Source organism: Perognathus longimembris, chromosome 5 (assembly GCF_023159225.1).
Source record: "Perognathus longimembris pacificus isolate PPM17 chromosome 5, ASM2315922v1, whole genome shotgun sequence".
NCBI classification, from domain to species: domain Eukaryota; kingdom Metazoa; phylum Chordata; class Mammalia; order Rodentia; family Heteromyidae; genus Perognathus; species Perognathus longimembris.
In genome coordinates this window covers 83208124-83350562 of record NC_063165.1, presented here as the reverse complement: position 1 = coordinate 83350562, position 142439 = coordinate 83208124, and the positions used below count along the sequence as shown (strand labels likewise).

General features: G+C 51.0%; 2 protein-coding genes across 3 annotated transcripts; one reads left to right on the top strand and one right to left on the bottom strand.

Annotated features, from left to right (window-relative positions):
* Window positions 1–24214: 24214 nt before the first annotated feature.
* Window positions 24215–88190, top strand: Mme (membrane metalloendopeptidase). Of its 2 annotated transcripts, none has more exons than XM_048347228.1 (23): window positions 24215–24237; window positions 28903–29072; window positions 29726–29761; window positions 48249–48410; window positions 49222–49302; window positions 49407–49502; window positions 49621–49739; window positions 50227–50292; window positions 56833–56967; window positions 58867–58968; window positions 60361–60497; window positions 60611–60704; window positions 61730–61858; window positions 62760–62858; window positions 67152–67232; window positions 68531–68634; window positions 76875–76933; window positions 80841–80960; window positions 81898–82031; window positions 82133–82198; window positions 84064–84159; window positions 84469–84545; window positions 88070–88190. In XM_048347228.1, exons 2-23 carry the CDS (start codon window positions 28913–28915, stop codon window positions 88167–88169), a joined length of 2253 nt encoding a protein of 750 aa, XP_048203185.1. In that variant the 5' UTR covers window positions 24215–24237; window positions 28903–28912; the 3' UTR covers window positions 88170–88190. The 2 variants fall into 2 exon arrangements, with proteins under 2 accessions (XP_048203185.1, XP_048203186.1); XM_048347229.1 differs by lacking the exon at window positions 24215–24237 and adding an exon at window positions 24959–25012.
* Window positions 88191–110391: 22201 nt separating this feature from the next.
* LOC125351142 (peptidyl-prolyl cis-trans isomerase A-like) lies at window positions 110392–114681 on the bottom strand. The gene is made up of 3 exons (XM_048345861.1): window positions 114526–114681; window positions 113311–113315; window positions 110392–111108 (listed from the first exon to the last, which is right to left on the bottom strand). The coding sequence occupies exons 1-3, from the start codon at window positions 114679–114681 to the stop codon at window positions 110592–110594; spliced, it is 678 nt and encodes a 225-aa protein (XP_048201818.1). The 3' UTR covers window positions 110392–110591.
* Window positions 114682–142439: the final 27758 nt, after the last annotated feature.

The window sequence follows — 142439 nt, the reverse complement described above, 5'->3', positions numbered from 1 at the left end:
GGATACCTTCCTTCCACCACCGTCGCATCGTTTTAGAAATTGAACAAAGTTCTTCAGAAAATCAATTTCTCTGGCCACTAATTCCCAGCCAGGTGCTTTCTGCCCGAAAGTAACTGGAGTTAAAAAGGAAGACCTGTGGGTAAATAAATGTTTCGCCCTACATCCTGAAAGACAGCGTGAGAGATAAGGGTCCCGCAGTGCCCCGGGGGCAAATTCCAGAGACCAGGTTTCCCCAGGGGGCCGGCGATTCACAAACACAATCCTAGCTGCTTGTGGGGGATCAAGGTTCAAGCCAGCCGTGGCAGAAAAGCTCGTGAGACCCTTTCTCAGCGCGATGGCGTGCACCTGTCACCTCAGCTAGGAGTGGGCAACGGAAGGCTCCCAGCAGCCCGGGAAGAAGCCTGAAATGGAGGCACCTCCCAGCCATGAGTGGGAAACAAAACGAGATGGACCGAAGTCCAGGCTTCCCAGTCAGAAAGCCAGAGGCTCACTCCAAAAGAGCAAAATAGGCCCAGAGCCAGTGGCTCGCGCCTGCTCCTCAAGAGGCCGAGACGTGAAAATCCCAGGTGAAAGGATGCGTGGTGAACCTCCTTGCCCCAGACAACGACAGAACCCCAGCCATCTGGAAAGAGTGAGGTCCCCGTTCCTAAGGCCTGGGTTCTGTGCCAGGAATACTTTTAGAGAAATCCTGATCAGGAGAAAACTCCTTCATCTCCGCCACAGGCCCGCAGGCAGGTGGGTGTGTTGGTTTGTTTCCTGCACGTTGGTGAGGTAGTTACCGACTAGCCTGGCTGAGAGTATTTGCGACTCCTCCCTGGATTGTTTTCATGATTAGGACTTAGCTCCCAGATTCCAGGCACCAGTGGTACTGAGGCAAAGACGGATATTCTGCGTTTGCAGCCAGTTCCACTAGCAGCCTCTAAACTCTAAAGAGCCCCGGCCGTCTCCACTGGCTTTCCTAACCCGCTTTCTTGCCCCCTGGCAGCCTTCTGTGCAGGAATTGTACAGTGAATCTGGACACTTCCTTTCTAGTAACCGGGGGTGACCCCAGCTTTCTATTTTTTACTTAAAGGTGATGTGCAGAGGGGTTCCACACGCAAGGTCATGAGTGCATTTCTTTTTGAACGGTGTCCTCTCCTCCCTTGTTTTCTCCCACTTTCCTCCTCCCTTCCCTTCCAAGTTGTCAAATTCGTTTCCAACACCGTGTCTAGTCAGTAGCACTGGGCTGATTTGCCCTTTGTCCCACTGTTTCCGGGCTTCCCCTTCCCCTCCCCAAATCTCATAAATTTATAATACAAGACGAAGGGCACAGAAATAAAAAACGGCGACATAAAGGAATAAACCAAAGAAAACAAAATACAACAAACAAAAAAGAACTGCAAACAGTACAATAAAAAAAAAAAACCTCTGCTTTCCATTTCTTGGCGTTCATTTCGATACCATTACAGGACTGTATGCACGAGCCCTTGTAATCCTCTTCTAAGAATATCCTCCTTTGGTCTCGCTGTGTGAATGTTTAGAGTCCTGTTTAATTCTCATTCCAAGTACAGTTCTTTTTGTCTTTTACCACCCATTGGGATTACTTGTAGATTTATAGACACATTCTAATTATTACAAATGAGGGAAATCATGCGGCTTGAAACTGTGTTTCTTTGGGTCTGGCTCTCTTCACTTAGTATGATTTTTTTTTTCCCAAGTCTTTCCCTTTCCTTATGAATGGGGCAATGCCATTCTTTCTGAAGGAAGCATAGAATTCCATTGATCTGGTCATCCACTGAGGGGCTTCTTGGTTGATTCCATATCTTAGCTATGACAAACAGTGCTGCAGTGGACACTAAAGCTACCAGGCTTCCTCTTAGTTTAATAAGACACTCACAATCTACACTATAACAGCTTGGCAGTTACTGAGATGAATCCTCGGATGGAACTCCGCAAAGCTCAGGAACACTTAGCAGGCTGTATCCTTTTGAGATGACTTTAAAAATAAAAAGAAAGAAATATATAAGAATACAGTGAATTTTGGGGACCAATCACTCAAGACAATCTTTAAAAGTGGACATTTAGACACATTTTCTTCCAGATGACAATTTTTCTGCAAAGGAGGTAATTTAAACTCCGTTCTCTTTTGGTAAGTGGGGAAGCTATTTCAGTCAGCCTTGCAGAGTTAAAATGAGGCTCTGTGTGTCATTGGAGAAAACAGCTCACCCTTGACAGGACCCCAGGACAAAACTTCTTTATTGCTAGGTCCAAACCCTACCGCCAACCAGCCAGGGCCAGGCCGCTGCCTCCCGCCGCGTGTTCATCCACTGCGGCTGCGCCAACAAGACACCACGGAGGCCTGGACCGCGCAGCAGAAATCCACGTCCCTACTGTGCTGGAAGCTACGGCTCCAGGATGGAGGGATGTTAGGGGAGTCGGGGTCAGGTCCTGCCTTGTAGAGAACATATTGCTGCCTTCTTGTTGAACCTGCTCCTCCCCTCCTCTTCTTCCCTCCCCTCCATCCCTTCCCCTCCCCTGCCCCCCCCTTCAGCCTCCCTACCCTTCCCCTCCCCTCCCCTCCTCTTCTCCCTTCTCCTCTCCTCTCTCCTCTCTCTTCACTGCCCCCCAATCTGAGAGGGACGGCTGGTGTGACTTCCACTTCCTAGGACGACATTGAAGTCCCACCCTGGACTTCATTTAACCTAACCCCCTCCCCCTCCCTGAAGGCCCCACTCCCTAATACAGACCCACAGAAAGGAAGCTTCCAGTGTACGGGTGAGGGGCTGTGCAGTCCATTTTCACACCCCCCGCTGCTGTCACCACGAACATGACCCACAAGTCCCCACCCCATCCTCCCTCGGTGTCCAAACACACCTTGGGAAGGAGGAAAGACCGCCTTGACAGTACCAAGGCTGAGGGGCCGGGAGGTGCAGGTGCCAGGGTGTTCCGGGTAGGAGGTGCCAGGCCTCCACAGATCTGCCAGGCCTGGGTGTCTGCCAAGGCACCAGAGTACCCCGAAGACACGAGGAGCCCCTGAAACTCGCAGTGGAGGCGGCCGCGGTGTGGGGATTGTGAGGAACGGCCGGCGGGGAGGCCTGGCTTTCGTGCTGCAGAGGAGGAGTGATGGGAACCGTCCGTGGCGGCTCAGGAAGCGTCTCCCCGTGGGTTCCGAGCACACCGGTGTTTTGCACCTGAAGCTCCTCGGTCCCGTGTCCCCCCCTCGTACCCCTCGCTCATCAGAGCCGGCCACCTGCAGGGCTCTCGCTGCTCAGCTCACACCGCGCACACGCGCCATTCCCGCGGCCGGTCCTTGAACCACGGGCGGCTGCGAGCTGTTTGGCAGCCAGGGTCAAGGTCCAACCTACAGCCTACCTCAAGAAGAAAGGCCTGGGGGCATGTCTCAAGCGGCAGAGCGCCCGCCCGGCACGTGCAGGGCCCGAGTTCCAGCTCCACTGCTGCAGAAAGAGAAAGGGAAAGCAAGCCTTTGAAACGAAATGAGCTAGACTCAGAGGAACCCCGCATACAAGATCAAAGCAAGAGGCCGGCGGACAGAGAGAAAGATGTGACACAGCGAACGGCAAGCCTTGGACAAGTCATCGGATCCTGAAAACACGCTCCTTCTAGAACATGGTTCAGGAACCATGAACACAATGGCGGCTCTGGGACAACAGCTCCTTCAGCAAGTGTACAAACGTGAACCCCAGCAATAAATACGGAGGAAATTCCGAGCACAGGGTGCGCCTTGATGCTTGGTGTGGGGAAAATAGAAATTGCTAGAAGCTTCCTGGGCCCCTGCTCTGCACGCCTCGGTGACTGGACGGGCCAGCGGGGGAGGGGCAGAGGGCCACCGAGCCGGCCAGGAGCCCCAGGACGCACACCAGCTGGTCCTCCCGGAGCTTTTGGTTGGCATCAGTTAATGGCACAAATGCAGGTTATTGTGGTGTGTACAACATGCATGTAGTAGACTTGGATCAAGGTCAACCCATATCTACTATTGCTTCCTAACCAGCCTCCGTCCTGCGCTCTCCTTTTTCTGATGGGTTTCACTGTGTCGCTATACATAATAAACGGCCCTCCTATTCACCTTCCGTAAGTATTTCTTCTCCTTTCCCTACTAGGCCCTCCCCAACAGTCTGCCCGAGGTTGTAGGTCATTTTACCAATGAGCAAAGCACATGGTGTGTGTGTGTGTGTGTGTGTGTGTGTCTTTCTGAACGTGTCTGTGTCCCTCAACCAGACCACTACTTCCCTCTATCCTCCTGCAGATGACAAAATTCATCCTGCTTCATGGCTGCATAGTACTCCCTTGTACACATGCACCACGTTTTCTTCCTCTTATCATTGGTCATTAGGCATCTGGGCTGTCCCACCGCTGGCTATTGTGAGCACGGCTGTTTTACACAGGTGCGTGGCCACGTTTCTCATGCAATGACTAACACGCCTGAGCATGTCCCACGCGTGCGTCCACGTCTCTACACAGTGGCTCACACGTGCGTGGTTACGCGTCACACGTATGTGCGTGCGTCTCTCCATGCCGACTCACGTGTCTGTGATTTCATGTCGCACGCGTGTCCACACCTCTCACACACTGGCCGTTCACACACCGCCGTTCACCAGGCAAGTGGCCGGGCGTCTCCGAGCCTCCTTCGTCAGGAGGGTCGCGTGTCTCGGTGGTCACCGCTCCACGCGGCTCCTTCCACGCTCCGCGGCCCCTTGGGCATCCGTACGCGCTCGCACGCTGAGCTTCGCAGTGCGCGGGGTGTGCGGGCCTCAGTCATCCGCCTGCGACCGTGGCTTCTTTCGTTTTCTTCTGCCTCTGGCTGGACACTGTGCGGCAGCGGTGTGGCGCTGAGGCCCTAGAGCCGCAGGCTCGACTCCGGGGCGGGCCTCAGGGTGGAGGGAGAGGCCTCTCCGACCTCCCGGCGAGTTCCCGGTCCAGGTGTCTCCCCTCGCTTCCGGGCCCGCCCTCCCCGTTGGACCCTCACGACTCCTGTCGGGGCCGTGGCTCCGAGTAGTCCTGTTTTGGGGCTCTGGTTAGAGCTTCAGCTTCAGCTTGAGGAGACATGGTCACCACCTACTGTGTGTTCGAAGGCTTCTTATGTGATGTTAGTCTACTCAATTAAACACAGGCCTTCTTTTCTTTCTTTTTTTGGCCAGTCCTGGGGCTTGAACTCAGGGCCTGAGCACTGTCCCTGGCTTCTTTTTTGCTCAAAGCTAGCACTCTGCCACTTGAGTCACAGCGCCGCTTCTGGCTTTTTCTGTTTCTGGGGTGCTGAGGAATCGAACCCAGGGCTTCACGCATGCCAGGCAAGCCCTCTACCACTAGGCCCCATTCCCAGCCCCAAACATAGGCTTTCTTTAAGCAGACTGTGAATAGGCATTGCGATCTTAGTGACATGAATTAGTACTTACAGGACGTTTGCGTTGTGTTAGAACAGATGCTCATCTTCATAAACTAGCTTGCTGTGATAGCTCACAACTTCTACCTCCTGCTGTATTATGTATGACAAAAAAACGCCTTAGCCGAGACTCCTTCACAAACCAGCTCTACAAATGCTGGCACTTTCCCTTCTGTGGAATCAACGGCACCAATAGGTGCGTGCTAAGCACTAGTAGATTAGTTAATCAGGCTCCTTTTGCTCACAGGAAGCTAACGGCCCCAAAGCAGAGACCCACGCGCAGGACTCTTACCATTGCGTGGCACCTCTCTCGTGGCAGAAATGACTGGCTGTGGATGTGGGCCGGGGCTGGACCTTCCTACCCACACGCCTGGCCCGTCCACGCACAGGCCAACGCTTTACTGACCCCTGGGACTGTCCACTCACAGGGGCAGAGTCAAATTGGGAGCCCTTCTAGGTCCTGCATGGAACAGCAGTGGCGTCTGGCCTTCTAAGAGCCACTGCAGTCAGAGTCTGGACTGGGCTTGGCCGGTTAGGGCAGCGACTGTGCCCAGCAAGACTTACCGCTCTCTCCTCCGTGCTCCTCCCGGAGAGGGGCAGGCCTGGCCCCGGCCCCCAGACCCTCGGGCCCCCGGGCAGAGGAAGACGGCAGACTCACTGCGGCGAAGGCTGAGACGGGGCAGATTCAAAGCCCTTAATCCGTGGGCAAGACGGCCGAGCAATCTCTACAGCCAGCCCTGGATGCCGAACCGATGATAAGCAGGGACTCACTAAGCTTTGTTTCCCAGAGAAGCAGAACCGGGAAACCACAAGTTAAGCAACTCTCTTACAGTCAGCGCAGATAACCTTACGCCTTCTCCCTAGGTCGCAGAAGTCAGATGGCAGGAAGTTAGATTGCCTATAAGAATGCCCATTAAAAAGAAAAAAAAAAAACAGGAAACTGGAAACGCCTAACGTTCCCTAGAAATAGACTCAGGAGAACCACCGAGTTTCACACGGCCTTGCACACGTGTGTGTGTGCATCCCCACGGCCTGCTGAAGCAGGTCCAGGCCACTGTGCACACGGGGCCACCAGGCACTGCTTGGGCTAAGTGTACGAGCCTGGTTTGCCCTCTTCCACCCTTTGCTCCAGTCTCTTTGCCACCAGCCCCCGAGGGCTGCTCGAGCTGCACAGAGCGGCGCCGCCTGAGTCCTGGGCAGCCGGCAGGCTCCCCGGGCTTGGCCTGTGTGTGTCTTCATACCCATCTCCGGCACTCATCCGTCACTGCCCCCTGCGGCCCTCCGTGTCAGCCCGGTGTGCGGACCCTGGGGCCTTTGCCCCCGGGCTGGGCCACCTCTCCAGGGACTCATTACAGCCCATCCAGGAGCAGGGACCTGCCACAGTCCACGTCCAGGCGTCAGAAGGCGACTTGAGCAGAAGGCTGCAGTGCTTTTGCAAATGCAGGTAGAATGTAGGCTGTGTCCGCACACCCACTGGCCTTCTCGGAGGTGTGAGCCCGTAAAACCTGAAGCGATTCCCACGCTCTGATCACCTTGCGCAATTTACATCGCCACCCCCTTCGCCCCCCCCCCCGTGGCCCCCACGGAGGCCACCCACCCCCTTACGGACCACAGGGGGCGTCTCTGCTCACAGACGTGCTTAGATATGCCAGAGACAAACGTTGACGGGTTTGTGACTCGGTTTCCTTTTCCTGCCTGTCTTGCTTCTGTGTGGCACACTCTCGCTCGCTCGGTCATCAGGACTGGCCTCAAGCTCCTGGTCCTTCAGCCTTAGCGTCAGAACTGCGGCTCTGTGGTTCGTTTCTCCACCCGTTCCCTGGAGATCTGAGGGACATCCGTAGGCAAAATGGACTCAAGGCAGACACCGGGGGGTATCGGATTGTGTAGAGGCTGACAGACACCAGGTATCCCGTTTTACAAACCACTGAAAAGAAACCCAAGGAAAACTGACAGGCTCCGGCAAGCGCAGGTTTCCCGCTTGTCCCGTGTCCGTGGGGACGTCGCGTCTGCGTCTCAAGAGACCCGGTGTGCTGAGCGGATGCCCAGACGCCTTCGGCCCTCTGCACAGACGGCAGCTCCGTGAACCTGAAAACCTCCGGGGGGGGGAGGGGAGGGGGGAGGCAAACCAGTTCCTTAGAAGACGAAGCTCTCGCACCAGCACCGCGCCTGTTTGTTGAAGTTGGAATGAACTCTGGAACCCCGGGCGGGAGCCATTAAATCACTTCCACCAGGGGCTGCACGACATGGCAACATCCTGCCTTAGTTTCTTCTTCTGTGACACGGATAAAATAATATAATAATAATAGTAATAACAGTGAGGCTGGTGCCATTTCCTAAGATGAGAGCTAAACGAGTTTGTTCATGGAGAACAGCTCGCCCCAGCGCCTGGCCTTGCTGAGAAGCCAATGACTAGATCTTACGTGAGCATAGTGGGCGATGTGGCTGCCAGCTCTGGCCTCCCCGATGAGCGGCTGAGTCCAGACCCCTCCTTCTTCTGAGCACAAGCACCTGTCGAGTAACATTCTAACCCAGTTATTCTGGTGTCCGGGTATGGGTCTTAGCAAGCGCCGTTGCAGAAATGAAGTGTTCAGGGACTCTTGATCTGGGGTGTCATTGTCGGCTGCTTATCTCCCTCCACGAAACGCAAGCTCACAACTAGCCATCTGACCACTGAGACGGGAGCTGCATCCTTAACCAATGCCAATGGCAGGCTCACGGTCCGCCTTCTCCACAGTGGAATCTCCGAACTCTCTTTGCGCTTGTAGTGTTTCTCGGTGTCCGGGCCATTTCCAGAGTCACTGACTGTGGGTGGGATGCTCCATCGCTCCCTCCAACCCCAAGTGCAAAACTGGGAAAGAGGTGGTCCATGCTTTGAAAATGAGGAAACTCGTCCTTGGGGCGGAGAAGAAACCTCCGCAAAGGCTGCTATGTTGGAAACAGAAGGAGAAAACATTCTAAACCATTTCAGACTGCCTCAAGAGCTCAGGGTCACGTGCCAGGCTACAACGAAATGATTGCAGGCCACGATGCCCCATAATTATCTATTAAATAGGTATATAGTAGTTACCTATTAATACAGACAGCTGTGATAAGAGGGACTTGCATCCAGATTCCTTAATCTGTTGGTTAGGTTAGGGGAGACAATACAACCATCTCTAAGGCTAGATCCATTACACCAAGTTCCCCCTTATTTGTGAGTTACGAGATGACATTTTTTTTTCTATTCAGTTATGACGATTGTGGGAACTGATGGACAGTTTCATTATACTACAATTTTTTTCATTTAGTTATCTGTTGCTTCTTTGCTTTAGTTTAGAGAGGACTGGTGTGGGGGGGGGTGAGCTCTTGAAAGAAGGTCCCGCTGTGTAACCCAGGCTAGCCTTGAACTTGAAGTCCTCTACCTCCTGGGGACTGGAGTCCAGCACTACCCTACCACGCTCAGCTAATCAGGTAGTTCTCACTGATCAGATGCCTGTTTGTATAAACACCAAGAAATCTAAAACTCATCCAAGTATAAACTCTTTAACAATTTTCTTTTTGTCAGTACTAGAGTGTGAACCCAGTACCTCTTGCCTATCTATCACTTGGCCCAAATCCCCAGCTTAGCTTTTTGCTGGCTATTTTGATGACCGAATCTTGCAGACTTTTCTTCTCTAGGCCAAAATCCTCCAGATGTCGGTAGCTAGGATTACAGGCATGAGCCAGCACAACCCACCTCCCTTTAAACATGTTTAAATAAAAGATAAAATAAGAGATGCTTCCATGATAGGAAGCAACATTTGTATGCTAAGCATTTTTCCTATTTGCTGCTAAAATATTCTATCAATTTTCCAAGGCTGAAATCCCAGACCAAACAAACAAGAAAATGCGGGCACCAAGCTCTTGAGGACATGTCGAACGGAGCATCTAGATGCGAGCAGACGCAGGGCCTCTGTCTGATTAAGAGGCTGGTCAGCCAGAGTGAACAGCCACCATGTTCATAAATATCTCCCATGGCTTCTTCCAGAATGAACCTGAGATGATTCAGAGACTTTAACAACAGCTACGCTGGGAGATGTTCTTTGAGACAGGATATCAACAGGTTCAGCATTAGAATGTCACCTCAATTCATGAACCAACTATGCCAGTTGTCCACAAAAGAGCCAGGTTGTCAATGTTTCCCACCCCCCGAGTCCTGACCTGGCTCTCCTCAAGGGTAACGTTCCCACATTCAAGTTCCCAAGCCCCAACAGATGCTGTTCCCTGCCTGGCGTTGTGTCCAGAAGTCACAAAGACAATGTGGACCTGCATGCTCCTTCCTAACCAAAGAAACCTACTGCCAGTAAGCCCTGCGGCCCTGGGTGGGGTGAGGTTCTGAGACTTACTTGCCCTGCAGGTAGATGTTCCCAGCCCAGGTGGAGAATCCCGGGCCAGTAATCAGTATCTCCCTTGGTCGCCAAGCGCCTCTTTAGGGGTAGGGACTGGGGTTCTCAACTAGGACGACCCTGTGCTCCCAGGCCGTCATTAGCAGCAAGGAAGGGAGCCGCTCGCTAGCAGCGACTACTGTGCACACCTCGGAGGTCTGCGATGGGTTAGACTTCAGGAGGACAGGGACTCAACTCAGCTGAGGTTTTGTGAGGCTCAGAGGAAGCAGAAGCAGGGGTTGCCTTTGTGAAACCAGCCCCTAGGGTGTTCAGAGGACATGCAGCAGGCATTACTGGACGGGGTCTCTGCCTTTCCTGCTCCTTCCTATAAAAGCTGGAAGAACTTCAAACAGCTGGGATTTCCATCTTACCCCATGGACCCAGGGCCTGCTGGTCAGTGCAGAAACGAAGCCAAAAAACAAAAACAAAAACAAAGAAAGCTTAAATTTATATCTGAATAACAAACACGCTTCCTGCTTCCGGCGGGATCTAGTGGATCCGTGGCAGCTGACCTGGAGGGGGCGAGACCATCGAGGCTGGGCTGGGTGGACCAAAGGGCGGGGGAGAAGCTCGCTTCACACTCAGAGTTGCCCACCCGGGCGAAATGGCAAAGCCTGAAGGCAGGGCTGAGAGGGGCTGGAGGTTTGGGGGGATGGAGGGGTGGGGGGAAGGTACAACCTCCAGATCAGGCGACAGGAAGGTCCTTCACCTAGCTGGTTTCCCTCGGCATCATGTCTTCTATTTTGTAAAGGACGAGCTTTCGTTCTTCTTAGCAGCTGAGTGCCACTTCACTGAATATACGTACCACGTGCTCTCCACACGTTCACCCACGACAGCGTCTAGACTGCACGTATGATATCACAATCACAATCCATCAGCGTGCACACGTATGTAAGTGCGAAATATTGCAAACGAGGGCATGTTAAAAGTATGAAAGGAGGAACCGTTTTCTGAATGGGTTACTCGGGGACCTCAGAGAGATGCACAGGAAACAAAACCAATTTCGAGCATTAATATTCCACGTGAAGAAACAACTCCTCAGAGCTATTTAAAAAGTAAAGAACTGCCTCCTTTTGAGGCGGACTGAGAAAAGGGAAATAAGGCAGGAACATAGGAAGTGGCAAGAGAAGGCTTCTCCAAGCAGGTAGCACGGAGGAGAACCCGAAGGCGAGGGTAGAGCCGTCGGGCAGAGCCAGCAAGTCTCTGGGAAGGGAAGGAGCCCGGGCAGAGACCTGGGCGGCTGCTGGCGTTTGTCCTCGGGCCTTGGCGCTGCCCCCCGGGGCTGAGTGCAGCTGCCTGGTCTTGGGGGAGGACTCCGGGAGGTGTCTGGGGGCCCTGGTGGTGCTGTGTCTTGACGTCCTCACCAGCAACATGAGTTCGTAACTTGCTGAAAAACTCATTCAGATCTCACCTGTCTGAACGTCGACGGCCCTGCCTCCGAGACAGGCGGGCCTCTAACTCTGTTTCCTGGTGCGTGGTTCCGGCTGGGTACCTCCGTGCCCACTCGGAATCCCCGCCGGTTTGCCTGGCTTTCCTTTCTGCGTTTGTTTTTACCTGGGCCACTGGCAGGGCTCCGCTCCCTTCTTCCACGCCCTGTCTCATTCCCTTCTTCTCCAGTGCCCACCCAGGCCGTCTGCTCCCACCCCGGCCTTCTTTTCTGCTCTTGCCCACCGGCTCTGGATTGAGGCGGGGACGTTGGGTTTTGCCTGCAGTGCTGCCGCAACCTCTTCACCCGCACGGTGTCTGGTCTCCTCTCCTGGCCTCCGGCGCGCGCGCCTGTGAGCGGGGCTGAAGGTGGGTTCGTTTGGACGATTCCTGTAGGAGTCCCCAGTGTTCAGTAGCTTACGTCCTGGGCGGGCGGCTCCCGTGGACTGGTCTGCAGACACGACCGGTGCCTCGTTAGGAAGTGCCTCACCCTGCCTTCAGGTCTCCGCAGACTCACTCGGGTGACTGTGTGGGGGAGGGGATGGAGGGGTGCAGAGGTGGCGTTCAGTGATGTCATCTCATAATTCATCTTCTGGTCCCTTGTTGCTTTTGGGTGGATGCAGCACGGGCTCTTCACATGCCTGTCATAGTCTGCATCTTTTCTGGCTGGTTCATGAATATACATATTTGATTTTTGTAGCCATACACTACTTTCTCATGCATGTCTATCACTTGGGCCGTTCTAAAGCTTACTATTCTAAAAATTTAGTTTTGGGGGAAAAAGCGGGATCTAGGATGTAACTTTTCCCCCCACTACTTTACCCCAGAAAATTCAGGCAAACACATTTCTATAACAGTTACCATAGACGCTGAAACCTAGTGCTAGTTGATTAAAATCTTGTAAATCCCTCCCTTAGATTGATGATTATAATGATATAGGTACACAGCAAGCTGACGTTGTCAGTCGTGTCCGTGGAAACTCCATGGCAGTGATTGCGGGAGCTCTGCAGGGTGGGGGGGGGCTCTGGGGGGGCAGACCCAGGCAGGGGGAGGAGGAGGAGGAGGGGGCTCTATGGGGCAGACCCAGGCAGGGGGAGAAGGAGGAGGAGGAGGAGGAGGAGGAGGAGGAGGAAGAGGGGGTTCTGTGGGGCAGACCCAGGTAGGGGGAGGAGGGGGAGGAAGAGGGGGCTCTGTGGGGCAGACCCAGGCAGGGGGAGGAGGAGGAGGAGGAAGAGGGGGCTCTGTGGGGCAGACCCAGGCAGGGGGAGGAGGAGGAGGAGGAAGAGGGGGCTCTGTGGGGCAGACCCAGGCAGGGGGAGGAGGAGGAGGAGGAAGAGGGGGCTCTGTGGGGCAGACCCAGGCAGGGGGAGGAGGAGGAAGAGGAGGAGGAAGGCTCTGTGGGGCAGACCCAGGCAGGAGGAGGAAGCCTGGCCTCCCCCAGAGGGCTTGAGGCCCACCTACAGCTCCCCTCCTGGATGTCAAGGGCAGCACTACATTTTGCACTCCCTGTCCACCCCTGCAGCTAGGACTAGCCAGGTACTGGTGTGTAGATAAGAACTAATAAGCACTTGTGTGTGGATAAACAAAGGAATGAATGGGAATGCAATCATAACAAGACGTAATCACGGGGATGCCAGAGAAAAAGGCAAACAGGACACACGCCTCCTACATTCCTTCACCCTGTTTTGGACCCAAAGCAACAAACAAGTACCAACTTAAGGAGTTAAGAAAATAAAAACACATGGAGAGCAATTTAAAAGATGACATCAGAACTGGAAACACAATAACGTTGATGACAAAACCTTGACCTGAGTCTAGAAATGCCACAAAAATGAACAAAGAACTGTATTTTAAAGACTCACTAGTAATTACAAATAAAAATTTCATATATACCAAGGCCAAAGTAGGATACACTTAAGGTAGATTAATCTAAGGTAGATTAAGCATATAAATCTATGTATATAATTCTTCAGCTCCAGATAAATTAAAATTTTTATGTAGTTTATTCAATTAAAAAGGAGAAATACGTATGTTATATATGAGAAACATACATGAGGCAAAATGATCATTAGTTATTAGTATAATAAATGTCTAGAAATAAAATTTTAGAAAGCAAGGATACAAGTACAGTACAAGGGTCTTGTGGTTTTGGTAACCAGAGAACTAGACCTAGAATTTCAAAGCAGAGTTATAGTTGATCTTTATTTTTTGAGCTGTTTAGTGTAATCATAAAAGGTGACCGCAAGGACTGAGCTTGCCACTTGCAAGGACTCCGACCAACTAGATCAGAAGGCCCTGGTACCAGGAACGGCTCTTCACGTCTGCCCTCCAGGAGTCTGGGGACCAGAATGACGGTTTCAAGAGTTGGCAGCAAAATTACAGGATTTCACAGCTGTCAGACAGCTGCCTGATCTGTGAACACCTTTCCTCTGGGTTTGCTGGAATCTGAAGCGCCACTGTTACTGATCCGGCTCTTGTCCAGATGCTATAGCAGACCCCAGCCGTTCCAGCCACGCAGGAAGCCATGGCGACCAGAGCAGGCCAGCCCAGGCGACACCCCCCCCACACCGCTTTAGTATTCAGTTGGAAACTGACCTCAAGGCCAGCGAGAAGCCTCTGGGGTGGGGGGGGGGGAGCACAGTCTCTCACACAGGTGGAGAATTACTCCACAATACTTTATACACACCTCCCAGCCCTTCACCAAAAGCAACCAGGAACAGAAGACACGAGACCAAAACTTGAGACAAACCATAGACAATAGTGATGCACAGCAATGATCCTGCAAGGTTTTAATTTTTTTTTTCTGCCTTTCACCTTGGCTTTGATCTTTTAGCATTCCTGTGATCATTTTGTCACTAAATTTTTAACGGTATGACTTTCATTACGTAAATGGTTACATAATTTATATGTATAGAAATAAGTCCTTCTGAATGCTTAGACCAACATGATCATTTGAAAGTCTAATGGTTGACAGATGATTGGTGCATGGATGAAAATATTAATATCCACTGTCAACCACAGTATTATTTTAAACAGAAGTAATGCATGATCTATCTTGCTTGAAGAAGTCTTGGACAAAAGGCTTCCTTGTTCCAAAGAAAATAGTTATGTTTCATAGATATAAATTAGGTAATTAAAAGTTATTTCATGCCACTAAATGGTTACTGAGAAAAATGATTGCAGAAGTGTTTTGAAAATGTTTTCTTGGAAGAGGTCAAAGAGTTTTCTCCAAGATGTAAATCAGGCAGAGAGAAGTGATCTTTTGCTCATCCCAGGACTGGCTATAAAAACTGAGCTTAGCAAGTGTTACATCATCGTCGTCTCAGAATGGACACAGTTGCTGATGTAAGCCATGGGCAACCGAAGTGTAATCTTTACCAGGAATTAGCATTTTGTCATAGGATGACCTCCGTATCAGGGAGATGGTCAGAAGGCAGGAGTTAAGAGCCTTTGGCCACAAACATACCTGAGTTTCATTTCAGCCATGTCCTACGTCTCCGACCCGTGGGTCATAGTTCATTCCCACTGGTGCAACAAAATAGACGGAGGATTTACAGGCCACAGAAGCGACCCCTCCTCGGGACCAAAGGCCCCGTGAAGAGAAGGCCAACACTGCTGCACGCCCTGAGTCTCCAGAGGCCCTGGGTCCTCCAGCCAGGGCTGGAGAGAGAACCCCACAGGGCCCCAACGCCTCTCCATCATCCCGGAGCCGGGTGCGAGGCTGGAAACCAGAGAGAGAGTCTCCGGTGCTCTTGGCCCACAACAGCCTGCGCTTGGACGGGGTGGGCATGGACGCGGGGGCCGGCTCCCTGTGGGAATACCTCTGGAGCACCCCAGCAGTCTTTGTAAGTATAATGCTTAAAACATTAGAATAATTATCCAGGGGAAATAGGAGATGGAAGTCTTTGGGGTTTATACTGGCTTTTGGGGGTTGAACATGGTGGATTTAAGAGGAAACTTAACTTGGAAACTCACTGTAGTCAATGAAAACATCTTAAAAGGTCACTCGCATGCTGTAAGCCCAGATAAGCCGGGGCACAGTGGAGTTGGTGCAGTATTAAGAGTCATGGGAGATGGATCTACAAAACGCCCCGCAATGGAATAAAAAGGGGAAAAGCACTGAGCTATCTGGTGCAGCCTTGGAGTGACTTACGTGTGTCAGAAGCTGAAAGAAGAGTGGATGGAAATGATGAAGGAAGAAAGGGCAGACAGAAAGGAAAAGGCTTCATTGCAGATGCTCATGGGGGAAGAAGGGCAAAGGAGAGCGAAGGGTGAGCACCGTGTTGTAGAAGCTGAGAGAAGTAAAAGGTTCAGGAAATGCATGGATCCAAGACTAGGGAAGGCTCGGACCCAGTGGCTCAAACCTGTAATCCTAGCTACTCAGGAGGCTGAGACCTAAAGATCAAGGTTCTAAGCCAGCCCAGGGAGACAAAGCTAAGACTCTTTTCTCCAATTAATCAGTGAAAGGCTAGAAGTGGAAGTATGGCTCAAGAGATAGGGCAGCAGCCTTGAGTATAAAAGCTAAAGAGCTGGGCATTGGCGGCTCATGCCTGTCATCCTAGCTTCTCAGGAGGCGGAGATCTCAGGATTGCGGTTCAAAGTCAGCCTGGACAAGAAAGTCCATGAGACTCTTATCTCCAATTAATCACCAGAAAACTGGAAGTGGGGCTGTGGCTCAAGTGGTGGAGTGCTAGCCTTGAGCAGAAGAGCTCAGGGACAGTGCCCAGGCCTAGAGTTCAAGCTCCACAACCAACCCCAAAACAAACAAACAAAAAAGCTAAGGAACAATACTGAGGCCCTGAGTTGAAGCCCCATTACAGTATTGATCAATTTCTGCTAGTATGTCCTAGTGTCATTACTGGAGGAGATAAATTGTACTTTAGGGAAAAAAGCTTTTTTGATCTATTTTAAAGAGTTCCTGGAGAAATTGTGCTCAATTCCTCAGCAAAATGAAAAGCAGACAATTTCAGGAGAGTCAAAGTCAATTCCATGAGGTCAAGAAAACAGGCTCCATTGCCTTCAGCTATTGTAGAATCTCAGAACTCACTCAACCCACTGAGAACGTGCTGGAATGCACGACCCACTAGCATATGATGGAATGCACCCTTATCTTTGGGATATCATGCACCCCAGCAGAAAGCCCTTATTGCAGACAGGACCCAGCCTAGAAACTGCTGGAATTGGGCAGAGCCACCTGAGGGTGGGAGGTGGGGGGGAGACTGAATTCCCTCAGGAGTGGTGCTGCAGCCTTGACCCACAATTAGACATCACAGGTGGGCAAGGGGAGTAGACAATCCTCCTGACAGGAGCAAACGCAGATAAGCCCCGTGAGCTGCACTCTGGGAACCATCCTCCAGTTCCATGCAAGGATGTGCTGCTCAGAGGCGTCCTATTGAATTCTTTCCTTGCATAAGGTGTCTTCTGCCTCCATTCCATCTTGAACCGACCACTTAAGACAAAAAAAAAACCCTCATAGTTCATCTTTTCCTTTCTATCAGTCTGAGCAGAATAATCAATAAGAGCCAAGCCACCGGGCCAAGCAGAAACTTTCAAGCGACTCACTTTGATAGAAAAAGACAGATTTTACCATAAAAAAATTAAATAGTTAAATGAAGATGCCAGGAGTTTCATTGTAAAAGCTTTGTACAGTGGAAGGCATCTCCTAGCATCTTTAATTCTTGAAAAAAAAAGTTGGCATTCCGATACTTTGGATATATCGTAACAACATAACTAGATTCCACACCCATGGGTTCAACCAACTGAAGGAGGGGGAAAACCCACGTAACGAGAGCCGAAGGAAAGAAAAACGTACCCACAGACCATCCAAACATGTAAAACCGTGAATAAAAACCACAACACAACAACTACTCGCCTGGCGTTTTACACTGTCGTAGGTATTCAAAGCACGGCAATCTAGAAATGACGTGAAGGACACAGGCACACTAGTAACGCCGGGCAGAAAGTCAGACCTCTGGGAACTGTCACCCATCTCCCACAGTGGCCACAGCTGACGGGAACCACTGAAGGCTACCGGGAGGTGAGCTTGTGCAGATGAGGCCGCGTGGTACACACCAGGATCGGGGCAGTAAGAGCGCTTGCCACAGGGATGACCCTCTGAAGGACGAGATGAGCAACGACGGCCTTTAAGGTAGACTACATTCTTGACAAAGGGTCGACAGGAGATAACGCAGGAAGAGAGCACGGACGTCTGGAGGCTGGTGAGTGGCTTCTCGTTGGCTTGGCTTTTTTTTTTTTTTCTAGAAATGTGGGAATCCGAGAGCCTTGGGAGGTTTGTTGCAGAGAGAATCGATCCCTTGTTTCGAAGGAAAATGCCACCTTCCCAACCCCAGAGCTCCTGGAGAGCCACTTTGTACTCGTTTTCTAGAGCATCTCTGGGCAAGGTCAGAGAAGTCACCAGCGATGGAACCACCCCAGTGGGGCTGCGACCCTCGTTCTCCACACCGTCCCAGCGAAGTCTGAGCGCGTTGCTGGGGTGACACATCATGGCCGTGGGGACGGGAGAGGATGGAGCGTCTCAGCAGGGGCCCAGCACCGTCTCTCCTGGCCGGTGAGTTGGGCACGCCTGGAAAAGCTCAGCCAGAGAAGAGACTCGGTGCCATGGTTAGGAGCTCCACCTCCAGTTACTCAGTTATCGGCAATGAAGAAGCTGCTCAGGGAGGGACGGACCTCAGGGCGATGATTTGATGACCGCGAGTTATCTCCTCCTGAGCTGTGCCCCGTGCTGTCCCGTGCTAGCGTCCGATCGGTTCTACGGCTGCTGTTAATTATTGCACATTTGGCGTGCCACAGGTGTTTAGATGTTTTGTCAGATGTCAGAAGCAGCGGGCCTCTCGTGGTTACGTTCTATGACAGAGCTACATCGATTTTAACCGGGGTGGCCGACACCTAACCCACACCTGCCCGCAGGGGGTCCCCCACCCCGTTCCGAGGACCCCGCTTCAAAAGCGTCACCTTGATTTGCCCCGTGTTTTAAGAGCAGAGGCGCTACGTTCGCGTTCTGACGGACGGCCCTGCCTCCGTATTCTCCATCCCACCCGACGGCCTTTCCCTTCCCTCCTCCATGACTCTCAACGGCAACGGTGCGTCACTTACGGACGCAGTGTCGCTTCCCCTCAAGAACGCCCGCCCTGCGCGTGGCTAGATTGGAGTCGCCGTCTATCCAGTGCTGTGCATGCATCCACACACATTCAGCCAGTTCCACGTTGCACACACACACACACACACACACACACACACACACGCAGCCCACTGCATACCCCCCCCCCACAGAGGCGGCACCGCGTTCCTGTGTGGAGACCCTCTCGTTCCCTCCTTTATCTGGAAAACCCTGCCTATCCTTCAAATCAAATAAAAACGTACTGCACACGACTGCGTTAGGAAGGCCCTGGAATAGAATTCTGGTGAACTCTGTGTGTAACTCAAATACGGACGTTACCACAGTCTGTTGTGGGAATTATTCCTCGATTACATAATCACTACAGCTTTTCTTTTCTGCATTTCTATACTACCACGCACAGGACTGCTCTTTGCTCTCAGTAGTATTTTTCGGAGTCACCATATTGATTTGTTTAGCTGCAGATGGCTATTTTGCATTCTGTATAGTAATCTGTTTTGTGAATATATTACAATATTTTATCCTTTCTCGCATCAATGAATTTTTGTATTCCAATTACTAAAAAAAAAAAAAAAGGATTCTAGAACAAGGATGCCATGAAGTCCTGGGCATTTTTCAGCAAGTGCCCTTGTACACCTTCTTTTCCTAGAAGATGGAATTGTGGGTATTAACTCCCATGCTGCTTCCACGCTTTGATGTTGGTTTGGTGCTGGAGATTGAGGGATTGAACCCAGGGCCTTTCAGGAGTGCTAAATCGAGCTGATCTCAAAGAAGCCCAGATGACAGAGATTTCAAAGGCTTGTAGCACTTTGTGTGTGTGTGTGTGTGTGTGGTGTGTGTGTACCAGTTGTGGGGCTTGAACTCAGGGCGTGGGTGCTGTCCTTGCTGCTGTGTGTTTTTGTTTGTTTTTTACCAGTCCTAAGGATTGAAATCGGGGCCTGGGTGCTACCCCTTAGCTTCCCCCCCTCCTACCCCTTCAAGCCTAGTGCTCTACCACTTGAACTACAGAACCATTTCTGGATTTGGGGTAGGTTACTAGAGATAAGAGTCTCATGGACTTTCCTGCCTGGGCTGGCTTTGAACCACGATCCTCAGATCTCAGCTTCCTCAGAAGCTAGGATGCTCAGGCTGACCATAGCCCTTTCTTATTATTGCTTGCTCCCTTTGAATACCTAATTCACACAGAACGAAGGGTTTGTTTTGTATGGAGCAGGGTTGTAATATTTTTTTTTTCCATCTGCAGATCTGAGCCCTATTCAAACAATTCCAAATCTTTATTCTAACAGACAGGTATTCTGCCAGATTGTCAGAGCAGCAAACCTTTTTCAACAAGAGCAAAAGCGTGCGTGAGCTCTGATGCCCACTCCACGCACAAGCCAAGCCTGCTCCTACATCCTGCCCCTCCTCCCTCCCTCCAGACGAGCTCTGGGCCCTCGGCTCTCAGCCACCGAGAGCCAGCGACCCTCATTCCAGGCAGTGTTGGGAGGAAGGCTGCCAGGGCGGTAGAGAAGAGCCGAACCCTAACACCCAGAGCTGGCTTTTCTCCACAGTTGATCCAGGGAACAAACCCTTCTCCTCGAGGCCGTCCAGACCCCACGGAAACACAGCCCACACCTGGAGGGGCTCTCGGGCTCTGGAGGAACTGGCTGCACAATCCTGGGCCAGGAAATGCTCTGCTCCAGGAACAGTGCTGGACTTTCTCTAGCCTGGGGTTCAGAGATATCACAGAGAAGGAGCCGCCCCTCTCTGCCCTACACAACACAGGTCACGCCTCCTCTGCCCTACACAACACAGGTCACGCCTCCTCTGCCCTACACAACACAGGTCACGCCTCCTCTGCCCTACACAACACAGGTCACCCCTCCTCTGCCCTATACAACACAGGTCACCCCTCCTCTGCCCTACACAACACAGGTCACCCCTCCTCTGCCCTACACAACACAGGTCACGCCTCCTCTGCCCTACACATCACAGGTCACCCCTCCTCTGCCCTACACAACACAGGTCACTCCTCCTCTGCTCTATACACATCACAGGTCACGCCTCCTCTGCCCTACACACGTTTTCCCACAGGCACTGGCCTAGGTTTTGCAGCCTCTCATGATCCGTGCACCTACTGTGCCAGAACCAATTACACGTCACTTACTAGAAAATTCAGATGGGGTTGATATCATTCCAGGGGCATCCTCCTCTGTAAATTAAGCCCTTCCCACTTCCCCTCTTATTTCTTTGCTATGACTTTCTTGCATTTCTAACAAAACATTTGATTTGGTATCTATAATGAATTTCTCTTCCACAGAGATAACTGGACTTATTTTTGGCTAATCTTTGTCTTCTAATTGGGAAAATTGGTAATTATATTTACTGTAATTAATATAATTTCATGTATACCTACCTTCTTGCTTTTTACTCATTTGTACTTTTCTAGTATTTCCATCTTTTCCTTATTTCCTTTGAGACTGATGTGTTTAACCTGAACTCCAGTATTTTCTTTTCCTCTCTGAGATTTAACCTTGAGCATTCTCTTCTTATCTTTAAGTGCTCCCACGGTAATCTTTACATGTAGAATTAACTCAATGAAATCTAAAGTCTAGAATTAATTAATATCCTTGTTTTTATTCTAATGGCATCAGCAAGGAAGTCTGCAATTAGAGTGCTTGAACTCTGATTGATGCTCTCCCAGTTTACACTGTATCCTTCCCTGATATTTTACTCTGCATGTGTGACAGTGTGTGGTAGTGTGTGTGTAGTAGTGTGTGTGTAATAGTATGTGCATGTGGTTGTGTGTGGTAGTGTGTATGTAGTAGTGTGTGTGAGTATGGCAGTGTGTATCTGCCCGTGTGTGTGGTAGTGTGTATGTAGTAGTGTGTTTGAGTACGGCAGTGTGTATCTGCACGTGTGTAGTATGTGGGGGGGTAGGAAGGTTTTATCTTTTTCACTTGTTTATCTTGCATGCTCAACTGGCGCTCTACTACTTGAGCCATATCTCTAGTGCGTAATTTTGCTGTTAATTTGGGTAGAATCTTGAGGACTTTTCTTCCCAGTGCTGGCTTTGAACCAGTATCCTACTGATCTCAGCCTCCTGAGTAGCTAGGATTACACGTATGAGCCACCAGCACCCAGCTTAGTCAAACTTAAGGAAAAAACAACCTCCTCCATGATTTGGCCAGTGTTGGCTTAGCTTTGCTGTGTCATGGCTACACCCCGGTCTTGCATATCCTTCCTGTATGTGTTAAGTCTTCTGTCAGGCATCATGCACGGGAAGGCCCAAGCCGTAATAAAGCCACCAGAGAACAGATAAATGGCTCTCCAAGCTTCGTACCTGCCACACAGAAACCACAAGATCCGCTTATGAAAAGCATTCCATGGCGCCAATAAAAATCTCTTAGAGTTGATAAACACCTTTGGCAAAGCAGCAGGATACAAAATCAAGTTTTTTTAAAAAAAAAAAAATCAGTAACTTTCAAATACCACTAACGAAAGAAATCAGGACAATAATTCCATCCGTAATAGCCTCAGAAAGAGTACTTGAGAATAAATGTAATTAAGGGGATGAAAGACCCCCTACAATGAAGACTAGACTAGAACACTTTAAGGAAAGAGACTGAGGTGGCAGGAGACAATGGAAAGACCTCCTGTGTTTGTGGATGGCAGAATTAAGTTTGTGATCAAGGCTGCACTACCAAAAGCAAGTTACACACTCAGTGCAGTCCTCATCAAAAGCCCAGGCCATTTTCACAGAAACAGAAAACAAAAGTCTATCTTGAAATTCAGATAGGAGCACAAAAGACCGCGGGTGATCAAAGCAATTCCAAGCCAAAGAGCTACACCGGAGAATCGCGATATCTAACTTCAAATTGTACTACAGAGCTATAATAACAAAACCAGCATAGCACTGGCTCCAAAGCAGAAAAGAAAAAAAAAGAAAAATGGGATGAACAGTAGATACAGAAATTATCTCACATACCCACAGCCATGTTGTTTGTAACAGCTGTGGGGAGGAGAAGGAATACATTTGAAGGGACAGTCTTCAACAACTGATATCAAGGGTCTGTGGTAGCCACATGCAGAGGACTGGAGCTAATCTCTACGTCTTTCCTTATATAAAGGTCAATTCTAAATGGATCCAAGATCTTAATATAAGACCCCAAAGTCTGTACCTGCCAGAGGAAAACACAGAGAAAACCAAGATACGGCTTGAGCCCTGACTGTCTGGATGACATTGGGATTGCTCAGGAATTAAGAGCGAGAGTTGGGGAGTAGGAAAATATCAGATTAAAAAGCCGCTGTACAGCAAGGGAATCAAGAGACAACCCACAGAAAGGAGAAAAATACTTTGACAGTTCTTCATCAGATAAAGTGTTAATATCCAAGCCCATGAAGAGTTCCAAATATTAAATGCCAAATGAATAAATCGAAGAAACACAACGGGTCAGGAATACAGCTCAGGCATCCATGAAATGCAAATGAACACTGCACTGCGATCCCTCCCCCCTGTCAGAATGGCGATCGTTATAAAAACAAACAACCAAAACTGCTGAGGACGGGGAAACACTTGCGCGTGGTTGCTGGGAGTATCAATCAGTGCAGCCACTGTGGCAGTCAGTCTGGAGACTCCAAAAGCAACAACAACCCAGAGCAAAATACCAAACAAACCCGCAATTACCACAGGACCTCCCTGCGTGACTCCAGGACACACAGCCAAGAGGAACACAAGGCAGCACACCATGGAGATTGCTGCACACCCACGGTTATAACAGCACAGTCCAAACAGGCCCTGGGCCCAGGTGCCCATCAGGGGAGGAAGAGCTAATAGAAAGGTGGCACTAGCACCTCAGCCATAAAGATGCAATGATGCCCTGGAGAGGATCAGATTATCATGTTAAGTGAGGTGAGTAAACCCAGACTCAGGGCCACCCCCCCCACCCCCCTTCTCTCTCCTGTGTGGAATCTAGACCTCAGAAAAAATAAATGGCAGGAGTGTCAACCAGGGACTGGGGAGGGGGGGTTGTCAGTGAGGAGGTGGGGCGTGGAGAGGGTTGAAGGGGTCTAGGTGGATCAAGCACTCCACACATATTCTCTAAAATAGAGAAATGAAAAGTGGGAGAGGGGTGAGGAGGACAAGAGGCTGCCCAGTTCAGGAGACTCTGGTTGTGTTTAGGTGTGCACCTGTGTGTGTGTGCGTGCACGCGCGTGCATAATCTGTGGTTGAGGGAGAGAGGACACCAATGTTATTGGTACTGATATACCTGACGTTCCCACACCGGTTCCCCCACACGGGGGGGGGGGGGGCACATGGGGTGCCAAACCCCATCCCAGGGTCCCAGGGTGCAAATGAGAAGTGAGGTTCCCAGAGCAGCGGCCGCCGGGTGGGCGGTGTGGACGCAGGGGCTGTCGGGGTTCCACCTTCATCCTCGCCCATCCTGGGCTCTCACCCTGAGCCTCCTGGCCTGACTGACTCTCCCCGAGGGAACAACAAGGGGTGGGGGGAGAAAAGCATGCGGTGAGGTAGATGAGAAGGGACGGGGGATGAAGTGAGGGGGGGAGGGAAGGGAGAAGGAAAGGGAGAGAGGGAAGGATGGAGAGGGGAGGGAGGGAGGGAGGGAGGAGAGGAAGGAAGGAAGGAAGGAAGGAAGGAAGGAAGGAAGGAAGGAAGGAAGGAAGGGAGGGAGGGAGGGAGGGAGGGAGGGAGGGAGGGAAGGGAGGGAGGGAGGGAGGGAAGGGAGGGAGGGAGGGAGGGAGGGAGGGAGGGAGGGAGGGAGGGAAGGAGGGAAGGAGAGGGGAGGGAGGGGCGCAGCCGGGTGGTCCGCGGAGCTCCCGCACAGCCCGAGTCTGGGTTTGGGGAAGCCCTGGGCTGAACAATTCCAAGAATGTTCGGCGGGGTCCTTTCGGGAACGGTGAGCCCGGGGGGGGGGGGGGGGGGGGGCGGGGGGCGGGGGGCGGGGTGGCTGGGAGGGGATTTCTGTGGCCCGGGGGCCCCCCCCGCGCAGGACGCGCCCCGGGCTTTGGGAACTCCGCGAGGGCTCCGGGGCGCGGGGGGCGCGGGGGGCGCGGGGCGCGGGGGGCGCGGGGCGCGCGGGGGGCGCGGGGCGCGCGGGGGAGGCGGCGGGCTGGAGCGAGCGCGGGCTGCGCCGAGAGGCCGCGGTGAGGGTCCCCGGGGGGTCAGGGATGCCGGGGTCCCCGTCGCCTTCCCGCCCGGGGTTCAGGTGAGACGCGGGCGTCCCCGCGCTCAGTGCGGTGGTGGGGGGGGGACGCGGGGCTCCGCGGGTCCGGCCGCCGCCAACTTCTCCCCGGCGGCGCGCGCGAGGGCGAGTCCCGGGGGCGGGCGGGCGGCGCGGGCGTGACCGGGGCGCCGGGCCGGGGCGCGCGCGGGGCCGGGCCGGGCCCGGCGGCGGCGGCGGCGGGGCGGCGGGGCGGGGGGCGTGGCCGGGCCGCGGGGACCGGGGAGCGCGGGGAGGAGGGACTGGCCCGGGGCGACCTGGCGGAGGGCGCGGCCGGGGCGGGCTGTCAGGTCCCCCGGCCCGGGTGGAGCTGGCTCGCGGGCGGGCGGGCGGCCGGCGCGCGGATCGCGGATCGCGGAGCGCGGAGCGCGGAGCGCGGATCGCACCGGCTGCGGACGGACTCGCTCGCCCCTCGCCGCGCGGCGGACGCCGAGCGCCGCCGGGAAGCCAGGTTCGTGTCGCGTCGCCCCGGCTCCCCTCCGATCCCGCGCACTTTTCCATTTTCTTTCTCTTTGCACTTTTCTCCGCCCCGCGATCGGCGGGGAGCCCCGGTGCCCTCGCCTCCGGCTCCATCTCCTCTTATGTAATTGATGCCGGAATCGCACGGGGGTGCGGGGAGGGCGGCGGGGGTGGGGGGGCGGGGGGGGCGGGCAGGGGCTCTTTTGGAACGAGAAGTTTTTTTTTTCCCCCTTCCTAAGCGATCGGTCGCAGCCTGGTGGGTGGAAGGCGGGGGGTTTGCTGGGCACCGGGGTTCCTCGGTGGCCTCTCCAGCCGGTCCCTCCTCCCTCCCTCCCGGGTACCTGCCCGGGGAGCGGCGGGTCCGGGCACCGCGCGGGGGGCCCCGGCTCCCCGGAGGGCGCGCGTCCCGGGGTCCGGGGCGCGGCGGGCGCGGCGGGGCTGGGACTCGGTCCCGCGCTCCGGGCTTCACCTGATAGTCAGGGGAGCCCTGGGTTCTCTTGGGTGCCCCCCACTCGGTGTAAATCAATCGTGAAGCCGGTGCGCTCCCTCTCCGCCCCCCCCAGCCTCAGTTTCCCTTCTTTGGCTGTCACGCACAGCGCGGCGCACGTGTGGGAATAAGTTAATGCTGCAGAAGGAGGAGGATTCTCGGCTCCACTCGGGTTTCAGGGCTGGGAGACGGAGGAACGAAGGCTTCATTCAGTCCAGGGGTGTCAGGACTGTGGCCGGCCTGGCTCCTCTTGGTGGTGGTGTGCAATGGGAGCCTGCGGGGTTCTTGGTGAGCTGGGCCTTCTGACCCCCCACCCCCAACCCCCTGCCTTCTAAAGGAACTTTAACTTCTCAGGTCAAGCTTCTTAACACATTTGCGGGGGGGGGGGGTGGGGGCTGAGATGGGTCACCAAGGCAGGTTTGTGGTTGCCTATCCCACTTTATTTGTAGGATTAAAAGTACCAACTTCATGGTATGCTCTCTCTCTCTCTCTCTCTCTCTCTCTCTCTCTCTCTCTCTCTCTCTCTCTCTTCCCACCCCCCCCCCCCATGGTAGGGCATGTGGTGAACTTGGATAATGGGAAGCTGGTGGTAGGTCCCATCCTAGCATTCTGATCCCTAGTTTCCTGACTTTGGGGGGAAATTCTCGAATCACTTGTACTTACCTGGAATGAGTCACGACCACGACCACGTCAAGGAGGAGTTAGTTAAGGCACAGCCTCTCCTCGTTGCTGGAACGTCCTGCTGAGGGGCAAGGAGACTCAGGGAAGGGTTTCCAAAGCATGTGCATGAGGGGGGCAGACAGGCTTCTGGGTGGTTGGAGGATGCTGCTACCTCTGGGATACGGTTAGAAAGAGCAGGCAGCTCAGCCTGCCCTGCCTCCCCTGCCCGCGAGGCTTTCTGCTGCCTCCCTGGCAATCTCTTAGGAGCCCAGCTGGCTTGCATTCTTCTCCGGGTAAGAAGCAAGCCGGGAGTGGGAAGCCGGGGAGAGAGGCGCGCCCGCCCGCCTGCCAGGCCACGCAGGAGTTCCATGCTGGGAGTCAGGTTCCGTGGGTGCCACCCACACGGCTGCTCCGGCTGCTCCGCTCCCCGGCCTTGAGCTTCCCTTCAGAGAAGCACCCAGTGACATTTCTAAAAAAAGAACCAATGGCAAGGGAAAGAAGTGGGTTGTTCTGCCGCTAAAACATTTCTCAAGATTGTCTTCTGAAATATGATTAGAGCGCGGGGGGGGGGGGGGGAGGGAGGATATTTTTAGGGGAGTTCTCAAGCAAATGAGATTTTAATATTCAAATGTTCTTAAGGTCAATCTGGAAGTCCAGAGGAACAAGGGAAATGATTCTTCTGGTTTACTTCTCTGTAAGGAATCCAAGCCTTGAACTTGAACTAGAAGAACCACAGTCAAGGCAACTCCTCTCATCACCCGTGAGACTTAGCTGACATGAGTTACATAATTATTAACAAGACATGGCAACATCCAGGTACATTATATTCTGTCTTCAGTGAGCAGCCACTGTTTTCCCGGCACAATTAAATACTGTTGTTTAGTGTTGTCCTTGAAAGAGCCTCATGCAATCAAGAGGGCTGTGTTTAAGACTTTGGATTCGGCACTTTACATTCTAGTGTGGTCCATTTATTAATAAGGGAAATGACCGGCACGGTTTTGTGCCGGGTCCCCTAACGGCCTTCAGCTATAGAGTCGTTCTCTTTCTATTTCTTGTGGTGCCTCAGTTTCCAGAGCATTTCACCTCGATTCCAGAGCAGTCACTTGTCCAGGGGCTGAATTTATATCAAGCCCTAAACCACTGATCTATTAGCTTCTGACATTCATGTCTACAGGCATGTGGGAAACTTGAAGTTGTCCTAAGCTAATTGGTAAGCTAATTGTAAAGAGTTACTAAGCCTCTAACAAAAACAGTGGCATTTCATGTTTCGGCATATATCCCTTTAACTTGCCACCCCCAATTTCTGCAAGAAGCAGAAATAGCTGGAATGGCAGGAAACAATTGTATTTCGAACAGTGACCTAACCACGTGTTTCCGACAAAGAATGTTGACAATTCGTGTGGGTTTGGCCAGCACAGTCTGGCCTGAAGCCTCTGGGTGCCCCTTCTCTGCACCCTCCTAGGAGGGCTAGGGGGATGGTATGTGAGAGACATACACATAGACTGGCACATGGAAAGAACCGGTCTCCTGCTTGGTTGGTTGGTGCTCTACTGCTTGAACAATGCCTCCATCCTTGCTTTTTGCTGCACTGTGTAGGAAATGAAGTCTCATGGACTTTTCTGTCCAGACTGATCCTCCAGGTAGCTCCTCAGTAGGCAGGCTCAGCAAATATATTTTCCACTTGAGCTGCCCAAAGGAAAAGTCCACGTGGTTTTGTTTCGCCACCAACTTTGGTCCGGTGAGTGACCACTTTCAGAATGTTGTCTAACCAGTTTACTGGACACACGTCTCAGAAGTAGTCATTTTGAGCAATAAAAAAAATACATGTTGTTGTCATAAGTAAAATAAACTCCCTGCGGTGTTTGTTCCTCTTGGATTTTTTTTCTGCGGTCATAATTCAGATGACTGCTTGGTCAGGTGTTTGCTCCCTGAGGCTTTATCTGTGCTCATACTTGAAACTATGGCTTAGTCAAAACCTCCGGGCACTAGTCATTGATTTGTGAAGCTCACAAAAGAAACCCCAGGAGCAAGATATAAAGTTAACCTTTCACATTAGTCCAGAGTTCAGAAGAGTGAGTTTAAAATGCTGTAAATAGTAGTAGAGAAATCATTTGCTTACAAACTTCTGAAGTAATGCTAGGAAGGCAACCAGCCAAGTTCCTGTTTTTAGTTTGTTGAGATCTCCGGTGATTACCGAAAGGTAGGAATGGAGAACTAACCAATTCCTGCGGTTGTCTATGTGTTCTTTCAAACTTGAACTTTTGATTTTTCAACAAAAGGAGTATTTGCTAATCTAAATGGACTTTTTGCTCTTATTCAGCAGTGTGTGTGTGTGTGTGTGTGTGTGTGCGTGCCAATATGGGACTTGAACTCAGGGCCTTGAACTCTTGCTTGGCTTTATTCCCTCAAGGCTGGCACTCTACCATTGAAGCCACACCTCCGCTTCCAGCTGGTTAATTAGAGGTAAGAGTGTCTGGTGTCAGGGACTTTTCTGCCTGGGCTGGCGACAAGTCTTGGTCCTCAGACCTCAGCTTTCTGAGAAGCTCAGATTATAGGCAAGAGCCACTGACACCTGGCTTCAGCCCCATTTTTAAGCAATTAGAAAACCATATATATATATATATACACACACACACACATACATATATACATATACACACACGCACAGAATTTTTTTTTCTTCGCATCCACTCAGGTGTCCTCGGTGGCCTTCTGACCCATCTCTGTTTCTGCAGCCTATAGGTGATGGGCAGGTCCGAAAGTCAAATGGATATAACTGACCTCAGCCCCCCGAAGCCGAAGAAGCAGCAGCGATGGACCCCGCTGGAGATCAGCCTCTCGGTCCTCGTCCTGCTGCTCACCATCATCGCCGTGACCATGATAGCGCTCTATGCAACCTATGACGGTGAGTGCGCATGCGCCCGGCGCCTTTCCCACGGCTGCGCGCGCGCGTGCGCCTTGCGCCTTCCCGCTGGTGCGCGTGCGCCGCTCCCACGGCGGCCGCGCATGCGCCTTGCGCCTTCCTACGGCCCTGTCAACCTGGCGGCCTTCCAATAAAGGGCCAGCACCTGCCAGGTGTACACTTCGTGTGCTTAGGTTGCGCCCACCCTTGTGTGGCCGACTTCAGTCACAGCCACTGGCATTCCTGAGGGCTTGCTTCCTCCCCAGGAATTTGGGGGAACCTGATTTGGGGTCTTGACAGATCTGCAGCGGGGATTGGTGAAGATTGCCCCTTTCATGAGAGAGAAATGATTAACTGAGGGATGAGTGAAACGGGTGGTTATTTCAGTGGAATAGGTCAGGACTTAGCTGGTGGAGAAGACAGGATGAGGCTTTGTTTTTTTTCTGCATAATTGAACTTGCAGTGTAGGATTTGCCTGGGTCGTCCACCTGCGCGTTGCTTTTCAACTATCAGCAGTGATATCTAAGGCTTAGCATTCAGCCCTTGCGTTAAGAAATCGCCTATTTAATTGGCAGTTTCTTTAAAATAACAAGAGGTAAAGAGGGATTAGGACATGCGTTTTGTAAATGTTTCTGTGTCCGTTCTCCTCTTCCTAGATGGTGTTTGCAAGTCATCAGACTGCATAAAGTCAGGTAAGAGATCACGCTCACATTTGACGGTTTCGCAGCGGAGGGCGTTTAGTAATCAAATGTTGGTGGGGGTGTGTGCACTTGTACTTCGTTTATGTCTGCATTCATCACAGATCACTTATTTGTGAGTTTGGCTTTTAGTTAAGGAAAATAAAAATATATTGAAGTGGTAGAGGGATTCATTTCAATATTCTAGAAAATGATTTTGTATTTTAATCTTGGGGTGTTAAGGGAAGGGAGTAAAAACTGTGGTGTGTGTGTGTGTGTGTGTGTGTGTGTGTGTGTGTGTGTGTGTGCTGGGAATGGAGTTAGAGAGCAAAGCTGCACAGCTAGATGGGGTGGGATCAGTGTTGGCCGATCTGTGGTGGGCGTGAATTCAGAAGCGAGTGAGTGACTGTAGGTGAGGTAGGAAGAGGACTGGGAGAGGCTGCGGGCGGGCCAGGCTGTGGAAGTGCAATCACTGAAGAGGGAATGTTTGACATCACAAAAAAGGAGCAAGAACGAAGCCGGTGGTTCTGGAAGTAAGCTCAGTGCTAGTCTAATACGAGCAAGGCCCTGGGTTTGACACCAGCATGGAAAAAAGAAAGGAAAGGATGCATCGTGTGGTTGGAAAGCAGTCCCAATACAGGCCGGGCAGATGGGTACATTACAGAGCCTTGAAAACCCACGGTACCTGTGAAAGCAGAGGAGGAGTGAAGGTTTTCTTGGACATGGGTCTGATGAGGTAAAGGCTGAAAGGTGGTTTGGGAAAGGCTGGACTGGACATAGGGCATGAGGCGCCTGTGTGGTGGTGATGGAGACTTGCGTGTGATGGATGCACTCCTGGAACAGAGGCTCTCCGGTGGTGGCGGCTCTCCGGTGATGGAGCCTCTCTTGTGACGGAGCCTCCGGTGATGGAGCCTCTCCTGGGGTGGAGCCTTGTCTGAGGAGCTTTGCCTGTGTCTGTGTAAGTGTGGGTGAGGTAACAGGAAGGAAGAACCCGGTGACTCGGCAGGTTGATGAAACCAGGCACAGTGAAGTTGGAAATGATGTCACCTTCAAAACTCTGGAGCTGAGAGAAGGTGGAACCAGCTCTGCAGAAACAGAGGTGGAGATGAGCCCGGTGTGCTTCGTCCAAGCTGGAGGACCCATGGCAGGACAGGCGGACAGTGCCACGGGCAGGTGGCAGGGGAGGCAGATGCAGGACAGGAGGACGGCAGGACAGGCAGACGGCAGGACAGGCAGACGGCAGGACAGACAGACGCAGGGATGCCAGCACGGCTGGAGTTTGACACGGGGCCGTCCATAATAACGTAGACAGAACGTGGCCAAAGGAGCCGCTCAGCCACCGCAGCGTGGGAGAGGAGGTGACGGGAGCGCGAACCCCTGGTTAAAGGAAGAGGGCGTCGGTCCAGCGTCCTTATGTCCTTCACGAGCGCGCCGCCGGCTCCTCCTCTGCGTTCTCTTACTCTTGAGCGCTGCATGAGGTTGGTAAGGACGTGCCTGGCTGTTCTCGGTCAGGGTCCGGCCTCGGCTCTGGTTGTGTTCTGATTGTGTTTTGCCCTGGGTCTCCGTGTGAGGAGAGCAGAGACGATGACCCGAGTGTGAGGAACACCCCATTGTCTGCGGAGTTCAACAGCACGGACTTTCTCCACCAAGGGCTTGCACACACACACACACACAAAGACACGTCGTTCTCCTCCAGGCTCTGCTCAGATTCCCCGGGCGTGGAGATGCCAGGGTCCCTGTGGGTGGTCGAGTCAGCCTGAACGAGGGTGTCAGCATTAGTCCCCCGCAGACCCTCCCTCGCCCCCTCTGCCAGCCGCCCTGTCCTACGCCCCGGGTTGCGCTCTGAGACTCCCACCGCGGGGCTCCCTTCCGTCTGCAGCGCATTTCGCCTGTTGCCTGCGTCGCTTCGCTTAATCCATCCTCTTCCTCTTTGTCCTCTTCCTCTTTATTGTGAAGAACCTGGGTTATTTCATGCGAGGCGTATTTTTACAAGCACGCCCAGGTGGTGCTGCTGCACAGGTTTGGGGTTCCTGCTCAGGGCACAGACAGCCTGGGGGTCCTGGTGCTGCGGGGGGACCGGCTCGGGGTGGTGTCCATCACAGGTGAGCCAACAGCCTGAGCCGCAGCCAGGCAGGGGACGCCCTCAGCTCGTCCCCAGCTCCCCTCAGAGGAGCCCTGGGCTCCTGCAAGCTTTCTGCGCTTTGTGGGGTTCATTCCTTCATGTGAGAACTCAGAACTCAGAGAGAAGTGAAATCCAGAGGGGGACGTGTTGGGTGATCCTTTAGGCCTCAGAAGCCTGCTGCTTTGGGCGCGTCCGTGTGCGTCTGCCACCTCGGCCCTCGCATCCCGTGGCTCAGCAGGGGTCTCTGTGCGTTCACGTCACGTCAGCTCCATGTGACGTCTGAGGCCAGGTAGCCTTGCGGAGGACAGAAGGTCAGGTGGAGTGGAGTGGCACGTGCCTGTAATCCACACTCTGCAGAAGGTCATGGGCAGAGGCTGGCTGTGGGAAAAGTGTGAGACCCTGCCTAAAATACACACCGGAGCCAAAAGGGCCGAGGCAGGGCCGGTGTGGTCGAGCACCAAGCCCTGGATTCAGTTGCCTAGTACTTTAAACGTAAAAGAAATTAGAAGTGTATTTGGCTCACAGTTAAGAGGTGAGCAACTTAATTCTGAGCAAGAGAGCAGCACTCTGGAGTAGGGTAGGCATGGTGGGGGTTCTGGAGGCTTGGCGAGCAGCAGGGGCCAGATGAGGCTCCTCCGAGAACTGTGCTTCACTTCCACACGGTGCAGATTTTAGCTCCCAGGCGGACATCCGGTGGGCCAGGACTCGGAGAGGAGATATTCTGTTCCCCCCGCAAGGAAGCAGTAGCTTCACGGTCTAATCTGGGGTTTGTGTGTATGTAGCCGGGTCTCGTATCAGCAAGGCCCCTAGACCACCCAGCCGTGAAGGGCGGGGGACCACCTCGGGGTGACCCACTGGCACCCTTCGACTGCATGCTGGATTTATGCATGACAGAGTCACGCGGGGAGAAAGGACAGAGCAATCATCCTGGGCAAACAGACCCCAGAAACACACTTCTACTCATTTCCCCATCTCAGGTAGGGATTCGCTGTGGACAACTTTCCCAACTCAGTTCTCTCTCTGTGGTCCTGCTTGCCTTCAAATTTCTCCAGTCAATCAGTGTCTGCCAGTCCAGTTCTGGTGGAGAAAAGGCTGTGGTCAGTTAAGAAATAAGTATGCTTCTGTAGAGCAGGTTTTTCTTACCTTCTTCGGACGTTTTACATAGCAGTGCACCATCGCTTTTACGCGTGGTCAAGGAATGGAAAAACTAGACAAGTTGAATCAAGCACTTAGAGAGGAGAGAGAGCCCTGTTCAGTAAGCTCATGGGAAGTTCAAAGGTTTGCTTTACAGCTACAAAAATTATGCGTTTGCAGTTTCCATGTGTAAAGTACACTACCTGAACTCTGTCAGCAGTGTGAGGAGCCCAAGCCGATCCAATTAATGGATTACTTGAAGGAAATGGAAATAAAGAATATTCATAAAATCAGAACAGGAGTGTCTGTCACCCAAGCCCTTAAATCCTGAAAATTTCCATTATTTAAGAGGTTGGTGGTAGTCTCTTATTTGGTTCTATTTCTAGACTGACCAGAAAAATTTCTCTCTGTTCAGGGAAATGTACAGAAACAATACAGAGAGCTCTATAGACTTCTGGCGGGATTTGTGGATCTCTCTATATAGATACAGATGTGTGAGAGAGGGTTTCCTCTATTTTTTCGTGGGCTGGTACAGTGGGTCGAATGCAAGGCCTTCAACTGTTGCTCCGCTTTCTTACTTACAACTGGTGCTCTACCACTTGAGCCATGCCTCCAGTCCGGCTTTTGGTTAGTTGGGAGATGGAGTCTTCGGGGACTTTCCTGCCTGGGCTGGCTTCCAACTGAGATTATTCCCCAGGTCTCAGCTTCCTGAGTAGCTAGGACTTGCGGCCGTGAGCCACTGGTGCTCAGCTGAGGGAGGCGTTCTGATGGGAACTGGCTGGAGTCATGTCACATCATGTCTCAGCGTGCGCTTTGCTTACGACCGAGAACCCGCAAAGCTGCCGGTGGTGTGTGAGGCGCTGGAGCCGCAGGAACTGCTCTGGAGTTCCGCGTGCAGAGGCAGAAGGCTCCGGAGGAGAGGGGATTGGCGCGCTGCTCTCCCGCCCTCCCTGGTCTCACCCATGCCGGTCTTGACCGAATCCCTGATTCAAGTGCCAAGCTCTTCAAGAAATGCCCCGTGGACACCCCGGGAGCCCTGCTCGGTCAGAAACCTGGGGGTCACTTAGCCCCAGTCAAATGGATGTCTAAAACCTAACTGCGCCGGACTGCCATAAGAAAGCTAGACAACACCAAGTGTCCGTGAGGTTGGGAGGAAACCTCGTATGTGACCATTATTCTGGGAAGCAGTTTGGCAGTTGTTACCATAAACCTTACCCCATAGTTACTCAACAGTGCAGCGATTCCAGTCCTGGGAGGTGGAAACACACATCCTGGTAAGCATTTTAGTGGGATTGCTCAGCACCACACTTTTCACTCCAGCCGATGCTCGGAGATGACCCTAATGCCAGCGATCACGTGACTAAGCGAAGTGGAGTACTGTAAGATCCGCAGAGCCACGTGGCACGCCGTTCCTTTATCTGCAGCTTGCAGAGAAGGCAAAAGTGCAGGGGGTGTGAGGGGAATCAAATCCTGACTGCCGGGTCTGGCGTGGAGCAGGAGTGGGTGCTAATGGACACAGGAGACCGGAGAGAAGGAAGTTGTGAATGTTGTTTTAAAGAGACACTGATGTGATGAATAATGGAAGCAGGAATCTCTCGAAAGCTGACTGCGTCTTTTTCCGTTAGGCGAGGCTTGGCATCGGAGATAGTGGTCTATGATCTGAATGAAGTCATTTGAGCTGTGGTGTGCATTCTTTTCCCTACGTACAGACATTGGAATTGAAAGTCTCATTTCACAGAGAAGCTGCGGGGACAACTGGCAGTCCACCTTGAGTTACTTGCCTCGCCTTGAAATACGCCATAGGGCTAGGACACAGATACATGCCACTTACCATCTGATTTCATGAAATCACAAGTGTGCTCTTTAATGCTTTTTACTGAGAAGTCACAGAGACAGACGGAGAGAGGGGGGGGGATAAACTCCTTATCTCACTGTGTCCACTGAGCTGGCCACATACGTATCCGGCAGATTTAGAGAGCCCCTCCTAGGCCCCCAGCTTCTGTCTCGTAGCCTCTAAAGGGAGGGGAGCTTAGCTGCCTTTCCCATTGCTTCCTGACTTTAACTTCTAGTCCAGCCAGCCCTTTCTATATTTCTTAAAATTACTTTCCCCATCTCCTTGCTGGCCTGAGCTGCCTCCCTGCCGGTGGGCGTGCGGGAAGGTATGAAGACAGACAGGTTGTGCAGTGTCCTGTGTTGGCCAAGGCAGGAGTTAGATTCTCGATTCCATGTTTGGGCATTTGATCTCCTGTCTGTAGCAGCGGTGTGGGAAACCTGGCCCATGGTCCAAGCACAAAGGGTGGACTTGAAGAGAAACTGGCAGTCTTGCAAGGTCGACGTCTGTGTGATGGGTCTGAGATTACACAGCAATCTTGTGCCTACTGCATGCACATCCCTCTTCCGGTTCCTCGTTGGCTGCGTGCCGAGGGGTTTACCTTCTCTCCTAGATGTCACCTGAGTTGTTGGCTATTGGCTAATGGCTACATGCACCTCTTGAGGTAGGTTGGTTGAATTCTGGAAATAGACCTTTATCTCCACCCCTCTTTTTATTTCTTTTTGTGCCAATCTTGGGGCTTGAGCTCAGGGGCTGGGTGCTGTGGTTGAGCTTTTATTTTTGCTCAAGGCTAGTACTCTACCACTTGAGCCACAGCTCCATTTCCAGCCTTTTGATAGTTCTTTGGAGATAGGTCTCACTGGTTTTGCTTGCCAGGCTGGCTTTGAACCATGATCTTCAGATCTCAGCCACCTGAGTTGCTGGAATTACAGACCGCTCCAGCTCCCTCTTTGTTCTTCTGTGACAGGAAGACTTTTCTGGAGATGTGTTTTCTGGCTAGCACACAGTTTCTACCTATTTTCTCATATTTTTTCAGTCCATTGCTCGCTTTGCTAATTGGTCCTATTTGTCTATGGACTTTCCAATATGTGAACTTTCTCATACCCACAAATCACTATACAAACAAGCTCCTGGTCATGTTCCACTGAGGATCAAATACCCCATCTGGGAAATGGACCACCAGCAGCATTATTTCAAACAATGGGAAGCCGTAGAAGTGGGGGGTGGGGTTTCAAATGAAGCATGATGCAGTCAAAGTTGCTACAAGAGGGCTGGCTGTGGAGAGGGAATACCGTGGTCAGGTAGTAAGCCTCATGCACTTACCTGGTTGAGGGTCATGACGGCCGGGGTCCAGTCGATAGTGTTTGCTCTGGACAGAGTGGATCGATCTGGGCAATACCTTGTGGGAGGTAGAGTCCACAAGTCCCAGAGCTTACGTGAACAGGCAAGATGGTGAATGGGAGTGAGGAGCTAGAGTGGACAGTTCTGGACTGGGTAACTCTGGTAGGTATGCCCATTCACCATGCCAGGGAGCACGGCACCTTACCCAGGGGACCCCTGCCACGAGGCGGGCACACTGGCTCCAGAGTCTCACAGGGCTGGAGTATAAAGAAGCAGGTCAGAAACAAGCACGTGAGAGTCTCAGCCTACGGTTGATGTTTCTAGGGGGAACAAAATGGGAAAGAGAGCCCCAAGTGGCACTGGAGGAAGCAACAGCTTACCTACAATCAGAAGAGGAAACGGGAAAGGAGTCACCAGGAAGGAAGAAAGAGGAATGAGAAAACGGCGAGGTCGCCCACGCAAATGGAAGGGCAGAATGATTATGGAGCCCGGGGATCACAGGAGCTAAACACAGCCGGAGGGCGAGGTTGGGGGTCCCGGTGGGAGATGGGGAAGGAGACGGGGTCCCCACGCAGTGGCAAGTAGGAGCTAGGGATAAGGAGAAGATTGCTCTTGGGGAGCAGGCCCTCCCCTTGCTCTGTGACATGGAGACAGCAACCGATGGGGCGGCTCGCCCTTAGGTTCTGGAAAGGTTTAGGGGCTGTGTGGGCAGCATCCATTGCTTCTGCTTTCTAGATATCTGCCACATTATCCCAGGACGTCTTTGGCTGACTAGAATTAGCAACGCCACTTTCATCCCTTTCCCGAGCCCAGCTGAAAACTCAAAATGAAGCGACGGGTTCTTAAGCCATCTTGTTTAAACATTTCTCAAAGCGAGCATCCTTCAAAACTTGACAAAACCCAAAGCAAGCAGAACTTTTACATGTCCGAAGTCAGGTGGTCTTTTCTGTGTGGTTTCTGTTCTGTTTTTCTTGCCTTTGGTCCAGCGGCATCCGATGACAGCACCTTAGCTGTGAACGCAGTGGTAATAAATTGGAATTAAGATCGCGGTGGGGACCAGATGCTCGGGAAGATAAATGAAGGCATCTGTCTGCAACCTGCCAGTCAGCCGAGCATCTTTTCCTCTGAGGCTAATGCCTAAACAAAAGCAAGCAAGTAAAATATAGGCATGTGAATAAGGCCCTATCTCTTAAATGGATTTTTCCCTTTGAATTAATCAAAGCTTTCCTGAGCTTCAAAGAAATTCTTGAAAAACCTCTCACATAACTAAAAACTTATAATTAGATGTTCATGACAACCAAGTATTAACTTACAAATGCTTCCCCCCCCCAAAATATCCCTTTATGAAGTTCTGTAACTTAATTTTCTGATATAATGAAATTAAGCTATTTTTTAATATCTCTGCTGGTCTGAAGATAAAATAAATTCATTATCCCCCCAAACACACGGGTATAGCAATGAGTGACTTCGCCACTTAAAAGCCAAGAAGCCAAGTAGTAATGTTTGTGACAGGGGAATTATTCCAGTCACATTTGAGGGAATCAGATGAAGAACGCCAGCTTGAGTCTTTGAAGACACTGCATAGTGTTCTGCGACCAGCGTAGGACAACACAACGAGAAGTCCCGCCGCACACCCATGCACACCACAGAACCAACACAAGAAGCGGGAGATGTGCAGAGTTCACACGTGGCGCTGGAGGTCCCAGGGGGAGGGGAGCCCCAGCCCCGCCTCAACCTGCCACCCACTGGGGCCACAGGAGGTGAGTCAGGGCTCCGTGTCCTGGCTGCCCTCGGCCTGCTTCTCTGCCCTGACCTTCAGTCCAGTTGTTGGGCTTCTGTGTCATTCTTAGGGAGGCTTGACTCCTGACTCTTTCCCCAGTTCTGGAAACGACTCCCGCTTCCGCTCCCCCTCCAGGCCTTCTGGGACTGGCTCTTGCTCGACCGACCGCTCACCTCGTCCCCTCCGGTCAGAGCTGGGGAACTGGCTGTGTCCCAGGTCCCCTACCACTGCCCTTCCTAGGTGGCGTGCCGGTCTGCTAGCCCTGCTCACCGGTCCAGTGTCTTCCCCGTGCTTTTTCTTCTTATTATTAAACTGTTTTCTTTATTGTCAAAGTGTGGTGCAGGGGGGTTACAGATTTCCAGTGCTTTTCAATGTATGTATGCATGTATGTGTACGTATGTATGTATGTTTGCATGTGTTGCTTAGCTTTTTCGCTCAAGGCCAGATTCTTCTACTCCTGGCTTTTTGCTGGTTAATTGGAATCTGGCTTTGAACCTTCATCCTCAGATCTCAGCCTCGCCACCAGCCCCCAACTCCAGTGGTTTTCAGTTGAGAACTTCTGTCTCTGGGTCTGTCTGGAATAGGGCCCAGCCCCACGGGGCCGGCCAGCCCCTCTACCTGAGGAGAGGAAGCAGCTTTTGTGGGCACAGCAAAGGGAGCAAAAGCGATGTCTGCCTGCCAGGCCGCTGCCCCTGGTCCTTTTCATTTGTTGACTGATTACCGAATAAAAGAAAATCTATAATGAGATTATATATGTGATTACATGTGAAAGGGTTCAGTGTTTCCCCCAATACTGCTTATCTGAATTTAGTGAGTCATTTTTTTAATTCAAGGATTGTAATAGGCAAAAGGATCTAGTAGCAAAATATTTAAGATTCGAATAACAGTGTCTATGGATTTTATAAACAGCAGATGGTGATAATGGACAGATAAACTTTGCTTTTATCTTGTAATGGTCTCCTTCTTTAAGGACTTTTTTTTTTTGAATTAGCACACAGTAGTTATGCCAGGTGGAGGTTTCATTGTGGCATTCCTCTACGTACGTACAACGTAATGCACGTGTAATTCCACGCGTAAAATGGGACCTCGCCTGTTCAGACTCACCCCTCTCTTCCTCCCCTGCCCCCTCGCCCACACCTATACTGAGAACAAGGGCTCCTTTTAGCATCGCTGCCCATCTAAGTCCCGTGCCTCCGTTCCCCACAGCCCTGCCCATTCTCCAGGTCTCGCCCCTCTCCACCAGGCCCATCTCCTCGGCTGGCAATAAAGTCAGTTATGTAACCTTCTCCGTGGTCTAAATTGCTTTGCTAATTCTTCCCTCCTAAGCTAGAACTAGGTCAGCGAGGAAGTTTTCGTGCGCATTGCTCCTTTCCCACTTGTTCTGGTTTCAGAGAGAGAGTTTCCCACTATTTCCTCGCATGATTAAGAAGTTCTGTTCTCCAAGACCAGGGCCCGCCGTCTGGTGTCTCTTTCTCCGCTCGGGTTCTTACTGGCATCCCCAGTTCTGTGCTGTTAATGTGCCCCTTTGTCCCCCGGGCACTGTTATTTAGCTCAGGTTCTTCATTTTCTTTTTTTTCTTTTCTGGTACCAAGTTTTGAACTCAGAGCCTCGGATTTTTCCATCTTGCTTGCTGGGCTGGTGCTGTGCCACTGAAACCAGCCTTCCTGCCCTGCTTTCCTATGATTATTCTGGAGATGGAGTCTAGCAAGCTTTTCTGTGAGGCTAGTTTCAAACCATGGTCCTCTGGATCTCTGCCTGCTGAGTAGTGAGGACCCAGATAACCGGCGTCACAACCATCAACAATTATCACGGGAGGCTGCTGGAGGCTCCGTCGCTCTCCCTGTGGAATGCCGACTCCAGTTCCTCGATTGCTCAGACATTTGACTGGATTATGGAAACACACTGCAGGTGGGAACGCTTCCTGGCCTTTAGATTACTTGTCAGGTGTGTGTTTTCCTTATCCGCTGAACACTGGCTAAGTTTGAGAAAGAAAAACAAAACCTGAGCCAAGTGAAAGAACCTGGCATAGCTGGAGAGATCCATGCCATAGCTGATAGGGTGACATCAAAGCTGGATAGAAGGACGTCATGGCTGCATAGAGCAGTTTCAGAACTGCCTAGAGTGATGTCATAGCTGGATAGAGAGATGTCAGCGCTGGATAGAGTGACAACATGGTCGGATAGAGCAACGCTACAGCTGGACAGAGTGATGTCACAGCTGGTTAGAATGACATCACAGCTGAATAGAAGGACACCATGGCTGCATAGATTGATGTCAGAGCTGGATAGAGCAACATCATAGCTGGGTAGAGGGATGTTGGTACTGGATATAGTGACATCATAGCTGGATAGAGTGACATCATAGTTGAATAGAGGGATGTCTGAGCTGGATAGAGGGATGTCAGATCTGGATAGAACCATTTCAGATTTGGATAGAGGGATGTCATAGCTGGATAGAGGGGATATTCAAGCTGGATGGGGTGACATCATAGCTGGAGAGGGTGACACTGCAGGAGTTCACCTGCATTATGAAGGCAAAAGTTGTGGTTCAGGTGAAAATCTACAAGCTATGAGCAGAAAGATGGTGTCCAGCCATGAGTCATGCTGTGGTCCGTGCATGTGGTACCGCGTAAATAGAGGCCCTCAAAAATAGTTGCTGAAATAAAATGAAGTTTCGGAGCCTGTTCCAAGACTTTTGGAGAAGGAAAATCACGGAGCATGAGCCACAGGCTCTCTAGGCCTGGAAAGGCGCTGTGAACGCATAAACACACGGAATCAAACCGCCTCGACGGAAGCCTGCCCCCTCAATGCTGGGCTGACCGTAGGAGCTAAGTTTAATGGCGCTACTTCGTTTCATTCCCAGCCGCTTTTTAGAAGGGCCAGCAAGCTGGCTAAACCTCTCTTTGTGTACCTCAACCAAAGTTAAGCGAAGGCAGAAAGCTGTGAGTTGTTCTCGGTACCTGCACCTTATTTGAGATCTGCTGGTCATTCTCCACCAGCAGCTTAATCCAAGTAATGTGTCTAAACCAGAGGAGCATGGGAAGGCTTCAAAGGTCAACCTCCGGAGATGTCCCCGCCAGCATCCAGAGACTTTGAGATCTACCCAGAGTGCTCCTGGGGAGGGGGCGGGGCAGGGGTGCCCCGTTACCCTCTCCTGGACCTCCCACTGTAGTTCTAAAAAAGAAAATCAGTACTCTTCACATTAGCATCAACAGAAAACCTGCTAACTTCATTGAAGCATCCTATTGTATTTAGGTTATATCGTAATACCAAATAGCTTTTTGCCAGTTCAGTCTTTCAGGATTCAAAACACAAATTGGACCTGAAAAGGAAAATTCATTTTTAGACGTATGGCACTTGAACTTAATAGTAACGCTGGTGCAGCTCTTTCATGTCTTAATAGAATATGTTCTGTTTGTGAATTTTGGAGGGAATCCCTTCTGGAAAATTCTACTTGATCCTGCCTAGGTTGTGAACCAGCCCTTCAAATAGATTCTGAGACAAAGTTAAGAGATTTCACTGGCTTGAGAACAGCCAACTAAAGACTCGGGCAGTCCATTTGATTTTAGAGTTCTAAAAAATCCAGGGCCAAATAAGGTTTTAAAAAAACTTCATATAGCTGCATGTATATTATGGAGAAATTAAAATCTTAATTGGGTGTAAAGAAAAACCACGGTTGCTATGTAAATTAATCTCGATTATACACACACACACACACACACACACACACCATTTCTAGAGAGCTTCTATGATTTCCTTAGTATTACTTGGAGTTATGACAAATAATATTGGAAAACAATATTATTGGAAATAATATTGGAAAACAATAATATTGGAAAAACATCGGCTTAAAATCTTTAGGCCTCAATTCAGTCTGAATACTCTCTATGACCTTGGGCATGTGATTATTCTGTGCCTAGATTTCCTTGAAATAGTTGTGATATTTCCTTTTATAGAACTTTTTTTTATATGTGCTGGTCTGGGGGCTTGAACTCAGAGTTGGCTCTGTTGCTGAGCTTTTATCTCAAGGCTAGCTCTGTTCTACCACTAGAGCCGTAGTTCAACTTCTGGCTTTCATGATGATTGATTGGAGAAGCGAGTCTCAGAGACTTTCCTTTCTGGGCTGGCTTCCGATTGCAGACCTCAGACCTCAGCCTCCTGAGTACCTAGTATTATAGGTGCGAGCCACAATTTTCAGGGAAGTTATTAAAAGCAAACAGGAAAATGGAGAGCAGTCGTATCTATCTAGACTCTGACACTAAGCTATTTGTGTTCAAATCCCAGCGTTGCCCCTCACTAAGCATCTGGCCTTGGCCACAAACCATGAGTTTATATTGTAAATCTCCAAAATGGTATCTCCAGCACATACACCAGGGAGGCCGGGACAGGAGGATGGCAAGTGTTAGGCCAACCCAGGCTACATCACAAGACTCTGCGTCAAAATGAACGAACAAGCAAGTAAATATAAAGGTAGCACATGCATTTGCCATGTTGGAATAAGGGAAAAATACTAAAGCAGCTACGCAAGTGCTCAGTATCAAGCTAAGGGCTTCGTGAGTGCCCAGCACATACCAGCTACTTCCCTCATCACTTGCGAATGTCTTTGTCTAAAGGCAAATGTAAGCCCTACTCTACTTGTAAATCTGGTAGAAAATGGACTCAGTTCACTAGGTGCAGGTATGTGTATGCGTGTGTGTGTGTGTGTGCGCGTGTGAGTGTGTGTTGGTGCTAGGGCTTGAACTCAGGGCGTTAGTGCTCAGCTTTTTCACCCATGCCTGGGGCTCCGCCCCTTGAGACCCGTGCCTCCGCGTCTGATGTTTGCAGGTTAATTAGAGAGAAGCATCTCAGGTTTGTAGGCGTGACTGGCTGCTCGTCTAGATTGCCCGATCTCAGCCTGACAGGTCACCAGGGCCGGCCAGGCCCCCAGTCTTCACCATCTGACTTACAATTTTTTGACATCATTTGATGTAAGATTTTTTTTTTTTGCAACTTTAGGCCCAAATGAATGCACACTGCAAGTGCATTTGTTCGGCATCGTACTTGGAATTCCGACTTCGGATCTTACCTCTGGCTGGTGATGTTGATGATTGTGAACGCACCATAACCTCCATGGCTGGGCTTTGGTGCTCAGTTGGTTAGGCCTGTATTCAATGCAACTATATTTCCCGTTTGCAGCAAGTTTATCAGGACGCAGTCCAGTTGTGCCGAGCACATGAAATATAGTGAGCAACTGATTACTCTTCAAGCTGGAATACCAAATATAGATCTCTTTGCTTTAAACGCATGTGTGCAGAGCGGCCTTTCTAGGCAGGAAGCTTCCACCAGAGTTTCTAGGGTAAATCCGGAGTCCTTGAGCTGTTTGTTGGTCACTGATGGTGTCACAGGGGACAGGCGGCACAGGAGTCGAAGCCTCCGCCAGGGCCAACCACTGAATGTAACCAGAGCGCCCAGGGCAGCAGTGCAGGTACACCCAACATCTGGAATCTTCCCTCACTCTCCTTTCCTCATCCCAGGAACCCCACAGATAATTTGGGGGCAAAGATTTTCATTTAAAAATGAAGAGTGGGTAGCCAGGTGCCCGTAGCTCACACTTGTTATCCTAGCTACTCAGGAGGCTGAGATCTGAGGCTCATGGTTCAAAGCCGGCCTGGACAGTAAAGTCTGTGAGACTCTTATCTCCAATGAGCCACTAGAAAGCAGGAAGTGGAGCTATGGCTCAAGGAGTAGAGCACTAGCCTTGAGCTGATGAGCTCAGGGACAGCGCCCAGGCCAAGAGTTCAAGCCCCACAACCAACAAAATAAAATAATAAAACTGAAGCAAGAGTTGTGGGAGAATCCAGAACGCTTGTACTGAAAACTGTTCGGTTTTATTAGCCCTCAAGCCTGTGTGCTTGTTGATTTCCAGTCATTTTCTCTCCGGGAATGGTCCCCAGATTCTACTTTCCACAAGGCTCTGTCAGAGTGGAGTCCTTTGTGACCCATTGTGATGGCAATTGCATTTTCTTTGTGTGCTTTCAGATGTCCTGATTTGGCCTTAGTTTTGGTTGGGGGGCGAGGGAGGAGAGAGGCAGCAGGAAATGAGGTCAGCGATGCTGTCAAAGGAGATTTTTCAGTTGCCAGAAGTCACCTTGTAAAGTAATCAGGCGTATTAGTACCTGCTCATATAATCAGGCTTAGTACCTGCCCTTCAAGCGGGCCTTTCCGGTGGAAGGCCTGCCTGGTACGTGGGTGCTGTCCTTCCATCTGCACAAGATGGCATCCGCCGCGGGGTACCCCAGCATGTATGTCCCTGGCCTTTGAAGACACCAGAGCAGCCACCAGCGAGCCTGATCACAGCGAAGATACTCAAATCGAAACGCTGTGTGGTTGGGGTCCAGGCGCGAAGGGCTTAAACCAATTTGGAGAAAACAAAACAATCTGGAACTAGTTTTGCCCGTGTACACACCCCCAAACCTTTCTCCCGTGCCGACCGAGAATACCAGCGCAGACGTTTTGCCATGGAGAGAGAGGGGTCTACTTGGTGCCCGGCCTGTTTTAAATGTGTCAAATACATCATGACAAAAAGCCTTAAAGACAGGCAATCAAGGAAGAGATGGTGTGCGTGTTACCCTGCCGCCAAGCCGTGCTACCTAATTCATGCAGTCGCTCAATGTTTCAGAAAACGGAAAGGAGAGCCGCGCCACGTCCTTACTCCGGGTGAAACCCGGGCTTGTGGGTCTACTGACTTCCCAGAGCGGACTGGTAGCCCCAGAACCAATTGCTGAGACGCACTTGGTCATCCTCAGACATTCGCAGACCCGCAAAACGTGTCGGTGTCGCCCCTAGAGTCACTGCACTGATTTGGTGACGATGTCAATTTATGGAACTAACTCCTACGGATAGTAAGAATCCACCACCTGTCGGGCCTTTTACTTCCATCAAGTAACTCATACAGAAAAGGTTCAACGGCCCACAGAGGGATCAAGTGTAAAAAAAAACAATGAAATCCCCGCTGGGTGCTGAAGGCCCCGCCCCGCCTCTCATCCTAGCCACTCAGGAGGCTGAGATCTGAGGATCGCAGTTCAAAGCCAGCCCGGGCAAGAAAGTCAGTGGCATTCTTATCTCGAATTAACCACCACAAAAAAAAAAAAAAGAAACTGGAAGTGGAGTTGTGGCTTGAAGTGGCAGAGCACTAGCCTGGAGCCAAAGAGCTCAGGGATATAGGCACGTGCACGTCCGACTAAGTGGCTAGAAAGCTGGCCTCCAGGAGCTGTCCGTGCCCCTCCCCTGGCAGCCAGCAGCCCCTGGTCCTGTCAATCACCTGCCCCTCCTCAGTGCCCTGTGCCCCTGGGGGGAGGGCCCTTAGCTCGGAGCCTTGCGCACACTGGAGTGGGAGTCCTGATGACTCGGTCTTGGGAAAGTGCCTTCATCTTCAACCACTAGGAAGTCTCCGAGCCCTGGGGTTCGAGGCCGGTCTGTCTCATTTAAGAACCTAGCCATTCCCGCAGCCTACCACGCACGCGCCTCCCAGTTCATATCCGCGCAGTAATGAATACAGTAATTAATGGCTTCCCGGAGGCTGGCTGAGCTTGTTTTTAAGTTGTTATAGTCAAATAAGCCAGGAAAATATTACAAGGAGATTAGTTAGAGGGGGGAAAAAAAAACAGTGTGTCATTTGTTATCAGCCCAGAACATTCAGGACTGTCATTTGTAAGAAATAAGCTCATTATGAATGGGAGATTACTTTCCTTGTGGTGATGTGACTATTTTCTTAAATTAAAAACCATTTTTTTCTTTATTGCAAAAGAAATGAACATTCATCTAATCCGAACTGGAACATAAAGAGGAGCAAAATGGAATGCACCCACGAGCCTCTCCCTGGGTGTAAGTGTCCTGGCAGGTGTCCACCCGGACCTTCTGAGTGGATGGAATATGTTTTCGGTGTTCTCAAGCCTCTCACTGGACCCGTCCACCAGTATTCACGCCCAGCACAGGTGCCTTTGCTGGGTTATTTTGTATGTCGATCTAGTGAGGTGAAGGACTGGGTTTGATTTTTAAACTCTGTTTGTTTGCTCCAAAGTCAGAAACCCACAGATAAGGAGACATCCGAGGAGCCCAGGCGTGGCCGAGCCTCGAGCGAGGCTGGGTAATTCGAGCACAAAGCACAAAAACAACCGGTGTGACCGTTGTGGGTCTGTTTCTTACCGTCCTGCTCCCCGCGCCTCTACCGCTCACTTCAAAGGAGAGCCGGAGCTGAGGAGGTCCGGAGAGCGGGGTACACACCAAGAGCCCCACGCCACGAGAGGAGATTAAAGGAGGTTGATCAAAGCCCTAGCATAAAAGCCTTCGCCTGTGACTTGACTTGGCCCAGGGCCCCAGCACCCTCCTCAGAACAGGGCTGTCTTTGAAGCTGGGGAAGCGGCCCGGCTGGGCGGCACTCTCCGGTCAGAAGGGCTCTACGGGGCGGCCCCGGAGCCGGCAGTCCTCCTGCCTGCCTCTCCCGAGCCGGCCCCCGGCCCGTGCTCGGCCTGACCCCTGCCTCTTTGGTGTGGGGTACGTTTGGGTGCTAGGAGGTCTTCTGTGCTGCAGATCTGGGGGAGGGGTGAAGTCCGGCTGCTTTCCGAGCCCGCTGGGCTCCAAACAGGTGATGCGACCCATCCTCCACCCCCCTGCCCATCACTGCTCTGCTCTTGCTCCTGTCCCTGTACTGCCCTCTTGGGGGACATTGTGATGTGGGTGGGCTGCCTTTCCCCCAGAGAGGGGGATACTCCCTACCCAGACCACGGTGGCCTTTCCACCATCCCACTTCCAATGTGCCAGTGCTGGATTCTGGTGCCTTCCCTTAGCTTTGTGTCACTCTAGGCTGGTGCTCTACCATGTGAGTCACCCTTCTACTTCCAGCTTTTGGCTGGTTAATTGGAGATAAGAGGGCCAGGACTAAGCACAGGAGTGCTGTGGTAGCGTACTCCACCTGCTGGGAACAGCGCCTGCGGAGAATGTACAGGAAGGAAGGGGAGGCCCGCGTTGAGGCCAGGTTAAAGCGCCGGTGATCTCGCCTGGGAAAGACAAGGCAGGCCTTTCTGAGCAAGTCTGAGAGCAGTGCAGAGAATCTGTGGAGCTTTTATCGGTGAAATTCAAAGCAATCACAGGAATGGTGGGGGGCGGGGGAGTCCTGTCGGGGGGAGTTGGTTGCGTGACTTTTAACCGGCAGGAACGACCCTGTGGGTTCACACTGATTGTGGAAGGGGTTACAGAAAAGAGTGCAAGAAATTACCAACAAGCTGAGGGGAGAGGAGGAAAGATTTCCAGGCAGGGAAGCCATGTCCGCCATGGCACTACACGGCAGAGCCTAATGAAAGTTGAGAGGGGGGTGGCCCGGAGTTCGCGTTGAGAAACCGGAGTCTGGGGTGATGGACGTGGGGGCCGGGGCTCCGCTGCAAACTCGAGAACCCCACCGTGTGTCTTGCTGGCTGGCGTCGGGAGCAGGGTTCTTCCGGAAGCTCATCTGAGCGCCGCTGCTCTCTCCTCACGAAGCTCACCGGGGTGCTCTCAGGCCGAGAGTGGTGAGCAGACCCCGCGGCCTCCCCCCAGCCATGTCCTCCGGGGGCCAGCGGGTCAAATCCCACACACCCCTTATCAGCTGCAGCCCCTAGCGGAGTCAGTGAACGCTCAGTGTTGGTTGATTTGCATTTCCATTACCGTCTCCAAGATAAAAGAGGGGACATAAGATAAACAAACGTGCTACAGTCCGCTTTAATAATGAGGTACTCTGCGCCGGGAAATGCAAATCAGATGTAAATTTGAGTTGAAAACATTTTGCGCACGAGAACCAAGGGGGAGTAACTGGCTTCGGCTCGGCTGCACGGATCAAATCCACCTTCTGGACTCCCACTGACATGTGAGATCCCTGTGCCCCGAAGGGCAGAGATGGCGACTACGTTACCAGAAGGGAGACCGTGGGCAAACCAGGGCCCGGGCGGTCAAGGAAAAGGACTGTGTTCTTCTCCCTCTGGAGATAGTGACTGACAAGAAACCCGATTGTTCTGGAGAGAATGGTGGGGAGACTTATTGGGGTGAGGAGAGGCTGGAGGGAGCACGGGAGGACTCGGAGATCGTGCGAGGATAACATGACCCAGCTAGGATGAAGGAAACGCGGGGACCGCACACAGGTAAGATTCCTTGTGGCAGCGGAACCGACGGTCGCATAGGCAAGAAGGGGCCCCCCTCCGTCCCATTGGCGTTGCCGTCAGCAGATCTCCCTTTGTCTTCAGAAGCATGCCTGTGTCCCATATCCAGTTCTGTCTCTGGTCTTTCAGCCGCCCGGCTGATCCAGAATATGGACTCCAGCGCTGAGCCCTGCACAGACTTTTTCAAGTACGCCTGTGGCGGCTGGCTGAAGCGAAACGTCATCCCAGAGACCAGCTCCCGCTACAGCAACTTCGACATCCTCAGGGACGAGCTGGAGGTGATCCTCAAAGGTGAGCGGGGGCAGGACGTCCACCCCACCTGTCCCCCCCACCCCCACCCCGTTTAGATAAAGCTAGAACTGCTAGTGGTTACGGGGGTGGCGCCCAAGATTCAAGTCGCTGTTGTTCCTGGCGTTGGTGGCCTCTCCTACCATCCCTGCCTGTGTTGGTGGGTACACAGGCGGTAAAGGTACGGTTTGTGGGTACACGTAGCCCCTCCATCCCCAGAGATGATCCACGTGTGCCATTTCAGGGGGAACAGTGAGTGACTGTCAGTGCGCTCTGCCTTCTCCGCGTCCCCCCCGTCCCTTTAAGATGCGATTCAGGTTTGTCTTCCTCCGATCTTCAACCTCTGTTCCGTCTTCCTCTAGAAGTTAGTTACTTCTAAGGGGAAAAAAAATCTTTTGCTCCTCTAACATCTAACTATGTAGAGCCATCTGTTTAATCATCGTGAACAAGGAGTGTGCAGCTACACAAGGAGAATCCTAGTCCAGCCCCCTCAGGGACGTGTCCCTTGTTGTCACTTGCTCTTGCTGTCTCAACTTCAAGCGCCGTGGCTCTCACGTAGGGCAGAGCGCTGTACGTGCCAGCAGCCAGCTAGAGAAGCTAGGGGGAGACGCCGTACGTCCGATTGGCTTGCGGACACGGTCTCCTGGTTGTGGACCAGGCATGGTGATCTGGAAATGAGTTTGGCTTTTCCCAGTGGATGGTGGAACTTAGAAATGCACCGTGTGGGTTCCGATTTTACGGAGCCTGTGCTTGAAACGGTGACGGCTGCAAGGGAGCAAATATTCTGATGCATTTCCCACTACGCCTCTTCCAGACGTCCTTCAGGAATCCAAACCAGAAGACATCGTGGCAGTGCAGAAAGCAAAAACCTTGTACAGGTCTTGTATCAATGAGTGTAAGTGCTCTTGTGTTCATTTCGTCGGGAGAACACATTACCTGTCCACCCTGGGACCAGAATGTGCGTGCGCTTCACCTTGCGTTTCTTTTGCTTCCCTAAAGCTGCTATCGACAGCCGGGGCGGCCAGCCTCTCCTCAAGCTGCTGCCAGAGGTACTTGGGTGGCCAGTGGCCACCGAAAACTGGGAGCAGACCTACGGTAAGGCGGCGCCCCGCCGTTCATTTCTGAACCGTGTGGATTGTCTCATGTCTCTATGGTGATATCAGCCGCGAACCCTGACCGCTAAAGACCACCGTGTCACCTCTCATCGCTTTAGGGAGTTCCTGGACAGCCGAGAAAGCTATTGCACAGCTGAATTCCAAGTATGGAAAAAAGGTCCTCATCAATTTCTTCGTTGGCACCGATGACAAGAACTCCGCCCAGCACATAATCCATGTAAGCATGTGCAGGTCAACCCGGGGCGGGAGGGGGGCGGTCGGTCATGTGACCTGACTTCCAGGCCCTGGCTGCTATGGATGTTTTCATCTCAATCGTGCGAACAACAAATTCCGTGCCGTGGTTCTGCCATGAGGATTCCTAGAAGGTTCTCCTTTGCTAGTGAGCCCTAGAGGGACCGCAGGGCTTTGCATCAGCCCGGGCTCACACACCTGCACCCAGGGAAGGACGTGACAGGCTCCCCAGGGGCGAGGCGGGGCCCCGGGGAAGAGCGGGACCGGGGAGGAGGCAGCCCGGGGGGAGGGGGGGCGTAGGAAGCGCACACAGGTCCTGGCTGCTGGCCTTCCCCTTGCACAGGCTTCTCTTTTGTTCCAGCAGTTCTATAGCCGCAGAATGGTTTATTATTATGTGTGTGTATACATACATGTACACACATACATACATACGTATCTATCGATATCTATAGCTACATCTTTTTTTTTTCTAGTTTGACCAGCCGCGACTCGGCCTCCCTTCCAGAGACTACTATGCCTGCACTGGAATTTATAAGGAGGTAAGTTTTGAGAGGGGTGCGAGAGGAAATAACTCCAAATCACAAACGGCAGACCCATCTGTCACAAAATCCTGTAATTAATGAAGATGACTAGAGCCAAGTTTAAACATCCTTCCCACATTCTTTATTCATGACAGGCACCTGAAATCACACAGAATAATGAGCCAGCTTTCATAGAATTAGTCAAAGAGACCAATGAAGGTTAAAAATTAAAAAAAAAAAAAAACACGTAGATTTTCTTATCGGCATCTTTATTTTAGTACCGAAAACCACGCAAGTCTGACTTTTGCAAAGTCAGGTTTAAGTCGCTGGTAAATTGTAGCATTGGCAAAAATGACCAGGTTTCTCGGGGCACGCGAGTAGTGTCGCTGAAGACCACGGCTTGCTTCACTCATCCTGTGACAGGCATCCACCCGCCTCACAACGTGTGCCCAGCTACAGTCCTTAGCTGTTTGTGGGTGCCTCACGCTCGCTGTGCGTGCTTCCTGAGGTCGGATCACACAGAGCAGGTTGTATTTCGGAGTCGATAGCCAACGCCGAGGTGAAGGGAAGCAGAGGGGTGTCCCCATCAAAGGCCGCGCGTACATCATCAGGCAGGACGGGCACTCGGCCCCGCGCCAGCGGCTCCCTCCCTCAGCGCTGAAAGGGACGGAGGAAGGTCAGCTCATTAACTTAGGCCGCCATCCTGGTTAACCCGGTGTGTTTCGTGTCTGGGATTGCACCCTGATACATATACCAGGTTTTTTCCCCCAGTTGTAATATACTTGGATGTGTCACACTTTCCAGGGTCTTTCTGAACTCAATAGGGTGATGGTTGTTTTTTGTTCTTTGTTTTCCTGGAAGATATGGCATCATGGTGTGTTTGTGAGTGTTACCCTCGGCAGTGTGTGGCACCCTGGCTCTTGAATCTGGTACACAGGTCTTTTGTTGTTGTGGAGGGGGTTTGTGTTAAGTCCTGGAGTTGTCAGTAGTTTAGAACTGGAGGATGTCACTTGGTTATAAGGTGATACTAAGGAGTAGGACTGGCAGTGTTCATCTTGCACGTTCACATGCGTACGTGAGATTCGCAAGCTTCCGTGAAGGACTCGCATTGCGTAGCCAGCCAGCAAGTGACCCCTCCCAGGTCCGCGGCCAGAACGACGGTCTCCGTCTCCTCATGCCGCTGGGCTCTGCGCCCTCGTGGAGGAGGCCACGCTGGGCCCTGTCTCCCTCGGCCGCCTAAGATGATGGAGAGCCTCCTTTCGCAGGGTGTCTGTGGCTTAGGGACCGGGAGCATCGGGCGTAGAGGAGGGCGGATGTGAACCTCCCCGTCCTGGGGACCGAGGGCCCTGGTGCATGGTGCGAGAGAGCAGCCTCCTCCCGCATCCACACACGTGTGTGCGCGCGCACACACGTGAGCATCCGGACGCAGCTCACGTGTGTACACAGCCACACATGTGTGAGCATCCGGACACAGCTCACATGTGTGCACATCTACACACGTGTGAGCATCAGGACACAGCTCACGTGCGTGCACGTCCACATACAAGAGCACCGTGTATTTCACATGTCCATGTGTGCACACACATACATATACTTACACACTAGCACCATGACGTAGTTCACATGTGTGCACATACACACAAAAACATCATTGTATTTCACATATCCGTGTGTGCACTTACACAAGAGCATCGTGATGTATTTCACATCTGCGTGCACACATGCATAGACTTACACGTGAGCATCGTGATGCATTCCGGGTGTCTGCGCGCACACACGTGTACCCTCGCGCAGAAGCCATTGTGGTGTATGTATTTCATGCGTGCGCACAGTGTCTGCAGTGCATTTCAGGACTAGAGTGCACGCGAGTGAACTGCCGGGCTAGAGGAACTGTTCCGGACTGGCGGAGGCTGCCGCTGGGGCAGGAAGCTAGCCTCTGGGCAGGGGAGGAGGAGGGGGAGGAGGAGGAGGAGATGGAAGGAGGAGGAGAAGGAGGAGGAGGAGGAGGAGGAGATGGAGGAGGAGGAGGTGGAGGAGGAGGAGGAGGAGATGGAGGAGGAGGAGGAGGAGGAGGAGATGGAGGAGGAGGAGGAGGAGGAGGAGGAGATGGAGGAGGAGGAGGAGGAGGAGGAGGAAGGAAGGAGGAGGAGGAGGAGGAGGAGGAGGAGGAAGAGGAGGAAGAGGAGGAGGAGGGGATGGATTCATTCAGGGCTTTTCCAAACTCTTTGGGTTCATTAAAAAGAGGAGGAGGGGAGGGGGAGAGGGAGAGAGGTCTTATGGATGCAGGAAGAATTTGGAATGTGGCCACATGGACAAAAGCCAAAGAGAGATGGCCCGAGTCTGTTGTCTAAATCAGGAAAAACTGGCACGAAACCCTCCCAGCCCAGCCCGCCTGGGACGGAGCTCCGGCGAAGGCGCGCAGTGTTGCAGATGAGCAGCAGGAGCAAGGCTGACCCTGGAGAGGGCTGGGTGTCTCCACCCCCTCCGCGGGGTGAGTGGGGTGAGCCCACTGAGGACCGGACTCTCCTCGAGAGTCTCCTAGGAAACAAATCCCCGCCCTCCCGGAACTGGAACCCAAGTGCTCGCCGGAGAAGGCAGATGATAAAGGAACGAGTCCATACGCCAAGGCAAAAGATACATTGAGATCGTGCTATAAAAGTAAAATGACAATAGCGTAGAGGAGTGGAAGTAGGATGGATGGATAATTCTAGCCTGATTGACGTGGGCCTTCTTGGTCCTCTCAAAATGTATATTAGCATCAACTAGTTGTACAAGGGGCTTTGTTCTGACAGGTCCGTACGTGCCTGCCACCCTCCATCTCCTCTTCCCAGGCATCCTCAACAGAACTTGCGCACCCCTTTGCTCGTGTGTACACGAGGCGCGCCGATCCCTGTGCACACAGGCACGTATTTTGGCCCTGTCCGCCCTCCTTAGTGCTCCAGTCACTGTCCCCTCACCCCGGACGGGCTGCTTGCCACACGGGCCTTCCAAAGGCCTGCCGGCTGCCGCGTGCCGGGTGCTAGGGAGACGGGGCTCAGAGGAGGCAGGGTGAGAATCACACCACCACAGTGGTCCACTCTGGACCCTTGCAGACCCTCCACGGCCTGCGCTGTCTGTGTGTGGCAGCCGCGCGCCGTCTGGGACACCCCAAGTCGCTGTGAGGGGAGCCCCACCCCCGCGAGCCGCATGACGCTTTAATCCCCCCCACACACACCTGTGAGCAAGGACCCCCCAGCTCCCCGGTCCCTCCTGGCCTGCACCACGCAGGTTTCCTTCCCAGGACAGATGGGCCGTGCTCAGAGCGGGGTGTCCTAAACAAACCCTCCGGAGCGAAGCCCCCGAGGGCTCGGCCGGGGGCCCTCGGTTCCCAGCGTTCTGTGTGGAAAGAGGCACCTTTCCTCCCCGGCCCTCAGCCACAACACCGAGGCCCCAAGGGCAGTCCTAAAGCGGCTCTGGCCACGTCCCCACGCCCCAGCTTTCCCCAGGCAGGGGGTCCCCATTTAAACGTCAAGTCCTAGCGCGTGGACGTCCCTGTCCAGCCGCACTCCAGGAAGGCAGTGCTGGCTGGGGTAACTCACCGCATTGCTGGGCTCTGGGACTGGGTGTGGCTCAGGTCTCTACCCGGTGGCTGTGTTATGGACTTCACCCTGCCCTTTAAAAGCGGTTGTCCCCTTACACGGCTCCTGTCAGTGCCAGGATGAATGGTTGCTTCTCGCGCAGAAGGCTGCGGAGGGATTTTCTTGGGGCCCTCTCTACTCAGGGCACCGCTGACTGACTCTTTGGAGACGCCGGCTTCAAGTGTTGGACTGTGGCTCAGGTCACATACTGCCTGCCCAGCATGTGCAAGGTCCTGGGGTCAGTGCATTGCACTGCTAATAACTGGCAGCAGCAGCAGCATTTCTTTAAAGGCATGAGTGGCTTAAGCGGTAGCATAGAACTTGTCTTTCAAGCTCAATCCTCACGACTGCGGAAGAAGAAAAGACATAGACGTTGACTTAATGAATGTCAAAAACAACAGGCAACTCTAGTCCTTATCCTCAGAACAATTGGAAACTTGACCGTAGAGTCATAGCTTGCTTATTAAAGGATGGTACCTCTAGCAGCTTGGGCTCCAAGAAGGCCTGGATCATTTGGAGGCCAGGAAAGTTGATCGAGGTCCTAACATAGGTTTCAGTCCTTACCAGCCAGGTTAACCCACTGGGTGACAGTGGCTATGCATGGGGGGGCGGGGGGGGGGCGGGGATTATTGAGCCTTCCCACAAAGCTGCAGACACCGTATGGAAGCAGAGCCAGTTTACAGACTGAAAGGGAGCCCTGATCTTCTCCCCTCATTAACAATAAAGCATCTCGCAGAGGAAGGAAAAGTCTCAGTAGGTTGATATTGGAAAATTCAAATTACCATGGCCTCCAATAGTGGTAATTCCCTGCAGAGGCAGATAGATGTACGTGCTGTGAATTCGGATCATTCAAAACGCCAGGGTCGGCTTCTGGGGTGTGGTGGTCCGTGGGTGCGGCGTGAACTCGGACTCGCTTGTTTATTTCACAGTGAAGCAAGATTTCTGATTAGCTTTCAAGGGGAAGCAAATGGAGTTGGCAAACATCTAGAGAACGATGAACATGTGCGTGTATATATATATATATATTAATTTCTGTTACCTTAGTGATTCGTTTTTATGCAGATTCACAGCTGAAAGCTGTTTTTTCTCCTGAGAGAAGCAGGTGCCTGAGTAGAAACTTTAGTTGGGGAGGGGAAAGACAGACATGGCGGGGAGAGGAGGAGGGAGGAAGAGGGGAAGGGGAGAAGGAAAAGGGAAGAGAGGAAGAGGAGAGAAGGGGGAGGAGGTGGGGGAGAGAGAGGGAGCCGGGGAGGAAGGCGGAGGAGGGGAAGGAAGAAGAGGAGGTGTGCTTCTAGGGAGCCGAGAGGAGAGCGCGGCAATACAGAGCCCCTTGGAGGAGAGAGACTTCCTCAGAAGCCGTTTAACTTATCATGCAGACAAGGTCACAAACAGCCAATTGATCAAACCGGTCCATTCTTGGTCCTCGCTTGGTAACATGTTTTCATCTCACTGTTAGCCTTGTGTCTGGTAATGGAGCACTGTGAATAACGTGTCCCTTTGCACTCAAAGTGAAGACACAGGTGTCCCTTGCTTAAAAATATTAGTATGGGTAGAAAACATTCTTGAGATGACGCAGCGTTGGGCATTTCTTAGCACACATTGCAGTCTTCGCTTTTCTCTGCCCTGTCTCTAGCCTTGGAAGTACTAAAGACCTTCACACTTCCTGATACCTATTGCCCGCTTGGCCTGTGGGTGCTAGGACCCTAAATTTGGGGTGCATTTTAAGTGAGATGAGGTTGTACTTTAATTGCTGAGAGGAAATAATGGTTAAGAAGCAGCAGGAGGTTGAGACGGAACAAAGAGAGATTTGATTTCCTGAGGTTGAAATGAATGAGTAAGGCAGTCACATTTGTCTATAAGAGGTCGGTGATAGTACAACTCCTGTATAGCTTTCTTCTGCAAATCAAAAATGCATCTGAAGATGAAATATAAAGGAATTGAGAATTGGCACCTAATGGCATCTTATAGTGAAATCTCTCCGCGCGGAGAGACTTGTGGAGTAAACTAAACACACTCAGGAACTCCTGCAAGCAGTTTCATTTAAAAAAAAAAATTACTGTTTGATCTGAAAACAAGGACAGAGAGATTTCCTGATCATATTATTTCAGCATGTAGCTATGTTCTCATCAAACATAAAAGTATTCAAGGTAGGTATAAAGAAAACCTGAGAACTGGCTTGGGTAAGGAATTTACTGTCGTGTAAGGAAAAGCAATCCGATGGAATTATTTCTCGTGAAGGATTTTGCAATTTCATTGGTTGTTGTTTTTTTGGTGGGGGGTTGCTGCTGTTGTTGTTGGTTGTGGGGCTTGAACTCAGGGCCTGGGCAGTGTCCTTGAGCCTCTTTGTGCTCAAGGGCAGTGCTGTACCACTTTGAGCCACTTCTGGGTTTTGACTGGTTCATTGGAGATAAGAGTCTCCTGAGGACTTTCCTGCCTGGGCTGGCTTCAAACCGTGAGCCTCAGACCTCAGCCTCCTAGTAGCTAGGATGACAGGCATGAGCCTCCAGCACCTGCCATTGCAGTTCCATTCATATCAAGGCAAAATAACTAGACTGAAAATTGCATGAGCTCTAGTCAGTGGTTAGGAAGTATTTATTGTCATTTTTTATTTGTTTCGCTGTGCTGAGGTTAGAACTCAGGGCGTTGTGCTTGCTGGGCAGATGTTCTACCACTGAGCCAGAGCTTTAAGCTCTAACTCAAAGATGGCTTTATGTTCTAAGAATCTGTGCAGGTCATTTCTTTCAGTATGTAGGGAAGGATTTCTGTCTCACCGTGCTTCATCTGCTATGGAAAATGGAACCCTTTACAGCACTTTGGCTGGACTGTGTTACGTCAGAATCATTTGTGACTTGTTTTCAGTAAGGAAAGAATCGTTTCGACTTAGAACACCATGCTGGATATTTTAAAAGTTCTCCAACCTTTTATCATTTATTTCTTGCAGGCCTGTACAGCATACGTGGATTTTATGATTTCTGTTGCCAAACTGATTCGTCAGGAGGAAGGATTGCCTGTTGATGAGAACCAGCTTGCCCTGGAGATGAATAAAGTTATGGAACTGGAAAAGGAAATTGCCAACGTAAAACACATTTTCTTTTCTGATATGCTGACTAATGCCAATCACGATTTTCTCCAGCCCCTCTGGGGACACCAGTATAACTCCAACCACAGGATAAAAATTCATCACTTAGGAATGGATCACTGACTGCAAAAAAGCCTTTGAAACTGGAGCGTTTTAGAGTAAACTGACTGACACCTTAACTCTGACAAATATTAAGCTAGATACACTTAATTGCCAGTAATAAGTGGATCACACCCCAAAACACTGCCAAAATAGTCAAACTGTTGGATGCCTTTGAGAGCAAATCTGCTAAAAAAAAAAAAAAAAAAAAAAACTGGTATCTAGAATGATGGTATTTTATAGTGAAATTTCACAGTGTTTGGGAGCATTATGGAGCAAAACAAACCCAGGGTGTGTGGGTTTCACACACATAAAGCTTTTGCTGTTGAAAACAGTTTGACTTATTTTTTTTTGTAATTTTAGAACTTAAAAGGATCACAGAGATTCATTTCTACCCCTTCCTGATGAAGTGCGAGCCCTAACCGTGGCCAGAGGCCAAGAGCAGATTAGCAGACTGCTGAGCTAGGAGAAGGGAGAGAGGCCCGGAGTCTCAGGGTCCAGGGTGGTGTGGTGTATGTAGTTCTCTGGGTCCAGGTGAACCCTGGGAGTCTGAGCTGACCACGCTGTTCCCTGGTGGCCCTTGGATGGGGCCCTGTGGTCATGATTCAGAGAACTTGGACTCTAATTAGTGTCTGGGCTCACTGACCCCATACTGAGTCAGCCCCGTTCCCAATCAATCCCCCGAACCCCTCACCCCTGCCAGGTGGCCCTACCAGAATCTTAAAGAAAGAAGATCTTAAGGAAATTTTAACTTTCCTGGGCTACCTGGAACCAAGTTCCCAGGCCTAGCTGGACTGCTTCGAGCTACAGCTGGATGGGTGGTAGCCTGATCCATTGGTGGGTGCAGTCTGATGTGTTGGTGGTATAACGATGGGTTCCATGCAGTTCTGCAATTGCACAGCAGTGACAGGGGACAATCCTGCTCTGGGATTGTGCCATTCCTGCTGTCTGAGTTCTCCCTGAACCAGCCTTGGTCTGTAGAGACAGAGCTTTGTCACCTCAGAATTGTCTATGAGTCTCTGAGCTGGGCATGGGGGTCTCAGCTACCTTGGTGCTCTGCCTTTGTTTCTCTGACAATGTCCAGCTCCGATAGCCCACTCCGATAGCAGTGGTGACTGTTGTCATAAGCCTACGTTGCCTTTGGAGCACATTTCAGCCAGTATCACCAAGTAATGATAGCCCTTGCCTTAAATTCACATTTACTCACCGCGGCCGCTCGTTAGAGGGCTGCTGGTATCGTATCTTAGTTTTCAGATTTAGTGAACAAAATAAGATTGGCCGCCACTGAGCAGAGTTGTGGTTGTGCAGAATGGGAGAGGCACGGGATTAGGAAATGGAGCCACCATTCCGCTCAGAAAACTCACAGCCTGACCTTCGGTTGTTTGCCATAAGTTACGGTAGACATGTTGTTCCTTGGCAGCGTTTTGAGACACTTAAAGGGGGGAAGGGATTGAGATTGAAGAGGACTGCGCCCAGGAAAGTTATCCTGTGACGCAGTCTCCGATTGAGTTGGCCATCCACACTGCTCCACAGATACGGCTGTGTGCTTTGGTGGCTGAGCGACATATACACAAGACTTTTGAAGAATTTTTAAATCAACACCGCAGCTATACATCTTGATAATTATTACCAAATGCATAAAATCTTGAATTTCACTTTTCTTTCTGATTGAAGTAAATTACAAAACAAGTGTAACATAGGCCACAGTGAACTTACCTTACGCTTTTTCTTTCATCGGGTATAGTTATAAGGAATTCCTTTAATTCTAAGATAATCATGAAAAATTATTATCTGTAGGCTACAACTAAACCTGAAGATCGAAATGACCCAATGCTTCTTTACAACAAAATGACAATGGCCCAGCTCCAAAATAACTTTTCACTGGAAATCAACAGCAAGGTGAGGAGTTTCTATCAGCCCTCTTACTGTGCTATATTCTCAAATTAAAATGCTGTTTTTTAAGTTCATTGACTTATTTGTTGAAATGAATTAGAATTCAAAATTAATTTAGATGACACTGGCCTTTGGTTAGATCTTTTATAAAAAGGACAGTTTGAAGTCATTTTATGTACAGTTAGAATAAATTTAAATTTTAAAACTCAATGAGGGCATGTAACTATCTTGAAACTATCACGGAGCAGAGATTGGAAGAAGGCGAAAGCTTTGAGACCATTATATCATCTTTGGGCTGTCAAACAATAAAACATTGAATTTTTTCTTAAGTCTCAAAGTAGCATAATGTATTCATAAGACTGTTGATAGTTTCAAGGCCATCTCTAGAAGAGTTTTGAACAAGAATAGAGAAGCAGAATTCAGAAGGAGGAAGACTGTCTTGTAGATTCTATTTGGGGTTGTGTCTACACTTGGGTTCTTGTTGAAGCACAGGCGTGGGAAATGAGGCAGTATACATTGAAAACTATCAATCTGTAGCTCTAATTCTCGTTAACAAGGATTTTTTTTAGTGTCTTAAGAAACTTTTCAATATATGTGTTTAATAAATGTGTCCAAACCACTGAAGGAAGTCAGATATTTAGCATAGCTCCTGATAGTCTAAGATACGGACTCAGTTTATGGAGTAAGAGATAGTCGTCTATCTTTTAGAAACTCTAAACTTGGCTTCTGAAGTATAAAACCTAAGTGACTTTTCAGCCTAAAACTAATCATTTAAAATGCATTTTTGGTCCGGCTTCCCTGAGCTATATTACTGTGTTTGAATCCGTTGCTCATTAATGTCCTTTTTTTTTTTATTTTTTCCACATCTCTTATTTTTATCCAACATTTAAATGTTCACAGCTAGAGTATTCTATTCACTGACAGCTCCATGGAAGATGTACCAAACAAAGCAAACCGTTGTTCTGCAATCACAGAAGTACACACTTAAAAGACATTATGTACTCATTTTAATGTTTGTGTGAGCCCAAAAAGCTATATTCTGAAAGCTGTTTCCTTTTTCTTCTTTTTTTTTTATTGGGCAAAGCAAGAAGATGACAATGGACCTGATTTCTAGTTGTGTGTTCTGTTCTCAAGGCTTACAGCTTTGTTGTTTCTCTTAAATGGTTGGTTTAATTCTGCTATCTGAATAATCAAATCATGTTGCACAACTAATTTTTATTCGATGGCGGAATTGAGGAGGCGTCCCAAACAAGTAAACTGGTCATTATGATAATCACTTAGCTTGCAACTGACACCCTTCCACGTCTGACCTTCTTACCATAAATGAATGCTGGGACCGAGAAGAGAAGTGTTGTTACTGAATGTTTTGTGCCTGCGCTTTTTTTTGTTTCCTTCCAGCCATTCAGCTGGTCAAATTTCACAAATGAAATCATGTCGACTGTGAATATCAATATCCCCAGTGAGGAAGCTGTGGTTGTTTATGCTCCAGAGTATTTAACCAAACTGAAGCCCATTCTTACCAAATATTCTGCCAGGTAGGTGTGGGGTAGCCCCCCTGACCCCTGAGCTTGCAGTTCATTTTGCTCTTTAGAAGCCACGCAGCCTCATGTTTTCTGTTGCTGGGTGGTGGGGTTTCTTTTTTATACAGAGATCTTCAAAATTTAATGGCCTGGCGATTCATAATGGATCTTGTAAGCAGCCTCAGCCGAACCTACAAGGAGTCCAGAAATGCTTTCCGCAAGGTGAAGAAACACTCTCTCTTTCCTTAAGACTTACACCGTCCAAGGTCCACCCACAGTTGGGAAAGTTGGCCACGCTCACTGCTAGGATGGGATGAACTCTGCCGAGCACTGGCTGCGTGGCACATGCCTGGGGCGTGTTTCCCAGGCGAGGGGGGGCGGTGCTCACGGGCTGGGCATGGTGACGGGATCCCCTAGGCCCTGAAGGACAGCCTGGGCTGGGCCAGCAGCTGAGGAGATCACCGTATCCATTTGTCGTCGCTGTGGTCGTGTTCAAAGCCACCGCAGGGTGTCTGTCTCAATGAATCTGACTTTCAGATGCCCCCTGCACCCTGGACATAGACACAGTTAGGCCACACCGATGTGGAAATCCACGGACAACACGATTACCAGAAGCAACAGCCTTAGAGCCTGGCCGTGGGCTGTAGCTACAGCATGGAAAGGATTGCTTTAGTCCTGTCTAGAGCTTGGGGGGGGGGGGGGGGGGGGGGGGTTGGGGAAGCCCAAGCCTGCATTGCTGAGTGTCCTGGAAAGAAAAGAAAATGAAAAACCTGAAAACTCCAGTTTCCCCCCCCCTCAGAAAGAAAACATAGCACATGTTTCTAATTAAAGAATACAAAAAAGGGCATTGTGCTAAATTCCCTTCACCGAAGCGAATCCCCTGATACTTAAATGTATCCACAGAAAGTTTTGCTCACGTTCAGCTAACACATGGAAAAAAGCAGGCATGTGTTTTCCTGGGTAGACTATTTCCCCTCCGCTACATTCATTGCGCATGTTTACGTGATGAGCACCATGTCTTGATTTGCTTTCGCAAAGCTTTCTGGAAGGACATGAACTCATCATAGCCCGAAGTGCCACCCACCGAGCGAGAGGACACGCTGTTTGCAGACCACGTGTGGGCAAACAGTGTGGCTGGAGTAGATTTCGTCGCAGGTGGGGGAGGTGGGGCTGGTGAGGCGAACGGGCCGTCGAGGCGGTCCCCCCCCCCGCGCTCCAGCGCAGCCTCCTCCTCCGCTCTGCCCTAGGCTCTCTACGGCACCACCTCGGAAACGGCCACGTGGCGACGCTGCGCCAACTATGTCAACGGCAACATGGAGAACGCCGTGGGAAGGCTGTACGTGGAGGCCGCGTTCGCGGGGGACAGCAAGCACGTGGTACCGTCTCAGGCCTGGGGGTGGGGGGGACAGCGAGCGTGTGGCCGTGGACGTGGCCGCAGGGAGGGAGGCTGGGGGCGGGGGGGGTGGCTCGGCTCCTCACCCGGTGACCTCACGGTGCCCAGCCACTGTTGCCGGTCACGAGTGTCCACAGCTCAGCTCAGATTTCATGCGCTGGGCGGGGAGCCTGCCCTCAGTTTCCCCGCCAGCCTCACCACCCCCTCTGCCCTCGCATCCGGGTGCTCCTGCCTCTGATACCGTTGAATCCAAAGCGCGCTGTCCGCTTTCCAGACGCGGTGCGCTGGTGACCCCGCGCGTGCACGGCGTGTCCCTGGCGACGTCACCTGCGAGCTGACCACAAATGCTGACTTCCTGAGGGGGACGGGGTGGGGGAGGGGGGGGTCCTTGGGAAGATAAGAACTACTCCCTGTCTTGCACTGCGACGGAAAAGAAGGCAAGGGATTTAGCAGCGTGGTGAAAGGATGGACTGAGATTTTGCTCCATGCGTAATTAAGCCTCTAATGGTTTAAGTATCAATCGGCTAACATTTTGATAGCTCTTTGCCAGCTAGGGGGACCATTACATTCCGTACCAGCTGATGGTGATTCTGTACCCGTGGTGATTCTTTAAAATTAATGTGTATAGTATGAACAGTTTCATGAGGGATAGGAATTGGAATCAGAATAAGAACGGGCAGGAATATAGGGATATACAGTAATAACACTTTAGAATGTAATGGTCCCACGCGTTCATTTGTTTGATCATAATTCGTCTCTAGATTTACGTTTGTTAGCAGGTCATCGCCTTCTACAACCACAGCATGCAGCTCTATTTTTACAACTTTGAGACACAAAGAATCACGTAAGGGTCCATCTTCGAGCGTGTGTTCTCTTCATTTGAGGTGGAAGATCTCATTGCCCAGATCCGAGAGGTTTTTATCCAGACGTTAGATGACCTCACATGGATGGATGCAGAAACCAAGAAGAAAGCTGAAGAGAAGGTAAAAGTCGAAGGGGCTACAAGTAGCATTTCTTTATAGAGAGAAATTAACTTTACAAAACTCTTTTTTTTTAATTTATTTATTAATTAAACACAAATTTTTTGACAAGGTGTTGTGCAAAAGGGGTACAGTTACATAGTAGGGCAGTGTGTACATTTCTTGTGATATCTTATGCCCTGTTTTTCTTTCTCTTCTCTAGGTCAGGTAGACATATATACAATACACAATGTACCAAGAACATAGACAGTAGCCATGTGGCCACGCCCAAGAAAATTCGCTTAGGGCTTTAAATGTAATGTCGATATTAGACCATATGTCGACAGTAGACTTATATGAACGTACATACATAGCTTTTGAGCTATTGTATTCCCCTGAGAGGTCAATTTTTGACCTTTATATGTTGAGTAATTGTTTGGTTTTAGTTACATACTGTTGGGTCGCTGCCCCAATCCTGTGGGGAATACTATTTGACAAGCAGTTTTTGGTTTCACAGACTTAGTCTCTACTGTCTCTCCGTCTCCCTTTCTTAACAGTCATATATCAGGGAGATCATGCCCCTTTGTTTTCTGTGTTCTAGGCTTGTCTCGCTCAACATTATTTGTTCGAGTTCTGACCATTTCCCTGCGAATAACAATATTTCACCATTCCTAATCGCTATGTAGTATTCCATTGTGTATAGGTACCATATTTTTTTGGATCCATTCATCTGTGGAGGGGCATCTGGGTTGTTTCCATATTTTGGCTATTGTGAATTGTGCAGCGATAAACATGGAAGTACAAATGTCTTTTTGATATCTTGGGACCTGCTTTACAAAACTCTTTTAAGAAAAATTATAACCAAATAGGGCATGAAAAGTTCCAAGCTCCTTCAAAATATAATGTTTCCAGTTTCATGGATAAAGACTTTTTATAAGATTTTTATGTCAGCCACCCACAACACAATCCATATTTAGTTTTAAACTTTAAAAATACTACCATTTTCTTTTTTAATTTTTTTATTGTAAAGGTGATGTACAGAGGGGTTACAGTTACCTAAATAAAGCAATGAGTACGTTTCTTTTCAAACGATGTTACCCCTCCCTCGTTTTCTCCCATTTTCCCTCCCCTCGACTCCCCTCCCCCCAGTTGTAAAGTTCATTTCCAACATTTTGCCTTGTGAGTATGGCTGTTGCATTGGTTCACCCTTTTTTCTTTGTCTCACCATTTTTTGTGATTCTCCTTCCCTTCCCGGAATCAGATAAATGTATATACAAGACACAGGGTACCAAAAATCAAGCCTAGTGACAGCAGGGGGTAACCCAAAGGTGTGGGGGGGGGGAATGAAAGGAAAAGAAATAACTGCATACAGTACACTAAGAGAAAAAAAACCTCTTGTTTCTTTGTCTTGTAGTTCATTTCAATTAGCATCATTTTATATGGTCATATGTACATAGCTATTGAGCTATTGGGATCCTCTGGTAGAACTAGCCTAGACATATATTACAAATGAGGGAATTATTACAGATGAGGGAAACCGGGCATCCTAATTTTCTTTGGATCTGGTTTACTTCACTTGATGATTTTTTTTCTAAGTCTTTCCATTTCCTTACAAATGTGGCAATGTCATTCTTTCTAATGGAAGCATAGAATTCCATATAGACTTCATTTTTTTAATCCATTTATTCACTGAGAAGCATATGGGTTGATTTTATGTCTTGGCTGTGATAAATAATGTTACAATGAACATGGTTGTGCTGATGGCTTTAGTGTGGTCTTATTTGTGGTCATTTGGGTAAATGCCCAGGAGTGGGGTCGCTGGGTTACAGAGGAGCTCTATGTTTAGTCTTCTGAGGAACCTCTATACTGCTTTCCAGAATGGTTGAACAAGTTTACACTCCCACAAACAGTGTAGTAGGGCTCTTTTTTTGTCCACAGCCCCACCAGTATCTTTTACTGTTAGTTTTCTTGATAAGGGTCATGCTAACAGGGGTGAGGTAGAACCTCAATGTTGTTTTGATTTGCATTTCTTTTATGACCAGAGGTGTTGAGCATTTCTTCATGTGTCTGTCAGCCATTCTTATTTCCTCTTCAGAGAATTCTTTCTTTAAGTCTTCAGCTCACTTATTAATGGGATGGTTGTTTCTTTGAGGATTTGTTTTGGGGGGAGTTAATATTTTGAGCTCTAAGTATATTTTAGATGTGAGGCTCTTGTCTATTGTATGGCTAGTGAAGATCTTCTCCCAATTTGTGGGCTTTCAATTTATCTTGCTAGCTGTGTTCATCACCACGCAGGAGCTCTGCAGTTTAGTACAATCCCATTTATCTAAAGACTTTGGAAAATAAGAGGAAAATCCTGTGTGAACAAATAGAGATTTGTGAATTTAAGGATAATATATTATTGGTTCATATGTTTCTCCTATAAAATATAATATAAAAGATCTCTATCAATCACTCTAAATTCCCCCCCCCTTTATTCATACTGTAAAATCTTATTTAGATGCTTAAAATAACCCCTATTTAGCTTCTTGGTATGGCTTAGAAAGGGGAAAAAATACTACATTGCAATTTAAGTGTAACATGTATGTTACACTTTTATGTTAGACAACTTGAGTTAAGAGATGTTGACAGTGTGTTTTTGTAATTAATTCCTCCAGGAGCGACTTCCATTGAGAACTTTCAGTGTCGGTATCTCGCATAGAAATAAATGGGAGATTCCTCAGGGAGTGTTAAGTTGACTGTGATCGTTGTCTTTGTGACTACATAAAAGCTAGGGGGACGGTGTCTGTGGGAAGTGCACTGGTGACTGTGGGAAGAGCCTGGAAATTGGGCTGGGTTAGGGCTAGCACCAGGGCCTCTGAGGTCGACTTTCCGTCGCTCTGGGCAGCTCCTTCTCTGCTCAGCTGGCCATGGCCTGGTGCCCTGTGACTTGTGACGTGACCAGACGGCTTGTTCTGGTCGGCATCCCCAACGTGCTGTCACAGAACACCAGCCCTCAGGCTGCCCTACACTGCGGTGGGGAGTTTGGGAGGTAGTTCCCGCGGGCCCCTGCGGGCATGTGTGAACTCATTGCCTGCCCACCTCCTCCCTCGAAGTTGTTCCTCGCAGCACAGTGCTCACACTCCTCAGTGGACCTGTGCGCGTGTGCTGAGTGAGAACACCAGCAAGGCAGTTCTCTTCCACACTTAGAATAATCCAAGAATGACCTTAGACTCTAACGTGGTTTTCATTCTAAGAAGTGCTGACACAAAGAAACCCACGTACTATTTGACCTTGGCGTTTGCCTGAAGCGCTTGACCCTAAACGTCGCTCAAAGTACCTTTTGTTTTTGTAGAATTTATACCTCTGAGAACACACCTAGGAATTTTCTTTTTCTGGTTAGGAATAAAGTACCATGGCAAGGGGCCTGATTGTAATGCATGGATAATTTGAGAACCAAGAGGAAAATAGACTTGGCCTCAGTAAATTCAGTGACACATTTGCTTTCCTGATCCTGGGGGAATTGTGTAGGCCCAAGCTTACATGACAGTTTTGTAACCAAATCACATCACTTGTTGACAAACCAAATTAACTCAGCTTCCTCCTCCATGAAAAGCTTAAATTAATTAGATTGTTTAAGAATAATAGCATATGATAGGATCAGAAGTCACTGGTGACAAAAACGAGAGAAGTGAAAAATGCAATAGACAAGCAACGATAATGAAATAATTAAGTCAAATAAATAATTTTAAAATAATCAAAATAAAAATTAGAAGTTTGAATAAAAGGCAAGTGCAAGCTGGGACAACAAGGGGAACACTGTTTTCTGCTTGTGTGATTAGAGGCATTTATTCAACTTGAGACGATGACTGCACCGAGTTCTGGGAACAAAGGAAAACAGGAAAACTCAAGGAATCTGTATTAGTGAAGCCCGTAGCAGAAAGCCCTGATCTATCTCCTCAGCCAAACCAATGAAGTGGAAAGATAATGATATCTTGTGAGAATGGAAGCTCTACATACCGCCCCTTCTATAAAATACCATAAAAGTGGCTCCGAGAAGCAAGCTTCTAACGGCGCAATGCACTGGGAGCAATGACCCGTGTCTGTTTTCATTTTGGCTTTCTCATAAAACCACAGCCCGGGAGTCTGGGTATTAGAAACCACACATCCCAGACCTGGCTTTTGTTTGTTTACTTATTTCTTAACCAAGACAAAAGCAATCACAAAGGACTCTGGCTGAGTGTTGTCAGATAGTCTCCGGCGCGGATCAGAGGCAAATCGTGTTTGTATCTGGAAGTTACAAAGCCGTCCTCACTCTGAGTGTTTTAATTTTCCTAGGCTCTAGCAATTAAAGAACGGATCGGCTATCCTGACGACCTTATTTCCAATGACAACAAACTCAACAGTGAATACTCAGAGGTAAGTGCCGCACTCTGGCCGAGGCCGGCGGCCGGGGCCCGGATCTCCCACACCTGGGAGGTGCTGAGAGGTGGCCAGTCCCACCCGCTCTCTCTCTCCTTAGCCTGTCTGGTGTTTGGGTCTTGCTATGCAAGTGTATACGAATGTACGAATTGAAATAGGGTAGATTCAAGGGAGAACTCGAGTAGTGGCATTCTTTAGAAAGGCAGAGACGACGTTCAACAAAATAACCCCCAGGAAGGGTGTTTGGAAGGGGCCGGGGAGGGGGGTAAGACCAAGAGGGGAGGGGAGGATGAACGAAGAGGAGAAGAGGGGGCGAATGCTGTGGAGAGTTCGATGCACACCCTTCCAGATGCAGAGGAGGGGGGAAGGAGGGGGCGGGAGGGACGGGGGAGAATGTGGATGGGTGGCCTGGACCAACATGCGCTGTATTCCTGAGTGGCTTTGGGAAATGATGACTCCTTTGGACAACTACTTAAAGACTAGAATTTGTAAAAAAAAAAGCCACCGCAGTCCTGATTTCAGGGTCAGCTGAGAGCTGACTCAACCTCATGACCCCCACGACCAATCCTGCTTTCTCCCCCCCCCCCCCCCCGCCGGCCCTCCGGGGCTGGGGTGACCGTGACGGACAGCTAGCCGTGAGGAGGCCTGTGAGGCCCGGTGCCCTCGCCTCCCGGTCCGCCCGCAGGAAGTCCATCCGCATTCTCACCCGTGTGAGTCTCAGGAGCCGTTAGCAGCTCGGCCACCCGGAGCATGGGAAGATGCTAGTTCGAATCCCAGGTCCACTCCTCAGACAGGGACAGGTGATTACGTCGCCTGTGCCGCAGTTTCTTCAGCTGTCTAGTGCTGGCCACAGACCCCGGGTTATAGTTTCATCATCAGGAGGAAAAGAGTGTAATGTGGATTGGGACTACGGAAAGCAGGGGCGAGCAGCAGCCGGGACTCGGTGTGAGCGGGTGGTTGCCCGTCCGTGGGCACGTGATCGTGTCAGCATCGCGAGCCCAGCCCGACGTGGTTTTCACTTCAGGGAATATTAACGTACAGGCTGAGACTGCCAGCCAGTTCGCTTGTTCTGTGGGATCCTGGACTGCAGAGTGAGGCTGGACGGGGGGACGGGGTTGAAGTGGCGGGGTGGGAGTCCTCAGTTCAGCTCCCAGCACCTGAACACAGTGTAGATGGATCCAGGTGCTATTTCTACACGCGTGGATCCAAGCATTCCTTCCTGACCGACTGAACTCCGCCGGGAGTTGGCAAGCCGTCGCTTTAACGCGTCTGCCCAAATCTTTTCTATTCTGTAGCTGAACTACCGAGAAGATGAATACTTTGAGAATATAATTCAAAACCTGAGATTCGGCCAAAGTAAACAACTCAAGAAGCTCCGCGAGAAAGTGGACAAGGATGAGTGAGTATGCTTCGCCGTCTCTCCCGTGATCCAAGCCACGGCCGGGAAGCCATGCTGCCGGCTTCGCTGGGCCCTGGGCCGCTCCCAAGGGGCCTCCCCCCCCCCCCCCGCCTCCACGTCAGCTCCTAGGGAAATAAGACGTGCAATGTCCTTTGTCCATTTAGAACGTCCAGGAACAGTAGTTACATTACACTGGAAGGAGGGTCAAGAATGTAACCGATGTAAGGCGTTCTCAAACGTAACCTCACTTCTTTATGCCTGTCCCAGACTGGACTAAGTTCTCAGGAACACCTTAGCTCACGTCGCCTCTCGTGCCTTCCAGTCTGCTCTTAGGCCTCCCGCCATATCTAGAATGTTCCTCCGCTGGCAGTCCCGCCCGGCTCCCCCACACAAGTATCCCCCAACTCCATCTCCTCCCTCGCCCGCTGCGTCTCCCCCCCACCCCGCCTCACCTCTGCAGGTGCCAGGTAGGAACGCAGGGCCGGCTCCCCAGTGACCTGCTCCTGCTCCCAGCCTGGTTCCTGGTGACACGGGGGCTCGGAATCAGCTCTCGGTTCTCGCCGGGTCTCAGGGGTGCATCTCCCCTGTCCGTTGGCACGAGTGCCGTAGAGCGAGGCGCTGAGCTCCCGGGGAACCAGGCCCATGTTTTCACCATGCAGCCTCCGCGTTCACGCTGAGTGAAAACTGAGTTCATGAAGGAATGAGCGAGCGGAAACTACATGCGGGAACGCGTGGTTAGCTAAGCAATCACGCGCCAAAGAGATGCTGGGTTCACTCGCGCGCTCATTTGTCGTTCGAACCCAGTTATGTACTTGATTGACGTGAGAACAGAGGCTAAGTGCCGACGCCATTGGGCCCTGGGGAAGCTAAAAGCTGAGCAGCTGCAGAAGGTGGACGAGGTACAACGCCGCAAACTCTGCCACGAGGCGGGAAGTGTGCCAGACAGGAGCCGGGTGTGCGACAGAACCAGCAGTGCGGGCGTGGCGGTGCGTTTCAGTGGCTCTCACGCAGCTTTTCGAACTCTTGCCGCACTGAGGAGCCTGAGCAATCGTGGTCAAGTCCTCCGGACCTCTGAGGTTCATCTGGTGCTGACAGAGGAAGCCCCCAGCCGGGCACGGGGGGGCTCACGCCTGTCACCCCAGCTACTCAGGAGGCTCTGATCAGAGAGGACCGCAGTTCAAAGCCAGTCTGCTCAGGGAAGGCCACACGATTCTTATCTCCAATTAGGCACCAAACAGTTGGAAGTGGAACGGTGGCTGGAGCGGAGAGGTCTGAGCAGAAAGGCTAGGCGCGGCCCTGTTGGCCCTCCAGACCCAGGCCGGATTCCGCTGCCTTTTGTTTGGGTTTGGGTTGCGAGGTAGGGTCTCGACCATTTCGCCAGGGTTCACCCTGAGTTCCATCTCCCCCTCCTTTGCCTCCATGTGCCTGAATTTCCCAGCCTGCACCAGCACGCCCGGCTGCCGCGATCGTTCTGTGACATAGCTTACTGGGTTCACTCTCGGCGTCTGTGATTTTGTTCAAGTCTGACGCTCTTTAGCACCAAGCCCAAACTCTACGCAATATTCACTGAGGGTTTGATCCATACCATGCGTGCTTCGGTAGCGCTTCTTGCGTCCTCTCCGTAGGTTTCTGACAGTCACACGTGCGTTCTGGCTTCCAGGGGCGTCTTTAGCACTTGCTTTGCTAGCTTCGCTCCCTTCCTCCATTCTCTGCCCCGTCCGGTGTACACACAGTTGAACCTCTGGATGTAGACTGGCATACGTGGCCAAGGCATCAGAAAGCATAACTACTGAATGTTTTTGTGACATGGGTTGTATTGTATTCGCTCTGTGGCTGGGATTCAGATACTGGCATTTTTTCTTTAAGAAGTCTCTCATGGAGTGTCTGAATTAGTGTTAATACCTCTGTGGACCCATCTCGTATATGTAATATTACGGGATTTCTCGCAAGATGATGCATTCGTTGAATGTGCCGATTTAGGTTTGAAACTTGTTTTCGACTTCCAGAGTAATTGGAGACAGCTTGACACTATCTCTTCCTTCTGCCGAGTTCGCATAGCTCGTGGAATCACGTTGCAGATGCTCAGCATCTCACTCCCAAGGTCTTGCTGGGTAATTCCGGGGCCCAGGGCAGGTAGAGAGAGACACAAGGTGCTGACTAGCCCCACGTTGCAGAAATGAGACAGCACTGCAGTCCACAGTACCAACTAACTTAAATAACTCCAGTGAGCCAGGTCGTCAGGTTCCAGACCCTTTCTTTTCCCACTCCGCTGTGGCTCACTGGGAAATCCTCCCATATCACAGCGAGTGTTTTGTTCGGGGCCCAGATGCACTTTCTGAACTCCACAGCCGAGTGTCCAGCTGGCTTTGAAGTGTTGTGTTGACCCACAGACACAGAATTTTCCATTTATGCAAAAATTAACAATCCCTTATCCTTATATCTATTTTCTAAAATCCTCCCTTTTACTGCTGCTAAACAAAACAAAAGGCCCCGAAACAAAAAAAAAAAACCAGGAGCTCATCTTCCTCGCTGACCCCGTTGGCCTACACTCCTGACTCCAAACCTGCGTCTGAAGACGAGGTCTGTATCCACCCGCTGTGAGTTAAATGCCAGCCTGGAGCAGGAAACACCTCCCTCTCGCCAACCCATTTCAACTTCCTCGATGAAGCCATCGCTTTGCTCACCCCGAGAGTTCCTTCAATTATTTGCCTCACTCTTATCCCCAACCATCCCACGTCTTCAACCGATCCTCCCATGACTGGAGAGTTCTCACAGATGCCCGTCGAGTCGGGTTATTTGCGGATGGAAGCCTCTCTGCGGAGCCCCGTCCTGTAGTTCGCCAAGTATGAGTGCTTTGAAAATAGACCCAAGGCCTTCCGGGATTCATACGCCTTTATCAGAACCCCGCCGTTGCCCGGAGCGCCACACGGTCACCAACCACCCTTCCTCCGTCGACTTCCGTCTGTCTGGCCACGCGGGCCTCACAGAAATCCCCAGAGGGCGCTGATGGGAGGTGCGGGTTAGCTCTCCTCGCTCCGAAGCCCTGGTGATCTCCCCCGTGCCTGCCTGTGACTCCCGACAGCAAAGCGATGGGCCGGACCCGCCCGCCGTGGGGGAATCCGGGAAGGGGCCACCCCGGTGGGACCACTTGACAGGAGAGCACCCAGCCTCCTGCTTGCCGGTGGACACATGGTTCCAATGAATCATTTGCATAACCTTTGAGCTCACGTGGCTTCTGGGTGCTGAACTGACAATATACTATCCACGGGAAAAATTCCTTAGTGACACATCTGAAATGAATCATTAGTAGTATATGTGAAATGATTAACGCCTGGTAAGATGATTGCTCGGAGCTCATCACATGAAAATAACCCCCTACGCTGTAGAAGACAGCAAGAGGAATCCCTCGTATCGTTTCCAGATTGCACCCGGCCCTGTTAGCTTTTCAGGACAAACTTCCTGAAGGCCACACAGCTGTGGCCTCGTGACTGGAGCTGGTGGACCGCGCGCTGCTTCTCACACATGATCAACATCTATCCCGGCTGTGCGCATCAGCACGAAAGCCCGGCAGTGACGTGAGCCAAGGCAAGGGGCGCTGACCGGCTCGCTCCTGTGTGCCGTGAAAAAGGAGGGGGCGGAGCCCTTGGCCTTCACTTGGAGGAATCTGCATACGGAAGGAGACCCATCCTGAGGAGAGCCAGGGCTCCCTCGGTGTTATTACAGGAACACAGAGTGCTAACACAGCACTTCAAAAAACATTAAACATTGACTTACTGGTCAAACATCCTGTCTCTGGAACCAGGTCAGCACTTGAGCTATCCTAAGGAGGTAAGCAGGGGATTCACCTCCGACTAAGCCGGCTCCGTGGTCCCCCTGGCCACTGTTCAGATCTGGACTGGTTGGATGGAAGCAAGCGGGAGTCTGAGGGGGGCGCTGGTGGCTCTTCCTGAATGGCAGGCCACCGGGGAAAGGAGGAAGACGGCACCCCGTGGAGAAGCAGGGGTGGTCCCCACAAACCCAGGACCACCCACGAGGGCACCCGATCTGCCTGTTACCCCTGTCCGTACCAGAAGCTCAGCCTACAGCCTCGGTCTTTGTGGCTGGTGGGAGAACTCAGGCGAGCCGTGAACCTAGTACAGGTGACAGGGAGGCTCATTGGAGGAGAAAGCTGGCAGGAGGAGAGCCAGCGGAGTAGCTGCTATATGCAAAGTCTTGGAGCAGGGAAGGGGAGATGGGAGAGCCCTTGGCGAGGAGACAGCAGCCAAGCCCGTGTCTGCCATCTTGACGCCCGCCCGCCTCAGGACAGACCGTGACTTCGGGTTAAATGGAGACTTGGCAGCCCAGTAGACGAGGCAAGAGTGATAACTGCTCACACACTGCACAACCCGGGGGAAGTTTAGATTCCATCTTCTCTCCTCCCCTTCGGCCAGCAATGTCTTTGTGGTGTGTTTTTAGACTGTAAGCAAAAATGCATTTTATCTGCAAAAAACATGTCTCCTTTTTGATGAGCACCAAGGAAGGCCTTGGCTTTGTTTTGCTTCCAGTGGGGTGGAAGGAAAAGAAGACAGGGAGGAAAGCTAGGTAACGGGCCTCAAGTTGACGTAGGTTTGTGCAATAATTGTGTGCTCATAAAGGAAGAAAAACAAAGCCTACTTACACTTGAGGCCTGTTTTCTTTCTTTCTTTATGAGCACATAATTATTGTGCAGACGAATTTCATTGTGATATTGCCATATACACATATATCCGATCAAATCCATCTCGATACTCTCTGTTTCTTTCTTTCAGGGTTGATTTTGTTCATTTGTTTGTTTTGTGTTTTGGGTGCCGATTCTGGAGCTTGAACTTAGGACCTGGGCACTGTCCCTTTTTGTCCTCAGGACTGTTACTCTACTTCCTGAACCACGTCTCCACTTTCAGCTTCTTGCCGGTTAATTGGAGATGAGAGTCTCACAGATGTTCCTGTCCTGGCGGGCTTCAAACCAGGTCCTTCACTCTCGGCTTCCTGAGTAGCTAGGATGACAGATGTGACCCACCAGTAGCTAGCCCAGTGCTCTTCATCGTAGTTTTATTTATTTTTTTTAACACCCTATCTCATCTTCCGGCAGTGTGATCAAAAGCTCTCGAGATTCCATTAGGCTCGGAAGGAGTTTTCGGGACTGTTCTGAACCTGTCTTGCTGTGCTGTCTCTTGGGTTTGGAGGACACAAGGCCTCTGGTGGCCTGGGCTCTGCATTCTAGTCTGAAGAGAAGCTCCCCACCCCCACCCCCAGCAGGCAGCAGGACTAGTTAGGCCCGTCCTCGAGCAAGGAGGACCCTGGGTACACCAAGGCCCAAATGTCTGTCACGTCCCCAACACTGTTCGAGACCCTACGAAGCTAATTAGGGCTCTGGCTGGGTGGTCGCATCCAGTGCTCAAGGCAGGCCCGAGTCAGCTCAGGTCGGCACTGAGGGTGCCTGGCGGGCAGAACGGTTTGAAATCTTTCCCAGGAGGCCCAGGATTACTTAAGAGAACAAGTCACCAAAAGAAAAGTCTGACCGACGAGCGGACCCACCCCCGGGTTGCTCAAACCAGAAGCTTCCCTGCATTTGACCTGCCATTTATGTGTGCACTCTGGTCCTTAGACTAAACTAAGCGTGCCATTTTGCCACACTCAGAACCCCATGCGGCCGCTGGCAACTCCGTCCGAGCAGCGGCTCTCCACGAGTGCTTGTTGAGAGGAGCCTGGGCTGCCCCCATTCTGCACCAGATGCGAGTCCTGGCCTTACTCGGTGTGGGGGGGGGGGCGCACCCCAGCGATAGCAGTGCAGCAGTTCGGGGACCTCTGTGAATTTGTCTCTCCCTCTGTCTCGCGAGGGTGGAGTGGCGGCGTCGACTCCCGGCGTAGCCGGCCGCTCCGCGTGCGTGCATGGCGTTGCGTGCGTGCCCGTCGGGGGTGGGGGGGGTTCCAGAACGCCCCGGGTCCCGGGACGGCGCTCGGGTGGCGAGGCCTCCGTCTCTCTCTGCATTTGAGGTCCGTCTGCAAGGGCGGAGGCCACCTCAGTCAGCAGAACCTGCAGTGCGTGCGTGGCACGTCCCTGTGTAATCTGAGAAGAAAGACGTTGCTCTGCCCCGTCGATGTCACCTTTCCGTGACCGGGGGGAGGCGTCTGGCGACTGGCCGCTGCCCTGGGACGCGGAGCCGAGGCCCACGTTAGCGCGGCCTGGTTTAGGCTGCAGCGAGCCGACCACAGCCCGCGGAGCGCTGCTCCTGGCCCAGGACAAACTGCCCCGCGCCGCGGAGCCGACTGCTCCCTTGGGGATGCGAGGCGTCCGTGTAAGAGACCTCAGGGGAGAAAAGGCAGCCGCGGCACAAGCCAGCCACCCCGATTCCAGTGTCATTTGGGTGCTCCCCGGTTATAAATAGCCACCTAGTTTCTTGAGGGCAGAATTCACGGTGGACATTTTAATAGGCAAAACTCTCCCAGCTGGGAAGCTGCTGCTAACATTAATCACATGGAGACTTAAACTCCTCAAAGCAATATAAAGAGGGCAGAAGAGCACTGCAGGGAGAAGTGTGATGCTTGTTTTTTGTTTTGTTTTTACCAAAACCATCAACAGAAGATGAGAAAACGTGAGTTGCATCCATCTATGGAAGTATTGTTTCCCGGATCTGGTCCATCTCCACTGTAATCAGAGCTAACTGGAAAACAATTGGAGCGGACACTTCTTCTGGTTCATTATGAAGATTTTTGACGGGTTCAAAGCCAGACAATTTCCAGCTGTCATTTGTAGATCTGCATAAACATCCACACACGCAGACACTGCCCTCCCTGAGCCTCTCTCGCCGCTTATAGTGTGTGTGTGTCAAGAGAATGAAATCCACTTGCTCGGTGTGGCTTCTCTGAGCCGGCATCAGTTGGGTTTCCGAGTTGTAGAACCCCTGTTTATCCTGTGAGTCACCACTAACAGAGTGGGAGGCAAGTGGAGTTTAATTAAAATAAATAAACTATATTCTTGTAGTCATCCATTTGCAAGAAATGTCCCAGTCTTAATGACTGGGCTGAGATGACCTCTCTGCCACTCACCCCAGGGGGTGCCAGTGTTTCCCTGCGGTTACATCACCAGCACTGAGAAGCTAAGGAAGAGACGCACGGGCAGATGGTGGGCCCACCCTCACCTCCAGCTCCAGCCAAGCTATGGTCCTCCCAGAGACAAGGCCCCAGAAACGTTAGCCATGAAAAACAAGCAAGCCTCTTCGGAGTACCTTCTAAGAAAAGTCTGACTCCCGTCCCGGGGACAAAGCGTACACGCGGAAGGTATGAGATGGCGCTTGTACTCGTGGCCTTCCTTGGCCACTCGTTAACAGAGATAAGAATCGTACTTCCGCCCGAGTTCCAGAACGGACTCCGAGGTGTGCGAGCCGTGCCACTGGACCGCTGGCAAGGCCCCGCGGGGCCAGGGAGTGCCCTGGCTGTGGGCGGTGGGACGCGGTCCTGTGCCCTGGCTGTGGGCGGTGGGACGCGTTCCTGTGCTCCGTGAGGGAGTCACCGCCTCACCCTGGCTGTTCGTCTGAACCGCAGCCCTGAAGCCGCCGGTAACTGCCAAGGCTTCTGTTCCCGGGACGCGGCCTGAAGACGGACGGCCTCCGAAGCGAAGCCCTGTCCGTGTTCTTCCAGCAGCGTATCGTGAGGAAGTCTGTTAGGATGAGAATATTCCTTTGGTTTCACGGGAGTGTCCAGCATCTGACTCCTCAGCTCCGTCTTTCTAACACCCGCACAGAAAGACCTGAGAACTTTGAATCCAATCCTCCACCTCTCCCAGGCGCCTGAGATGCCTCTTTCTTTCCCAAATGTTCCTTTCCGAGGGTAGATTTTAACAAACAAATAGAGGTATTTGGATCTGAAATGTTAGTGACCTATTCTTCAATATGTTTTTTCAACTTTTAGGAACCACCAGGCTTTTAAAACACATTTCAGTATGATCTTAACCCACTGCAGTTTCTGGGAAGGCATAACATCTTTCACACTGTCAGATGCCTCCCTAAAAATTCATGTAAATGAAGTAACAGATTGCAGACCTACATACATGCTGGTTTTCTTTCCAGCAAGAGAAATATTTTCACATGAGCTTCCACCTAGCAGGCTAATTTTAACTTGTTGATCCCATTTGGAACAGACGCATCTAGGAAGGTGACAGTTTGGGTGAGCAGATTGGATCGAACACTGATGAATTTTCCACTCATTCTTTTTTCCCTCCTCAGGTGGATCAGCGGTGCGGCTGTGGTCAACGCCTTTTATTCTTCGGGCAGAAATCAGATAGGTAAGGTGTGTTCCCAAATAATCCTTCAGTATTTCTGTCACTCCACACCCATGATGCTTTGCACAACCCATTTACAATACCCATCCAGAACTAGAGCTGAGGCCGAGTTATTTCAAAGTAGGTTATGTCCATGGGCTTCATTCCCCCCTATAGGAAAATGTATCGAGTGGTCTCACTTTGTTTCTGATATCCCAGTGTATGGCTAAAATGGCCTTCTGGTTTGTCAGTACGTTCCAAAAGGTTTTGCCCAGTAAATCTCTGTGAGGTTATGTTGACGTTCATAGTGTCCGCATGCTGTATCAGCTCCGAGAGTCAGCTTTGTGCAGATCCTGTTCTTTCGACTTCTGTTTGCGGCTCTGGAGAAATGATCTCACTCGTATCATGTGGAGCGATGTAAATTTGTGCGACAATCACTCTGGCTGAAAAGAGACATATCTGTATGTTGAAGTGCCCACCTGGCTCAGTCTCCCCAGAGGGCTTCTCAGGGACCAGCGGTAGGTCTGATGCAGACCACCCTGCATGTCCAAGGAAGAGAAGTCCCAGCATTATCCCGAACCTCTCTTTCTATATCTGAAGGTCCTCAGACTCCTTGTTTAATGTATTATGAATTTGATTAGAAATTAGGAGATATCCTTTGAGATATTTACCATGGATTGAAAGTAACCTGAAAGAAAAAGTTTATCTTGTATTTTAGACGAACTCCTTTTGTTTCTCAGCTTAGGGAAAGAGGTTTGCTTCTGCTGTTTTTATAGTTTCTATTTTTAGAGTAAATCTCGAATCCATCTGGAATTTACTCTGGTACATGGTATGAAAACAAGAAACTACATAGTCATAGTCAGAGGTTATGGTCACGTAGCACAGAGATAAGAAGGAAAGCATGCATAGCTATGTTAAAATCAGCTCAGAGTCTAGACTGATCGGCTTCTGGATTCTGCGAATGCAGGCCTAGCCCGATTAATGGTGAACCTGTGTCCTCTGTCACCGGGCCTGGGTAGTGTGTCCTTCCGGGACCAGCGCGGCCTTTCCCACAATGCCTTTCTCCCTGGGGTGTCATCACTCTGGAGAGTTCTCTGCCTCCTCTGCTCTCCTCCTCCTCCTCTTCCTCCTCCTCCTCCTCCTCCTCCTCCTCCTCCTCCTCCTCTCCCACCCCTCCCCCTCCTCGTCTCTCCTGCTTCTTCTTAACGTGCTTCTGGTGATTGGGCCCAGGGCCTCACACACACTACGCATGCGCTCTGTCACCGGGCTGTGTCCTCAACCCTGAGGACTCCCTTCTGATATTCAGAATGAGAACCACCGCCCCCCCCCCCCCCCGCCGCCCCTCTACATCCACACCAAGAAACGCAGCTCGCTTCCAGAACAAAGCGTGAGGGTAGACTAAGGGGCGGAGCCTCGTGTCCCTGCAGCACCCAGGGGACCTACGTCCTCCAGTCCTGAGTCCCAGGCACCCCTGCAGAGCACAGGGACACACACAGCTCTCCACCGGGGACTCATGACCGAGCCCCACTGGGTCCCGGAGGCCCCGAGTTAGCTTGCTCCTCCTTCCTGACCACAGGAACCTGGACGTGTTCTCACGCGGGCTTTATCACTCTTGAGCCAGCGGGGCACAAGCAAAGACGTGGGGATGTAGGCCTACGCTCCGCACACTGGGCAGATCCCCCAAGGGAAAAGAGGGCGATGGGACCCCCCACCCCCAGCCCCACCCCGTGAATCACATTCCACAACATCGAGTCACCTGCAAATAACTCAGAAAGCGGTGATAAACATGTGTTTTAAAACGTGTTTAGTTGCCTGTAGGTAGCCCCAAATCTCATGTGACTTACTGAACACAACCAGTGTGCAACTTCTGGGAGCCATGGCTCACGCTTATCAAATCCTTGGGTGGCTGAGATCAGGGGGACCATGGTTCAAGACCAGCCCAGCAAAAAAAAAAAAAAAGAACTTGCGAGGCTTATCTTATCCATTCACTGAGCATGGTGGCATGACCCTGTTATCCCTGCTATGCAAGAGATAAAAAAAACAGGATGCTGGTGGTGCCAGTCCAACCCAGGCAGAGCGGTCAGAACCCTTCCTTCTCAAGGAAGCCGGTCATCCGGGCCACGGTGGGAAGCCCGCGGCAGATCGCCATCGAGGCCAGCTTAGGCAAACAGCCAGAGCTGTGTCATGAACAACCAGAAGCAGAGAGGGGGAGGAGTGTGACCCAAGCGGTAGAGCACCTCCCTGCCCAACAAGAGGGAAGCCCTGAGTTCAAATCCCAGAGCTGAAAGGAAGCATAGCTAAGCAGTTGGTTGCAAACGACAGTTGCAAAGCTTACTAACCGTAGCAAGACGGCTAATGGGGAGGCTCTCGTGACCAGGATTTCGCTGACCAAGTAAAAGGTGAGATCATAATTTGCAAAGTCGAACCTAAAGACCAGTATTTAATAGGAGCCATAAAACTGTTATCACTTGCTCAAAGAGTGACGTGCAAGGCTATCATTAAACCAGCGGGATCTTTATAGTTAATGTTTAGTCTTGAGAGCACATTTCATAAGAGCATTTTATATAATGGGTGGATTTTAATCGAAGTACAGAGTGTGGGAGATAGTGCTCACTTTAGGTTAACAAAGTTCTGCACACACACACACTTTCGTACCTCCAGCTAAAAATAGCTTCTTGGCACCCTTCTGCTCAGGCGGCAACATGTGAGATCCAGCTTTCATCAGAACTCCACAAGGACAAAGGGGTTTTTATTATTATTATTTTGTCATTTGAACAGGCAACTTTCCTGTTTTTTGAAGGTCTGGGGAGCAAGTGTTTTGAAAGTCCTTCTGTAAAAATAATATTTATCCCTGAAAAATAAGAGCAGGAGGTTAGGTCATATTTAGCCCTCACAGAAAACATTTATTACTCTGTGCTACTTAGATCTTAAGCGCTTTTTTTTTTTAATATTTTGAATTTCTTAAGGTCAGGGCCATTCATGTGTATTCCTGCTAGCTTGCACAATACCAACCCTGGGGTTTTGCATGGAAAAATGTGTTCCTGCTGAAGGGCCCCTTTCCCAGTGACAGAACACAATGAGTCAGTGCCTTCCTCGTCTAGAATTTGGAAACAGAAGATACAAGAATTCATTTGTAAGGTCAGAGACTAATCATGCTGCACAATGCTGTCCCCAAAACAACCACGAGTATTATTACTGTTGTTGTTGTTTTTATTAAATACACCCAAAGGAAGAGAATGAAGGCACATCCCAGTTGCTCAGAAGCACAGGTAGGCGGAGAAGAGGGCAGACTCCAGGGTCAGGGCAAAGGCGCCGCGTGAGCTGGAGAGCAAAGGTAGCCGCCCAGCGCCCTCCCGGGCAGGGAGGGATCGGGACCTGAGAGGCACTGCAGTGTGACCGTGGCATTGGTGAAGGGTAGATTCGATCGCATGCGATGAGGGTGGGGTGAGACCGGAAGTGGGGAGGCTGGGCAGAGGGCTAGGTAATTCTCAAGGCCAAAAGTAGGCAGAGCGAGGACGGCAGAGGTCAGACCGACCAGGGGACAGAGGCCAAGGGGAAGGAAGGGCCTCGCCTCCCACACTCAGGGCCGCGTCGGTGTCCGACACCCGCCGACTGCCTGCCGCGCTCCCCATTTCCTTCCCCCCACCCCACGGGGGAAGGACTTTGTGAAGGTCAGGAATAAGTTGCCCACGCTCCAAACTCCGCCCAACAAAAAGCAGCCTTCAAAGAGTGGCGGATGGGGTGAGCCAGATGACGCCCCCCCATCCACGAGGATGGATTTGCTGCCTCTGGTTCCCGCCACGCCGTTCTGTAGGTGCCTCGGTGCCCCTGGCACGGGGGAAGTCAGGTTGGCAAGCACGGAGCCGCCCCTGGGCCTGCGGCCGTGCCGTAGACCCGACGCCGCTAATGCCAGCCGCTTCTCCCCCTGCAGTCTTCCCCGCCGGCATCCTGCAGCCGCCCTTCTTCAGTGCCCAGCAGTCCAACTCGCTCAACTACGGGGGCATCGGCATGGTCATCGGCCACGAAATCACCCACGGCTTCGATGACAATGGTAGGTGCCGGGGACCCTTGGATACATAACCTCACCACTTTGCTTAGGAAGTAGGAGTCTATCACCTGGGGCTGATGGATTCACACCTGAAAACTATAGCAACTCAGAAGTCCCAGGTCCACAGAAACAGCTCAGAGTCAGCCAGAGCCCGAGAGACTCCGTATCCGGAATAATCCGCAAAAAGACAGGCTAGAGGCATGACCCAAGTAGTGGAGCACCAGGTACCGTGCAAGCGGGAGGACCCTGAAGTTATAGTACCAGAGAAAAAAATTTTAAAAACCTAGAGTTCTCATTTGTCTACACAAAACTCCATCTTGTCCTCCGTGGGGACCTGTCGGCCATCGTACTGCGCGGTACGCCGCGTCAAAGCAATACAATCCATTGCTCGAACAATGGGAACTCAAAGCGAGGAAACACAGCATCGTCTGGCAGAATAGCTCCACGAAGGGCGGGGGGAAGCGTTTCAGGTACAAAGATGCGGGTTCTGCACACTGGCTCGCGGAAGCAGGAGGACTAGGAAGAGGCTCCGGGGGACCAGTGCCGGCCTCTTCAACACCTCAGGATACCAAGTGAAACAGAGCTGGTCAGCAGGAGAACGGTCTCGAGACCTTTGCCAGGGGGCCCTTCCTCAGGGAGGAAGAACAGCAGCCTCTCTCATTGTCTGCCCAATGCCTTGTTCTCCGCCTAGCAGTGCTTCTGCCCTTGTCATTTGAAACGAAACCTACCATAGGGCACGTGGGTTGTGTGTGTGTGTGTGTGTGTGTGTCCGTGTCCTCATTACGATATTAGGATTGTGAAACTGGAGCTGTGCAGGGATTTTTTTTCCCTGTAATATTTCTTTTATGGGCATTTCAATGAAGGAACAAAACCCAGTAGGACCACAGGTGCTGTAATTCGTGTTGTAACGCATCTCCTTCATTAACTAAACATTTCCCAGGTAGGAACTTTAACAAGGACGGAGACCTCGTGGACTGGTGGACCCAGCAGTCGGCCGACAACTTCAAGGCCCAGTCTCAGTGCATGGTGTACCAGTACGGGAACTTCTCCTGGGACCTGGCGGGCGGGCAGCACGTACGTCCTCAGAATTGTCCAGAAAAGTCTCAGATGCGTTCAAGCCTAGGAGCAGCCTGGGCTGTTCTCAGCCACCCTAATAAAGGATCTTTTCTAAACAGCTCAACGGGATCAACACGCTGGGGGAAAACATCGCAGATAACGGAGGCCTCGGCCAGGCGTACAGGGTGAGTGGAGCTGTTTCATTCTGATTGTGATGACACACACAGATCTGTGGTTTGTCCTGCCTGAGCACTTAACGTAAAGCCTTTCGCAAGAGACTCGGGTAGTAAAACTGGTGAATGAGGAACATAAACTGGAAGAGATGTGACCAGAAAGGAGACTGTGAGCAGGCCAACTATAAGGGTTAGTGTCATTAATGTAATGGAGCTGACCATCTTTCTCTCACATCTCAAAAAAACCAATCAGGAAGGGGAGACACTGAATCCTCTATGCAAAGAAATGAGGTGACGCGCGCAAGCTCTGTAGAGGAGGTGGCAGATTCCTAAGCAAGAAAATAACATTCTAGCAGAGGGCATATTTCTGGGCCGTGGACACGTATCCTGAACCGGGCTGGCTAGTGGGCAGAGCAGCAGAGCACGCAGATAGAGGCAGGGACCTGACATGACTTGCGCACAGCACCGGGCCTTGCGACCACGGCCTTCCACAGAAGAGCATGAATGGTGCAACTTCCTCCGGAGAAGCGTGATCAGCCCAGGCCCACAAACCCGCCCGTCGGTCCTGCCCTGGCCCACAAACCCGCCCCTGCATTCCTACCCCACTTCCCAGGGAGGGTTGGTTGCTAATTTTTTTTTTGTTTTCCTCCGAATTCTCTGGAGTTTTTCCCTACAGTAGAGTCACATTCCTCACAAGTGATTTGATCCTGTGGCCCACTGTGACCACGCCACACCGTGTCCCAGGCCGAGGCAGACCCGGGGATACACTCGGGCTCCTCGGCTTCGGGGAGTGGCAGGCACTGAGATCGCCCGTCCCCTGGGGCAGAATCTGGACCAGCTTGGCCTAGTCTACTCCACCTCTCCTCAAGGGTGCTCAGCCCAGCATCGGGGAGGGTCGCCTCTGCTCCTCGAGTCCCTCTGTCCTTGAGACATCTCCTCTTCGGTTCCTCCTGCGGTGCCCCCGCTGTCTGTTCCTCCTAACGCCGGTTCTCCCGGCTCTGAGTTTCCCAGCCTTTCACTGGGGCCTGAACAGATTCCCAGCAGTAAAGCTGGGCCAGGGATGGGACCCGTGGTTCCCCGGGGCAGAGGTCACCGTGCAGAGTCTGCGCGGACCCCCAGGGAGGAGGCAGCGGAAGGAGATGCACCTCCCGCCTGTGTGACCCCCTCCCCTTGTAAGACCTGGACCCCTGTGGTCAATCTCCTTCAGTAACTGGGCACACTAAGGGGAGTAACATGCAAACGTGTGTTAAACAAAAAATGTGTGTGCGTGCGTGTGTGTGTGCGTGCGTGCGTGTGTGTGTGTGTGTTTGGTAGAGGAATCGAGGACAATTACATTTTTCAACAGTGGTGTGTAAACCCTTAAGAATTCAGAGCTCTCTCTGTCATCCAAGTGGCCTAAGTTCCTTCCTCCTAATGCAGTGGGGATCCAGTAGCTTCGCGCTGTCTTCGGGGGACAGAAGAGTTGCGTGTCCTTCCCCTTAGTCTCCTAGGACACTAAGGATTTCTTGGGCAAGAATCACTCAGGCTAAATCTGGGAGCGTGTATCTTGCTAAGAGTAGTAAGTAAGCTAAAGATAGCAGCGGCGAATGACCACCTTAGCACGGGCGGCACGTCCCCCTCTGTCTGTGAGCCAGCGCTTAGGTGAGCCACTTCTACTGGGTCCAAGTCATCCGCCCGGGTAAATGTTCACTGCCAGTGCCGGGCTCCTGGCATCTGCGGAGCAGTGTCATGTTCTTCGCAGCATGTTAATGTATAAATCATGAAATGGATAAATGCGTGAGTATTTCGATGTAGAAGGTTAACTACTTGGGTCCATACTCTTTTGCGTAGGTTTAGGTGTACCAATTTAGGCAATAAGACCATCTTTCTGTTTCCAGGCCTATCAGAATCACATTAAAAAGAACGGTGAGGAGAAACTCCTTCCTGGGCTGGACCTAAATCACAAACAACTGTTCTTCTTGAACTTCGCCCAGGTACCACATCTTTCTTGACTGATGATGATGCAGAGCACCCGGTGTTGTCATTTCACAGACGGCTCTGTGCTGCATGCTGGGTTTCCTCATTTTCTCCGGTTGTGACAGTGCTTTGGGGTTGCCTCACATTCGCTCTTTACCACAGACTGTCAGACCGTATCTGCGATCCGTGATTACATCCTGGCTGCCACTTATCAAATGTTATTTGAAGAGTCCGTAGCTGGAGAACGCAGAATTCCACTCTTGAGCTTACTTTTCCTCCAGGTTCCCCTGAGCGCGCTGCTTTGCTTTTTCTGTTCCCATCTCTAGGTGTGGTGTGGCACCTACCGGCCAGAGTACGCGCTCAACTCCATTAAGACGGACGTGCACAGCCCCGGCAACTTCAGGTAGGTGGCGGAAGAGCCAGGTGCCGCCGCACCATCTGCCTTGCTACCGCCTTGGGGGGTTTCCTGGCTCTGATTTGATAACACAGTGTTGTGTGTGAGAGGCCGAGACAGGGACACACAGAGATCGGACCAACGGACACAGAAGCACGTGAGGATGATGGCTGGCCACTCATAGCCCCTGGCGTTTCTCCCTGGCATATTCGTGTCTTGTTGGATGCCAATAAGACAGATGCTCATTGAAAGCCAGCGCGCCCCCGAGTACCTGAGCTGTCATGTCCTGACTTCTAGGACCTAGGATTGTACTAGGAGACCCTTAAAGACCTTCCCAGGTTAGAACATCGGCGAGGGCATGGGTTGAAAGAGGACCACCGGCCGACTTTCCAGTTTGGGACTCGGATCATAAGCAGGTATTTAGGAAACTGAGCACTGCCCCTTGCACAACTTAAATCAACCACCATCCACTCGCCTAACCGTAGCACCAGCCCCGGGCATGACCCATCCGGAAAAGGGGGAAAAAAGGGACTAAAGTCTTCATGTTTGGGACATAGAGGCTGAGAACTAATGAGAGCTAAAGCTCTGCCTAGAAGGAACGTGAATGCTTAGCACTTGATCGTGAACCACCACGGCAGCCGGTGCGCGAATGCACAATCCACCCGGCTTGTCCCAGAATCCTCCACCACTGCCGCTGACCACGCCGGGCGTGACCACGCGCGCGCCCGTGCCAAGTGTGCTCAAACCAAGCGTGCACCTGCCGAGCGTGCCCGGCCAAGCACGCCCCGCGGCGGTTCCCCCGAATCCCATCCCCTCAACAGCCGAGTTCTGTTCAAGCCCAAGTCAACAGCCTTCGAGGTGACAACCGCGAGACAGCACTGGGCCGGGGCCGGTCATTTCCCACCACGACTCACTCAACACACGTTTAGTTTTCACCTTTAAAAGTTGTCCATTCCTTCGGTCATAAAAAGGTGGGGGGGGGGGGCGCTCCCCATGACTGGGATCTTGGTAGGTTAAAAGCATAGTCACTGGATTCTGAGAATGGCAGGGAACATCTGTAATTCACACAAACCACCCTATCGTCTATTCTGTCAAATTCCCCCTTCCCACACCTCAGGAACTAAACCCGGTGCCCCTGAAAACCTGGGTTTGTGTGGCGTTAACGGAATGTTCCGCACATCCGCCCTGCCCCCGGGAAGGAAGAGCTAGGAATTGACTTTGCAGCAGGAAAAATTAATCTCAGCCACTACAGCAATATTTTCTTAAAATACGTTTGCTACCTTCCTTGAGGATCACAGAATCTTGAACTATAAGTTTTTTCACAAATTTATGAGGTGCATAGCATTGCTCTATCAACTGAAACTCCAGGGCTTGCTGTTGCTTCTCTTGTCTCCCTCTCTCTCCCTCTCTCTCTGTTTCTCTCTCTCTCTCTCTCTCTGTCTGTCTTTCATGCCTGTCTCTCCGTCTCCCTCCCTCTCTGTCCCTCTCTGTCTCCCTCTCTCTGTCACTCTCTTTCTCATTTTTGGTGCCAGCTCTGAGGTGTGAACTCAGAGCCTCACACTCTGGCTTAGCTTTTCACCCCAAGGCTGGCACCCTACCCCTCGAGTCTCGCCTCCACTCCCAGTTCTCTGCTGGCTCCTTGGAGATCAGAGTCTCAGATTTGTCTGCCCAGGCTGGCTTCTAAGTGAGATCCTCAGATCTCAGCCTCCTAAGGAGCTAGGATGACAGGCGTGAGCCACCCACGCCCAGCTGTGTTGCTTATTCTTACGTTGAGAACATCAACAGCTGACTTGCCCTGAGGAGTTAATAGGTAAGCACATCACAGTATTCTACCCTCCATTTTAAAAATCATAAAACTTACTATATAATTTTTTTGCCAGTCCCGGGACTTGAACTCAGGGTCTGGGCGCTGTCCCTAAGCTTCTTTTGCTCAAGGCTAGCACTCTGCCACTTGAGCCACAGCGCCACTTCCAGCTGTTTATGTGGTACTTAGGAATCGAACCCAGGGCTTCATGCATGCTAGGCAAGCACTCTACCGCTAAGGCACATTCCCAGCCCCAATTTTTATATAAGTTTATAATCCCTAACATTATTTTGCTTCACAAAATGTGGAAAAGTATTTGTATCCCTTATTATCTTTTTGGATTCTGGCATGAAAGCTATCTCCAACTATTTCTCATTCACAATGAGAGGGGTGTGTGTGTGTGTGTGTGTGTGTGTGTGTGTGTGTGTGTGTTTTGAAGAGTAAATGGAACGGCAACTTTCTGTCAAGGAAATTATTATTTTCTCTGGAGGTAAAGGGATTTCCTTGGCAAAAGGTTGAGTTTACGTTTAGTTTTGCAAACAGGCTGCTTCCTGGCTGTGCAAAGAAAAACATATTTGTTCAAGAACTTTAAAAGTAACAGCCGTTGAGTTGCTACCCACAAGCCAGGTTTGATGTTGTATGTAAAAATATTTTCAGAGGGAGATTTGTAAACCTGAGCCCAAATAGCCACACACCACATTACAAACAAAAGACAATACATTCTTCTTCTTAATATAAAACCAGGACCTGTGGTTGGCTTATTCTGCCTTCCTAAACCCCTATGTACTTCTAAATAAACCTTAATTAAGACTTAACAAATATTTCCCTTAAATATGGTAGACTTTAAATCCACAATTTAAATACTTATTTCTTTTTGAAACTCAGCATTTGGTTAGCTATTCATGGTCATATTAGGGAATGAATGTGTGTTCTCCTCTTTCCTTTTTTACATTTTTTATTAGTATATATTGGTTATGCAAAGAAAAATATCATTATGATATATCTATGCATACATACAATGTACCCAAATCAAATCTACTTCTCTCCTTCATCCCCTCCCCCTTTAAGACAATATGTTTCACTGTTCTGTTCTGACACATACATGTAAAGTTCTTTATTCCACTTTATAAAACATCACTGACAAGCCGTGCAATGTTTTCCATGGCCTAATTTCCAGCATTTTTTTTTGTTTATTTGTTTCGTAAGTACTAGAGTTCGAACTCAGAGCCTTGTGCTTGCTCAGCTTGCTTGGTTGACTGGTATTCTACCACTTGAGCCACGTCTCCAGTCCTGATTTTTGCCGATAATTTTGGGGTGGCCTCAAGTCATGATATTCCAGATTATATTTTCCTGCAAGATAGTACTATAGGCCCGAGTCACCAGTATCCTGCTTAGTTTCCGATAGTTTTTGGAGGGACCACGCTTTCTAGTGTTTCGTGCAGATATTTTCAACTGGTCTGGCTGTCTTGTGTCTTTGTAGGACATAGCGTGTTTGGGCTAGCTCATGAGCCGTCCACATGTCTTCATTGCCTTTAAACGTGAGCCTTGGTTCCTGACACTTTTATCTTGTATCGAGATGGATTTTTATGCGCTCTACAGATCCTACTTATCTCCAGCGACTGTCTCCAAACGCCTCCACATAACCAAGGCCACAAAGGGCCGGAGGCGTGGCGAGCTCACGTGGGCCTCGAGGGGTTGACGGACTTTTCTGTTTCTGTCTGTTTGCAAGGATCATTGGGACGTTGCAGAACTCTGCTGAGTTTTCTGAAGCCTTTCATTGCCCCAAGAATTCCTACATGAATCCGGAGAAGAAGTGCCGAGTCTGGTGACCTTGGCGGGAAGCGGCAGCGCGGGGGGGCGGGGTGGGGGGGCTGGCTGGGCTCCCCCCCCCCCACCCCCGTTGCGGTCCTGGGAACTCTCTGAGCCCAGCACGCACAGATCCCGGCAGCCACCGGCGTGCTGTGGGCGCCTGGTGGGGCTGAATGGAATGCGTTCGTTCTGGCCCACGTCCGGAAGGAGGGTCATCGCCAGTCACGCAGCCCATCGACTCCTGGGCCTGCCGGCTCTCGCCGCACCTGTGTCTTAACCATACTCCAACCACTCAGTCTGCCATCTTTCACTTTAAGCAATCTTGGGGGCAAACACGCATATCAGAGACTGTTCTTCTTTTCTCATGTCTGCTTTACTGATAGACACTCTTGAGGTTCCTGCAATTTTCTAAGCAACTTCTTGCTCCTGCTCTCTGTCTTTCAGAACCTGGTCTTTTTAAAGGGATTTGTAGTAATGTATAAAATAATAATTTTTATATTTAATTATCAGCTACATTTATGACCAAGGAACTGTTACTACAGATAAATCACTGATGATTGAAGTTTTAGACCAAATGATTATCAACCAAGATCTGTAAAGTGGCATACGTACAGATGAAGATGGGAGACTATTTAAACTTATTGATCATATTGATGAAAAGCTTTAAGCACAAACTTGAAGGCGTTTTCTAGAGATGTACAATGTTGGGTTAGCAAGGAAGATTTCCAAACCGACGTGTGCAGCCCGTACCTCCACGCCCCCCCCCACACACACACACCTCGGGGCTACTACCTGACAAAAGTATTTTGATAATAAATGAATTCAAGTTGTGAGCCTTCACTCCCGCGCCGCCTGCCTTTAGCATACATGTCTCTGCGCAGGAAGGGAGGACTCGGAGGGAGGACTTGCTCTGGAATGCCACGTCACGTCACATGCGGGATGGGGGCCCCCTGCACCCCACCCCCCCAACCCCCCACCCCACGCGCCTGGTCCTTCCTGTCTCATTGGCTACCTTGTGATTTCTGACAGTACCGGGGTTTGAACTCGGGCCTCAGGGCTGCCCTTCAGCTTGCTCACTCAAGGCTGCCGGTGTATACCGCTCGAGCCACAGGTCTGCTTCCGGCTTTTTGGTGGTTGATTGGAGGCAAGAATTTTACAGACTTTCCTCCCCGGGGTGGCTTCAAACTCCAGTCCTCGCATCTCAGCCTCCTGAGTAGCTGGGATTACAGGCGTGAGCCACTGCTATCTATCTGGCTAGTTTAGCTCCTTCCGTGACCTGGTAAAGATGTTAGAAAAGAGGTCCACTCGTGTGTCCTTGTTTTTCCTAATTAAAGGGAAAAATCAGAGTGCTATTACCCAAAACACAGATGTTACTTTTCCTGCCTTTTGGAAGATATTCACAGGACTTCGAGAGGGACTCTTACAATGCCGTCTCTACATGAGGTTGTTCAGAACGGAGGAGAAGCTGCTGGGCTTCCTCCCACGTGCTTCTGCAGGCCCTGTCCTCCCCCCCCCCCACCGTGTCCTCCCCCCATGTCCTCCCCGCCCCCACAAGCAGCCACGCCCCCGGCTTCCGGTGCCACTCCCAGCCGGTCCAGTCTTGCTCTTCGGTGGTCCGTGAGTCCCTCTGCCTCCTGGGTGACACCCCACCGTGTCGCGCTGCTCCCCTCGCTGGACGGCGCTCCACTCCCGGCGGAGCCGCAGGCCTCCGTCCCGCCTTCCGGGATCCTCCAGACGCCCGCCGGTCCTATTTGAAGCCCTCACGGAGCGCGCGGCTCGGTCACGATCCGCGCTCCTCTGTCCTCATCGTGTCTACCTGAACCTGACCTCCCCAAGTCTACCCAAGGTGGTTACACAGCAATACAGAAAATACAGTGTCAGCCCAGCCGGGAAGGCTTCCCCTTTCCCCTTGCTCATGGCCCTCGGGACTATGAAGCATACAGAACACATCTAGATCTCACTTCTTCCAACTAAATGGGCCAATGTGGGGTTTGCAATGAGCATGTTAGTTAGCTATGAATTAAACAGTTACTTCATTCCTGTCCTGTTAGACCAACTAAAAAGACAGGCCCGAGGAACACACACAGTTATATCAGCTCACGAGCATCTCCACTGCGCGTGTGTAAGACAGACGCCCATTTCCAGGGGATCAAGTCTCCCCTCCCACCCCCTCCCACCGTGGGTTCCAGTGAAGGCAGAACGGCCATTTGTCCTAGAAGTTCAGTCCTTGCTCTTGTCCTCCTAGTCTGCCACTATTGAAGAAGCAACCGTGGGCATTTGTTCGGGCCTGTGTTTCTCACATCCGTGTAAAGTAGGATTTGACTCCAGGGGTTCTCACCAGGGCCCAGTGGTGACTTTCTTACTCTGTCCCCGGTTAAGAACCTTGGGGGGGGGGGGGAAGGACTCGGTGTCCATCTCAGTCCTCTCCATTCCCCTCCCCCCACACACATTACCTACACTTCAGTCCCATTTTACCGCAAGAACAGAGACCAAAGTCCTCTTGAGCTTGTGTCTATTGGTGCTGCTATTAATATTTGGCATTTAATAGGAAAAACAAGCTTTTCTTAAAGGCATTTATAATTCATGTAGCCACAGACTGAGTCCTGGGTAGAAGACATCTGCTCATTTAGAAAGAAAATTGCTCCACTCTGTCAAAGAAGGATAATCAGACATGTTTATCAGGTTCCAAACTCAAGAATACAAAGTAATGGCGAAATAATTTGTCACCCTTTTGCTTTTATGCCTATTCTGCTCTATCCCAACAAGCCAGTCCCAGCTAACTTCCATTCCATTAATATCCTGAGAAATAGGAAGAGCACAGGGAGTTGCTGTCACTATATAGTCGTACACTTTCCAATAACTTCAAGCTGAATTTTAAAAGTGGATGGTACAAATGATCATACCAACGTCTTGTTTTTGCTAGCCATCCTTCCAAAGATAACTGTAGTTTGGGATGGTGTTTGTTTTCAGATGTAAATGCCATGGTTACCAAATGTCATAGGGAGTCAATACAGGCAGTCACATGACTTAGGAGCCGAGAATTCTCCAGCCCTCTGCTGAGGCCCTGGACCCGGAGAAGAGTCGCACGTGACTGGTGTCCTAATGGGCACGCTGACGGCATCCCAAGCTTCTCGCTAATAAGATTTTCTTAGTTTTAACTCCCTTGTGTTTGCATTTCCTCCAGAACAGCGAGACACACTCCTATCACTTTCCACCCTGGTCCTGTCTTGTCTGAGAAAATAGTTCTCATTGGTTCAGGGAATCCAAACAGAAAAGCAAGCATGGTGGCCCTTCCGCTTGGGAGGGGAAGAGAGAGACTGGAAATCCTGGTGTATGTAGTGGATTTCTCTACCCTGAAGTTTCCTTTCCACTCAGAAGCTCACATGCCTTGCAGGGCCCTGGCTTCTACGAGGTGGTGGTGTCCGCCAATGCACCGGCCCTGCCCTCGGGTTGGAGAGCCGGGAGGACACCATTGGAGCCGGCTGCCTGGGTCAGTGGCAGCTACACAGCCCCCAAAGAAACAGGGACCTAAGACAACTAAACACTTGACGATATTTACACTCGTTGAGTAGAGACGCAAAAGGGGCGTGATCTTGAATAATGCATTATCATTTCAACCCTGTCAAAATACCACTACACCGAAAAAGGCTCGTAAGCGTGTGCTCGGAGCTAGTCTGAAGCATCTCTGGATGGCGGACTTAGAAGAGCAAGCTTCTTCTTTTCTTGTCTGCTTCTTCATCCTTTTTATGTATGTCTTTACTGGTTGTCTGCGTGTATATGCGTTCCACGACGAGAAAGGGTTACTGCTCGAAAGCCGTTGTGCTGCTATTGTGAAGAAGGAAGAAAGGGAGGGTGGAAGGTGAGGTAGAGAGGGGCGGAGTTCGGTCCCCCTTGGCCCCTCGGGCTGGGGGGAGGGGGTTGGGGGGACCCGCAGCCTTTGGCTGGCCCATCTCAGGGCATGTTGTGGCTTTGGCACACAGCTTACCAGACGGAGGGGGACGAGGGGGGGCTGAGAAGGGTGGGCTCCACCAGGGGAGGGGGTTGGGGAGGGATGCTTTTGCGATCAATGCCAGCCGGTGCACTGATCCAACCATGCACTCCGACTCCGTGTACTCCGCGCTGGCCAGACCCCGACAGGGCCGAGGACACGGGAAGCTGGATGGCTCCCTCCTCCGCGAGGGGAGGGTCACCGTCTCCCTTCCAGGCGGAGCCAGCGCTCAGGGGGTCTGCCCTCATACTTGTAGACATTATGATCTTCTTAAAGCTTCTTAAAGAAGAGCCATTTTTCCAGAAGAAGAAAACCACCATGTATATTTCTAGAACAGAATAACAACGCCCAATGCACGGTCCATCATTTCCCAGGACGGCTGAGACCGCAGGAAGCCGTGCACTGAAACTCTCAGTGAACACTACCCTAATGAAGACACGGTGCCTTTCAACCAGATCTAATATTTAAGACAGTTATGACATCCCCAGGAAAGGGCTATAAACAGGAAGATCTACGGTATGTATTTGAGCCGGGCCCACCATTTAGATCATATAATGTTTTCATTGAATGTAACTGAAGTGTGACATTCATATGGGTGCTGTATTTTACAGGTGGCTTGTTTAAAGTCAGAAAGGTGAACCGATTGCCCAAAATGCACACAGCTGAAAAATGACAATGTGACACTGGGCTCCAAGATCTATGTAAATCAACTAACCAGGCTTGTCCGTCACTCAAGCGCATTCTGCCTGTCAGGAAGAAGCAAGCCGGCAGTCAGAGCTCACAAGTCTCAAAGCACGTGTGTCTCTTAAGAAAAAATTATTGAAAAGCAATGTATGTTCCAATTTCTCTATTACTTTATGTAATAAAAGAAATTTACTTCCAAAACAACGTTAGAGTCTTTTAATGAGTTACATCAAGAAACACGGATGGTCAGGAAACACCTGCTTTGTTCAAAATACTGTATTGGAAGCAGAAATGAAAGTAACAGGCTAAGAAAAACCAAAGCAAGTAACGTTCTTTGGCCAGCATTGCGCTCACTTGTGTGTTCACTTATCTATTGATCGTGGACCTGTATACTAGGTCCATTAGAAGATGAGCGTAAGTGAAAGCAGTGCCTTTGCCTTTGTAAGTACACTGACACATCAAAGACACAGAAATGACTGGATGTGAGGCTCCAGAGGATTCCTGTCTAGCCTGTGCAAGGCGTCTGGAGAAACACCAATCACATTTGGTGAGTGGATCGGATTTGATGAAGGAGATGAGGAAGTCGCTTTATCTAAAGCTAGCTCCTACACAAAATCAGGTGACAAGAGTTAACCATCCGCAACACGACAGCAGAGCTGGCCGAGCCAACGCGGCAGGGGCGGGCACTGCCCGTCGCGCTGAGCGTGCTGAGTTGTGGCTTCTTGGTATGTCTCGGCCACCGGGAGCTTTCCTCAACTTTCTGGAGAAAGACGAGCTGTGCAGAAGTTGTGTCGCAGCGCCAAAGTCTGCCCTGCCCTTGGGAGTTTGGATCTCTGCTCTGTTTCAGGTCCTGTTGTTAACTTGCTGCCTTGGGCCAATAACTAATTTCTCTGTCTCCAGTGTCTCCAAAATAAAACCAGAGTTGGGATCAAGGCGTTCTCAAAACCAGAAGTCAGGCAGGCAGATGGTATATTTCGCAAACAAAATTCACTGGGAATGGTGAAACATCCCAGAACCAGAGGAACTAGGGCACAGTGTTGTGGAAAAAAATCTCAACATGGAAACTGCCAAATGGACCCAAGGACCTCCAGGGTCAAGGCAAAGAGCAGGCAAGCGTCTGCGTGATGTGCAGTTGGCTCTTGAGTTTCAATTTCCTCCCCCAAATAGCCCTAATCACATTCACCTCTCAGGAAAGACCCTGAGCAGTCTCCAGCCAGTTGCCTGTCAACCGCACTGAAACTTAATACCCTGAGCCTTAGCCCTGACATTTCCCCCGCCCTACGTCCATTCTGTGGGCGTTAGTAAACAGGAAGGCCTTCGGCTTAAAAGAGTGGCATTCTGCTTTTCCTTGTCATGTGCCATTGTCACTGTTACCACAGATCCCCTCTTCCTTTTCTCACCAGACCATCTTAAAGTGGAAAGGACAAAAAGTACAATCGTAAGTAGTAATTTCCTCACAGGTAAAATAGCAAAGGCAACAACACACTCCAAACAAAATAGTTTTGAACAAGACGATAATCTGGCCGAAGGATTTTCACTTTGTTTTCACGCCAGAGACCTTGGAGAAACTATGCAACTCTGAAGAAACTTGACCTCCTCAGAAATAAAGTGTGAAACACATTTTTGTCAGTCTTGGGTTAATAACGCCCTCCCCCGGCCATGTCCACTGGCTAACCCCAAAACCTGAGTATGTCGGGGCACATGGCCAAGGAGACTTAGAGGTTATAGATGGAAAGAAATGTTCTCCTCAGCTGACTTTCAGAAAGTGAGACTATCCTGGGTTCTGCAAGGGACCCAGCGCGATGACAAGGGTCCTTTAAAAGTGCCAGAGAGGGCTGGGAATGTGGCCTAGTGGTAGAGTGCTCACCTCGTATACATGAAGCCCTGGGTTCGGCTCCTCAGCACCACATATATAGAAAAAGCCAGACGTGGCGCTGTGGCTCAAGTGGTAGAGTGCTAGCCTTGAGCAAGAAGAAGCCAGGGACAGTGCTCAGGCCCTGAGTTCAAGCCTCAGGACTGGCAAAAAAGAAAAAAACACAATAAAAGTACAAGAGAGGGCCAGGTGCCTCAGCTCACACGAATTCCAGAGGTGGAAACAGCAGGACCGAGGGTGGACACTAGCTCCTTATCTCCAAAGTGTACTTCTGTACACCTGTAACCCCAGCTATGCAGCGGGCAGACACCGGAGGATCACCGTCTGAGGCCAATCTGAGGCAAAGATGCAAGATCCTATCTGCAAAACGAGCAGAGCAGAAGGGCTGAGGTATGAATCGAGTCCGCGACGGTATGGCTCCCTCTCGCCACTTTGAAGACAGAGGAAGAGTGGATCACGGTTTGGAGATGGAGGAAGAAGAGGCTGGATCATGGTTTGGAGATGGAGGAAGGGGGTAAATCAAGAGGGGAAATGGCCTCTACAAACTGGATGGAGAAGGCAGAAATGGATCCCCTCTGAAAGCCCTCTGAAAGACAACAGCGCTGCCTGCCCCTGGATTTTGACCCCGGATGATACGTGTTACAGGATTTCTGGCCTTCACTACTGCGAGGTATTAAATTTGAGTTGGTTAAAGCCGCCAAGTTTATGCTAATTAGTAACAGAGGCTAAAGACTAGACACGCTGTAAGTGAATATCTAGTAGCTAATGCCTCAGCATTATTGCAAGTTTTTGAAAATGAGAAGAAGCTGGGGCGTGAGGTGTGGGCCACGCGGAAGGTTCCGTTCAAGTGCGCACAAGGGACGCACACCAACTGGAGAAAAGTGGAGGCGAGTGTGTATTATTCCACACTAAAACCGTAGCCCTAAGGGAATCACTGAGGCGGAGGCCAGAGCACTGACCGCAACAAAAATAACCGGGGTTCATCACACAGGGTTCGGAGTTTGGCAACTGGCGGGCCTTGCCCATCGCTCCGCTTTCTGTCGGCTTCCACACCGGTTAGCCACCGGGCGTGCCTTCCCCGTGGAAGGGCTTACACGCCAGGAGAAGGTTTCTGCTGTCACTCACAGAAGGAGCTGAAACATGAATTGTTTAGGCAAAGCATTAAGAAAATAGAAAACCAGGACCATGGAAATGCTCATCATAAAGCAGCCTGGAGACTGGCTAGCCTTGGAAACATGGCATTTTTCCTGAAAAGTTATTTATAGCTGTAATTTTTCACCGGAGGCTAGCTAATAACCAATTGCTCTGTTCTCAGGAACTTCTGTACTTCAGCGTTAAGGAGTATGTCATTAAAAAGATATATTACCCAAACCCCTCAAGATGAAAACATAAAGAAGGGAGAGTTGCGCTGCAAGAATGTGCTGTCCTTGGGTCAACACGAACAACCCCGGAGGGCTTTTTTTTTATTTCGTTTTTGTAATGTACAACCTCTGCATGCTGCACATTTGCATTTCTCGGACGGAGGCTCTTCAGCACGGACAGCAAAATGGATGAATCAACCCCCCCCCCCCCGCCCTGGGCACGCGGGAGCCGGCCCTGGACAGCTCGCGGGAGCGTGTGGGGTTTCGGGGGTGTTGTGAGCCGGTGGGTGGTATTCCTGGCATGGAGTCACCTGACTCTAAGGTCCTGTTCTCAGGACTTCTGAGCACAGTCCTGGTGCTCACCAATGTCAGCTCCCATCCAGCCCTGAGGCCGGGGCGCCAGGGAAAAGAAACTGGACCCCGTCGGGGAGCGTGCGGCTTGGACGGGCGGCGCTGGTGTTGGCCACTGTCCCCGGCGCTGGCTGCACTGGGACCCTTCAATGTCCCCTCTCTCCTGGTGGCAAGCTGCTCCGCGCCCCTGGCTGACTCTGAAGGAATGAACTGAGGTGTCATTGACTCAGGACGTAAGTACCAGGAGATGGGCACTTGCAAGGGGGGGGGATGTGACCAACGGGAGAGGGGCCGAAGGATGACGCGGGGAAGGAGGGAAAGGCAGGCAAGAATTCACTGTACGTGCCACAGAATTGAGAAAAATAAAGGAAGGGGTGGGTCAAAGGGGGACACGACGTTGACGGAATAACACAGATCAAGATGTGTTGTCTGCGTGAACTGTTTTTTAGATTGCAAAATAAAAGGAATACACAACCTAAACGTTACGTAATGGAAGGATTGTGTTGGGAGAAGATGGCGAGGATGCTGAAATGTACAACGCTGATCAAAAGGCACTGTGCTCACGAATGCCTTTGCACAACTACTTTAAGATAAGAAAAGATGACATTTTCGCAATAATAATTTCACAAGAAAGGATATTCTCCATTCTGTGAAGGTGGTAGACACATAAGGACAACGCTACATCACAACAAAGGCATTGACGGTCGTCTGAGGAGCTACCGGCTCTCCTCATTCGTAGTAAACATTCCATTACATGGGCAGAATCGACAAGGGCGAGCTTTCTTGACGTGGGAATGTGGCCCTGAGCCCTTAAGGTGGCGGAGAAGCAGGTGAAGGCTGATGTTGGAAACATACTCCAGAGGTAGGATCAACACCGACCCTGATTTTATCATAGCTAAGAGATTAAGATTCTTTTTCTCTGCACTTAAAGTCTTTATGAAGTAGGCACCAAAGTCGCTTGCCTATTATCCTAACTACCCAAGAGCCTCAGCGACGGGGATCACAGCTTGGATTCAGCATGGGCAGAAAAGCTCACAAGACTCTACCTCCAAAAGAACCAGCAAAATGCCAGATCACATGTGTGGCTCATGCAGTAAAGCACCAGCCAAGCAAGCAAAAGCCAAGCAAGCACAAGGCCCTAAGTTCAACCCTTGGTACCAGCGTAAAATTAACCATCACCATCATAACAATAGATCCTTTATGACATGCTGAAAATACACTGTAACACAGTTCCGGCCTCGAATTTGATTGTCCTTTTCAAGAGCTACCCAGACACTTGGGTTCAAAATGAAAGACTTTCAAGAAAAGCTGGGCCAGGAGACACAAGTCCTGAGATGTCCATCCAACTGTGCTTGTCACCGGCAGTGGACTTGGGGATCCAGCTTCCCGCACCAGATCGTCTTCCAGAAGGGAACAAGCATGCCAAATACCAAGTGCCAGAGCGGGAGCTGCCCGGTGAGAAGCAGCACTTCCCGTGCCGATCATCCGGAGGAACTCGAACCTGAAACCACATTTCTAAGGATCATGACATTCCTAGACGTCGGGGAAATTTTTTTTTAATTTTTTATTCTTATGATAAAGGTGACGTACAGAGGGATTACAATTACATAAGTCAGGTAAAGCGTACATTTCTTTTGGGCCAATTTCACGCCTGCCCTCGCTCTCTCCCCGTTTTCCCCTCCCGTCCCGCCCACAAGTTGTGCAGTTCATTTTCCACATAGTGTCCAGTGAGCACCACGGCTGCAGTTAGTTGTTCACCCTTTGTCCCTCCATTTCTGTGTCTCCCCTCCCCCTCCCAAAGTAAGATACACGAAACAGAACCAAAAAAGAAGAAGAAAGAAAAGCAGCAAAAAGGGGGGAAAAAATCTCTTGTGTCCATTTCCTGGTGTTCGTTTCAATCAATATTATTTTATATGATCAGATTCACATAGGCTTTGGGCCTTTGTGTTCCTCCCCTAGAAAAACGTGTCCTCCTCTGGTCTCGCTGTGTCTGAATGCCTAGAGTCCCGTATCGTTGATTGTGTTCCCATGCGTTGTAGACCTGGAGCTTGACTTACACCTCATCTCACATGACTTGTTCTAGGTCCATCCACCTCCTGAGGCCATGGAATTCTAGACCTCTTGTGTTTTCCTCATTTTAAAAGCAATGCCCTACTTGATAGGAAGCCTGTTGGTATAGACTCAGAGGCAGTTTGTGGGAGAGAAGGAGCGTGGGGCTGGAGTGGAGAAGACTCAAGCGGAGGGCTGTCACAAAATAGGTTTGGGTGTATCTTCACAGGTGCGCGGGGCAGCGTCCCCCCCAGAGCGGGACAGGGTGAAGACCCGCCACCACCACGCTCCCAGGAGAAGCCAGAAGAGCTGGAGCGGTGGCTGGAGATGGACAGCTTCACGGCGCGAGCCGCAGGGCCCGCAGGGCTCTCGAGAGCTGGCGGTGCCCGCGAGCTGAGAACGGTTCCATGGTGGAGAGACCTGAAAGGGGATTCGCTCTGACATGAACACCTTATTCGCAGTAGATGAGCTGGGAGGAAATGACAAGCAAGGCGCTTTTAACCACGTGGGGTTTTAGGCAGAACCGTCTCCGCCACGAAGAAACTCCGCAGACCGAACCTTCCTGCAGAAGGCCGGGCAGCTGGTGCAGCCGCTGGCCCACGCGACCCCTGGCCGGCCCCAAAGGCCCCGTCCTGGCCCTCGGGGGTGGGTCTGCAGCATTGACCGGGAGCCGCCAGCTGGTGACACTGCTGATCCATGAAAGGAAAACACTGAGGCGACAGAACTTTCTCCCCAAAGAGCAGCTGACTCGGAGCCAGGGAAGCAAGGTCGCACAGCTGGAGACCTGGCTGGGCCCTCAGAGAGCACCTGTGTCGGCTGCTCACGCGTTTGGATTGAGGTCTTCTGGGGAAGCCATCTGTGTCAATCAGTGCGGATGGTCGGAGCTGGTGAGGACCAGAACCCCTGGAGGAATGCTGTCAAGCGGCCCGCCAACCAAACGATGCACGTGGCAGCGCAGACTTCCAAAATGCCTCTCTTCTGCTGATTGAACTTGTAGCTAATGAGTTAGCTCTCTGGAGAGATGCTAGAGACTGCTTCACTCTTGGCACTAATAAAATGGGGCACTTAGGCAATCAATGGCAGCAAGAGGCAAGCTTGATGAAGGAACGCAAAACCAACATAATAATCCCTTTCTTTGAATGCCCGTGGCTTATGAGCCATGAAGAACAAACCAAATTACTTGACATTCTCGGTGCCTTTCACATGATGATAGAACTCTCTTTTCAAGCCAAGATCATAAATAAAGTTGTCATGCAAAGCCAATATTAAAACAGTGCAAAGTATCTAAAATAACATGGCTAGCATACAATGCAACTTCTTATAAATCTATTTTGCAATTGGGGAGTCAGCAAAGCCATTAAGAGGGTCTATACAAAATAGCTCTAATAAAAGAGGAACCCCAAAGCTAGAATCAGCCCAAAAGGAAGATTCCAGCTGCCTAACACCTGGCAGCTAATGAAAACCAAAATCTAATGGTAAACATAGCTAGAGGGATGGCTGGCACACCCATTAATAAACCATGTCCAGATGCAGGAAGGACCCTGTGCGAAGGAATTCAGATTTCCCAAGCTAATAAATTCAAATTCAAATGACTCACATTTAGATGACAGGATCTCAACACCAGAGTTTAGCTCGAATTTGATAGACAGGAACTGCAAAGCGTAGAAAGACTCTCCAAGCCCCTCTTACCAGGATGGGGAGAAAAAGTGACAAGTAAACATTGTCAGTTATCTGATTGCTGCCCCTTGCTCCCTTGTCCCCAAGGAAAGAAATGGGACTGGCAGAACCAGACGAATCCCAAGAGGAAGTGACAATGGGACCTCTGCCGAGCTCTGCGCTGCACTGTCACCTCAGCACTGAGCCAGCTGCTGAGCTCCAGCTGCAATGTCACCTCTGCACTGAGCCAGCTGCTGAGCTCCAGCTGCAATGTCACCTCTGCACTGAGCCAGCTGCTGAGCTCCAGCTGCAATGTCACCTCTGCACTGAGCCAGCTGCTGAGCTCCGGCTGCAATGTCACCTCTGCACTGAGCCAGCTGTCAGATCTCCAGCTGCAATGTCACCTCTGCACTGAGCCAGCTGCTGAGCTCCAGCTGCAATGTCACCTCTGCACTGAGCCAGCTGCTGAGCTCCAGCTGCAATGTCACCTCTGCACTGAGCCAGCTGCTGAGCTCTGGCTGCAATGTCACCTCTGCACTGAGCCAGCTGTCAGAGCTCCAGCTGCACTGTCACCTCTGCACTGAGCCAGCTGCTGAGCTCCAGCTGCAATGTCACCTCTGCACTGAGCCAGCTGCTGAGCTCCAGCTGCAATGTCACCTCTGCACTGAGCCAGCTGCTGAGCTCCAGCTGCAATGTCACCTCTGCACTGAGCCAGCTGCTGAGCTCCGGCTGCAATGTCACCTCTGCACTGAGCCAGCTGCTGAGCTCTGGCTGCACTGTCACCTCTGCACTGAGCCAGCTGTCAGATCTCCAGCTGCAATGTCACCTCTGCACTGAGCCAGCTGCTGAGCTCCAGCTGCAATGTCACCTCTGCACTGAGCCAGCTGCTGAGCTCCGGCTGCAATGTCACCTCTGCACTGAGCCAGCTGTCAACCTCTGCGCTGCAATGTCACCTCTGCACTGAGCCAGCTGCTGAGCTCTGTGCTGCAATGTCACCTCTGCACTGAGCCAGCTGCTGAGCTCTGCACTTCAGTGTCACCTCTGCACTGAGCCAGCTGCTGAGCTCCAGCTGCAATGTCACCTCTGCACTGAGCCAGCTGCTGAGCTCCAGCTGCAATGTCACCTCTGCACTGAGCCAGCTGTCAGATCTCCAGCTGCAATGTCACCTCTGCACTGAGCCAGCTGCTGAGCTCCAGCTGCAATGTCACCTCTGCACTGAGCCAGCTGCTGAGCTCCAGCTGCAATGTCACCTCTGCACTGAGCCAGCTGCTGAGCTCTGGCTGCAATGTCACCTCTGCACTGAGCCAGCTGTCAGAGCTCCAGCTGCACTGTCACCTCTGCACTGAGCCAGCTGCTGAGCTCCAGCTGCAATGTCACCTCTGCACTGAGGGTTTGGGGTAGATGGTGTTCCCTGTCCAACACTGCAGGGCAGTGGAACACATCTGAGCTTAGTGTGACTAAACCAATCACACTGCACGCCCTGGTGGACAACAGAAACAGCCTAGGGAAGCCCAGGTTCTTATTGCTGAATGAGGTCTGTGGTGCCAAAATTAGACTTCCCTCCTCATTTCCTCCTCAGGACATTGTTTCCTGTGCCTTGGGGACAATACAACCATCTTCGGGACATCAAGCAAACATCCCTGGTCATTCGCCATGTGTTCTACTTTGAGATAGATTCTTAGTAGGACAATCCTAAGAAAAATAGTTCCCCGGGTTGCATCGCTAGAACCACTGTTTGAGAACCAGGGTTTCTTTCTTTTTTTTTTCTCTATATCTGGACCAGTTCTAAAAGATAACCACCATCGGCCTCGGGGCTGTACCCTCAGAACCTGTGGCTTTAGCAGCCTCCTTTCCTCAGCACACATGCACTCACCCGCGCATACACACACACACACACACACACACACACACACACACACACACACACACACACACACACACACACTGGCTTCCCTGAGCCAGTGCAAAGCAGGCACCCCGCACCCACCACCCTGCAGGACCCGACAAGTCACAAGTCAACTGCTCAAAGCATTTGGGACCCAGCAAGCTGACCCTCACATGCGTGCAAGGCTGTGAGCTCCTCCTCCGGGAGGAGCCTGCCGGTGATGAAGGATCACCGCCCAGCGGGCAGCCTGTGCTGGAGGCGTGGGGGGAGGAACCACCAGGATTTGCCATGGGAGGCACTGGTTTCAAGCCGCTAAGGGCAGCTATGCAACTTTGAGGTAGAGGGAAGGAACGTGGGAAGGAAGCAGAAGGAAAATGATGGCCTACAATGAGCTCTGCTAAATTACGGCGGGGTTGCCGGCATAGGGCATTCCATTTAAGTCACAGGCGGGTAGAGTTTTCCACATGGAGGAGACACTGGAAGCGTCCATGTGCTTATCCACAGCTGCTTAGCTGGGAAAGTAGTGGTGGTGAGACCAAAACCTGGGACACTAGAAGACACCGCTGCTCAGTGAATATCATGCTGCATCAGGCAAGAGAGGAACAGGTGCGAATTCCGTAACCCGGACGTACCTCCAAAGCATCAGACACAGATCAAGACGGCAAAAGGGACCCGGCCTGCAATTCTGGCTACTCGGGAGGAAGAGCGCTGAGAATCCTGGTTCAAAGCCAACCTGGGCTTATAAATCTAGGGCACTCTTATCCACCAATCAACCAGCAAAGAGCCTGTGGCTCAGGTGGTAGAGTGGCAGCCATGGAGGGGAAAAGCTAGACAAAAGCACAAGCCCTGAGTTCAAACCCCAATTCCTGGCACCAATTGAAAAAGACAGTAACTCAATATTTGATCAATGTATATTTATGCAAATCTGGGCACTACTGTATGAAGCCATCAGTTGTAACCCCGTATATTAATTACATTAATTGCTTACAGTATAAAAAGGATTTAGTCTAGTACTATTAATGTTTCCTAGAACTATATTCTTTAAAGCTTATGAATGTGATATTGGCAAGCATATTTCCACTTCACGGGGGAAACCAGAGATTACTCAGACGCTGACGGATTTAACTCCTGAGACTCAGGCTTCCACTTCACCTCAGTGCAGGTATATCGCGGTGTGGATGGCCCAGAGGAGGATGCAAAACAGTTTCTTTAAAAGCACAAAAGGGACAGAATTTCAAATAACATTTTTTTTTTAAAAAAAGATTGCATCTTAGTGAGCCTGGCACATTTGCTGGCAAATGTTGAACTTGTTTTGTGAATTCATTAGCAAATCGCCAGAGTGAAGGTAACCAGTGTACCTACCTACCACGAGGCTGGTTGGCACCAGGGAACGCGGCAGCCACACGTGAGTGACATCAGCCCTTCTGTATTTGTCTGCGTCTGTTTCTCACTCGTCCCCCATCGCCCCACGGTGTCTTGCTCCGGCTCGCTGGAATGCATTATTAAAGAAGCCAGTTAAAATTTTACAAAGCTACTATTCATTTTTCATTCGTTAGACAAATATGTGTCTTCCCTCTGGTGTGCAGCTCGCTCGCACGCTCCTAGAATTCAGCGGGGACACAGAACGCATGCTCTCCGTCTCCCCAAAGCACCCAGCCCCGCGGGTAACCCAGAGAGGAGCCTGCCGCACGGGGGGGGGGGGGGGGGGGTGGTTCTCACCACGTCGAATGATGGCGGCGTTGCACGAAGGCAAATTTCTTCCTGAAGAAGATGTCTGTTAGCAGATGATCATTTTTTTTGTTATTTTCCTGCACATAGAAGACTACTTCAGAAACCAGAAGAGAGGTGCAGTCGTGTCGCGGAGACTTGAGTAAGCTGCATGCGGTTGGATTGAAAGGATCATCAAGGGTCCGCAAGCTCACCCCAGGGTGCCACCAGGACCTCCCAAATGGAGGCCTCACAGGGTGGGAATCGGGGGGCGAAGAAGACCCTGAGGTAAGATGCGTGGGCGGAAGGCTTGATTGGGGATCTCAGAGTCTTTCTCCTTGTGATGTATATATCTGTCTTAAGACCACAGTGGGCTCCTGGCCCACGGAGAAGCTCTGACCTGCACCTCTCAAGACTCCACAGCAACTCCTGGCAACCACGGGGAAGCTTTGTGCACAGACCCCCAGAACTCAAAGTCGTTGGCAGCTGAGTGTGAACTCTTACCTGCGGACTTGGCACCATGGACCAAGAGTCTGGCCAGCTGCACACGCAGCTTCTGTCCCAGGGCAGCATTTCCTGCACTCCACGCCCACCCCTTCCCGGCCCGGTCCCCCAATCAGCTTCTCCACCCCTCTTCCCACAATGGAGCCACTCACCAGCCCTCATCGCTTCTCTTCCTCGCACTTTTCTTCATTTCCCTGGAGTTGGTCTCATTTTCACATTTGATTGGGTTGTGGCCTCCTGTGCACTTAGCAATAACGCACCTTCCCCTCTCCCATTTGGGGGGAACGGGAAGGGCTGTGCCCCCGTCTCCCCGTCCCGGTGGGCTGCACCCCTCCTCTTGGTGGAGAACTTTAGTCCCAGAGTCGCTCCCTGTACCTCCAGGAGGCTCTCTCTCCTGGCTCTCTTCTTCATGGCTACCTTGACTGCTTCTGAATCTCACCTGAGACTTCCAAACTCCTGCTACCCACCCCGGATCATCAACTTCCAACTTCCCAGGGGGAGACACCAAGACCTGTATTCAACTTCCGGACAAAACAACTGGAAAGAGAAGCCATTGGTGGAGAAGTGCGAGGCGCTGGCAGTCCTTCGCTAGTCCTCTGTCCTTCATTTACTTCCTTTTATTCTTTTTATGGGGTGGGGAGGCGGGACAGACTCTTCTCACTGAGCGTGAATTTCTCTTTGTTTCTTTCCTTATGCTGGTACTGAGGAACTGAGGGGCTGGACTCTGTGCCTGAGCTTTTTACTCAAGGCTAGCTCTCTACCCCGTGGAGCCACAGCTGCACTTCTGGATTTTTGCTAACTAGTTGGCGATAAGAGGCTCATACACTTTGCTGCCTAGGCTGGCTTCAAGCTGACGTCCTCAGACCTCAGCCTCCTGATTGCAGGGATTACAGGCGTGAGCCACTGACACCTGCTCAGAGCCTAAAGGTTTCACGTTTTTATTGTGGTTTCTGTTATACCTTAGAATCTGCCTAGTATGGAATTAATGCTTGGGATTTTTTTTTTCTCCAAATGTTAGAGGGCATTGCTCTGCTGTCATTGCTCAATGCTGTCTTTAGGAAATCTAGACGCATTCCTAACTTTTGTGCATGCTCTCCATTTCTCTCCCCTTTGCCCCAATATTCAAAAAAAAAAATTCAGGGATTGCCCTGTATGGATCTATTTTCACCCATTTTCTTACATACTGGCAGCCTTTTCCAACCTTGTCAACCAAACCTTTTACTTCAGACACATTTTCTTGCGCTTCTTCACCAATGACTTCTCTCTTATTCTCTTATTCAGAAGCTCGTCTATTTGTCTGTGGGACATTTGTGAGCATCCTATACCATTCTTTCTTTTCTTGTCTTTTTTTTCTTTTTGCCAATCCTGGGCCTTGAACTCAGGGCCTGAGCACTGTCCCTGACTTCTTTGTGCTCAAGGCTAGCACTCTGCCATTTGAGCCACAGCGCCACCTCTGGCCATTTTCTGTATATGTGGTGCTGGGCAATCGAACCCAGGGCTTCATGTATGCGAGGCAAGCACTCTACCCACTAGGCCATATCCCCAGCCCCCCGTTCTCTCTTCTCTACACTCCCTACCTAAGTCATTTTGGTCCTGGGGTGTGCTGAATTGTGCCCCTAGCGCCACCGAACTCTCAAGCTGTGACTGTTTGGAGACTGAAGATAGTGACAAGATGGAATCATTGAGTGCCGAGCCCCACAAGTCCAGTGTTCTTATTTTTTTAAAAAAAGACATTTGTGCACAGACGCGTGCAGAGCAAATGTCACGCGACCACGAAGCTGCCTGTGCCCCCAGGCTTCGGCTGACAACAGCATGACTGAAGCCCACCTCTGAGGAAAGAAATCTCTGGAAGCCAGGCTACCCAGGCCGCACTGCTTTGCTGGCAGCCTTAGCAAGCGAACAAGTTTCTTTACTAGAGCTTTTCTCCGCTTCACGTTCCAACAGTTATCTCAAGTTTTCCTCAGGCTTGATAACACACTTTTTAAAAAAAGTATTCTTTGTTTGTTCTCTGACCATTCCTTGGTAATAATAGCACCTCACCCTAGCTTCCAGGACAAAAGAGCTTTTCTTCTTCCCCAGAGGATTTTAATGCTCCTTTTAGTGCTTCTTTCCATGTTTCTGCGTTCGGGCACAGTTTTTTGTTTCTTTCAAGTTAGTAAGTGTGTGTGTATGTGCACACACGCGTGCGCACACACGCGCACACGTTTTTATCTTTCCTGTTGGAGGTTTTCCTAGGGTATGATTGTCCACTCATATTTAAGAGTAAGACAAATAAAAAGGCAGATTCAGAATCTTAGCGGTGGTCAGGGTGTGTTGACTGAGCTCAGGTCCTTTGATCTTTAACCCGGAGGTTGAGAGCTGCCAACCCACAGGCTGAGTCTGAAACAAATGTCTGGCTTTTGTTTTGTTTCCAATTAGCTTTGCCATGCCTTTTGCTGGGTCTGTAACATCTCACTCCCCACAAGCCCACTGCTTTGTTATTGAAGCTACTTCTAAGTCTGAAATTCCTGCCCAACTTTTTTCTCTAACAGCCGGCGTCTGCTTTCTCCTTCGGCGGGAGCTCGGATGCCACTTGGCACAGGTTCTGACCCGCAGTCCGGCTCGGGAGCTCTACCTCTGCACTCCAGCCCTTCCTGGTTGCGGTGGACATGGATGGGTATTGGGGTTCTCCAGGAGGCCCTGTGTCCTGGTGGGGGGAGGGGGCCAGGAAGTCTATGGCAGGCCTGGGTAAATGCCAGAAGGATTTCTCGAAAACCCCCAGGCTCAAGGACGCCTGAGCTGCAGGAAGGGCGGGAGGCCCCAGGAGCACGATTTGATCTTTTTCCCAAGCTCCAGCACGGAATTTTTGGTTAAGATCTGTGAACTATGACCCTTCCTCCATAAAACAAGCCACAAGCCTGGCCAGGATGTGGTATAGTTTTCACATACACTTTTGGATGAGTACACACAGTGTAATCAGTTTCACGTGGTGGGATAGCTCCCAAGCCTGAATGACAGTAAAAGGGAGACAAAACGTATGCTATGTCCAAATGAAAGCCATTAGGTCCTCTCTCAGAACTCAACCCATGGGAGGTCTGGGTCTTGGCATATCCACCAAGGTATCCATGGCCAATAAATCGTTGTGTCTGACAGAGACTGGAAGAGCTGGGTTCAGGTGTCGAAGTCTCAGCCGCCCTTCTGTGTGCATCTCACGGCCTCCCGCCTGGTCTTGTGATGCTGGGATTTCCCGCACGAGCTATACCCAGACCCACGCTGAGCCCCGGGAACATTGCTCACCATCCTCCACACCAGGGGAAAGGTCTCCTTTTCCTTCTTCTTCAGCCTCTCACCCTGGACTAATTAAACAAGACTAGCTAACTCTTTGTTCCTATTAATCTTTCCCTCCCAGGAAAGCTTGGAACCCTGTAGGTTTTTAATTATCTAGACAGCCCTGGGAGTTACCAAATATGGACTCATTCGTGTGCACAGTAAACAGCGTGTGTTTGGGTTCACGGGATTTTATAGGCTACAGAACCCTGGAGGCCCCACAGGTGGGGTCTAAGAACTGAGTCTCCTTGTACTCACAAACTGGGCATGGTAAACAATGGGCCAAGTGCAGGGCGGGGGTGGGAAAGGGGAGGACGACCCAGGAATCCTTGACTCCCTTCGTAAGTCTGTATCTGTCTATCTGTGAAGCAGACAAAGCAATTGCCTCTCCTTCAGAAGGCTTTTGGGAAAAACCAGAAGAAATGAGGTGCTTGGCACACTCTGTGTGGATCTTCATCATTGTTGATTAAGAAGAGCAGTTAGATGGAAGTGTAGTAACATAGTGATTCACTGAAGGAACAATTGTTTCTATCTTAAGAAACTGGTTAGTCAAGTTTGGTGAATCAAGTACGCAATCTTAGATTCTTGGGGGGCAGAAGGCAGGGGACCATGGTTCAAGCCTAGTTAGTGTGTCAAACACTGAAAGCATTCATCTCAACCAATGCCCAGGCACAATGATGTGTGCTTTTATCCCCAGCAATCCAGGGAAGCCCGAGGAGGAAGGCTGAATGAAGCTCAGGCTGGCCCAGTCATCAAATGAGCCCCTGCCTGGAAAATAACCAACACAACAAGTGGCTAGAGGTATTGTTCAAGCAGTAGAACACCTACCTAGCAAGCACAAGGCCATGAGAAACAAGTTCAGCCTCCATACTTGGCAAATACAAAGCTAAAACAAACTTGTTAAATTAAACTAGGAATATCCAAACTTTTGTAGTTGAGTGAATAATTTTAATATAATATTGGGAACAAAACAAGGAACAACAGAACCAGCAGGGCCAATCTTACGGAAGCCCCTGATGTTGTGCAAGCAGGTATCTATTAAATCTGTGCTATTGGCAAGGCACATATCCAACACAACTGTCTTCGAAAGTTACTGGGACCTCTTATGGAATAGAGAGAGATCAAAAAAAAAAAAAATTCACCCTCAGAATGGCATAACACTGTCCCTAGAGTCTCACAGAAAAATGACCCATCTCCTCACTTGTTAATTGTGCAGGGTGCAAGCAACAGCCATGCAAAGTATGAGCAAAACTGGGTATGTTACAAAGTACCATAAGTGTATTAGGGCCTGCACCTTAGATCAAAAGTAGGCAATCAATTCCATGGCTCAAGCTACACATGAATCTTGCTCGGACCACACAATTTAGCTTTAAAATATATACCAGCATAAATTAATGGCCTTTGCATGCGTGCACGTAACACAACCTGGTCAACTTCATGCCCTCTTTATGGCTGGTCCTCGATGCCTCTCTCTGGTTCACCTCCTTTGTAACAGTGTTTAATAGGATCCATTATGCGTTTCCATCCATGTATGATGTATTTCAATCATCCTCTCCCATCATTCCTCTCCATTTTCCTCCCCCTGGCCCCATGCTTGGACAACTTGAGATAGTGCCAGCAGTTAAGACTTCCAGGTTTCATCTACTAAGCTGGATTTCTCACTGCAGCTGGGAAACAGTTCCTCCTGTGGGGGCGGCCAGCTGGGGCCCGGCTCCTGCTTTCCCTATAGACCGGGTCCCAAACGGTCACTGTAGCCCTGCAACACTCACCCCTCCCTTCCCTCACCCTCCTGGCCACACCCCTCCCTACCCATGGCCTCCTTCTCCTGTCTCCAGTAACTGTCTGGACCAAGAAGTCGGGGAGTCCGCTCTCCTCTTCCAGGGTGACAGTGAGCCACTTGAGTTTCCTTCTAGTATTTAATACTTGCTTTACCCACTTCAGTTGCCCTAACATTGGTCAGGATGTTGCTCTCCACATTCAGATCCAGAAACTCAGCCTATCTTCCTAATCCCAAAGCAAGGACTCCCAGAGCCTCGGCAACCCCTTTCCTGTCCCCTGTCAACGGATTCTGAAGGAAGCCATGCAACCAGAGGAGCTAGAATGAGCCCCAAGGGGGCCTGGCTCAAGAGTGCTCGGGAGGGGATCAAATAAACATCTTCCCCAAGTATGGAGTCCTAGGTAAATGTGGCAGAGAAGCCATGAAAGCCGTCTATGCCAGGTGAAGAGAGAGCCAACGATCTCCACCCTGAAAGAGCGTCCTCCCCTCTCTCGAGGAAGGAGGAGAGGAAGCCAGACATCTTAGGGACATCTGGGTAATGGAGCCTAAATGTCCATTCACCGTGTTAGGTGTGTGTGTGCGTGTGTGTGTGTGCCACTGTGTCCACTGGGGACAGAGAGCACTCACGATGAGTCATGGTTCTGTTTCTGGGCTCCAGCTCCTGCAGTCTGGCGTAAATGGAGGCCTGGGGTTTTACAGCCGCTCGGTCACCTGGGAAGGAGACCAGGCTTGCCTCGGCCTGGCATGGATGCGTTTTTATCACCATGTGAGCACGGGCTTCGCCTGCCAAAAGGCTGTTTCTCAGCTAGAAAAATAACATTCCAGTGTGGAACTAATGTGGGTCTTGAGTACATGAAATGCCAGGCTCTAAATGTTTGTCGTAGACAACATTGTCTTGTGTTTCCTTGCTTTTTTATTGTTATTAGAAGGCGATACTATACAGAGGGATTGCAGTTACACACGCCGGGCAAAGAGTACGTTTCTTTTTGGACGGTGTCACCCCTTCCCTTGCTCTCTCCCCCCCCCCCCGCCTGTTTTTCCTTCCTGGCACCCTCACAAGTTCTTCAGTTCATTTTCTTTCTTTTTTTTTTGACAGACAACTTTAGTTTTTGTTCATAATCATAAACTTAACTCTGCAATCCAGCTAGACTTGGAGGGGAGTAAGGAAAACATGGAACCCAAAGAACTGCAGTGAGAGCACAAATGGATTACAGGGTTTTTGCAAGCAGATGGGGCGGAAGGGTGCTCTCCAGAGCTACGAAGGAATGGTCTGGTGGTTATGATAAACCAAGTCAAATGTGTTAGAGTTGTTCGCAGTCGGTAATGGTCACCTTCTTGCTGGTCTTGCCATTCCCGGACCCAAAGCCCTGCATGGCTTCCACGATTTCCATGCCCTCTTTCACCTTCCCAAACACCACATGCTTGCCATCCAACCAATCAGTCTTGACAGTGCAGATGAAAAACTGGGAACCATTTGTATTTGGTCCAGCATTTGCCACAGACAAGATGCCGGGACCTGTATACTTCAGGATGAAATTCTCATCTTCGAATTTCTCTCCATAGATGGACTTGCCACCAGTCCCATTATGGCATGTGAAGTCACCACCCTGGCACAGGAATCCTGGGATAATCCTGTGAAAACAGGAACCCTTACAACCAAATCCTTTCTCTCCAGTGCTCAGAGCACGAAAGTTTTCTGCTGTCTTTGGAACGTTGTCTGCAAATAGCTCGAAGGAGACGCGGCCCAAGGGCTTGCCGTCGGCGGCAATGTCGAAGAACACGGTGGGGTTGACCACGGCTGCGGCAGCGGCGTCTGCTCTTCAGTTCATTTTCGACAGTGTCCAGTGAGTACTACTGCTGTGATTGTTCACCCTGTGTCCCTCCATTTCTGTGCTCAGTCATGAGGATTAAACTCAAGGCCCGGCACTGTCCCTGGGCTTCGTCGCTCAAGGCTGGCGCTCGACCAGCGTGGCCCACAGTCCCATCTCCGGGCCACGAAGTCTCTAATAATTAATTGTCTGGCAATGTAAAGCACACCAAGTTCTTCGGGGGCATTGCTCTGCCCATGTGCTGGGAGGGGAGGATCAGCACCTGCGAGGGGGAAGAGGGGTCGTTCTGTGTCTGTAAGCTGAGGTTGCCTGTGGCTCTGTTTCTGTTCATAGACAATCTTCTCTCTCAGGCAGCGATTCCAGACTCCCTTTACCACCCTCGTCCCTGGCCTCTCTAGACCTCGCTGTGAGCCCATTGCCCCGAGTCTCCCCACATTTGGTCCTGCTTGCCTCTGTGGCCTCCCTCCAGACCCTGTCTAGAGAGAGAGACACGGCACGCTTTGCACCCCATCCAGGGAGCAGGGCGGATCGCGCGTGGCACCAGGACTGCCCGCCCCGGACACAGCACACAGCAGTGAGGAAGGGCGGGAGAGGGGGGGAGTTGGGGGGGGAGGGTGCTTGTTCCCACCCCCCAGCCTGTGGGAACCATCCTCATCCGTGGCTAAAAACCCCAGCTAAGATCTGCACCTGTGAGGTTGAAACTTACCAAACAGACTTAGCCAGGATTAAGTTCTGGAAGACACTTAGCAGTTGAGTCAGAACCATCGTCCCTGCCATTGTCTCTCACTGGAAACGCGTCAGAGACCTTTCATCTCAGTGGCCTCAAAATAGCTTATTTCAAAAGCAACCAGATAGGCAACAAGGGCAAAAAAAATGCATATGAAGGTAATATTATCTAATTGAGATCACTATCTCATCAAATGATCTGTTTTTTTATTTATAGGTCCAAAACATAGTGTTGGCAGGAACTTCTAGATAAAACATATTGCCATAAATCCATAGGATTTCTTGGTCTTTTTAAATGTATGCCTATTATCATAAGGTGATGACTTTGACATGAAAAATTCTTCTACTATAACCTTTTTTCTCTCATTCCATGGGGGTCTTTAAAGTTTGGGATCTGGAGTCTGTACAAAGTGTAAATAATACTGAGAAACTATGCCTTGTGTGAGCAGCAATATATATCCCAGTGGAAAACCAAACTCTTAGGATGGACTGATAGACATTCAGGAGGTGTTATGGATATCCAGAGAGAGAGAAAGTAGGAATAAAGCATGTGTGCACACACAATACCGTGCAAGTCTATGTCATGAGAGTTGGGGAAAGTAGCAGAAGGCAAAGGAAAGAACTGGAAAACTCCTCTCCCTCGCCCCTCTTCCCACTCCCCTCTCCCTGCTCAACTACTTCACAATTTTGCCAAACATTGGCCCTACTTCTAAGATCTCTTCAGACTTACGCAGGAACACTGTTACTTACTCGTGCTATTCAGCTTCCAAATGAAGAGCAAAGCCCACGCTCGTTTTCTGTGCCTGAGTCAGGGAAAAGACATCGGAAAGACAGAACTAGGGAAACTAAACATTGCCTCAGGGCACACAATAATGGTGTGGTTCGAGTAGGAGCCATGAAGTCCAAGCTACTAGGCGCCAAGGTCATTACGTCCAGGAAGGGAATCGTTGTAAAGACTCTCATGAGAAGTCAGCAGACTTTCTGTGACACAACACACTGGCACATCTGATATTTTTCTGGGACAAAGGGAAACATACATGGTCTCTCTCTCTCTCTCCTCAGAGAGTTTGAAAGTCAGGACTGTTAGCAGCCCAAACAATTTAATCCATGTGTGGACAACGCAGAAGAAGAGCATTTGATGAACAAAGTGTCCCTTTTTCTGCAACACAAGGGACCCTTCTTTTCTAATTATCATGAGTTGACTCAACAAAGAGCAGTAGGAGAAGCAGCTTTTGATAACACATTGTTGTTTCCTTAGGAAAGGGGCCAGGTAGGGCGAATATTGAAAAGAAAGAACCAGGATACATATAACACCAGACCAGGCTGTGGACTCTTACTTCGAAGGAGCAAAACCACGTACATCTCCTGGACTGTCATGCTTCTGGGCCTGCAGCAACAGGTTCTCTCCAAATCATGCATAATCACATGATCTTCCCCACATAGAGGACTGACACCTTTGTCTTACTCGTGCTATTTTCTTTAAAAAGGTTATGTTTCACCAGACGTACAGTGTTTTGGAGACTATTTTAAATTCTAGTCTACTATGTGAAAACAAGTTGGGGGTCCTCTTGTGAAATTCTTTTGGACTTCAGTTTGGAAGTCATGTCTTTACATAAGCCAAAGGATTTTATGTTTCACAGGTTCTTTTCCCCCCAACAACTAACATCTCGTTCATTTCTGTAGATACTAGACAAGAAAATGGCCACTGAGGTTTGTTTGTGTTTAATGTTTTACAGGGATTTTTTTAATATTTTGTTTTCTCTCCACTGAAACATCTATTTTGGTAGATATTAGGCAAGAAAATAGCCACCACTTCCATTTTGCATAGTTATTTTCTGAAGTGTGAAAGAGAGATGGTGTCTGAAGATAGTGGTGTTGGAAGAGGTGGTTAAGTAAACAGGGAAAACGCGCAAACAGAACACCCCAGCGTGGCGTGGCCACAAGAGGGGCGGGAGACACATAGAGAGCTGCACGCCCGTGGCTCTTCCCTGCACATTCTCACATGCTGCTGAGAACCAGCACTCCACGCTCCAGAGCCCACGGCCTGGGTCTGCATGAATCTAGGCCGTCTTGACCCTGGACCCCCAGTGGAGCGGCACTGATCAGCGTGTTCCCTAAACAGAACTGATCACACGATGCCTAGGAGAAGAAGTTCCCTCTAGTGGACCTCAGCAGTGTTAGTCCAAACAATGAAGAATGAAAAGAGCGGCTGTACAGTGGTAATGGAAAAAAGTAAGCTTCGGAACCTTTTCCCGGCTATAGTAACCTCCATGCTTGGCCTGTCTTCTGAGACTATCGGGACCAGCCAGTGGACCTCAGGTTGGTCATCAGGCAGGTCGCCGGGTTGGTCACGGAGCTGGTCGCTAGACCGGCCGCCTCCTTTGGGTGACGGGGCTGGAGGGCACCACACTACTGGTTTGTTGTTAGACTGGCTGCCTCCTTTGGGTGACGGGGCTGGAGGGTGCCCCACTACTAGTTTAAAGGCTTCCCCCCAGCTTCAAACTTGGACTTGCACTCGCTCTGCCAATGCTATCCCTTTTTGCACCGGGGGTGTCTTAGGCAGCACCTTAGTTTGGCCGGAGTTTCATCCTGATGAGGCACTAGGTCTTACAGAGCCTGAAGGACATTCTCTCTTGATATGGCCATGGCCACCACACCCATAACATCTCCCTCTGCTTACCCCATTGGCTGTGGCAGGAGCGGGCTCCTCGTTAAGCGAGGCAGTCAGCGCCTGTGTCCAGTGGGTCTGAGTATTGAGATCCCGGCAGGCATATATCCAGCTTTCTAGAGGTTTGTCTTTCATGCCTGCACAAACTAGCTTATGGTCTGGGGCCATTCCGTCCCACACCAAAGACCTGACAAGTTTGTCTATCTGAGACCAAGGAGCCTTCACCTGGATGCTTTCCTCCACCCTCTCAATAAATGAGACGAGATCCTCTGTCACCCCCTAAGTAACTTCTAATGACATGGTCCTTGAGGGTCCCTTCCCTAAGGATGTCCATCACATCCCCAAGGCCCACACTCGCTTCCGGTAGGCTGCGGGAAGATAGATCTGTGGAAAGTCAGTGACATGTGGATTGGCGGGCCCATACATCATTTCGAAGGCGATGGGGATTGGAGGATTGTTTGCATGAAATTTCTCAGCCTGATCAGAGCATGCATTCCTAAAGGATGCGCACCACCTCTTGTAATCTTTCTTACCAAGCACGGTCTGACCTACGCGTCTCCACGTTTGTGCATTGGAAAACCGGTTGCTCAGGCCACGGAGTAGGGCGTGAGCCCAAGGAGAGTTTGGTCCCTTCTCAGTGACCATTTTCCTAAGATCTCGGAACTCCTTGACTTCCTCGGGTTTCCACCCAGCTGTGATGCTTGCTACATCGAAGTCTACCGTCTCTATACCTGGTGGAAAGTCCGGCAGCGGCTGATCGAGCTGTGGAACCGGCCACGCTGGCGGTGATCCCGATGAAAGCAGGGCGGGCCATCGCGGGTTCAGGGCGACCCGTCTGGTGGGGGAGGCGGGGAGCGACGGCGGAGGCTGCGGGCTGCCCCCCTCCCTGGCCGCGTGTCTCGGGAGTGCGGCGTCTGGTCCAGAATCCCGGAAAGTAGGCCCATGATCGAGATCGGCCCGCGGCTCCTCCGCAGGCGGGTCAGGATGGGGCATCAGGCCCTCCTCCTGCAGGTCTGCAGGGGGATCTCCTCCTTCTCCCCCAGGGTTCTCCTCCGTGGCTCCTGCCTGCCCCAATGGATTCTCTCCTGTAGAAAGCCAATCTTTGAGAGAGGTGATAATTGGAAAAAATCACAAGAGGGAGGTCATCTCCTATCTCCTCTTCCTTGCCGTCCAGCTCCCTCCCCAGCTGGTCCCAGGTTTCCCAGGAAAGCGGGTTAGCTTTAACCAACCATGGGATGGCCTGGGTCAGCTTCTCCCAGATCCGCTTGATGGTAGGATCTGAGATGCACTGTCCGCTATTTTTGACCATGAACCATAATACCTTAACCGTTGGTTCATTCCACTTGCTATGCGCTTGACCCATCTTAGTGGGATCTCTCCTCCAACCCAATCGCTAAACGCAGTCTGTGGGGATACTGCAAAATTCCCAGCCGTGTGATTCACCCCATGTTGGGCACCAGATGTCGGGACCTGGACGATCCCTTCCTCCCCAAATTCCTGGGAGAAATGTCCAAACCCCAAAAACTATGAGAGAGCACTCGGCCTTGACTTCCGCCCGCAGAAGGTGAAGGCGTGCTCTCGTTGGGCTGCGTTTAGCCAAGGAGAGTGAACTACTGAAATCTCCCGCCCCTGCCCCTTCTCACCTGTTGGCGATCGGCGCAGAGAAAGGAAGACTCCAGGGAGGCAGTCTGGGGTTTTGAACTGAACTCCTCTCCCAGGGGGCGGAGGGAAGACTTTTATTACAGTGGGGAAGGCGGGAAGGCAGGCTCTGCTAATTGGCTGAGCCAGGCTGTCTTGGCCAGAGTGGTATCTTGGGACTCCCCCCACGGGCTGACGTCACGCCCCAGTAGGACCGCCCCTGGGCACCGGCGGCGCCATCTTGAAGGCATCCACATGGACCTGAGATCGAGACGGAAGGCGGGCCAAGCCAGAACTACTCTTTCCAGTTCTGGACCCGGAAGGCGTAGGAGTGGCTTCCGGCCATTCGGTCCCAGGGCGGGAGGAGGGGAGGTCGATCGGGGACCGCCCCTCTACATATCCAGCCAGCACCCCCACAGGAGGAAAGATCATTCAAGCATAGGAATCGTTTTAGCCAAACAGTAGAAGTAAGCCCAATAAGTATTTACTACTGAAAATTCTAAGTCACAGCTTAAACACGTTTTGATAAGTTCATGGTTGGATCCATAAGAAAAGCTGGCAATAGTACACATCTTCCAGTTGACAGTGGTAATGATGTCCTCACACAAAACAGAGACTTGGACCTTAGAGCTACAGGAGGCCTGTGGCTTTGCAGAGGAAGAGAATAAGGCCCAAAGAGCCAACGTGATCTGAGCCAGATCAAATACTAAATAAACATACCATGGTCAGCTAAGGACTCGGTTTGGTGCATGAACAGGCCTCCATCCTCAGTTCTTGTGCCTTTCTCCAACACAGTGTTTGCTAAATCATGTCCTGGGGTACACAACTTTCTCTAGCAGCAACTTAACACACACACACACACACACACACACACACATCTATCTATAGTACATACACATATGTATGGGACCTATGTATTGATCACCAAACTAGAAATTCTAAGCAACCTTGCAGTAAAGACATATGTTCGACTCAACTGATATTTACCTGACCTGGAATTATTAGCACACTATGAAACAAGGTCTGCCGCCAGACCTTACTTGTGCCTTCACTCCCCTCTGAGCTTCACTGGTTTACTTTTCTCAACCTAGAACATTCCAGACAGACATATGGACAGCAAATAAAACAAAAATAGCCCAGAGTATGTGCCAGCTGGGTATTTGTATGTCTCCTTTGGAGAAGTGTCTATTTGGACGTACCACCCATTCTGATCAAGCCTTTCTTTTTTATTTATTTAAGCTACCGAGTTTGGGGGATTCCTTCTGTTCTCTAAATGGTAATCCCGTTTGGATGCCCTTTATTTCTTTCTCTTGCCCGATTACTACGGCTAAGACTCGCAGCACTGCACTGAGTGGAACCGAGAATGGGGCCATCTTCGCATACACTTAGGATCCGGGCTGCCGCAAAGAGTGTCCACCGCCCGCAGTAGCCCTGCCTCTCCTGGTGAACAGACAAGGCAGGCTCCGTCATCCACGCGTCAGTTATGCCATGCTAGGTGGGCATGTGGCTTGTGGTTTATGGTAGTGCGTGCAGCCTCCATATGGCTTTAGGAGACATCTCTGGATGACAAGGTAGCGAGACGTGGCCGTGAGATGCTTAATACAGGCGTCTGTCTGATTGGCTAAGGGGCATCACATACCTTGCACGTTATTGCACGCGTGTGTATCTGGGCATGTCTCTGAGGGTGTCTCTCTGAGTGTGAGGGAAAAGATCCAACCTTACCACAGACAGGTGTCCTCCAAGCGTCCCGGCTGCACACCAGAAAGATCTGTGGGCGACTTCTCGCTCTTTCCTTGGGCTGTGACATCCGTTCGCTCCCGATCCCTGGCTCCCGCTTCTGCTCTCCTGGCCGATGCCACAGTGTGCCCCTCCACTGGCTCTCACTTCCAGCTGGACTAGGTGGGGGGGTGTCAGCAGCTGCCAGGTGGGGAGGTGTCAGCAGCTGCCGGGGCGGGGGTCGGCCCCCTCCCCTTCAGACTGCACGACTCCTCTCTAGCTTGCAGAAGGTCCCCACCGGCCCTCTCCACAGGCACGTACTCGAGAGCCAGTTGCAAAATGAATCTCCTCCGGTGTCTACCCACAACTCCATGACCCTACTCTCCCCGTTTCTGTGGAGAGTGCTGGTGAAGCCCAACGCCCTGGACTTGCACCGATTTGGTGGTTTTAGGAGACATAAAACTCCTCAAAGCTTAGGCAACATTCAGCCCAGACCTCGGCGTGAATAATCAGTATGCAGGTTGCTTCTCTCTCGTCCACTCCTGAGATGGCTGCTAAATTAAATAAACTCCTGTGATTATCTCCATCCATGGGATAATGCAAATGCAAATGAAGTTTACACCTCCAACCAAGGGACCACTGCCCTGGCTCATTTTGTAATCAGCAATTCTTTTGCCTCTGCTTATCTTCTCCCCCTTGAATGAATATTTTTAAACGGAGGTAGAAATGATTGTTTTCTGTAATTTGCCCTTAGCATGGTTGTTTGTGTGTTCCCATATACACAATTGGCACTGCTAGAATTCGTAGGCTAATGTGGGGATGAGAATGTTGAAGGGGTCACACAAGATGCATTATATTCATAAACTGCTGCGGCAAACGGCACCGCCTGTAAACAACTACAAAGATAATACAAACATTTTAAAAGAATTAGTGGGATATCGCATGTGCTGATCAGAACTAACTTCTTTGCAGCCCCATGGGAAACGATTTAAGTTTCAAATAATTACTATAACTTGAAGCCATTGCTTGAAGTCTTAGTCTCATCAGCCGCAGAGAATAGCTATAGTCAAGCCTTTTCCGACTGCCCTGTACCTTGGTTCTAAGACCATTTGCAATCCAAAAATCTAAACAACACAGCAAGATGGTGAATGCTGCCACGATCAGGTTGAAGTTGTTCTTCCCCGGTAATTTATTCATTTGAGCTAATGGATTCTAATAAATCTCAGTAGAACCATTAAGTTTCACCATCAAAGAGAACAACGAATGCAAGTTTAATGGTACCTGCACTCAACATGAAATACTATAGGTATTCGTCTCTGTTGGGTTTGACAATGGTTTTTAATAATTCTGAAATGGTGTCTGTTGTCGTTGCTGCTGCTGCTGCTGTGGTGAAACAGTTCTACTGCACAGCCCAGGCTGCTTCAAGCTCACGGTCTTCCCGCCTCTGCCTCCTGAGTGCTCGGGTTGGAGATCTGCACCACGTGTAGTTGTGCTCCTTTCACTAAAGATGTGTGTCCCTGAAGCCTGCTGTCTGTGCGGTCCACACCAACGTCAGGAAGAAATGAGTCAGAGAAAGACACTCAGAAAGGCAAGATGGAGTCATTCGTGCCCCCAGAGCCAGGGCAATGGCTGGCAATAACTAGGGTCTGCCCTCGGGGTTGGAAGAGCGCGTGGTAAAAGCCAGCAGGTGACAGTGCACTGCGGCAGGTGACAGCGCGCTGCTCGTGAGAAGAGTGAATAATGGCAGACTGGCCAAGCTTTTGCCCCGGCCTTAGTTGCCCCTGTCCTAATGGCCCCTGGGGCATCTTCAGGCTCGGCAGAGTCTGTGCACCTTTGCAGAAGCAAATCCGAGGCCCTGTGGCTCAAGGGGTAGAGCACCAACTTTGAGTGGAAAACCCAACTGAGAGCATAAGGCCCTGAGTTCAAGCTTCAGAACGGGCACTAAACAAAACACAAAATACCCAGACGGTTCCATCTGGAGACCAGGGGACCAGGGGGCCAGGGGGCCCGGGGACCAGGCCTTTGCACTTCCAGCATGGCCTGAAGCAGGTCTCCTCGGAGGAATCGGGAGAGGGACGGCCCCTGGAGGGGAGCCGTTCCCAATCTGAGATCTCACCTGACATGAGCAGAAGGCGAGTTCCGCGCCCGTCTGCTCAGTCGATCCGCGGGAGAAGTAGCATCACGGCAGAAGTGGATGGGCCACGAGCTCAGGAGCAGAGCTCCACAGCTGCTTTCCGCGGCGTTTGCCCTTGCGTTCTCTCCTGCGCGTGTCCCACAAGATGTGGCCTGCCGCATCTTCCCGTGAGGAAGACCTGACCTCACCGGATGCCCTCGGGGGAGGAGGAACTCTCTGAGCGTCTCCTGACGCGGCCAGAGAAAAAGCCAGGCGCTTGCAGAAAGACCTACGGATGCAACAGAGCTGCACAGAGCTTGCCATTGCAGGTTCTGTTCCTCCTAACTCAGGGCAGGGACTGTGAGGAAGCCCCGCCCCCAAACACCTGTGCTAATCGCCACTGTCTGCACCCACCCCAGCCCTCCCCCCTCATCCCCTCACCAGCCCTCCCCCCAACCCTCCCCACGCTCACCCCCACTCTGGTTTCCAAACGACCAAGCCGGCTGTGGGCAAGGTGGACACGCGACTAAGCAAACCCCCAAAGCAAGAAAGTGGTTCGCGAGTGCTGAAGTCGCACGTGATTTAAGCATTCGAAAAACCATCGACTCCCCCAAATTTCTTGTGTTGGTGTTCGGTACGGGCACACACGCGCAGTGTGCAACAGGAATCCCAGCAGGGCATTCGGTAGCCCTGTCATCTCCAGCACCGCCGCTTCCGCCTGTGGTGGGGACGCGTGCCGTCCACCGCGGGAGCACACCGGACGGGGGTGACCACGCGGGGCTCCGGGTTCCGCCGCTTCCTCCTCCCGTGTCACAGAACCCACGATCCCAGACCGGGGCTCCCCAGTCCCCCCTCCCCCACACGCTGGCCGTGTGCGATTCCACATGCAAGTGTGCTCACCACACGTGTGCGATTCCACGCACACAGGAGGCCACCACGTGTGCGATTCCGCATGCAAATGTGGTCGCCGTGTGTGATTTCACACACACACAAATGTGGTCAACACACGTGTGCGTTCCATACACGAATGAAGCCCTACCATTTGGAGTCCGGCTTATTTCACCGGTGCCACCGCCAATGGCTGCTGACAATCATCGTGCACACGTGCGTGCCCACTCACCTCCACTCGCCTGTGCCGGACACTGTCAGGGAATACCGTGATCGTGAACACGGATCCGTGGCCTCCCTTCATTCCCTGCGACTGCAGACACCGACGGGGGCGCGGGCCGTGCGGTAACGCCATCAAGTTGTTTAGGGGATGATGTCCTGGCGCTGTTCTGCACGAGGGCCGTACCCCTTCCCGTGCCCACCAACGCCGTGCCAGGGTCCTTTCCCCACCCCCTTGCCAGCCCCGCTTCCTGTCGTTGGTGAACAGGTCACCCGTGGGACTGAAGTCGCAGTCCGCTGACCGCCGAGGTCGAGCAGCTTTCCTGCCGCCTGTCATCTTCTTTTGAGGGTGCCGTGTTCGCCCCCAGCCCCGGCGTTGAATCTGGTTACTTGGTTTGGGGGTGAGGAGTTGTTGTATTGGGTGGAGGACTTGAGGGGTTGATTGTTCTGCTATTAAATATGAATTCCTTACGTGTTTTGGACACTAACACTTTATAGGATACGTTTGCGGGAATTTTCTCCCGCTCTGTCGGTCGCCCTCGGGTGAGCAGCTGGGACATAAACCCGGTTCTTTGTTCAAGGGTCACGCACACAGGGGTGAGGATCACGCACACTCCTGGACACGCCGGAGACGGACAGGAGCCCCGGTTGTGGAGAAGCGCCCTTTCCTTCCGCACAGCCATCTTCCAGGTAAGGAAGGAGGGGTCGGAAATGGACACTGAGTGAATCAGTAGCCACTGCTGCCACATCTGTGCACCGTCCACCCCAGGAACACGTCAACAAGTGTGCTCTCGGCCTCCGCCTCACCTGCGACCCCATTCGATCCGCCGCGAGCCAGTCAGACCATGGTCCTCCAAGGACACGCTGCTCTAGTGTTGTACACGCAATACAAAATCACGTGAGCGGATTGTTTCTCTATCTTGGTCGTGCATACGTGGTGTGACCTATAAAGCTAGTCAAGCGGTTGCTCAGTCAATAGCTTTAAGAGCACGGGATAGAGAAGCTGCTGGCCTAGGCCCTGGCCACGGACACGAGCTGGCTCATGGGGCCCACGCTCCCCAAGCCCGCGGACACGAGCTGGCAGGGTCCACGCACGCTCCGAGGGACCTGGCCACCCCAGTGACCGGCCTCCTGCCGCGTTCTGTCTGCAGACGAGATGGCAAAGAGCCAGCACCAGTTGGATAGCATGGGGAAAACATCAACGCAGAACAGTTTCAGACTCTGCAGAGCGTGGGGAACGCCTGGCCAGCCCTGCGGTGTCAGGTTCCTCGGGCTTTCCCGTTTAATTGGAAACAGGACTGGGTGCCCGACTTGCATCTGTAACGGCACGTGAGACCACGTCACACTCGCGCCCCATCCTTCACGATCCTTCGCAGCCTGACGTTGCTCCCCCAGCGGGGCGGGAAATAACTCAACCTCAAGACGTGCTCTTTATTCTTTGTGGCACAGGTGGCTGGCACGGAGCGCTCTCCGAGTTAACGCCGTGCTCTAAGTGAGATCTACCATCAGCCAAAGGCGAGCAGCGAAGGGCAGCTGGGCAGGCTGAGTGTCGGAGGCAGGTGAATTCTGGAGATTGTGTTCCGGATCCACCCAAGAGCAGAAGATGCGTTTGTGTTTTCCCCCAACCTCAAGACACAATGGCATCAATCCTTAGTTCATCAACATTATAGGATACCAAAGGAAAAAGGTAAATTAGTATCACCACAGATGCCCAGTTTTTTAATCTAGATACAAAACCCTGTGTGGGACTGGGGATGTGGCCGAGTGGCAAGAGTGCTTGCCTCGTATACATGAAGCCCTGGGTTCAGTTCCCCAGCACCACATATATAGAAAACAGCCAGAAGTGGCGCTGTGGCTCAAGCGGCAGAGTGCTAGCCTTGAGCAAAAAGAAACCAGGGACAGTGCTCAGGCCCTGAGTTCACGGCCCAGGACTGGCCCAAAAAAAAGAAAAAAAAAAGGTACATTTCTAAAAATAAAAAAATAAATAAAAACCCTGTGTGCTGTGCTCATTTCCGCTTGTTTTGTTGGAGGGGGTTGTTTTGTTTTATTTTCCTCAAGAATTCTCAACTTCCAGCAGATTTATAAGGGTAAACGCAAACTAACCATGTCTGGTTCTACATGCACACTTTAAAAGTGGACAAGAGTATCCTCAAGGAGTGTTCTCCTTTTATCCTTACTGGTTTGTTAATTAGGAAGACATTAAATTACTCTGTTGCGGGATGTGGTAACCAAGAATTATTTTTTATTACTGTTATTTCATTCTTGTTACTATACAAAGGAGGAGTTACATTACATAGGCCAGCTAATGAGTGCATTTCTTTGGGGACAACGTCCTTCCTTCTCTCTTTGACCCTCTTCCCCAGCCGGGTCAGGTTTGCTGTGCGATCTGCTCAGCCAGCCCTTGCAAGGCCTCTCCTTGGCGCCTGGCCCCCTCTAGCGAGCGAATGGCAAACACGCAGCTCCGACTTGAATGTGCTTGAAAGCCAGCACCCTCTTAACCCCACTATGACTTCCTAACTGAACCCAGCCCCCAGCCCCACCCCACCCCGAGCCCACTGAGTCCTGTGTTTCTGCTGTGCAAAGGTCCATCTCTTACCTCTAATTCAATCTGAGTTGCAAAGACTCAAAGCAGAGTCTCACGTTTACACCTTCTGCCGCCTTTCTACCACCAGCCCTGACTGACAGGAAGAACCCACTGTCTGGAATAGGCAGGCTGGGGTGACCGGGGCAGGGAGAGCCAAAGGCCTGGTGAGGGGGACTGGGGTGATAGGTGGGGGAGGGGGAGGGAGGGCGGGAGCTAGTGGACTCTTTGTATTTTAATTCAATGTGACTCTTCTGTTGGACATAGGCCTTACGTTCCAGTTGGCTGTGCCAATTTCAATCCGATGAAGCCGGTAACTAAATCAACATCAAGTGACACGTATTTAGTTCAAACTCATACTTCTTTCACTTCCTAAGCTTCATCCTACTGCTTTCAGAGGTCGTGTCTGACAGAGACTTGGTTGGTGAGCTGACAGCAGAGGCTCTCTGCTCAGGAAGCCCGGAGAGCAGCTTCTCCATGGGCGGCAAGCCTGGAGGGAATGCCTTCCACCTTTCTGCTTGGTTGGCTCCGCAAGCGTTTATCATGACCCTATTCCATGCAACTCTCTGTGCTTTGCGCTTTATTTGCTGTAAAGAAGAAGACATTTTGCTTTAATAAAACCTACCCCTTTTGCTAGGTGCTGGCGGCACTTGTCATTATGGACGCTGTAATTACGCCCTCGTCATCCTAGCTACTCGGGAGGCTGAGATCTGAGGATCACAGTTCAAAGCCAGCCCTGGCAGGAAAGTCTGTGAGACTCATCTCAATGAACCACCAGAAAAAAAAAAAAAAAGAAGTGGAGCTGGGGCTTAAGAGCTAGAGCACAAGCCTTGAGCAAAAAACTAAGGGACAGGGGCTGGGGATATAGCCTAGTGGCAAGAGTGCCTGCCTCGGATACACGAGGCCCTAGGTTCGATTCCCCAGCACCACATATACAGAAAACGGCCAGAAGCGGTGCTGTGTCTCAAGTGGCAGAGTGCTAGCCTTGAGCGGGAAGAAGCCAGGGACAGTGCTCAGGCCCTGAGTCCAAGGCCCAGGACTGGCCAAAAAAAAACAAAAAACTAATGGACAGAGTGCCCTCTACCCCCTTGCACAGGACACAGTGTGAGTGCCCTCTACCCCCTTGCACAGGACACAGTGTGAGTGCCCTCTACCCCCTTGCACAGGACACAGTGTGAGTGCACTCTACCCCCTTGCACAGGACACAGTGTGAGTGCACTCTACCCCCTTACACAGGACACAGTATGAGTGCACTCTACACCCTTGCACAGGACATAGTGTGAGTGCCCTCTACCCCCTTGCACAGGACACAGTGTGAGTGCACTCTACCCCCTTGCACAGGACACAGTGTGAGTGCACTCTACCCCCTTGCACAGGACACAGTGTGAGTGCACTCTACCCCCTTGCACAGGACACAGTGTGAGTGCACTCTACCCCCTTGCATAGGACACAGTGTGAGTGCACTCTACCCCCTTACACAGGACACAGTATGAGTGCACTCTACACCCTTGCACAGGACACAGTGTGAGTGCCCTCTACCCCCTTGCACAGGACACAGTGTGAGTGCACTCTACCCCCTTGCACAGGACACAGTGTGAGTGCACTCTACCCCCTTACACAGGACACAGTATGAGTGCACTCTACACCCTTGCACAGGACATAGTGTGAGTGCCCTCTACCCCCTTGCACAGGACACAGTGTGAGTGCACTCTACCCCCTTGCACAGGACACAGTGTGAGTGCACTCTACCCCCTTGCACAGGACACAGTGTGAGTGCACTCTACACCCTTGCACAGGCACATGTGAGCACACTCTGCCCTATTGTCACAGGAGACAGTGGGAGTGCACTCTACCCCCTTGTGAAAGGACATAGCAGGTGCACGCATTCTGCCCCTCTGTGAGTTCCACTGTGGGTCGGTGCTTCAGTGACAGCATTCCAAAACAAACCAACAGCCAGTGATGGATGGTCAATAGAAGAAAATGAAGGTCAACAGAGCTTCGGAGCCCATATTCACAGCCATGCAAGGAACGGGAGCCTCAAATGGGAAGCTTACACTTGCTCATCCTAGGGGAGAGACAGATGAGGTCTCTAGACACTGTTAAAAGAGTAGTACATCATTTTCAAGGAATTAAACAGCCTAAAAGATTCAACAATAGCCTGGAATAAAGTTCCTCTGGGCTCTCAGGGTGGTGACCGAGTCTTCCCTCCCTCCCACCCCCCGGCCCCCCGGCCCCTTGAGTGAAGTTTCCCCCTGAGTAGATAAGCTAACTCATGTTCTCTTGCAGATCTAGTCTGATCTAGGTTTTAGAAAGACCAGGAGGTGGGACTGGGAACAAGGCCTAGTGGTACAGTGCTCGCCTCGTATACACGAAGCCCTGGGTTTGATTCCTCAGCACCACATAGATAGAAAATGGCCAGAAAATGGCGCTGTGGCTCAGGTGGCAGAGTGCTAGCCTTGAGCAAAGAGAAGCCAGGGACAGGGACAGTGCTCAGGCCCTGAGTTCAAGCCCCACGACTGGCAAAAAAAAAAAAAAAGAAAAAGAAAGACCAGGAGGTGTCTGTGGGGGTCTCCTCCATGTCCAGAGGCAAAAGAGGATCAAAGAAGACAGGCAGCCAGCCTCTCCCCGCTCTCTCATCCGTCCTCTCGTAGAAGGAGCCAATCCCTGCTACAGCATCATGGCACAAAACCAGTGTTCCTTATTTGTGAGTGACCCAGAACTGGTCCTTGCGGCCCGCCACGCCCCATCCTAACGTGTGACTTTTCGCGCATCTTGTCAGACACCAGTTGGTTTTGCCATGACATCTTCAGGTCAAATTTTAAAAATCGAAACCTGCGAGCAGAGGCCGGCGGCGGAGGCCCTCGGCCCTCACCAAGCTGGGCGCCGCGTGGACTCCCGGCTGCGAGGGGGGGACGCGGGTAGCGTGGACTCCCGGCTGCGAGGGGGGGACGTGGGCAGCGTGGACTCCAGGCTCCGAGCGGGGGACGTGGGCAGCGGCCGCCTTCTGCTTTTCAAGCCGTTCCGGCAGCCGAGCGGAACGGCAGGTTTGCCAACAGTCAACGAGCGCAGATACTGTCATTCGAATCCCTCCAACAGCCTTGGCTTGCGGGTGGTGTGTGGGGGCAGGTGTGAGGGAATTAAGGCTTATTTCTTCAGCTCTGCCAGGCGGTGTGATACTCAGAAACCCACGCAGCAGTGGAGTGGGCAAAAGGCAACCCTCTCTACTGAACGTGTGCTGTTACATAGCCTGCGCACGCCAGACCCTCGCGGCCGAGGCGTTCATAGCCGTTTGGAAATCGTAAACCATCACCACACTGATTCATTTCCCTCACGCTGGCCCTCGCCAGCCTCCCAGCGCTCCGTGGGGCGGGGGCTTCGAGCTGCGGTGACTCCCTGGTCTCTGACGGCCTCGGCCCAGCGTCTCCTTCACAGGCACACACAGCCACGCACGCGCACGCACACGCGTGCACGCGCACACAGTGATCGGAGGGACTGTCACAGCTTGAATGCCGGCACCCATGTCCTGACTAGTGAAACGCTTCCGGCCCACTTCCCGTGGCTAGCTGCAACCCGTGAGCAGAATTGCCCCGCGAGAAATCAGAGGATGCCACTCCCTGCTCCGAACTCTACACTGCCCCCGCCCCCCGTGGCTCTCACAGAAAGAGGCGATGTCGCAGGGGCTGGGCCTGGCTCCCCGAGGGCCGTCACGATCCCTGGGGCGCTGGTCCTGGAGCGGGGTGAGGAGAGCCGGACACAGTGCTCGTTTGGGTGATGCTGTTCTGTAGCCGTGTGGTCTCAATTAACTCCTTTCCCACCCCCAGCAGCTGAAAGATATCCATCTTCCCTCATTGCTCTGATGAGGGAAAGAGGGAGACATACACAGAGAGAGAGACAGAGAAGCATCGTTGTCTCCAATCCACAGTAAAACTATAGAATATCACCACCAGAATCACGTTTTTAGCTCACTCTACATAAAACATTCGTACAATGCCAACAAAAAAAGTTCATGTCTGTCCTAAATCTGACTTAACACACGTTTTTATTTTGCTCGTCATTGAAATGTTAGAAACGATTTGAAGGATGCCTTGTGACTAAGGCAGACGCTGGAGTTAATTCCGTTGTGGGCCTTCCCGCCGCCGCTCTTCCCAGGATTAATCCAACCGGCTATTTAGCGGGAGGAACGCGCGTTTCTCACGTGTGGGCACTAGATGGCGCACGCTCACCGACTTAACCCAAAGAACTCGGGGAGGGGAGGGAAACTGAGGCTGGCCAAAGCCCAGCCTGGGGCCCGGGGCGTGGCTGGAGCGTGGAGGCTTGCGGAGTTCGGAAGCCAAGCCAGCTCCAAGCCCCAGCTCAAACCCCAGTACCGATGGGAAAAGGGGGAAAAACATGTTGTAAACTGTGAACCGAATCATAAATGAATTTAAAAACGGCATTTTATTGGGGTGCGGAGTAGATTTGGAGCTCAGGGACCCCGGTGGGCTAGGTGGAGCCAAATCCAGGCCTGGCTCAGACGCCATCTCCGGTACTAGCTTTCAATGGGTACATTTCTTTCTGAACAGTGTCCTCCCCGCCCTTATTTTCTCCCTCTCACTCCCACCCCGCCCCCCCCCCCCCCCCAAGTTGTAAAGCTCATTTCCAACATAGCCGGTTAAGTATCACTGCTGGATTGGGTTAGCCCGTTGTCCTACCACTTCCGTGACTTACCTTCCCTTCTCCCGAATCAGATAAACTTATATACAAGACAATGGGTACAGAAATCAAACACAGTGTCAACAGGGAAACCACCAAAGGGGAAAAAGAAAACAAAAAGGCAATAACTGCAAGCAGTACACTGAAAAACCTCACTTCCATTTCCTGGAGTTTATTTCAATAAGCATCATTTTATATAGTCATAGGCACATAGCTTTTAAACCTCTGTGATCCTCTTCTAAGAATATCCTATGCATTCTAGTTATTACAAACGAGGGAAAACACGCAGCCTGTGTTTCTTTGGGTCTGGCTTACTTCACTTAATATGATTTTTGCCAAGTCTTTCCATTCCTTACAAATGGGGTGATGTCATTCTTTCTGATGGAGATATAGAATTCCATTGTGCATATATACCACATTTTCTCCATCCCTTTGTCCACTGAGGGGCATCTGGGTTGATCCCATGTCTTGGCTAACATGGTTGTACTGGTGGCTTTAATGTGGCCTTGTTTGTGGTCATTTGGGTAAATGCCCGGTATTGGTATTGCTGGGTTCTAGGGAAGCTCTATGTTTTGTCTTTCGAGGAACCTCCACACAGCTTTCCAGAGCGGTTGAACCAAGTTTACACTCCCACAAACAGTGTCGTAGCGTTCCCTTTTGGCCACATCCCCACCACCATCGGTTATTATTAGTTTTCCTGATAATGGCCATTCTAACTGGATGAGGTGGAAATCTCAGTGTTATGATTTGCATTCCTTTTATGGCCTGAGATGTTGAACTGTCTTCTGGGCTATTCTCTTCGAGTCGTTAGCCCACTTATTAATGGGGTGGTTGTTTCTTTGGGGGATTTAAAACGGGATTTTTTTTTTAATTGGCTGTTCATGATGGACTTCAGGGGGTTCGCAGGAAATGGTGTCTTCCTCGGTCCTAGAACACACATCTGCATACACATGCTCACACACTTGCACATTCACATGCTCATAATGACACACTCGCTCACGCTCACATGACAACGTTGTGCAGTCTTGGACATCGACCGAGCCCCTCGAGGTGCAGCACCTGTGCTACAGTCCTGACACCGCCTGAGCCTTGTCCCCTGCCGCAGAGGCTGAGGAACGCCTTCCAGAGAGAGAACCCCCAGACAGAGCGCTGGGTCCAGGTGGCTTCGGCAGCGTCCAGACATAGACCTGGGCCTGCGGGCCCCACGTGGACCTCTGTGGGAAAAGAGCCCCTATCTGGCCTCGGAACTGACCTCCAATCTGATCTCAGATCTGGCCTTAGATCTGACCTCCAATCTGATCTCCGATCTGGCCTTAGATCTGACTGACCTCAGTCTGATCTCAGATCTGGCCTTGGAACTGACCTCCAATCTGATCTCGGATCTGGCGCCCCCCCATCTGGCCTCCGATCTGACCTCTGATCTGACCTCACATCTGGCCTCCTGTTTGACCTCCAATCTGACCTCAGCCTGGCTCCTGGTTCACCTGTTGAGTGACTTTAGGCTGGTCTGTTTTCTCAGGTACAGAGCTTTTGAATAATTAGTTAAAACAATCCAAGTATCATCTACCACTGGTTAGTTAAACTGTAAGGCCCACCCCTGGGAGGGCTCCATGCTAGGTAACTGGCTCGCCTGGGGGCGGTCACCTCCCCCTTCTCTGAGGTCACATCCAATCCACCGGGCCACACCTCCCGCCTTTCCCTATATAATCCAGCTCCACAGGAGTCCCCAGTCTCTTTCCTTTTCTCTCTTACTCTCTCGTGCTCTCTTTCTCTCTCTCCCCACCCCTCCATCTTGTGTGGGCTGGCAGTTTGCTCTCCTCCCAATAAACTCCTTTCCCCTGAACCATGTGGCAGGTTTCCTTTCCAGTGAACCTTACAAAAAACTATGCTGGAATAATGAAAATCTTATTTGCTGAGAACTTTTTTTTTTTTTTTTTGGCCAGGACTAAAAAGGCAAAAAAAAAAAAAAAAACCACATAAAAATCAGCTCATTGTTGTTCATTAGAACTGAAAAGTTGATGACCCTAAACAGCACAGAAGTGCCTGCGGTTATCAAAGGCTCACGGCCTCAGAACCATGCAGGGTCATGATTTGCACTGTTTCCCAGAGAACAGACAAGCCGGCTCTGTGACAGGGTTAAATGGGATTTTTCCAGTGTCCAAGCATTGTGACCAAAGCCCCAGGGCTTGGACAGGGGTTCTGAGGGCTTGACCGGCTTTGACTGTGGACATCTGCCGGCAGTCAGGGCCAGTGCACAGCCAGAAGCCACCACAAGCCCCAGGCCACTGAGAGGGAGAGAACAGAGGAAGGACAAACAGAGGGAGAGAGTCACACCCTACAGAGGGCTGAGAGCCCAATTCACAGAACTCAGAACTTTACAGATAAAAGACTCCTCTAGCCTGGAGCAACCATTGCACTCACAACCTCTGGAGAGAAAGGAGGATCAAGATTTCCAAGGCAGTCTGGTTCTGTCCCTGGTGAGACTTTGGTCTCACGCAGCTCAAAGCCAAGCCAGGCAGGCACGTTTGTGAGATTCTTATTTCCAGTTAACCAGCAAAAAGCTGGAAGTAGAGCTGTGGCTCTATGAATAAAAGCTCATGGACAGCACCCAGGCCCAGAGTTCAAGCCTCTAAACAAGCACAAGAGGAAAACAACAGCAAACAAACTCTTCAGTTGAAACTTCCTAAGATCCAGAATCACAACAAATCAATGAAAGACTGAGTTGAATCAAACTGGAGAGTTTCTGAATGGCAAAGGACATAGCTAACAACATAAATAGAAAGTCCACAGAATAGGAAGATTTTTACCAACTATGCATCAGACGGGGACCTCATATCTAAAAGATATGATAAATGCTCAAAAAATAAACACCCTAAAAATGAACCCTCGAAGGGACAAGGACTTGATTAATAAATGGGCTAGAGCGTTAAAGAGACTTCTCCAAAGAAGAAATGAGAATGGCCAATAGACACATGAAGAAATGTTCCAACACCTCTGGCCATAAAAGAAATGCACATCAAAACTACATTAAATTCTACCTCACCCCAGTTAGAATGGCCATTATTAAGAAAACTAACAATAACAGATGCTGGCCAAAAGGGAACTCTACCACACTGTTGGTAGGAAAATAAATTGGTTCTGTAGTGTGGAAATGGAGACACAGCCATCCAGCTGTCTGGCTAGGTGCTGGGGGCAAGGTTGTTTTCAAGACATCCCAGAGCCTAGCCAGGAGATGGGGGAGCTGTCCATCCAGCTCTAAGGCCTGGATGTGAGAGGAGCCATCCTTTGAATTAAGATGCCTGGCTCAGTGGGGCGAGCAGGAGGGCCCTGCTTTGGGGGATTGTAGATACCTTGTGTTGTTTAGCCCCAGGGGAGCCCGGCTCCCTGTCTGTGTTCATGTGTAATGCTTTGGTCTCCACCCCAACATGTGACCTTTGTCTTTAAAAGTTTAGTTCTAGCTCTGTTCAGGGCTGTAGGTTTTTGTAACTGTCCTGCCTACAAACCACTAGGGACCCAATAAAGACTCCAAAATTCGAACTTTCAAGATGTGGCTTCTCTATTTACTCATGACTGGTTTTATATCTGATTTAAGGTATATTTTACCGCACAACAGTTCAACCACTCTGGAAAGCAATATGTAGATTCCTAAAAGGACTAAACATAGCCGGGCACCAGTGACCCATGCCTGCTGAGATCTGAGGATTTCAGTTCAAAGCCAGCCCAGGAAGGAAAAGTTTATGAGACTCTTATCTCCTATTAACCACCAGAAAACTGGAAGTGGCACTGTAATTCAACTGGTAGAGTGCTAGCCTTGAGCTAAAGAACTCCTGGGACAGCACCCAGACCCAGAGTTCAATCTCTACAACTGGCAAAAAAAAAAAAAAAAAAAGACTAAACATAGAGCTACCCTATGACCCAGCAATCACAGTCCTGGACATTTATCCAATTGACCACAAACCAGCCCACACTAAAGCTACCAGCACAACCATGTTCATTGTAGCATTCTTTGCCATAGCCAAGATATGGAATCAACCCAGAAGCCCCTCTGTAAACAAATGAATCAAGAAAATGTGAGACACACACACACACACACACACACACACACACACACAGGAATTTGATACTTCCATCAAAATAAGGATTTGGAAAATATATATAAAGCTATGAAAGCCAGACCCAAGGAAACATAGGCTGCATGGTTTCCCTCATTTGTTATAACTAGAATGTTCTACAAATCTACAAGTAAACACAGTGGATAGTAAAAGACAACAAAAATACACTTGGACATGAAAAAATTATACAGGTTTCTAGACATTCACACAGTGAGATCAAAGGAGGGTATTCTTTTGTTGTTGTTATTAATTTGTGTTTATTGGGGTTTAGGCATACAATGATAAAGGTCACCTTGGAGCATGCCCCTCCCCCCAGGTAATGTCCACTCTAATCCTGGGATGCTTTTTTTGACCTTTTTCTTTTTCTTGGCACTGCTTTTGCTGCTAGCAGCCTCTTCAGGCCCGCTGCTGACAGTTCCAAGGAGGATATTCTTATGAGAGAATCATGAAGGCTCAATATCTATGTGCATTTGACAATATAAAGTGATGTTTATCAAAATGAACTCCAAGAAACAGAAACGAGTGGTTTTTTGATATTTTTGCTTTTTATTTCCCCTTTCTCACTGTTCTTGATTTCTGTGCCTTTTGTCTGATATATAAGTTTATCCATTTGGGGGAAGACAAGCGGGTGTACAGAAATGGTGGGACAAAGGGTGAACAAATGCAGCAGTGATTCTCACTAGACACTGTTGAAAATGAGCTCTACAACTTGTGGGGGCAAGAGGTGGGAAGGAAGAGCTTAGAAAGATCGAGGGAGGGGATGACATTGTTCAAAAAGAAGTGTACTCATTTATTTATGTAACTGTAACCCTTCTGTGCATCACCTTTACAATAACAATAAGAAATAATTTTAAGAAAAATAAAGCAAATTGCATAATATGTAGGAAACCACAGTGTGGGTGGACAAAAAGTCAGTCACTCTTCGAGAGGTGGGCAAATGGCACATACTCTTTGCCAGCCTGCCTCGCATCTAGAACACACCAAACTGTCCTCCCACCTTCATTTTGCAGAAGTCTGTACCCCAGCAATGTCCTGTTCGGCTGCCAATGAGGTGATTTGAGTTGAATGCGACCTAACCCCCCTCCCTGCTTAGGCGAATCTGTCTAAGCAGAGGAGATGAGGACAACGTCTCACATAGAAATGGGGGGTGTCGAAACCAGGGAGAGGACGAAGGGAAATGCCGTTTGATCTTGGACTTGCAGCCGTCGAGCTCAGAGAGGACAGATTTCTGTGATGTAAGCCGCCCCAGCTGGTGGCATTTTGCACTGGCAGTGGCAACAGGCAAAGGATTTTTTCCTGCCATAAAGATGATGGAGAAGTCTTGAGGCACAGAGATTATCAGCAGCAATGAAACTCCAATTCCCACAGGCACATTCATTCAAACCCTTGCTGCTTCCCTTCTGCCAAGAGAACATTCCTAAATTCATAGTCCTTTCCATTCAACCCCAAGCAATGTGAAATGTTCAACCTGCTTGTTTTTCTGTGTCTTTGGACACGTTTACCATACATGGGATTGAACCCTTCCGCTGTGTGTCTTTAGCTTCTCTGTGTGTTTCCTGCTGAGAGCCAGGGGTGAATGCTCTTGGTGAAGCCTGAAGGACTCCCCGGGGCCCCTCAGGACCCCCTGGCCACCCCCTGAGCTGAGCTCACGCCAGGTTCCCCCTGGGAACAGAAGAGGGCTTTCTCTACCAGACCATGTCGGGCAGCAGACCTCCCTGAGTCCTCTACCCGAGAGAAACAATTCCAGAAGGAGAAGAGGGTGACCCCGCCACAGAGACACTCCGGTGTGTTCAAATCAGGCGCCAGGAGCTCACTCCATCAATTCTCTCTACGCCTTTCTGTTTCCACAGAACACGATCAATAAAGTCCCAACAAGTGGGCCAGTGAGACGGTGCCAACTGCGGCTTCTCCTGGGCTAAGACTTCAACAGAGCCACCATGCGCGGCAGCCACATCCAACGAAGCGTAACTTCCTCCCTCCATCACCCCACTCCCGGAGTTTGCCCTTGAGGGCTCTGTGCCCTGGGAGCCACCTGGCCCCGGCTCCCTGTGGATGATAACGGAAGTGAGGACCGGGGGCCTTGGGGCCATTTGGCATCTGGGAGGGGGCAGGGGAGGGAAGGCGAACGCCAGATGGCAGGTGTACGTGTGTGACACATGTTAATAGACGTTTAAATGGCACCCTGTGCCAGCGGATGACGGTAGACAAGGAAACACCACACCTGTTGTGTTTGCTTGTTTGTTTGTTTTCTGGAAGGTACCAGCAAGGGAAAGCCAGCACAGGTGTCCCCAAAGTTCAACGGCCAGGGAGAGTTCTTTCTTCATGGATGGACAGGTTTTTTTGCCCCCTGCTGGTCTCTCCTCTGCACAGTGCAGGGGGAGGGCGCTCCAGGGCCCCCTCCCTCCTCCCCTCCTTCCCCCCTACCATCCCCGGCTCCCCTGTCAGTCCCCAGCAGGCCACAGCCCTGGGCTGCCCAGTGTGTAGCCCCCCGATCGCCCCAGAAGGCTGCTTCTCCCCAGTCAGAGGCCACACCGCGGGGGGAGCACGGCCCTCTGCGAACCCCCTCTGCCATGGCCGTTCTCCTGGCTCACAGGGCCCTGGTTCCTTCCAGGAAAATGCCTTGCCGTGACCGCGCAGAGGAATGCTTGCGTTTCGTGGTGCTCGAGTGAACCGGGTTGGAATGGCCACGCCGCAGGGGCCCTGGATGTCTTGGAGCATTTAATATTAACATTCACAGTCATTCCATAAATATTCATTGAGAGCCGCCGTAGGTTCGGAGGAGTGACAGCCGGGCTAGCAGCCAGGCCCCTGCGCGCCGCGTCTGCCCCTTCTCCCCCACGCCCGTCAGGGCACAGAGGCCCCAGCGCTGCTCCCACGGGGACCGGAGCAAAGCTCACATTCTGCAAACTCAGAGGCAGATTCGCTGCGGCTGTTCACAAGGCCAGCCTCACAGCCCCCTCCCCAGGCCTCCGCACCACACAGCCAACAAGCCCCGCACCATTCCTGTGCCTGTTTGCTTTCTATTTCTGTGCGTTCAGCTGCACTCAAAGGCTTTCCTTTCCAGCCGACGGGTCTGCAGTGGCTCTGCCCGCATTGAATTTGTTTCTCCCGCTAGCAGCCTGCCTCTCTTTCCTGCTGCGAAATTGACTAGAAACAGCTTGAAACAGACAGGTTTTTGTATAGTGACCAGACATCGCCCAAGAAGTGTCTGATCATTGTGCCTCATTTAACACAGGCATCTTCCAGTATGCGCCTCGCTGTTATTATTGTCATGATTATTTTCATTATTCGCCAAAAAGCTTTTGTTCCCCCAAAAAGGTAATTCACAACCGGGGACTCGGCTCAGCATCCACCTCTCAAGTGCCGCTCTCCAGGGGGCTGACCCTGCCTTCAAGGTCTCCTTGAAGAACAGACTAAGTGAAAATGGGCTTCTCTGACTTTCTGTGCTCATTTAAGTACATTCAACTCATTGCATTTTTTTGTTCTTTTGGTAAGAAGTGCCAGGATATTTACTCTGCTTTGCTTAGAGAGAAAAGGAAAACACAGGAAGGTTCACGGAGGTTTAAGAACAGTGTCCGTGCCAGAAGCGTGCAGAAAGGCGACGCAGTCGCAATCTCTTAACACGTATTAAAGATGTCCAGGCAGACTGCAAGGGTGTTCTGGGGTGTGGGGCTTGGGCATGGAGATGGCTCAGCTCTGTCACAAGGAAACGTGAGACCTCAGGGCAGGACTAGGAGGGGTGGTGACCGCAGCAGATGACAAATGACGGAGAGGAAAGGTCAAGGACAGAGGTGAACAGCACAGGACTATTATAGAAGATGAGCCAGGGTGAGCACCTGAGGACGGGGTAGGAACAGAGGAACCCGGGCAGGAGCCAGGGGGGGCCTCTGACCACAGGGCTCTGCAGGAGTCATGATAAAGAGGAGCACACGGGTCACATGCAAAGACACATTCCAGCTGGCTGAGGTCCACACTGGACTGACGTCCACACTGGCTGAGGTCCACACTTGGGGCTGAGGTCCACACTGGGCTGATCTTCACAGTGGGCTGAGGTCCACGCTCTTCGCTGATATCCACACTGGGCTGAGGTCCCTGCTCTGGGCCGAGGTCCGCGCTCAGGCCTAGTTAAGAAGGGTCTGGAGAGTCCTGGGCCGTCTCTTCCAGGCAATGGCTGTTCATCACCAGAGATGCGCAAGGCCTCTCACCCGTAAGTGCTGCAGAAGACGTTAGCAGGTACACAGGGTTGGGGGGGGGAGGGTGGACCTCCGGCCCTGCCGCATCTCCCGCTTTGAGGCTCGGGACACCGCCTTCAGTCCCCTTCCCCCGGGGGCCGCCTCGCCCCCTGAAGGGAGCAGAGGGGTCACGTGTGTGGAGCATCCCACCCTGCCTGGCACCCATCAGAATCAACTTCCCGACAATTGTGCAAAAGCTGGTGAGCAAGGGGCCAGTACGCGTGGGAAGGGGAACAAGAGAGGATAACGAGGGCAAGCAGGCTCGAAGTGTGCGTGTCAATACACATATAGGAAGGTATTTACGTGGAAACGTGTGTATGTATGGACATGCATGCAGGAACATGCGTATGTGTGGACATATGTATTCGTGAACATATGTGTATTTGTGTGAACACATGCATAGGTGTGAACATGTATATATGTGTTAGCAAAGTAAACGATTAACATTCTTTAATTCATATAGGTTAATAAAAATAGAAATAAAATTCATTATGGAAAAAGAAAAGAAGATTCTGTCTGGACAGGGAGCCCTCTGAAACGTCTATTTGAGGAAGGTTCTTGGGTCCCCTTAGCGTCTTGGAGGCCTGGATTTCCCAGGTTGCAGCTGGGTTCAGGCTGGAATGTTCTGTAGAGAGCCAGATTCAAGCCATCGATTTCCCCAGCTCTACTCTCCATGCACCCCAATCCCAGATCCGCTGCTCGTGAATCTGGGAGAGCCACACTTCATCAGCCTGGACCTGCCCACCGTCCCCCGAGCACGCTCCGAGAGTGCTGGGGCCTGGGGCTGGAGTCTCTTCTCAGCAAACTCTTCATTGGGAAGACCCCTGGTCCTTGAAGAGCCCCTCACGGTGCCCTCTGGGGCCAAGGTCTCCCCCCTCGCCCAGAGACCAGGAGTTCCCACTGCGCCTGTAGCTGGTTTCCACCAGAGCTTCTGTCCCCTCGTGACTACCACCTCTCCCCCAAACAACCCTTCCCAAACCTGCAGGAACATCTAAATCACCCACCATCTCCAGGCTCACGTGGGAAGAGTCAAAGAAATGAATAGAATCTGGGGCGCAGACTCCAAAAGGTCCCCCAAATTCCAGAGACCATGGCGAATGACCCCTCCTCTCTGCTGAGGGGCTGTGGTGTGGGTGGATGGACAGATGTCCAGTGGAGACTCGTAGAGGCCAGACATCTGAGCTGTTGCAAGACCGAGAGGAGCCTCGGGGATTCTAAGTCACCCCGAGCCTCTGCATCCAGCAGTGGAACTGAAATCCAACCTCTGCGCCAAAGAGCCCTGGCTAGTAGTGTAAGAAGCAACCTGCTGCATTTAATTTCTAGAAGATTCTTTTTTTTTTGCCCTTTGCACATCCTTTCCATCACTCTCCCAGCTTCCTCAAAGGCACTTATGGGGAGTTGCTTTCCCAGAGCCCCCTAAACTTCCAAAGGGGCTTCCCCAAGGCCCAGGGCACTTCAAGACCCCAGGGATGGGGCTGAACACCCAGGAGCCTAGAGTCTGCCCCTCTGCAGGGGCACAGCTGTCCAGAGAGCCGAGCTCGTCCCCCTGTGAATGCGTGGTGCCTCTCTTTCCAAGCCATTTGAATCCCGGATTCAAACTGGAGAGCATTTTCCATGTGACAAGGAGCAATTCTTGATTTAACTTCATTGCCCAGGGCCTCCCCGGGAGCCAGGAGGTGAAGGGGGAGGAGAGATGGCCTCCTACTAGAAAGATTTCTGCTGTGCTGGGAAAACGCCTCGGGCTGCTCCTTTCCTCTAATTCCTCCAGGCACGGGAAGAAAGAACCACAACAATTCTCCTTTCCTTCCCCACCCGCCAGACCGGCCAGTCCCATGAAAGGAGTTCCCGTGAAGGACTCTGCCGATGCAGGTGTCCTGCGGGTACAGTCCCTGGATGTCCTGAGGGGCCCAGTCCCCTGAGTGGTTCTTAGGGCCTGCCTGTGTGTCTGTGTCTATTATCACGTCAGTGGCTGCTTCTAGACACACATTCATCTTCCTGGAAAAACAGTATCAAGTACAGAGCGAAACATAGATGATGCATCTAACCTACTACCACGGACCCCTTTAAAATACCTAAGTTCACACACACCCCAGCGTTCTCCAAGGGGCCCAGTGGGACTGTGGGTGGAGGGAGCCACAGTCTCAGACCTGCGGAGGAGAGCCGGACAGAGGTGGCTTCTTTGCTCCTTCCTCAACCTGTAGGCCTTTGGTGGTCTCTTCAGGGTCAACAGCAGGAGCCTGGTCTCGAAGGACGCGTGTCAACTGGAAAAGTCAATGGCCTCAGTTCATGGGTACCAAAGGGAAAGAATCTGTAGAATCTGTGGTGGTGTGGCATGGGCCAAACCCATGGGGTAGGTAGAAATGGGCACACGATTACCTTGCCACCGTCGACCTACCCCTGACCCCCTTGGGATTCCCACAACTCTGCCTTCGAAGGGACTTGGTAGCCCATCCCCGGCACTCCTGGTAACAGCTCGTTACAGCAAGGAGGCCTTCCTGACTCATGGAAGGAAGGCTCACTGGAGAGAAAAAGAGGAAAGAATGGCCATCCGTCAAGAAAGTAAAAAACATTCTCCTGCCAGACCACAGTGGCTCACGTCTGTAATCTTAGCTACTCAGGAGGCCAAGATCTAAGGATCATGGTTCAAAGCCAGCCAGGGCAGAAAAGTCTATTAGCCTCTTATCTCCAATTAGTCACAGAAAACGCCAGAAGTGGCACTGTGGTTCCCGTGGTAGAGCACTAGCCTCGAGCAAATAAATGCCCAGGGCCAGATCCCCGGCACAGTGTTCAAGCCTCAGGACTGGCAAAGTTCTTCTTAACAAATAGAGGAAGCTTATTCCTAATTACTAGTCTGTAATGAACTGACATTTCTATCCGGCACAGTCTTCCACACCTGGAATCTCAGCACTCCACAGCAGAAGCTAAAAGACATGAGCATTCGAGGCCAGCCAGGTCTACATAGCAAGACCCTGTTTCTTCCACAATGTTGATATTTATTTTATTTTATACAGCATTAAAGAAATCATTAGTAGATAAAAGTATTGGAGCTTTTTCTAAACTTGTGTTTTTCTCTTCTATATTTTTTGCCAGCTCCAGGGTTTGAATTGGGCTTCATGCTCGCTCACTTGCTGGCATTCTACGGCGTGAGTCATGCCTCTAGCCTGGATTTGTGCTGGCTGTTTTGGAGGTTGATTCTTGTGTACTTTATTCCTCAAGCCACCACCTTCTAGATCTCAGCCTCCTGGGCAGCTAGGATTACAGGTCTGAGCCACTAGTACCCAGCTTGGTTTTCTTCTGTTATCTTTTTGGTTTGTTTTGGGTTGTTTGGGGGTTTTTGGCAGTAGTATAGCTTGGACTTTAGGGTCATGTGCTTGCTAAGCAGGTACTCTGATGCTTGAGTCAAAGCCGGCCTGGGCAGGAAAGTCCATGAGACCCTTATCTCCAGTGAACCACCAAAAACCTGAACGTGGAGCTGTGGCTCAAGTGGTAGAGCTCTAAGCCCTGAGCACAAAGGCTGAGAGACTATGCTCAGGCCCTGAGTTCAAGCCCCAGGACTGGCAAAGAAGAAGGAGGAGGAGGAGGGGGGGAGGAGGAGGGGGAGGGGGAGGAAGAAGAGGAGGAGGGGAGTGAAGGGAGAGGAAGGGGAAGAGGGGGAAAGGGGGAAAGAGGGTAGGGGTCGAGGTGGGGTCGGGGAGGAGGATCCCAGTTTCGAGAATGTTTGGCAGACCTTCCATCCATGACCTTCCTTAAGTAGAAAGCCCAGACTCTAGAGCTCGTAATCTCTGTGAGCCAGGACACGCAATTAACCTCTGTGTGCGCATGCCCTAACGCACACACGGAAAAACAACGCCTGTGTAATTCAGGTATTGCAAAGATTCGGATGAAGAATTTAAAACAATCCTGGCACATGAAAAGTCCCGGATGGATGTTGACTCGTGCTCTGTCATTAGGGATTTGTTGTCTAGGACTGGCTTCCGAGTGCTCGTGGTTAAACCCATGCCACAGGGAGAGGGGACACCCCTCCTCCCAGGACTGGAGCTCCCTCCAAGGGAGACATCTCGGTGCACATTTCACTCCACGGAGTGGAAGCCCCCAGGGCTGCTGAGTTGCTGCAGGACAGATCTCCCATCCAGCCGACGAGATCCTGGAAGGGAACGGTCAGAGGAGGAAGATGTCTGCACTTGGCCGGAATCCTCCGTGGAATGTCCCCAGGCCGTTTCCCTGGTTTTATGGGTTTTACCAAGAGTAGAGGCGGCTGAAGATGTTCATGGGAAGAGAAATGCCCTGTGGCTGGCTGGTCACCAGCCTTTGCTTAATCATCCGCGCCCTCCTCGGAATTGAATTTCACACCTTTTTGATAGTTGGTTCTGCTTCGAGGTAATAAAATCATGTTGATAACTGAGATGAATACATAAACCGAGGATTTCATTTTAACCACAGCAATCCGATTTTCTCAGGAAATCCTGAGCAGCTAGAACATCCTCTGTTGGGTTAAACGAGAGACTCAAGGAGACAGGTCCGAATCAGCCTCTCTGCGGACGGGCGTCAGCTCCCGTCCGTGCCAGGGCGAAGCTGGAATATTGATGAAACCCCACAAGTTTGACATGATTACAGTTGTTTTGTTGCTCAATTAAAGTCCAATTTGGAAACGACCCTCCCTGTCCCTCGTTCCTTTTGGCTTCAAGGAGGCCAGGAAATGGAGGGGAGCACTTGGGGTGCTGGGGGCGTGTGATGGATTCCTTTGCAGATGGAGCGAGTAATTCCTTCCAAAATGAGCTGAGGGTGCTCGCGCCCTGGGTGAGGAAGTTCAGGGCGCCCCGAGCACCCCGCTCACGGCTTCAGAGTGGTCAGGGCGGCACCTCCTTCATTGAACTAAGCGCTGGAGAAAGCAAATCAAGTCCCAGTGTGTGCAGAAGGTGGTGCCCAGAAACACGGCGGCAGAACTCACACCATTGCCGGCAGGCCTGGCCGAGGACTGGCAGCCCACCGAGCGCTGTGGATTGGGGAGAGCATGCACGCAGCCTTGGCTGACCTCAGGAACGCTTTCCCCCCCAAACCCGGAGACTGCCCGCGGCCCCCCGTTGTATTCCTTCCACGGTGAGATTCTGTGGAACCGAGATACCTGAAGCAGAGGGCTGTGTGTGCACGTGTGCTTGGCTGTTGTGTGTGCGTGTGCGTGCATGTGCATGCAAGCGTGTGTGTGTGTGTGTGTGTGTGTGTGAGTTGTAGTTTTCTTTTCCTGAGGCCAAGTGGATGGAACTTCAGAATGGATCAATGCCCACAAAGAAACCACCCCTGCTAACAGGCCAGGGGCCGGAAGGAACGCTGTGGCTACTTCCTGGGACCTAGCTATTCTAGAAAAAGCCTGAGCCCTTGGGATTCATGGGGAAGAGGACACACAGAAAGAGTCGTGCTAACAACTCTGAGTTAGGAAAGATGGGGGGCAGAAACATCAATCATTCCGGCAGCACCCACAATGACCACTCCACCACTGCTCCTTTCGGCTTTCTTCTCCTCTCTTCCTCCTTCTGCTCCCCCTCCTCCTCATCTTCCTTTCTAGTTTTTTTGGTGTTTTATTTTGGGGGGGGGGGGTTGGCATGGTACTTCGGTCTTGAACTCAAGGCCTGAGGACTGTCCTGTAGCTTTTTCCTTCAAGGCTGGTGCTCTACCACTTGAACCATGGCTCCACTTCTAACTTTTTGGTGGTTCATTGGACATAGGAGTCCCATGAACTT

Coding starts and splice junctions, on each gene's coding strand:
- Mme (XM_048347228.1), top strand. CDS start 28,913: ATGGGCAGGTCCGAAAGTCAAATGGATATAACTGACCTCAGCCCCCCG. Junction 29,762..48,248: donor ATCAGACTGCATAAAGTCAG/GTAAGAGATCAC, acceptor CTGGTCTTTCAG/CCGCCCGGCTGATCCAGAAT. Junction 80,961..81,897: donor CCACGGCTTCGATGACAATG/GTAGGTGCCGGG, acceptor AACATTTCCCAG/GTAGGAACTTTAACAAGGAC.
- LOC125351142 (XM_048345861.1), bottom strand. CDS start 114,681: ATGGCCCCAGACCATAAGCTAGTTTGTGCAGGCATGAAAGACAAACCT.